The sequence below is a fragment of the Malaclemys terrapin genome, chromosome 2 (genome assembly GCF_027887155.1).
Source record: "Malaclemys terrapin pileata isolate rMalTer1 chromosome 2, rMalTer1.hap1, whole genome shotgun sequence".
Taxonomy (NCBI): Eukaryota; Metazoa; Chordata; order Testudines; family Emydidae; genus Malaclemys; species Malaclemys terrapin.
The window spans coordinates 885,845-1,007,740 of record NC_071506.1 but is presented as its reverse complement, the minus strand read 5'-3'; the positions used below and the strand labels follow the sequence as shown (position 1 = coordinate 1,007,740).

The window sequence follows — 121,896 nt, the reverse complement described above, 5'->3', positions numbered from 1 at the left end:
TTCCCCGGTAACAGGGCCAGTTGTGAATTAGTGAGCAAAGAGTTAACGGGAGCGGGCTTATTGTATTAGTGCGAGTGTGCAGAGGGGTCAGAGGGGGAGGGGAGGTGGTGAGGGGCGAGGGAGGGTCTTCCCTGCGTGCAGAGAGAGGCCACCCTCTGCTCCGGCCCAGCCAGCACTTTGCTACCTGCCCCGGGCAGCAGGCCGGGCATCGGGGCCTGGCCCCAGGATTCCTGCAGGCCCGGCCCTGGGCAGCGCGAGGGTGGAGGATCGGGAAAGTTGGTTTCCCAGCAGCCCGTCCTGGGCAGCGCCTCTCCCCGCCCCGTCCCCATGGCGAGCTCGGTGCCTGCAGCGCGGAGTGACAGCTCCACGCCACCAGCAAGCGTGTGAAGCGAAGAGCGGAGCCGGGCTGGCCTCAGGGGCCCGCTGGGCCCTTCGCAGCAGCCTGCGCCGAGCCAGGCTGAGAAGACCCCGCTTGAGGAACTTGGCCAGCGTGGGACACAGACGCCAGCCAAGTGCCTTTGAAGTGGCACAAAAGGCCCCCCCGGCCCCACCAGGTTTGCGTGAGGCCAGTTCGGGCAGCCCAGGCGACGTCGCTGCCTCTGTAACTTCAGCCAAAGTCTCCGCTGGAGTCGGTGCTCTCGCTTCCGCCCTGCGCGGCGGGCCCGGCACTGCCAGCCGCACGCGGACAGGCCGCAGGAGTCCCCGGCGGGCCCACGGATGGCCGGACGCTGCAGAGGGAGCAGCGACTGACTCGCCGGCTGGTTCCTCCCTTCGGGCCGGTCCCAGGCCAGAGGCTGCCCATGTGTCTGTCACACGCTGGCCTGGGTCTGTCTGGAATGAGCCGTTTTACTTTCTCCCTGTACTAGCCTTTGGCCCGCGGCGCTCAGGGCACGTTACCGAGGGGTAAGTGTCATTCCTCCCACCCAGCTGGAGAACCTGGGGCCAGTGCAGGGAACGACTGACCCACGCTGGGCGAGACACAGAACCCAGGCGTCCTGGGTCCCAAGCCACCTGCTCTAACCACTGAGACAGAACCTCCCTCCTCTGCCCCCCGGACACAGCTCAGTGCCTGGTGCTCCTATCGGGGCGTCAGGGTGTGTCCAGGGCATGGTGGGTGCAAGGAGAGGAGCGGGGTGGGTGGGCGGCTCCTTTCAGAGGGGACTAGAGTTGGGTAGGTAGTTCCTGTGCGTGTGTGTGCGTGTGTGTGTGTGTGTGTGTCAGTGTGTGTGTGCGTGTCAGTGTGTGCGTCGGTGTGTGTGTGTGTGTGTGTGTGTTGGTGTGTGTCAGTCGCAGGGTACTAGTGGCTCTTGTATGACTCCCATGGGGGCAGGCTTTGCTTTCCATGGGTAGGGGTCTAGTGCAGGGTGCTGATGTACTCCAGGGGGGTTGTTGGTTGCAGGGTGTGGGGGCTCCCACGTGTGTGTGTGAGAGTAGGATATATGGGCTCCCACTCACAGGGATGTGTGTTGCAGGGGGTAGGGAGTCCTGCGTGTGTGTGTGTGTGTGTGTGTGTTGCAGGGTGTATTGATTCCTGCCAGGGGGTAGGGACTCAGCCAGTGTGTGTGTTGCAGGGTGTAGGGACTTGTCTGTGTGTGTGTGTGTCTTGCAGGGTGTAGGGACTCGTGTGTGTGTGTGTTACAGGGTGTAGGGACTTGTGTGTGTGTGTGTGTGTGTGTGTGTGTGTGTGTGTGTGTGTTGCAGGGTGTATTGATTCCTGCCAGGGGGTAGGGACTCAGCCAGTGTGTGTGTTGCAGGGTGTAGGGACTTGTGTGTGTGTGTGTTGCAGGATGTACTGATTCCTGCCAGGGGGTAGGGACTCTGCCTGTGTGTGTGTCTTGCAGGGTGTAGGGACTCGTCTGTGTGTGTGTGTGTGTGGTGCAGGGGGTAGGGACTCGTGTGTGTGTGTGTTACAGGGTGTAGGGACTTGTGTGTGTGTGTGTGTGTGTGTGTTGCAGGATGTAGGTACTCTGTCTGCAGGTGTCTGTTGTGGTGCAGGACGCCGCCCATGGGGTGACTGCTGGGGAAGGTGGGGGTGTTTGAGCAGCAGGTTGGTGTCCGGTGGCAGGTGCTTGGTGGTGGCGTGGGGTGGGGGTGGGGGTCAGGCGTTCCGTCTCTGGGGGACACGCTGAGCCCTGGTGTCTGAGTGATGGATGCACGGTGCAGATGGCCAGGCTGGGGGGTTACACGGGGATGGCGGGGCTGTGTCCGGGTGATGCTGGGATTGATGGGCTGTGGCTGGCTGAACGCAGAATGGGGACGGCTGTCTGACTCCTGTCTGGAGTGTGGGTGTTTCAGTGACTGATGGTTCGCCAGCCCCACTGTCTAGCATCTCGCCCCTTTCAGACCCCCCGGTGCTGCCTTTGTCAGGGCGCTGCAGACAGATGGCTCTTTTCTCCCGGCTCCAGCTTGCCCAGGAGTTAATCCAATGGTACAAAGCGATGCCGGTTGGAAGCAGCTGCCCGTCTGCCTGGTGCCCTGTGCTGCCTCCCTCATTCCCCTTCATTTACATTCCCGTTAGTGAGACCAGCGGCCTAAGCACTGGCATCGCCCGCCACACAGGTCCCGGGAATGCCCTGCCAGCCCAGAGGTGGCCTGGAGCAGAGCCTGGAGTCGCCAGCCCCGGAAATCCCTCTGTGCCCTGTTGTCCCCTCTCCCTAACCCCGTCTCCTCACCCTGCTCCCCGCTCCCGTCCCCAGCCCCAGCCTTGTTGTGCCCCGGGCCCCACACTGGGAGCTCAGCCCTTCGCAGCCCGGTGCTCAGATCCGTGCCCGGGCTCTGGGAGCTGCACTGACCCCAGGGCAGGAATTTGGGCAGCTGGTCAGGAAACGAAGGGACCTGCTGGAAGGGCTGAAACCCCCATGTCGGGGGCTGGTGCCCGGGATGGCAGGATGGGCCTCAGCCCGGGCCCCTCTCACACCAGGCAGCAGGCAGGTCCTGGGGCGGGTTCCAGGGGGGTGGGAACGGCCCACGCTCCCAGGATGGACCTGGGGCCCGCAGGTCAGATGCAGGCGGGACGCAGGTCCCCAGGTGCCTGCTGCCATGTCCCGCGTGGCCAGTAACGGGGCTGCCCCTCGTTTGTTTTAGGCTGGCTTTGAGCGGCGGGGCTGAGCTTTCGGCCCCTGGCCGGCCGGCTCTGTGCCACCCTTTGGCCATGGGGAACGCGCTGGGCAGGCCCAGTTGCCTGGGAGACAAGAGCCAGAAGCCCGAGGAGTTCCTGAAAGACGTGGGGCTTGGCCCCGACCACCCGGCGGGGAGGAACAACTGTGACGCCAGAGCTGGGGCCCCTGACAAGTCTCCCCTGAACCCGGTGGTGATCGAGAACGGCTGGAGCCTGAGCCCAGGCTCAGCAAAGAGGCAGCCGAGCAGCCCCCTGCCCAAGCAAAACAACATGGAGGTGAAGGTGCCGAACGGGAGCAGGGGCTGCAACCCCCTCAAAGCCCAGCTGGAGGCGGCCTGGACCCCCCCGAGAGGCGCCCCCCCCAGGGACTCGGGCAGCAGCTGGGCCTGGAAGCCCGTCAGCACCAGGGAGGTGACCGAGGTGACCGAGGTGACCGAGACCATCGTGACGGAGATCGTGGAAGTGACCGAGTACCCGGGCGGGGAGCCCGTTGTCACCAGGACGGTGAAGGTGCTGACGGAGTGTGCCGGGGAGCGGACGGAGGTTAATAACGTGTGCCAGCCTCTTGGATCCCGCGGAGCCCAGCAGCCAGGCCGGGGCTGGTGTGTCTGAGGGGATGCCGCATCGGCCCCCATGACGCACACTGGGCTCTGCAGGGGGCTCGCTGCCCAGGAGCTGTTTGTTTGTGGGGGTCCCCCCAGCAGGCCCGGAGTCCTGGTCTTTATCCTGTGGGGCGGGGTGGGGAGCCCACCGGCGGTGAGGGGAGTGCGCTTCAGGCTCTGGTAACACCCCATGGCCCCACTGCCTGCACAGGACCAGTCTTTGGGGGGGTGGGCGGAGGGTGTCCCAGTGATCTCCAGCTGCGGGACCATTTCAGAGTGTCTCTGACAGCCAGGCTTGGCTGGCTTGGGGCAGGTTCTGCTCTCGTGGCTGGGCTGTGGTGCCAGGCGGGTGCGACTCAGGGGCACCAGGCCAGGCTGGGCTCCAGTGCTGGGCAGGTGTGTTAGGAGGGCCAGGCTGTGGTGCTGGGAGGGTGCATTATGGGACCATGCCAGGCCTGCTCTGTTGCCAGGCCAGTGCATTGTGGGGGCCGGGCCAGACAGGCTCTGTTGCTGGATGGGTTGAATTAGGGGGGCCGGGCGGGTGCATTGGGGGTGCTGGGCCAGGCCAGGCGGGTGCTTTGGGGGCGGCCGGGCTGCCCGGGCTGGGTGGGTGTGTTAGGGGGGCCAGGCCGGGCGGGTAGGTTCCAGTGCTGGGTGGGTGCATTACGGGGCCTGGGCCGGGCTGGGCGGGTGTGTTAGGGGGGCCGGGCGAGTGGGTGAGTTCCTGTGCCGGGTGGGTGCGTTACGGGGGCTGGGCTGGCCGGGCTGTTTCTTGTGGCTCGTGCTGTGGTTTGGGTGCTGAGCTAGGGTGACCAGATGTCCTGATTTTATAGGGACAGTCCCAATTTTTGGGTCTTTGTCTTATATAGGCTCCTATTACCCCCCACCCCATCCCGATTTTTCACACTTGCTGTCTGGTCACCCTATGCTGAGCAGGGACCGTGTTCACAGTGAACCGTGGTGTTCTTTTCACAGGAGACATCGTCCCCCCGGGGCTCAGGGCGCTACGCGGTGTCCTGGCTCCGGCCCGTCTCAGGCACAGCCCGAGCCCCCTGCGCTGTAGCTGGGAGTGGGCTTGTGGAACCTGGTTTCTGTCCGTGTCTCACTGGCTCCTTGCTCCTGCATTTCACCGGGGCGGGGCGGCAAATCCCCCCTACCGCCTGCCCAGGCGGTGTGGTGACCCCTGGCTGAATGGTCTGAGAGCTCCCCGGGTGCAGCCTGTAGGGAGAGCTCCCAGGGACGGGGCACCCGACTCCAGCTGGGCTGCGGAGCCTCCTCTGAGCGCCCAGGGAGCTGAGTTCATCCCTGCGCCCAGACGGGGCTGGGCCGTGGCTGCTGCTTGCCAGCGACAAGCTGCAGGGGGGTTGCCCATGAAGCACAGGCAGTAGCCTCTGCCTCGCTCGCCCGGCTGCTGTGCATGGCTGGGAGGAGGGTCGGAGTCCCTGGGCCTGCTCCAGGGGGTGTAAAGCAGCTGTTTTGTGACTGACTCTACACCAGCTCCAGAGCAACGGGTCCCTGCCTGCCGACCGGGCAGCTCGCGGGAGCCGTGGGCTGTGCTCAGCAGCAAGGTAGCAGCTGCCCCGAGGGTGGGCAATGACCCTGATCAGGGGGCGAGGGGAGGGCTGGCCCCGCGTGTGCCTGGCACTGCGGTTACCGTGGGGCGGGAGGGTAGGATGCTGCTGAAAGTGACGGGGTGCCCAGGATGGAGACTGTGCTGTTCACCGGGGCCGTTGGTGCTGCCCATGGGGCTACCGTAGCGCTGGGCTGTGTCCTGTCCATGGTAACCTGCCGGCAGCCCCCGGGTTCTCACGGGCACGTCTTCCTCTCCTCCCCAGGGTGCCCTGCGGGCCATCACGCTCCCGGAGGGCTCCCCGAGTGTGGAGCAGGCCCAGGACACTTTGGAGACGCTGCTGACCTGGGTGGCTGACATGGAGGACCTGGTTGGCAGCCAGAAGCCCCCTTCTTCTGAAGTGAAGGTGGTGAAAGCCCAGCTGCAGGAGCAGAAGGTGAGCGAGCCCCCGAGGTCCCTCCCAGGGGTTTCCGGGGAAGGAGCAGCTCTGGGGAGAGGTGGGCAGTGCTTGCTGGGTCCTGGGGGGAGCTGCCAGGACATGGCATCCCGGCTGTGTGTGGCTGAGCACGGCCACGCCTGCACAAAGCGGGCTGCTGGAGGGGTGACGTCTCACTAGGCAGGGCATGAAAGGGAGGCACAGCGTACAGCCCACAGCCCAGTGCTGGGCAGCGCATCAGGAGTGAGCCCTTCTCCGGCTCCGTGGCAGCCTCGGTAGCTGCTCCTGCTGGAGGCTAATGCCTGATGGATGCTGAATAACCTCTCTGCCCTGGGAGTTGGGGCAGGCACCATCCCCAGGCCATGCTGCAGCGCTTGCCATGGCCCTCCTGCTCACTGCCCCTGCCTTGCCTGCAGTCTGGAGGAGGTCTGTCTGCCCAGGGCCGGCTCCAGGCACCAGCGGAGGAAGCACGTGCCGGGGCGGCTCATGCTAAGGGGCGGCATTCCGGCCATTCGTGGGGCGGTGCAGTCCGGGCGGCTTTTGGGGTTTTTTTTTTTTGCTTGGGGTGGCAAAAATGGTAGAGCCGGCCCTGTGTCTGCCCCCCTCCACCCCTGGGACTGGGGATAATTGACTGCTGTTTGCGGCTGGCTCTGCTGGGGGGGTGTAGTGGGTTGGTCCCCTGGGTGCATGGTGCTGTGCAAGGTGCTCGGATCACTGCCCGGGGGTTGAGGGCCAGGACGTGCCTAGGCTGTGGAGTCGATTCCCTTGGGTTCGCCATGAGGACAGCGCTGCCATCACCCCATGCCCTGATTCCCGAACAGCTCCTGAAACGGCTTCTGGAGGAGCGGAGACCCCGAGTGACGTGTGTCCTGCAGGACAGACAGCTATCTCGTGAGCATGCTGCCAGGACAAACGGACAGGAGGTGAGCGGGGGCCTCTCAGACCTGCAGGAGAAGTGGGGAAAACTGATCCAGAAGGCGAACGCCAGGTGAGTGAGCAGAGCTGCGATCTTTGCAGCGAGGCTCTGTGGAGGCCAGTGCCGCTGCTAGCGTGGGTGAGGTGGGCACACTGGGCTCTGGCCTCCCACGCTAACCACTTTCCTGCCCTGAAGTGCCCCCTCCTGGTGTTGGGTTTGGGGTGCAGGTTCTGGACCTCACAGCAGTTCCCTTTGGGTCAGTCAGTCGCTGTTTGTGCTGGGACAGTGCGTGGTCAGACTCGGGGCCCTGGTGCAAGGCACTGCCCGTGCTGGGAGCTGTGGTCTCTGTCCCTACAGGCTGCCCCAAACCACTGGCAGAGGGGGCAGCTAGGCACTGGCCCCAGACATGCCAATCCCCTTCCCAGTGCTGCCGTGTGGATTCCTGTCACCACCTTGACCTGGGAGCTGAGGGCGGGTGGTGTTACCCGCGCACTCCAGGGCACCCCTTTACCCTGTTCCTAGGGCTCAGGACATACTCCCCTGCAGGTTTGCAAGATCTTTTTACCAGTGAAAGAGGCTCACACAGCAATATCCTGATCCTCTCGTTATTAACAATCACCAAGCAGAACACACACGCTAAGCGTACAATGCTCTGCTCACCTGTCCTGATCGGGCAGGCAGACTTTCCCTGTTGGCCAGCTGTGACGGGGCTGCCCGTGGGAGCCAGCCGAGGTCACTCAATTAGGGTGAACTGCAAACAGAACGGGGCAGACAAACCCCAAACGCTGGTGGTTATTCCAATACTTAGATTTACCAAACCAGCTTCTGTAGTACCTCACTGGTTACTCAGACGTCCAAACAACGCAGTTCCCTTAAAGTGCCCAGCCTCAGGCCTCCGGCCAGACACACCCAGGGCCGGCTCCAGGCACCAGCTGAGTAAGGGGGTGGCGGTGCGGAGAACCAGAGCGCCCGGCAGGGCAGTCCTCTTCCTTCCCTCCCCGCCGACTGGAGCGGAGCCCTCGCGGCAGGCGGCAGGAGGCCATGTGGCAGCGCCCGTGATGTAGCCCTGGCCGCCCCCTTCTCTCTCTCTCTCTCTCTCTCTCTCCCGCCTGCTCCCTCCCCCTCCACCCCCCCAACCAGTCCCCCTGCACCCGCGCTCCAGCCGCGCCGCAGGGGTTTTTTTTTTGTTGTTTTTTTTTTTTGCTTGGGGCGGCCAAAAAGCCAGAGCCGGCCCTGGACACACCTGTCAGATATGATGATGATTACTGAAAATCTGATCTCATCATATAAAAGAAAAGGTTCTTCCAATCCCAAAGGATCAGCCACACACCCAGGTCCAATGTTAACTTAGATCTTACCCAAAATATACACTATAGTCAATTCTTGTTAACTAAACTAAAATTTATTAAAAAAGAAAAGCGAGAGAGTGTTGGTTAAAAGATCAATATACAGACAGACTTGAATTCAATTCTTGAGGTTCAGATACAGAGCAGAGATGGTGAGTTTGTTGCCAAAACTTCTTTTTTGGACTATAACCTCTGGACTATTTCTATGTCCATATTCAGGGTGACTCCAGTCAATGACTGGGGATCTCAATCCTTGTGGCTTTAGGTTTCCCCCTCTTGAAACCCAACGCAGATCTGAGATGAAGGATCATGTCCCAGGGTTCTTATACATTTCCAGCAGCCTTTTGGCCTGAGAAAACAATAGGCTTAACTCTCCTTCTCCCAAACATCCTGGCAATTAGCACAGGGTAATTTATCCATTACACAGTTCAGATACAGGTTACCACAACCTTCAAAGAGACATAGAGACAATAATACTATTTCCCTCAAGTATCTTCCCACATGCTAATATTCCTTTTTTGATCTTTGAATTAAAGCTATAGCAATAGACCAGACTTGTTTGCTTACATCACAAGACCTGAGCAAACCTCTCCCCTTCTATCTCTAACAATGCCGGCTGCATTTCAAAGCTCTGTTCATTTACAAAAAGAAGAACAGGAGTACTTGTGGCACCTTAGAGACTAACAAATTTATTAGAGCATAAGCTTTCGTGGACTACAGCCACTGTAGTCCACGAAAGCTTATGCTCTAATAAATTTGTTAGTCTCTAAGGTGCCACAAGTACTCCTGTTCTTCTTTTTGCGGATACAGACTAACAGGGCTGTTACTCTGAAACTGTTCATTTACAGATCTTCCTAACCGGTTTCTAAAGTTCAGCCATGGGTCAGGTCAGTCTGTGAGTTAATTAACTCTTTCTGGCCCTGTCACCTTCCAATGAGATATTATATCACACTCCTAACGTCACAACAGGCAAGGTCAGTCTTGTCTGGATTCTGGCTGCTGCACCTCACGGTCATGCAGAGGATTCTTAGCAGCTCTGATTTTAGGCTGTGTCTTGGGGGGTGAGTTCTTCTTTTCAGGTCTTTCCTCCTTCTTCTTTTCCCTTTTCCTTTCTCTTTCCTTCCCAGCTGGTCTCCTTCTTGGGCCTCAGTTTATATAGAATCTTGAGTCCCGCTTAGCTGTGCCTTAACCAATGATTTTACTAAGATATTACAAAATAATTCTTTGACCAATCCTAACGTATTGTGAAATAATTCTTTACCCAGTCATACCCCACCACCTTAGTTGATTTAAATCTTGTAAAATTAATTATGCAACTGACAGAAACAATCAATGACCCGACAGAAACCAGACAGATAAACACTAGAGAAGTGGGGCCCGTAAAGGCAAAACAATAAAGAAGTATCAGAGGGGTAGCCGTGTTAGTCTGAATCTGTAAAAAGCAACAGAGGGTCCTATGGCACCTTTAAGACCAACAGAAGTATTGGGAGCATAAGCTTTCGTGGGTAAGAACCTCACTTCTTCAGATGCAAGTAAGTATACTTGCATCTGAAGAAGTGAGGTTCTTACCCACGAAAGCTTATGCTCCGAATAAAGAAGTAGGGATTTCACACCCGCAACTGCTGATACGTGATTCCTTGCCAATGCCAGCAGAATGTCATCAAAGAAAGTTTCCTTTCACCATCTTTATCTGGTGATGGTGGGTGCGACTGGGACTGGAGCCTTCGGAACAGCCCGATAGGACATTGTTTTCATGTCATTTAGAAGGAATGTGGGGATGTGACTTTCTGCTTCTTGGCTGATGGCTGGTGCTCTCCTAACGTGGCTGCAGACAAAGGCCTCAGGCCTTGCGGGGTGGAAGGGCTTTGTGGCCGGGTCGGGGAGGGCGTTCTGTGGGGAGAGGTTCATGGACATTTGGGGTGGGGGCACACGAACAGGCGGTGGAGTGGAGCAGGGAAGAGAGGAGCCAGAACTGTCAATCTTCCTGCGGGCCTGTCAGCTTCACACAACCTGCCAGCCTGGGCGGGGGGACGGACACTGCCTCAGGATCAGTGGCACAAGATCAGAGGCCACTGGTGTGGAGGGGACACGGGTGGAACAGGGAGCTCACCCGGCAGTGGCTCAGCCACACGGACACAGCAGCCCACGAGGGTTCATAAAGTTCCCCTTGTTCAGTGTCACCTGCGTTCGGCCCCACTGCATGGCCCGGCCCCGTCGCTCCGATGGCCTCACCCCCCAATGGCCAGGACAGCCCGTGCTGCGGTGCAGTCTGGGGGGCAGGGCCGGTGGGCTCCGGGGTGAAAGGGCCTTTGTGCTTTCTGGCTGACTGGGCTGCATCAGGACACAAAGTGCCCCTGGGTGAGGACAAGAGCCGCTGCAGCAGTGCTGAGGGAGCTGCAGGGGGTCCACAGCCAGACCACCCTGCACACTCTCCCCAAGGTCCCCTAACGCCTGCTGACCATGGTACAGAGGGAAACTGAGGCACAGAGTGAGGACGTGAGTTGCCCATGAGCGTGCAGGGGCAGGGCTGGAACTGGAACTGGGGGGTGGGGGGGCTTGGCGCCAGGCCCCCTGCTGTGACTCGAGCTCCCGTGCTATAGGATGAAGGGACCAATCAGAGGAGCTTTCTGTCCCTTGCCTGCCCCAGCCCCCATGGGGCAGAGGAGTAGGTGTTGGCCATTACTCACTGCCCCAGGCCTCACGAGAACAAGGGGCACTTTGTCTATGGAGCTGCTCATGTCTCCTCCCTTGGAGTCTCCTGCAGTCTCATGTGTCCTGGGGAACTCCCTGCCACTAGGGAGCAATGAGGCCGGGAGCGCAGCAGGATTTAGCAGAGGACCGGGTGCTTACCTGGGGAAGAGCCCAGCGGGTGTAACAGTGAGGGCTACAAACAGGGCACTAGTCCTCCCTGCCCTCGACAGGTGCCAGCCCCTCGCTGTCTGGCTAGGAGGGACCATCTCCTCTTTCAGAGCCTGGGCTGGCTAGTCCCTGAGCTGCTCTGCCAGGCACTTCCTGGGTCCTGGGTCCACCAAGTCAGGGCTGCCTGGGGGAGAGCGCTGAGCCGGGCTGGGCCCCCCACCTGCTGCTGCCGACTTGGGCAAGCTCTGCTGCAGAGACGTGGCCCTTTGGGGCTGCGCTGCCGGGCCAGGGTATGCCTGGAAACCAGAGGAGCACTGCTCATGCCTCTCTGTGGGGCCGTGGGGAGCTCAGGGGGCAGGCAGCACAGGGAGGGTGGGGCGCAGCATGGAAGGGGCAGGCGAGAGGGCATACGGGGAGCAGGGGGTGCTTGAGGAGAGGGTGTCACTGGGGAAATGGGGGAGAGGAGATGCTCTAACCAGGGGCTCCCCTGGGCGAAACGCCAGTGGGGTAGTTGCCCTTTGGGGACCCTGGGGGCCTTCCGCCCTTCCCCCATGGCTGGGGGACACGTGGCCTGGCCCCCGCCTGGCTCTCCCCAGCCTCCTTTCCCCACAGACACGGCTGCTTGGAGCGGATCCTGCCAGCTGCTCAGCGCTTCCAGGAGTCTGTGGATTCCTTCCAGGAGTGGCTGAGCGCCACCGAGCGGTGCCTGGCCCAGCTCTGGCATGCCAATGGCTGCGTGAGCCAGCTGCAGGCTGCCCACCAGCAAAGCCAGGTGAGGGCAGGAGGGTGGCTGCGCCGGGCTGGTCTGGCTGGGACCCATAGCTGGCCCTGCAGCATGGCCGAGGGGAGGGACGGGTACAGGGGCAGGGGCCCCTAGAGCATGGAGCAGCCCCCAGCTCCAGAACCCCCCAGCCATCCCTGTGCACGAGGGGGAGGACTTGGGGGGTGGGCACGTGGGGGGCGGTGCAGGGGCCAGACTGTGGGGCTGGGCTGAGCAGGCCTGCTGAGTCTCACCTGTCCTTTTCCTGCAGGGTCTCTGTGAGGAGATTCGTTCCAGGCTGGGCGACCTGGAGCAAGCCCTGGAGTGGGGGCAGCAGGTGCTGGAGCTGGTGACAGGCAAGTGGCAGAGCAGCTGGCTATTGGGAACTGCAGCCCCCAGGCCCAGACTGCCCAGCGGTGAATCCCTGCCCCACATTCCCCACCAGGGGGCACCCAAATCCCCCTTCCCAGATTCCCCACCAGGGGGTGCTCGGATCCTACTGCCCCCCATTCCCCACCAGGGGGCGCACGAATCCCCCTTCCCACATTCCTCACCAGGGGGCGCTCGGATCCTACTGCCCCCCATTCCCCACCAGGGGGCACACGAATCCCCCCTTCCCAGATTCCCCACCAGGGGGCGCTCGGATCCTACTGCCCCACATTCCACACCAGGGGGCGCCCAAATCCCTCTTCCCACATTCCCCACCAGGGGGCGCTCGGATCCTACTGCCTCCCATCCCCCACCAGGGGGCGCGCAAATCCCCCCCTTCCCTCATTCCCCATCAGGGGGCGCTCGGATCCTATTGCCCCCCATTCCCCAGCGGGACACGCTTGGATCCTCCAACCAAACTGTTGGGGACTCCTGCCCTGGTGCTTACCCTCTCACCGGACGCTCTCTACAATCCACTCCTGCTTGGGAGTTTGCTGAAATTTGCTTTTCCCAAACTGCTCACCCCAGTTCACTCCTCCACCACAGGCCACCCTGATCCCTTCCTTCCCTGTGTGCTGCACAATCCTGTCTGGATTGACTCATCCCCTGGTGCTCCCCTTGTCCCACTCCTGTCCCAGTGCTCACCCTGAACCTCTCCTCCCCACGTGCTGTTCTCAGCCTGTTCCTCCCTGAGTGTTTGCTCCAATCAGCCCCTCTGGGGCTCACCTCAATATCTAACAATGCTAGGTGCTAACTTTCTAGGCTAGAGACCTGACAGCCACTCGGGGCATTTGTGTCTAGACACACACAGGAGACCTCACCGTGACAAACATGAATTAATCACAGGAAAACCTGAGGCTTGTCTAGGTGCAGGGGATTATGCTCTAAGTTCAGCATGGCCCAGATCAGTAATACACAGAGTGGGCACTTGGAAACGGATAAGCTTCCAAAGTGTAAAACAACTCTGAGCAAAATTGAATGTCAGGAAGTATTTAAAGAAGCAGTAGCAATTATTTATGGATTCATTTAGGTGATTTAATATCAAATGCAAGGAAAATCTGGGAACCTGACAGCTGTGAGGACAAATCAGCAGTTAGGAAGGCAGATAATTGACAAGAGAAGCTAACGGTATCAGTGAAAAGTCTTGGGCCGTCTGTGTAGCAGGAAGGAATGAAATCCCAGCAACGGTCTAGGTTTGATCCCAGGCAAGGAGGGCAACGCTGCAGGCGTGATGCAGAAGAGGCAGACGTATTCGATAACTATTTCTGTTCCATTCAGAAAGACGCAGGGGGAGGTATTCACATCTTACAGTGACCAGGGAATAGTGTCTCCCATCTGTAACTACTCACCTGTATAACTCTGCCCCAGGGGTATCATCGAATTGGCTGAGGTGCTCAGTGACCCACTAATGCTGATTTCTAGTAAAACTTGAAGAACTGGGGACTTCCCAGAGCGCTGGAGGAAGCTAAGGCAGTGCCTGTATTTGGAAAGGAGAAATGAGCTGACCCAGGAACCCAGGCTGATTAGCTGGGCAGGTCATGGCAAGGCTGACACGCTCGAGAGAGACTCAGAAGATGGAAGCATAAGAAATACCAGTTCTTCTGGCTGTATGGACAATAGGTCTTAACTTGATAGCGTTTCCTGCCTTTGTGCTAGCCCTTTCCTCAGGGCTCCGAGTGTTTTACAGAGCAGGTCGTTATCATTACCCCCAAGGTACAGGTGAGGAAACTGAGGCACAGAGAGGGAAAGGGACTTGGCCAAGGTCACCCAGAAAGCTGGGTGCCCAGCCAGGACAAGAACCCAGGTCTCCTCAGCCCCAGTGCAGTGCCCGGTTGATGTGACGTGCTGTAAGGCGGGTGACTTAGTCACGCAGGACACATTAGCACTGTACAAAATTATTGTGGCACCAACCGACTAGAATTCTCTGAGGGGTCAACAAGCATGTGGACAAGGGTGATTCAGTGGATATAGTGTACTTAGATTTTCAGAAAGCCTTTGACAAAGTCCTTCACCAAAGGCTCGTAAGCAAAATAAGCTGTCATGGGATAAGAGGGAAGGTTCTCTCATGGATTGGTAACTGGTTAAAAGACAGGAAACAAAGGGTAGGAATAAATGGTCAGTTTCAGAATGGAGAGAGGTAAATAGTGGTGTCCCCCAGGGGTCTGTACTGGGCCCAGTGCTATTCAACATGTTCATAAATGATCTGAAAAAGGGGTAAACAGTGAGGTGGCAAAATTTGCAGACGATACAAAATTACTCAGAATAGTTAAGTCCAAATCTGACTGCGAAGAGCTACAAAGGGATCTCACAAAACTGGCAACAAAATGGCAGATGAAATTCAATGTTGATAAATGCAAAGTAATGCACATTGGAAAACATAATCCCAACTATACATATGAATTGATGGGGTCTAAATTAGCTGTTACCACTCAAGGAAGAGATCTTGGAGTCATTGTGGATAGTTCTCTGAAAACATCCACTCAATGTGCAGCGGCAGTCAAAATAAGTGAACAGAATGTTGGGAATCATTAGGAAAGGGATAGATAATAAGACAAAAAATATCATGTTGCCTCTATATAAATCCATGGCCGCCCTCATCTTGAATACTGTGTGCAGATGTGGTCGCCCCATCTCAAAAAAGATATATTGGAATTGGAAAAGGTTCAGAGAAGGACAACAAAAATGATTAGGGGTATAGAACTGCTCCTGTATGAGGAGAGATTAAAAAGACTGGAACTTTTCCCCTTGGAAAAGAGACGACTAAGGGGGGATATGCTAGAGGTCTATAAATTCATGACTGGTGTGGAGAAAGTATATAAGGAAGTGTTATTTACTCTTTCTCAGAACACAAGAACTAGGGATCACCCAATGAAATTAATAGGTGGCAGATTTAATACAAACAAAAGGAAGTATTTCTTCACACAACACACAGTCAACCTGTGGAACTCATTGCCAGGGGATGCTGTGAAGGCCCAAAGTATAACTGGGTTCAAAAAAGAATTAGATGAGTTCCTGGAGAATAGGGCCATCAATGGCTAGTAACCAAAATGGGCAGGGATACAGCCCTATGCTTGGGTGTCCCTAAACCTCTGACTGGCAGAAGCTGGGAATGGGCGATGGGATAGATCACTGGATAATTACCCTGTTCTGTTCATTCCCTCTGAAGCATCTGGCATTGGCCACTGTTAGAAGTGGGCTAAATGGATCACTGGTCTGACCCAGTATGGCCAGTCTTTTGTTCTTATGGCCCACATTAGTTGAATTACAAATTAGTTAATTGACAAAAATTCTGCAGAAAAGGACCTAGGGGTCACAGTGGATGAGAAGCTGGATATAAGTCAACAGTGTGCTCTTGTTGCCAAGAAGGCTAACGGCATTTTGGGCTGTATACGTAGGGGCGTTGCCAGCAGATCGAGGAACGTGATCGTTCCCCTCTATTCAGCACTGGTAAGGCCTCATCTGGAGTACTGTGTCCAGTTTTGGGCCCCACACTACAAGAAGGATGTGGAGAAATTGGAAAGAGTCCAGCAGAGGGCAACAAAAATGAGCGGATGGCTTGGTGAGATGGGCTCTGTAGAACAATCGCTGTTTTACTACAGCCGAACAAAGACTGTAGCTCAGGTTGGGGGCTGTACCTGTGATGCCGATCACACCCTGGGAGCAGACAGCTCTTTGATCCAGCAGACAAAGGCAGAATGAGATCTGAGGGCTGCAAGCAGAAGCGAGAGAAATGCAGACTAGAACTAAGGGGCAGTGGTTAGTGGTGATGCGAATTAACCATGGAAGAGCCCGCCCAGAGCCATGGTGGCTTCTCCATCACCTGGCGTCTGTGAACCCAGCCTGGATCTTCCAAAATCTCTGCGCTAGCTCAGCCAGGGGTTGTGGGCTCAGGACGGGGATGGTGGGTCTCTCCCGTGCAATGGAGGAGGTCAGACCAGATGGTCTTGTGCTCCCTCCTGACGTTCGACCTCTCTGCAGGTGAGGAAGCCCAGCTGGCCCAGGAGAAGATGGAGTCCCTGAGGATGAGGTATCTGATCATGGGGCAGAGCAGTGGCGACATCCAGCACCGGCTGGCGCAGACCCTGGAGGCCTCATCCCATGTGGACTCTGCCCAGGAGGACCTGGCTCTCTGGCTGGGTCGAATGGAGAAGGAGCTGGGCTCTGGGGACAGCCAGCCAGGTGATGGGCCGCACCCGGTCAGTGCCAGCGACAGAGAAAAGGTACTGAGGGCAAGGGCGAGGGGAAGGGCCCAGGATCAGTCCCGGGGCTGAGACTCAACCCCCATTCCCGATCTCGCCTCCTCCCCTCTGGTGGGCACACACGGCCCAGTGTCATAACTTTCCAGTCGTGCAAATCGTCCCACCAGGTTCCAAATTGTACCCAGTCCTCTGTCTTCCCAGGAGACCAGCTGGGAAGGAAAGACAGGGTGGGTACAGCCCAGGCAAGGGACCCCCTACGCCTCGGTCTGACCCCAAGGGGCCCTGTGGCCATTACTAGGTGGAGATGGTGAAGTGATTAATGAGGCACGTGTCACGGAGGGTGGGGGAGACCAGGCCTGGCACCCCCGGCTTCCTGCGATTCACCATGACTCTCAGCCAGCCAGTAAAGCAGAAGGTTTATTTAGACGACAGGAACACAGTCCAAGACAGGTCTTGCAGGCACAGACAACAGGACCCCCTCAGTTAGGTCCCTCTTGGGGCCCCAGGGACACCACAGCTCCGTTGGGGGGTCAGAGCCCCATCTGGGCTCCCCTCCATTACACCAGCCAGCTCCAAACCGAAACGCCCTCCAGCATCTCTCACTCAGCCTCCCCAGGCCTTTGTCCAGTTTCCCGGGCAGAGGTGTCACCTGGCTCCAACCCCCTTCCTGAGTTCTCAGGTTACATGCTCAGGTATCTTCCCTCAAGGCCAGTTTCCCATCCCCCAATGCAGACCGTCCCAGCCAACCTCCCCACTCAGCATTCACAGACCACAGTAAGAACCGTCCCAGTTGGTCACAGCCGGAAAGGCTGAAGTGTTCAGTAAATAGTGCTGCTCTGACTTTGACAAGCTGAGGGATGATGTGCGCTTAGCACACCAGGACGACAAAGTAACTAAGAAGCATGTTAACAGCATCTACTAGGGAGAAACATTTTTAACTCAGCAGGCCCAGGTAACTCCAAGCCAAGAGCCCTAAAAGAGCTGGCGGAGGAGATCTCTGGCCCACTGATTTATACAAATTCCAGAAGACATCAGGATAATTAACCATTGGCACAACTTCCCAAAGGATTCCTCCTCACTGGCAATTTTAAAATCCAGATTGGCTGGGATGTTCCTAAAAGCTCTGCTCTAGTTCAGACAGGAATTGCTGTGGGCAGGTCTCTGCCCATGTCACACGGGCGGTCAGGCGAGATGATGACAGTGATCCCTTCTGGCCTTGAACTCTTTCAATCTACGGCTCATTCCCAGGCTAAATAATGAACCGTTGATACGGGATTCAGTTAATATAGATTTCAGAGTAGCAGCCGTGTTAGTCTGTATCCGCAAAAAGAAGAACAGGAGTACTTGTGGCACCTTAGAGACTAACAAATTTAAATTTAAATTTAAAACTAAATTTGTTAGTCTCTAAGGTGCCACAAGTACTCCTGTTCTTCTTTTTGTAGTTAATATAGAGTTAAAGGGAGGGAACCGAATTACTGCCAGTCACCGCGGTGTTATGGGGCATGGGTCTTGTCAAACAAACCTGGGCTTGTTTGTGATGAGGTTACAGGTTTGGTTGCACAGATGTAATAGATTTCGGGAGGCCTTTGGCTTGGTACAGCCCGGCAGTCTCACTACAATTAGCGCTGTAGAAGCACAGGTGAAATGGATTAGGAACTAGGTAACAGAGATCTAAGAAAGCAGCTGTCAGCAAGGACTCCTCCGAGACTCAGGCTCAGGGTGTACCTAGTGGGGTTCCCCAGGGACTGTTCTAGGTGCTCACCACTTCCATCAGAGGAGACAGACATTGGCAGAGCGGTAAGTAACGAGGACAGCGCACCACACAGGTGTTGCCCTAGATCCCTAAGTGGCCCCCTCAAGGATTGAACTCACAACCCTGGGTTTAGCAGGCCAATGCTCAAACCACTGAGCTATCCCTCCTGCTGCAGTGGGAACGTGCGTCCCAGTGTGGGAGACAGACACCCGCTAGCGCACTGCAATAGCAGGGGGCCACCGCAGCGCTGGCGAGCTCCTGAGTGTGCACCAAGGGGGTTTGGACTCGGGTGCTAATGTGAGCCGCGGCTCGTGCCCCCACGGCCACATCCTCGCTTGAGCAGAGCTAGCATGTGTCTGTCGACGTATGCTGGGAAGCACGCACCCAGCTGCAGGGCAGACGCACCCCCAGAGTGATCGCCATTGCTTGGTGAACTGGCCCCATTTTTAAAAAATGCATTTGAACACAGCCACGTGCAAGGATATAGGTCTGGGGCCCAGGAGTGCCTGTGTCCCTAGAGACGGGGCTGTGTCCTGGGCAGCAGCGATATGCAAGGCCGTAGGTCTGGGGCCCAGGAGTGCCCGTGTCCCTAGAGACGGGGCTGTGTCCTGGGCACCAGCGATATGCAAGGCCGTAGGTCTGGGGCCCAGGAGTGCCCGTGTCCCTAGAGACGGGGCTGTGTCCTGGATAGCAGCGATATGCAAGGCCGTAGGTCTGGGGCCCAGGAGTGCCTGTGTCCCTAGAGACGAGGCTGTGTCCTGGGCAGCAGCGATATGCAAGGCTGTAGGTCTGGGGCCCAGGAGTGCTTGTGTCCCTAGAGACGGGGCTGTGTCCTGGGCAGCAGCGATATGCAAGGCCGTAGGTCTGGGGCCCAGGAGTGCCCGTGTCCCTAGAGACAGGGCTGTGTCCTGGGCAGCAGCGATATGCAAGGCCGTAGGTCTGGGGGCCAGGAGTGCCTGTGTCCCTAGAGACGGGGCTGTGTCCTGGGCACCAGCGATATGCAAGGCCGTAGGTCTGGGGCCCAGGAGTGCCTGTGTCCCTAGAGACGGGGCTGTGTCCTGGGCAGCAGCGATATGCAAGGCCGTAGGTCTGGGGCCCAGGAGTGCCCGTGTCCCTAGAGACGGGGCTGTGTCCTGGACAGCAGCGATATGCAAGGCCGTAGGTCTGGGGCCCAGGAGTGCCCGTGTCCCTAGAGACGGGGCTGTGTCCTGGGCACCAGCGATATGCAAGGCCGTAGGTCTGGGGCCCAGGAGTGCCTGTGTCCCTAGAGACGGGGCTGTGTCCTGGGCACCAGCGATATGCAAGGCCGTAGGTCTGGGGCCCAGGAGTGCCCGTGTCCCTAGAGACAGGGTGTGTCCTGGGCAGCAGCGATATGCAAGGCTGTACGTCTGGGGCCCAGGAGTGCCCGTGTCCCTAGAGACGGGGCTGTGTCCTGGACAGCAGCGATATGCAAGGCCGTAGGTCTGGGGCCCAGGAGTGCCCGTGTCCCTAGAGACGGGGCTGTGTCCTGGGCAGCAGCGATATGCAAGGCCGTAGGTCTGGGGCTCAGGAGTGCCTGTGTCCCTAGAGACTGGGCTGTGTCCTGGGCAGCAGCGATATGCAAGGCCGTAGGTCTGGGGCCCAGGAGTGCCCGTGTCCCTAGAGACGGGGCTGTGTCCTGGGCACCAGCGATATGCAAGGCCGTAGGTCTGGGGCCCAGGAGTGCCCGTGTCCCTAGAGACGGGGCTGTGTCCTGGACAGCAGCGATGTGCAAGGCCGTAGGTCTGGGGCCCAGGAGTGCCTGTGTCCCTAGAGACGGGGCTGTGTCCTGGGCAGCAGCGATATGCAAGGCCGTAGGTCTGGGGCCCAGGAGTGCCTAGGTCCCTAGAGACGGGGCTGTTAGGGGTCAGAGTGGCCAAGCAGCTCGTGGTTGCTCAGTGCGATGCTGGGGCAAGAACGGTTAGTGCGACTGTTGCGGAGTGTGGGGGAGTCAGGGCCCTGCACCCCTCTTCCCGAGATTCACTGCGACTCTCAACCAGCCAGTAAAGCAGAAGGTTTATTTAAGGACAGGAACACAGTCTCAAGCAGAGCGTGTAGGTACGACCAGACCCCCTCAATTAGGTCCCTCTGGGAGGTTCAGGGAGCTTAGACCCCAGTTTGGGGTTCCCTGCGTTGCACACCCAGCCCAAACCGAAACTAAACTTCAAGCCCCTCCCGCTGCTCCTCTCCTTTGTTCAGTCTCCCGGGCAGAAGGTGTTAATTCTCCCCACCCCCGTTCCTGGCTCAGGTTACAGCTCAGGTAGCTTCCTTCAAGGGAAGTCCCCCCTCCTCACTGCAATCCCCCTGCAACATTCCCAGGTCAAATCTGCCCTGCTCCCTGCTCCGTCACAGCGACCTGTGGCTGTATGACCAGGAGTAGCGAGCAGGAGCAGGGAGGTGATTTGAGACCAGCACTGGAATACTGGGCCCAGTCTGGGGGGCCACATTTCAAAGGCTGAGGGAAAACTGGAGAGGTGCAGCTTAGCCAGGAAATGATTGGAGGGCTGGAGAAAACGCCTGGCAGCGAGAGACGTAAGGCACGCCGGCTGTTAGCTTGTGAGAACGCAGACTGAGAGGTGACTCGGGCGCCGTGTCCAGGCACCGTGGTGGGGAGCACACAGCAGGTGCGGAGGGCTCTGTGACTGAGCAAAGCACAACAGGGACCGATGGCTGGAAACTGGAGCCCGACGTGTTTAGCAGGGAGGGAAATTACCTCCCAAGGGACTGAGGGGGAGGGGGATTCTCCATCTCTTGGTGTCTCCAGCTCTCCGCTTGACAACGTCCTGAGAGTTCAGGTGATTGGGCTGAGCACAGGGGAAAGGGGTTAACCGTTAAATGCTCCGAGCCCTGCTAGGCAGAATTTAACCAATCACCTCGTGCATGCTCAATTCTCCCCCCCCCAACACACCTGGCGTCTGACCCGAGGGGCGTCTCTGTCTCAGTTTGAGCAGGTCCTGGAGGCCGAACACGCCCACCTGGCCAGGCTCGGCCAGCACCTGGAGAAGCTCAGGCCGGTCCAGCTGGACGCCCAGGCCATCTGCTCACAGCTCTCGGCTCAGCAGGTAGGAATGCCGGCCCCGCGCCCAGCCCCGTCTCCCGTCTACACAGACGCCAATCCCTCAGAGGGAGGCAGCACGCGCCCAGGGTGTTCCCTATGCCCCAGCCAGCGCCGGGAATTCAGGCTGCGTTTCCTCTCCCCGCTGGATTCCCCTGGACACATGCACTGAGCCAGGTACGTGGCCACATGTACACGCATGGACCGAGCCACGTACACATGCCGACTGCAACACGCAGCACGCACCGATTTGCACGGACTGAGTCACATACACACGCTGACTGCAACACGCAGCATGCACCGATTCGCACGGACTGAGTCACGTACACACGCCGACTGCAACACGCAGCATGCACCGATTCGCATGGACCTAGTCACATACACACGCTGACTGCAACACGCAGCGTGCACCGATTCGCACGGACTGAGTCACGTACACACGCCGACTGCAACACGCAGCATGCACCGATTCGCACGGACTGAGTCACATACACACGCTGACTGCAACACGCAGCGTGCACCGATTTGCACGGACTGAGTCACATACACACGCCGACTGCAACACGCAGCATGCACCGATTCGCATGGACTGAGTCACGTACACACGCCGACTGCAACACGCAGCATGCACCGATTCGCATGGACCTAGTCACATACACACGCTGACTGCAACACGCAGCGTGCACCGATTCGCACGGACTGAGTCACGTACACACGCCGACTGCAACACGCAGCATGCACCGATTCGCATGGACCTAGTCACATACACACGCTGCCTGCAACACGCAGCATGCACCGATTTGCACGGACTGAGTCACATACACACGCTGACTGCAACACGCAGCGTGCACCGATTTGCACGGACTGAGTCACGTACACACGCCGACTGCAACACGCAGCATGCACCGATTCGCATGGACCTAGTCACATACACACGCTGACTGCAACACGCAGCATGCACCGATTTGCACGGACTGAGTCACATACACACGCCGACTGCAACACGCAGCGTGCACCGATTTGCACGGACTGAGTCACATACACACGCCGACTGCAACACGCAGCATGCACCGATTCGCATGGACTGAGTCACGTACACACGCCGACTGCAACACGCAGCATGCACCAATTCGCATGGACTGAGTCGCATACACACACCGACTGCAACACGCAGCGTGCACCGATTCGCACGGACTGAGTCACATACACACGCCGACTGCAACACGCAGCGTGCACCAATTCGCATGGACTGAGTCACGTACACACGCCGACTGCAACACGCAGCATGCACCGATTCGCACGGACTGAGTCACGTACACACGCTGACTGCAACACGCAGCATGCACTGATTCGCACGGACTGAGTCACGTACACACGCCGACTGCAACACGCAGCATGCACCGATTCGCACGGACTGAGTCACGTACACACGCCAACTGCAACACGCAGCATGCACCAATTCGCACGGACTGAGTCACGTACACACGCCGACTGCAACACGCAGCATGCACCAATTCGCATGGACTGAGTCGCATACACACGCTGACCGAGACACGCAGGACGCACTGATTTGCACGGATTGAGCCACATACACACGCCGACTGCAACACGCAGCACACATGATTCGCACGGACTGAGTCACGGTAGCCTGTGCACATACACACTCAGAAACGCTGACCGAGACACACACAGCACCCACCGATTCACACAGACTGCGCCACTCTAGCCAATGCACACACGCAGACACATTGACGGAGGGCAGGCGTCTTTCACGAGCAGTTCAGTACGTTCAGGTCAGTGAGGCGCTCAGCCCGACAAGCTCCATGGGCGCTGCCAGAGCGTGGCAGAGCCGAGCCCGCAGTGCCCTGTCGGAGGGGGTAGGACCTGCTTTCCCCGCGTGTGAGCTCAGATCCCCTTCGTGCAGAGCTCCCTGGAACTCGGGACAGGGGCGGCTCCAGGCACCAGCGCAGCAAGCGTATGCCTGGGGGGGCAAGCCGCGGGGGGCGCCGTGCCGGTCATTGTGAGGGCGGCAGTCAGGGAGCCTTCGGCGGCATGCCTACAGGAGGTCCGCTGGTCCCATGGCTTCGGTGGCAATTCAGTGGCGGGTACGTCGAAGCCGCGGGACCAGTGGACCTCCCGCAGGCACGCCGCCGAATCCGCGTCACCAGCTGGCCGAAAGCCGCCTGACTGCCATGCTTGGGGCTGCAAAATACATAGAGCTGCCCCGGCTCGGCCCAGCTTCGCTGGCTCTGGGACTGCTGGGGGCATGGAGACAAGGGCCATCCATGACAGAGGCACCGTGCCCAGCGCAGGGCAGTGAGTGGCGGCCAGAGAGAACTGGGTTTCGCCTGCCTGTCTGCCAAGGGAACCCCCCCGGTGAGTGTGGCCTAGCGGGTGAGTTGGCAGGCGTATTGCTGGGGTTCCTGCCCGGGGCAGAGGCAGCTGGATCCTCGCCTGCCTGTGTTCCCCACGGGGGAGGGCAGCAGCAGGGTTTGTGCTAACGCCTCTCTCCCTCTCAGCTCCTCTCCGCCGAGGTTCTGCACCACCGCGGCCTGGTGGAGCGCCTGCTGGGGATCTCCGACCCACTGCTCCGTGCCTGGCCCCTGCCCTCACACCAGCACCTGCAGGTGAGACCCGGCACGGCCTCTGGCCAGGGGCCCGTGGGTGATGGGCAGCAAGGGGTGTCCCCTCGGGTACCTGACCCGCTGCGTTCCCCAACCAGCCACCAGGTGACACTGCTGCTCCATGGGGAAAAGCCCCGCAGCCCGTGGGCTGGGCTGGGCAGAGCCAGTGCGCTCGGGGAGAAGGCCCATGGCCCATGCTCTGGCCAGCGCCGTGCGCACCCCTGTGAGCTGTTTCTCTGCCCCAGCCGTCAGCGCAGTCCCTCCGGGAGCAAGCCGAGCGGCTCTTCCTGGAGAGCGCAGCCTGCGCAGTGCAGCTGGAGCGGGCCCAGGCCCTGCTAGCCCAGTTCGCTGAGGCCCATGACGAGCTCACACCCTGGCTGGAGGAGACGCAGCTGGTGGCCGCGCGGCTCTCCCCGGACGCCATCAGCTGGGAAGCCTTCAAGGAGCAGCAGGACCTGCTGCAGGTGAGCGGGGCTGGAAGGCGAGCGAGGCTGCGGGGACGGAGCCCAAGAACTGGGAGGGGCCCTATGGAATGGGAGTAGGGTGGCCTTGGCCAGGTGTCTGGTTTTTGGCCAGAACGCCCAGGCGAAAAGGGGCCCTGGTGGCTCCAGTCAGCCCTGCTGACCGGGCCGTTAACAGTCCAGTCGGTGGTACAGCGGGGCTAAGGCAGGCTCTCTGCCCGGCTCCGTGCAGCTCCCCAGAAGTGGTGACATGTCCCTCAGCTCCAAGGCGAGGCCAGGGAGGCTCCGCGCACTGCCCCCGCCCCGAGCACCAGCTCCACAGCTTCTATTGGCCGGCAACCGCAGCCAATGGGAGTTGCAGGGGCGGTGCCTGTGGGCGGAGGCAGCCCACACCCGCGCAGAGCTTTCTGGCCACACCTCCGCTTCGGAGCAGACGTGTTGCCGCTTCTGGGGAGCTGCCCGAGGTAAGCGCCGCCCGGAGCCTGCACCCCTCACCCCGTCCCGCACCCATCCCCTCCCACGCCCCAACCCCCTGCCCCGCCCAGAGTCCCTTCCCACACCCAACTCCCTCCCGGAGCCTGCACCCCTCACCCCCTCCCACACCCCAAACCCTGCCCCCGCCCAGAGTCCCTTCCCGCACCCAACTCCCTCCCTAAGCCTGCACCCCTCACCCCCTCCCACGCCCCAACCCCCTGCCCCGCCCAGAGTCCCCTCCCGCACCCAACTCCCTCCCGGAGCCTGCACCCTGAACCCCCTCCCGCGCCCCAACCCCTGCCCCGCCCAGAGTCCCCTCCCGCACCCTGAACTCCTCATTTCCGGCCCCACCCGGAGCATGCACCCCCAGCTGGAGCCCTCACCCTGTCCTGCACCCCAGCCCCCTGAGCCAGCTCGGTGAAAATGAGCAAGTGAGTGAGGGTGGGGGAAAGTGAGCGACAGAAGGAGTGAGCAGGGGGCGGAGCCTCAGGGAAGGGGGCAGGGCAAGGGAGTTTGGTTTTGTGCGATCAGAAAGTTGGCAACCCTAACTGGATGAGGGGCAGGGCCCCGATCCTGCCAGGGGCCAAGCACCCAGTGGCTCCAGCAGCGTGCAGGGTCTGTCACCTGAGAGCTAAGGGGCAGCGGCGTTCACCTCTCCCCACGGGCCCCCTCCACGCCGCACTCCCCTGTGCTGCGGGCCCAGGCGGTGCCATCCACTGTGGGGCCTGGCCCTGCTCTCTAGGCTGCCAGTGACCGGGGCTCAGGTCAGGCTGGGGCCAGGGGAGGCGATGGGCAGAGACGGGGGCACTGATGGACAGGAGCATCGCCGGGACATGAGGGAGTGGGGTGGGCAGAGGGAGGCCAAACTAATAACGTCCAGGGAGGTACGGGGGGCAGCTGGAGAGAGCAGTGCTCCCCTCGCTCCCACGTGTGTCTGTGGGTTTCCCTGCCACCCTCACACTGGGTGTTTACCCCCCACACTCGCGTCCCCGCAGTGTCTCCGGGAGGCCCTTGCTGAGCACCGGCCCCTGATGGGGAAGCTGCAGCGCGTCTCCGCCCAGCTGGCAGAGCTGAGCCCGGAGCAGGGGGCCCCGTTCCAGCAGCGGTGCCAGGCGGCGGACGAGCAGTACGACAGCATCCGGGAGCACGTGCGCCAGGCAGCCACGGTGCTGGAAGATGCCATCCCGCGCTACAGCCAGGTACACAGAGCAGCTCCGTGACAGCCCGGCCCAGCACGGCCCGGAGTCCCCGCCCCGGACCAGGCCCATGGGCCGCCGAGCCCAGGATGGGGCCCCCATGTCACTGGGCTGGCCAGTGGGCACCTCGCCCAGTGTCTCCAGGGGCCCAGCCAGCCCGGTGTCCCCACACCACACACTCTGGGTGGCGAGCGATGGGTTGGCCGGAGCTGTTGCTCGGTGCCTGGGAGGGGCCCTGGCCTGCCAGGGGAAGGGGAGCTGGCCCTAGGAGTGCCTGAAGGACCAATGGGTCCCTGGGTGCTGCCCAGGCCGGATGGGACCCTGCTCGGGGGAGCTGGTCTGGGCTGTGCTCCAGCCACACCCCATCTCTCAGCCTGCCCCATCCCCATCCCCACCAGGCAGCTGGAGCTTTGGGGGCCCATCCCTTGGGCCCCCGAGAAACCCCCGGTAAGCCCCGCGTTGTCTCCCACAGCTCACGGAGCGCATGGACTTTCTGCTGGAGAGCCTGGAGCGGCTCCAGGGCCGGGTGCAGAACCCCCCCGCGGTCCGGGGCGACGCGGCCCACCTCCGGGAGCAGATCTGCGAGAACAGCCTGGCGCTGGGCGAGCTGGAGAAGCTGGGGGTGGCACTGGAGACCGTGCGCAGCCAGGGGGCCGAGCTGCTGGCCAGCATGCAGATGGCTCACGCCGACGCTGCGGCGAAAGGTACCGGTGTCTGCAGCCCCGCGAGGCTCTGCCCGGGGTCGCCCCATGGAACAGGCACTCAGCGCCAGCAGCTCCAGATCCCAAGAGACCCCCAGGGGCCGAGCCTGCTGCCTGTGTGGGGGAGACGGACCGGGGCCAGGCTGCTCCCACCTCACACACCAGCCCCTTTGCACAGTGAAAGCTGCATGAGCCTGGAAGTGGGGAGAGAGCACGGCACTGCAGGGCCCCGGGGAGGGGTTTGAGGGGGGACAGGTGACACTACTGGGCCCTGGGGATGGAGGAATTAATGGGGGGCACCCCTGGGATGGGGGCCGGTGGTGCTGCAGGGTCCCTGGGGACAGGAGGTCAGTGCCCCTGGGGCTGGGGGGTTGCAGGTGGCACTGTTGGACCCTGGGGAGGGGGGAATTGTTGGGGGTTCCCCTGGGGCTGGGGGCTGGCACTGGGGGCGGTGGTGCTGCGGGACCCTGGGGATGGGAGGTCATTGCCCCTGGGGCTGGGGGCTGGCACTGGGGCGGGTGGTGCTGCGGGACCCTGGGGATGGGAGATCAGTGCCCCTGGGCTTGGGGGGTTGCAGGTGGCACTGTTGGACCCTGGGCAGGGGGGAATTGTTGGGGGTTCCCCTGGGGCTGGGGGCTGGCACTGGGGGCGGCGGTGCTGCGGGGCCCTGGGGACGGGAGGTCAGTGCCCCTGGGGCTGGGGGCTGGCACTGGGGGCGGTGGTGCTGCGGGGCCCTGGGGACGGGAGGTCAGTGCCCCTGGGGCTGGAGCCTGGCACTGGGGGCGGCGGTGCTGCAGGGCCCTGGGGACGGGAGGTCCGTGCCCCTGGGGGCTGGCACTGGGGGCGGCGGTGCTGCGGGGCCCTGGGGACGGGAGGTCCGTGCTTCTCTCCAGCCCCTCACGCCCGTCTCCGGTCCCGCAGTGATCCAGGAGCGCACGGAGCGGCTGTGCAGCCAGTGGCGCTGCCTTCGCGGGCAGGCCGAGGAGCGGGAGCGGTGGCTCAGGGGGCTGCTGGCGCTGGCCGAGCGGTTCTGGCAGGGGCTCGCTGAGCTGGCCGTCACCCTCACAGACACCCAGCAGATGGTGCTGGACTTGGAGGAAGCCGGCTCCGACCCCGAAGCCGTCCGGGCGCGGCTCCGCACCATGCAGGTACCAGCGAGCGCTGGGGGAGGAGGGCAGGGGGCCGGGGGGTGCAGTGCCCGGCCTGCCGTGGCCCCCGTGGTTGGCAGCTCTCACAGCACCCGGGGGCAGCAGACAGGAGCTGAGAGCACCAGGCTCAGTCCCTGGGGCAGGGCCCCGCTGTGGGCCCCTGGCCATGTGCCTGAGGCCGGGCACCCAGCCCTGTCCCTGCCCCGCAGGCGCTGCGAGAGGAGATCGACGCGCTGCAGAACGACCTGGACACGCTGGGTATCCTGGGCGTGGAGCTGATGTCGTCCTGCGGCGACCCGGACAAACCAGACGTCACCAAGAGCCTGGACGATGTGAGGGGGTGTGACGGGGCCCCGGGCCCGTGAAGGGTGGGAAGTGGGGCACACCACCTGTCCCCTAAGAGGGCCCCTTGGAGCATGTGTGTGGGGCTGTTGTGGGGTCAAATGGGCGGGGCTCCCCAGGGGCCGGATGGGGATCTGCGGGCAGAGTGGGTGGGGTTCCATGGGGCAGTTGGGGGGGTCCCCGTGGGGCAGTCTGGAGGGCTCCATGGGGCAGTCAGTGGGGGCTGCGCAGGGCTGTCGGGTGGCTCCGTGAGGCAGTCAGCAGGTCCCTGGGGCTGAGGTTCCCATGGGGCAGTTGGGGGACCCCGTGGGGCAGTCGGGGGGCTCCATGGGGCTGAGGTTCCCATGGTGCGGTCGGGGGGGCCCCGTGGGGCAGTCGGGGGGGCCCCGTGGAGCAGTCGGGGGGCCCCGTGGGGCAGTCAGTGGGGGCTCCGTGGGGCTGAGGTTCCCATGGGGCAGTCGGGGGGCTCCGTGGGGCAGTCAGTGGGGGCTCCGTGGGGCTGAGGTTCCCATGGGGCAGTCGGGGGGCCCCGTGGGGCAGTCAGGGGGTTCCGTGGGGCAGTCAGTGGGGGCTCCGTGGGGCTGAGGTTCCCATGGGGCAGTCGGGGGGCCCCGTGGGGCAGTCAGGGGGTTCTGTGGGGCAGTCAGTGGGGGCTCCGTGGGGCTGAGGTTCCCATGGGGCAGTCGGGGGGCCCCGTGGGGCAGTCGGGGGGCCCCGTGGGGCAGTCAGTGGGGGCCCCGTGGGGCTGAGGTTCCCATGGGGCAGTCGGGGGGACCCCATGGGGCAGTCGGGGGGCCCCATGGGGCAGTCAGTGGGGGCTCCGTGGGGCTGAGGTTCCCATGGGGCAGTCGGGGGGCCCCGTGGGGCAGTCGGGGGGCCCCGTGAGGCTGAGGTTCCCATGGTGCAGTCAGGGGACCCCGTGGGGCAGTCGGGGGGGCCCCGTGGGGCAGTCGGGGGGCTCCGTGGGGCAGTGCCAGGCTGATCTCGGTGCCCCTCCCTTCTGCGCAGCTCTACTCGTCGTGGCACAGCCTGAGCAAGGTGTGGACGGAGCGGCAGGGCCGCCTGCAGGAGCAGCTCCAGGCCTCGCTACGCTACCAGGAGGCCATGCAGGTGCGTGGACAGACCCCCACGTGCGCCTCCTGCCCCCCGACGCGCATAGCCCCGGCCCCACCCTGCCCCACGGGGTACTGGCCGGGGGCAGGTCGGGCCTGTGGCAGGGAAGGGAAGGGGCAGCTTACGGGGTCTGCAGGGACCAGCCAGAAAAGGCCTCGCTCCTCTGCCTGCTCACAGGACAATCCCCAGCCCACTCCGGCCTCTGCCTGCCTGCGGGCACCAGCCTCCGGCCCAGAGGGGCTGCAACCGGGTCCTGGCCTGTGGAGCTGGGGGCTCGTGGGTTGGTGCCAGTAGCAGGACTATGGCAATTGTGAATGCGAATACGGGAGAGACCCCCTTGGGCACCAGCCCCCCTCGGGAGGGACGACCTGTCACGGACTCACAGATCGTGCCCACTCTTGGCCCCGTGCGGTCCATGGGGGGAACCCCCTGCAGTGTGACAGCCCTTCTCAGGTGTCCCCTCTCTCCCGGGGTTGACCCCTCCACCTCCTGGAGCCGCACCTTTCTGAGCCTTAGCACGTCTGTCTCTGCCGTGGGCCCCCTCAGGGAGTCCACTTGTTCTGGCCCCCCGGGACCTCCACCCCCGAAGGGGTTGATGCAACCCTCTTCTCTAACCGGAGTGACACTTAGCCAGCGTAAAACAGGAGGGTTTATTGAGAGTTGAACACAGCCCAGTAAACTCTCTGACCCTCAGGCCTGGCCTCCCTCAGCCCAGCACATCCCAGTCTCTCTGCATCCAGGTGGGCTCTGCCTGCTCCCCCCTCCAGCACAGAGCCCCCCTGCTTCCCATCTGGGCATCCGAGATCTCCGGCCCCAAGCCCCACCTCTGTCCATTGTCTTCTCTCCAGGTAAACAGGGTTGTAAACCGGGGCCTCCTCTCCTCGCTTCTGTCCTCTGTCTGGAACCGGCTGGTCAGGTCACTGGGTCCTCACTCTGCAGTCCATTGTCCTCCCACTGGCCAGAACCGGCTGCATCTCCTCAGCTGGGCCTCCGGGTTACCAGGTCACCGGTCACTGGGGTATCCATCCTCCAGGCCATGGGCTGGGTCCCCAAGTCCTCTCTCCGGTCCTCTGTAACAACAAACTCCCTCTCCCCTCACCTCGTTAAACCAGTAACACCCAGGGAAACTGAGTCCCACCCCCTCTGCATGCAAACCATTGAAACCCCACCGAAAACAAGGAAAAACAAGAAAACCCCCCACTTCGTCACACGACCCCAAGGCCGAGTCTCCCCAGCTGCTACTGCTGGGCCTTGCTCTTCCTCTGACCGGCCAGTGCCCGCCACTGTCGAGACAGGAGCCTGGCTGGCTGGGCCTGGGGCTGCCCCCCAGGGAGACAGCAGCCTGGCTGGCTATGCCGGGGGGAGGGGGTGGCTGGGCCTGTGGCTGCCCCTCTTGTAGGGTTGCCAGGCGTCTGGTTTTCGACCGGAATGACCCTGGTGGCTCCAACTGGGCTGTTAAAAGGTCGGTCAGCGGTGCAGTAGGGGCCCGGGCCAAGGGAGGCTCCCTGCCTGTCCTGGCTCCGCATGGCTTTTGGGAAGCGGCCGCCAGGCCCTGCAGCCCCTAGGCACATGGGCGGCCAGGGAGGCTCCACGCGCTGCCCCCGCCCCCAGTGCCGGCTCCGCAGTTCCCATTGGCCAGGAACCCTGATCAATGGGAGCTGGGGGGCGGCGCCTGTGGGCAGCAGGGCAGCGCGCGGAGCCTCCCTGACCGCCCACGTGTCACGGAGTGTGGGGGAGGACAAGGCCCTGCACCCCCGGCTTCCTGCGATTCACCATGACTCTCAGCCAGCCAGTAAAGCAGAAGGTTTATTTAGACGACAGGAACACAGTCCAAGACAGGTCTTGCAGGCACAGACAACAGGACCCCCCCCCCCCCCCGGTTAGGTCCATCTTGGGGCCCCAGGGACATCACAGCCCCGTTGGGGGGTCAGAGTCCCGTCTGGGCTCCCCTCAATTTTCCCAGCCAGCTCCAAACCGAAACTCCCTCCAGCGTCTCCCTCAGCCTCTCCCCGGCTCCTCCCCCAGCCTTTGTCCAGTTTCCCAGGCAGAGGTGTCACCTGGCTCCAACCCCCTTCCTGGGTTCTCATGTTACCTGCTCAGGTATCTTCCCTCAAGGCCAGTCTCCCCTCCCCTCCCCCAATGCAGACCGTCCCAGCCAACCTCCCCACTCAGCATTCAAAGACCACATTAAGAACAGTCCCAGTTCGTCACACCATGCGCCTAGGGGCTGCAGGGACCTGGCGGCCGCTTCCCGGGAGCGCACCCCGAACTCCCTCCCACACCCCAACCCCTTGCCCCAGCCTGGAGTCCCCTCCTCCACCCAAACTCCCTCCCGAAGCCTGCACCCCCCCCAGCACTCCAACTCCCAGCCCAGCCCTGAGCCCCCTCCTGCACCCTAAAACCCTCATCCCCCGGCCCCACACCAGAGCCCTCACTCCCCCACAGACATCCCAGCCTCCTGCCCCAGCCCAGAGTCCCCTCCTACACCCAGAGCCTACACCCCCAGCCAGAGCCCTCACCCCCCCCGCACTCCAACCCCCTGCCCCAGCGCGGAGCCCTCTCCCGCACCCTGAACCCCTCATTTCTGGCCCCACCTGGAGCCCACAACCCAGCGCAGTGCCCATACCCACCCTGCACCTCTGCCCTAGCCCAGAGCCCTCTCTCGCACCCAAACCCCTCATCTCCAGCCCCGTGCCAGAGCCCGCACCCCCAGCTGGAGACCTCATCCCCTTCCCAGACCTCAACCCCCTTCTCCATCCCAGTGAAAGTGAGTGAGGGTGGGGAGAATGAGCAACGAAGGGAGGGGGGTTGGAGCAAGCAGGGGTGGGGCCTCAGAGAAGGGGTGGGGCCTCGGGGAAGGGGCAGAGCAGGGATGTTCGGTTTTGTGCGATTAGAAAGTTGGCAACCCTAGCTCACTGGGGAGCCGTGAGCCGTCTGGCTGGGCCGGGGACTGCCTGTCACGGAGTCCCCAGGCGATGCTCTGGAACTGCTCCCCACAAAGCCAGTCAGGACTTTGGGGAGCCTCCTCTCCCTCGGAACAGACCGTCTTCAGGGCAAGAAGCTCACACGGCTTCACCTCCTGGGTCTGCCCTTGGAGCATTCAGCATATGCCCCTCCGTGCGCTTCCCACAGCGAGTCCACCCAGGCGGGGTCCTGGGGCAGCCAGAGGGTCCTGCACCCCCACTTCACAGTCAGACGTGACTCTCAGCCAGCCAGTAACACAGAGGTTTATTAGATGACAGGAACACGGTCTAACAGAGAGCTTGTAGGTCCAGAGAACAGGACCCCTCAGCCGGGTCCATTCTGGGGCCCAGCGAGGCAGACCCCCGTCTGCCCTCTCTTCCCATCACCAGCCAGCTCCAAACTGAAAACCCCTCCAGCCCCTCCTTTCTGGCCTTTGTCTCTTTCCCGGGCCAGGAGGTCACCTGATCTCTTTGTTCACCTTTAGCTATTCCCTTGCAGGGGGGAAGGGCCCCGGTCATTTGTTGCCAGGATACAGAGTGTTGGCCATTTATGCACACTGGAGACTTAAGAAATGCATAGGGGAAACTGAGGCACCCACACAGTATTCAGAGGAAACATTAAGTACAGTCTCACTTCGTCACACTGCCCCGCAGGAGAGCCGGGAGCCTGGCTGGCTGGGGCCGGCTTATCACCCCACCATGACAGCCACAGGCTCCCCCTCCCGGGAGCTGCTGGAGTGAGCAAAGCCTGCTGTCTCCAGAGCTGTCCTGTTGGCCGTGCAGGTGCTTTCAGTCCCTGCTCCGTGCCCATGCCAAGGCCAGAGCAGCGGCTTTGACCCGGCTCGTCCCAGCCGGGCGTGCAGTGCTGCTGTTCCTGTTGGAGGAATTGCAGCTGGCACTGTTCAAGTGCTCGGGCAGCCCAGGGACCAGCGAGTGTGTGCATGGCCGTGCCACCCTCCCCCGCCCCATCACAGGAGGGGGTTCCCCTCCCTAACCCCCTTTCCCTGCCTCCCTTCCCAGAGGCTCTGTGACTGGCTGGCCACGGCGGAGCTGCGCATGGCGGAGGAGTTCCTGGTGGGAGGGGACCTGGAGCTGGTGAGGCAGCAGCTGGCGGAGCTGAAGGTGGGAAATGCTCTGGGCTTTGCCCTTCGCAGACACTGCTGGGGGGGGGGACTGGGGCTGGATCTGCTGGCATGGCTGGCGCCCATCTGCACTGCCCCTCACCTGTCACAGGGGACCCAGCACTGTGCACCTGGGCAGGGCGGAGCCTGTGCCCTGCGAGGCCCTCCTCCTCCCCGGCACCCTAGAGACTGGCAGTGGGGGGTGGCGGCTCAGCCAGGTGGGGCAGGGTGTGCGGAGCTGCACCGGGTGGTGTGCAGTGAGATTGCTTTCCCCAGGGGAGGGGCCCAGGGGCCAGGCTGCACCTGGGGCCCTGGACAGATGGAAATGTGGGCCCTGGGTCCCATGTAGATCTGGAGAGGTTGGTACCAGGTTGGTGCAGGGCTGGTACCCCTGCCCCTCTGATGGGGCAGCCACCTGGGCCTGGCCAGGCCCACGCACCCTCGGGGAGATGGGGAGGGGGAACGCCTGCACAGAGCAGAATCCCCAATAGAGTGCTGGGTGGGTGCCAAGCCAGGGTGCCATGGGGCTGCGGTACTGGGAGGTGCCTGGAGGTGCCCTCAAGCCTGCTGCTCGTGGTCCCGTCCCACCAGGAGTTCAAGAGGGAGCTGTACCAGTGCAAGGTGGATGTGGAGAGCCTGCGGCACCATGCAGGGGCTGAGGACAGAGGCCCCCCAGCTTTGCTGAGTGACTTCCGGCAGCGCTGGGATTGCCTGGAGGAGGAGATTGTCAGCCGCCAGGTAGGACTTTCAGGCTCCCCAAGTCCCGAGCGTCACTCGCCAGCTGCTGGGCCCACAGTGATGGGGGGACCGGGGTCCGTGGGTGCTGGTCACCCAGCTGCCAGGCCCAGGGAGGTGGGGCCAAGGTCCGTGGGTGCTGGTCACCCAGCTGCCAGGCCCAGGGAGGTGGGGACCGGGGTCCGTGGGTGCTGGTCACCCAGCTGCCAGGCCCAGGGAGGTGGGGCCGAGGTTCGTGGTTTGTGCTGGTCACCCAGCTGCCAGGCCGAGGGAGGTGGGGGCTGAGGTTCGTGGTTCGTGCTGGTCACCCAGCTGCCAGGCCGAGGGAGGTGGGGGCTGAGGTTCGTGGGTGCTGGTCGCCCAGCTGCCAGGCCCAGAGAGGTGGGGACCGAGGTCCGTGGGTGCTGGTCACCCAGCTGCCAGGCCCAGGGAGGTGGGGACCGGGGTCCGTGGGTGCTGGTCACCCAGCTGCCAGGCCCAGGGAGGTGGGGACCGGGGTCCGTGGGTGCTGGTCACCCAGCTGCCAGGCCCAGGGAGGTGGGGACCGGGGTCCGTGGGTGCTGGTCACCCAGCTGCCAGGCCCAGGGAGGTGGGGACTGGGGTCCGTGGGTGCTGGTCATGTGATTTCTCTTCTTCAGGGCTCTGCTGTGTCTGCCACAAACGGGTTCTACTTGTTCAGTCCTGGAGCTGGCCTAGCTGACTGCAGGGGTCTGTGGGGCAGGGGGCCCCGGCTCCAGGGAGGCTGGTGTGACAATGCGGTCCTGGCGGAACCCAACTGAGAGTGCCAACTCAGGACAAATTGCTCAAATAGGGCAGTTACAGCCCAAGGCTGGGGTTTTTCCACCTCTAAGGCAAACCAAACCAGCCAGACTAAGAGGACTTCGGTCTCACCCCACTGGCTAACCGCAAGTCTCACAAGCAATCTCCTTAGACACTTCAGTTTCCCAGTATTACCACCAGTGCCACTCGTTATGGGGACAAATGGTTATGAAAACCAATACCCCAGTAAAAGAAAAAGGTTCTCCTGATCCCAAAGGACCAAGCCCCAGACCCAGGTCAATATACAAATCAGATCTTACCCACAAATCACGCTGTTGCCAATCCTTCAGAATCTAAAATCTAAAGGTTTATTCATAAAAGGAAAAAGATAGAGATGAGAGTTAGAATTGGTTAAATGGAATCAATTCCATACAGTAATGGCAAAGTTCTTGGTTCAGGCTTGCAGCAGCGATGGAATAAACTGCAGGTTCAAATCAAGTCTCTGGAATACATCCCCCGCTGGGATGGGTCCTCAGTCCTTTGTTCAAAGCTTCAGCTTGTAGCAAAGTTCCTCCAGAGGTATGAAGCAGGATTGAAGACAAGATGGAGATGAGGCATCAGCCTTATATAGTCTTTTCCAGGTGGAAGAACACCTCTTTGTTCTTACTGTGGAAAATTACAGCAAAATGGAGTCTGGAGTTACATGGGCAAGTTCCTGCATACTTTGCTGAGTCTCAAGGCATATTTGCCTTCTCTCAATGGGTCCATTGTACAGCTGACGGTCCTTAATGAGCCATCAAGCAGGCTCGGCAGAGCTAACACCAGTTTGTCTGGGATGTCACCCAGCAGCATAGCAGAAGTTTGAAATACAGACAGTATAGAGCCAATATTCATAACTTCAACTACAAAAGTAATACACACATATAGACAGCATAATCATAACCAGTAAACCATAATCTTGTCTTAGACACCCCATTTGACCCCCTTTATACAAGATTTGGGTGCCACTACAGGACCTCGGTTGCAACAATGATCTATATGGTCCCAGATTATATCAATAACGTCACAGCTGGGTCTGATGGGTCCATTGTTTTTTTCCTCCCGTTCCCAGCACCAGCTGGAAGCGGCGCTCCTGGGCTTGGGGCAGTTCCAGAACCAGCTGGAGGAGCTGGTGCAGTGGATTTCCCACACGGCAGAGCAGCTGCAGGGCCGGAGCCCGCTGAGCTTGGATCTGCAGAGCTGTGAGATCGAGCTGGCCAAGCACAAGGTAAGACGCAGCAGAGAACAGCTCGGTCTCCCTGAGCTCACAGCTCATTGCCAACGGTTCTGAGATTGCTTCAGCGAATTCCTTAAGAACCCCAGGGGGAATTTCAGCAGGTCCTGACGACTTGAATACACCCAACTTATGTAAATCTGCCTGTCACGGACTCACGCCCCGTGCTCTCTTGGCTCCGTACGGCCCCTGGGAGAACATAAGAGCGTCCAGACTGGGTCAGACCAAAGGTCCACCTAGCCCAGTGTCCTGTCTGCCGACAGTGGCCAATGCCAGGTGCCCCAGAGGGAATGAACAGAACAGGGAATCATCAAGTGATCCATCCCCTGTCGCCCATTCCCAGCTTCTGGCAAACAGAGGCCAGGGACACCATCCCTGCCCAGCCTGGCTAATAGCCATCGATGGACCTTTTAGTTTGGAAAAGAGAAGACTGAGAGGGGACATGATAGCAGTTATCAGGTATTTAAAAGGGTGTCATAAGGAGGAGGGAGAAAACTTGTTCACCTTAGCCTCTAAGGATAGAACAAGAAGCAATGGGCTTAAACTGTAGCAAGGGAGGTCTAGGTTGGACATTAGAAAAAAGTTCCTAACTGTCAGGGTGGTTAAACACTGGAATAAATTGCCTAGGGAGGTTGTGGAATCTCCATCTCTGGAGATATTTAAGAGTAGGTTAGATAAATGTCTATCAGGGATGGTCTAGACAGTATTTGGTCCTGCCATGCGGGTAGGGGACTGGCCTCGATGACCTCTCGAGGTCCCTTCCAGTCCTAGAATCTATGAATCTATGAATCTATCCTCCGTGAAATTATCTAGCTCTTTTTTGAACCCTGTTATAGTTTTGGCCTTCACAACATCCTCTGACAAAGAGTTCCACAGGTTGACTGCGTGTTGTGTGAAGAAATACTTGCTTTTGTTTGTTTTAAACCTGTTGCCTATTGATTTCATACGCTTCCACAGACCCAAAAAGGAGTTGGGGGGGGATCGCAATGTTATTATAGGGGGGCTTGCAGACTGCTACCCTTACTTCTGCGCTGCTGCTGGTGATGGCGCTGCCTTCAGAGCTGGGGAGCCGGAGAGCAGCAGCTGCTGGCTGGGAACCCAGCTCTGAAGGCAGAACCGCCACCAGAAGCAGTGCAGAAGTTAGGGTGGCCTGGTAGGGTATTGCCACCCTTACTTCTGTGCCGCTGCTTGTGGGGTGCTGCCTTCAGAGCTGGGCACCTGGCCAACAGCCACCGCTCTCCAGCCCCCAGCTCTGAAGGCAGCGCAGAAGTAACGGTGGCAATACCGCAACCACCCTCATATAACCTTGTGATCCCCTCTCGTTGCTCCCTTAAGGGTCAGGACCCCCAATTTGATAAACGCTGGTCTCCCCCATGAAATCTGTATGGTACAGGGTAAAAGCACACACAACACCAGATTTCACAGGAGAAGACCAGATTTCAGGGTCCATGACACGTTTCTCATGGCTGTGAATTCGGTAGGGCCCTACTGATCAGCATTGACAGGCCCAGAGACAGGGCAGCGCCCGCAGCGCCGGGGCCCATTGCAGCAGCGCAGACGTTTGTAGCTGCTCAGGAGGCGGGTTTCAGCGGCAGTGCTCGTATAGCGGGCGGGTTAGAGGCAGAGAAGGCGCTTGGCTGCCCCTCCCCTGGGCAGAGGCACAGCTGGGCCGAAGGGGAGGCCCACGCCCAGGCTGCGCCTCCCTGCAGGTACTGAGAAACGACGTCATGTCCCACGCCCGGACGGTCCAGTCTGTGAACGAGGCCGGCCAGGGGCTGCTGCTCTCCAGCCTTGGGGACAGCACGGACGCGCTACAGTGCAGCCTGCAGCAGCTCAACCAGCGCTGGGACTTTGTGCGGAGTGAGACCGAGAGCCGCCAGCTGGAGCTGGAGAACAACCTCAGCCAGGTACGTGGAGCCCCCGCCCCCTGCAACGACGCTGCCCGGGACACGGGGACTCACCAGGCCCACGGCTCAGCCACAGACAAGACATGCCGGGGGAGCTCCACGCGGCCGTGTCCGCTGGTCCTGCCAACAGCACCCCCTGGGCCCAGGGCAGCTCCCGGGGCCAGTACCTCGTCCCCAGACCCAGCGCAGCTCCCGGGGCCGGTACCTCGTCCCCGGGCGCAGAGCAGCTCCCGGGGCCGGTACCTCGTCCCCGGGCCCAGCGCAGCTCCCGGGGCCGGTACCTCGTCCCCGGGCCCAGCGCAGCTCCCGGGGCCGGTACCTCGTCCCCGGACCCAGCGCAGCTCCCGGGGCCGGTACCTCGTCCCCGGACCCAGCGCAGCTCCCGGGGCCGGTACCTCGTCCCCGGACCCAGCGCAGCTCCCGGGGCCGGTACCTCGTCCCCGGACCCAGCGCAGCTCCCGGGGCCGGTACCTCGTCCCCGGGCGCAGCGCAGCTCCCGGGGCCGGTACCTCGTCCCCGGGCGCAGAGCAGCTCCCGGGGTCGGTACCTCGTCCCCGGACCCAGCGCAGCTCCCGGGGCCGGTACCTATAAGGTGGACTATAAGGTGGATAGAAAGCGGGCTAGATCGTCAGGCTCAACGGGTAGTGATCAATGGCTCCATATCTATTTGGCAGCCGGTTTCAAGCAGAGTGCCCCAAGGGTCAGTCCTGGGGCCGGTTTTGTTTAATATCTTCATTAATGATCTGGAGGATGGCATGGACTGCACTCTCAGCAAGTTTGCAGATGCCACTAAACTGGGAGGAGTGGTAGATACGCTGGAGGGTAGGGATCGGATACAGAGGGACCTAGACAAATTAGAGGATTGAGCCAAAAGAAATCCGATGAGGTTCAACAAGGACAAGTGCAGAGTCCTGCACTTAGGACGGAAAAATCCCATTCACTGTTACAGACTAGGGACCAAATGGCTAGGAAGCAGTAGTGCAGAAAAGGACCTAGGGGTTACAGTGGACGAGAAGCTGGAGATGAGTCAACAGTGTGCCCTTGTTGCCAAGAAGGCTAACGGCATTCTGGGCTGTATAAGTAGGGGCATTGCCAGCAGATCGAGGAACGTGATCATTCCCCTTTATTTGACATTGGTGAGGCCTCATCTGGAGTACTGTGTCCAGTTTTGGGCCCCACGCTACAAGGAGGATGTGGAAAAATTGGAAAGAGTCCAGCGGAGGGCAACAAAAATGATTAGTTTCAAAATGATTAGGGGGCTAGAGCACATGACTTATGAAGAGAGGCTGAGGGAACTGGGATTGTTTAGTCTGCAGAAGAGAAGAATGAGGGGGGATTTGATAGCTGCTTTCAACTACCTGAAAGGGGGTTCCAAAGAGGATGGATCTAGACTGTTCTCAGTGGTGGCAGACGACAGAACAAGGAGCAATGGTCTCAAGTTGCAGTGGGGGAGGTCTAGGTTGGATATTAGGAAAAACTTTTTCACTAGGAGGGGGTAAAGCACTGGAATGGGTTACCTAGGGAGGTGGTGGAATCTCTATCCTTAGAGACAGGGCCGGCTCTAGGCACCAGCAAAACAAGCTGGTGCTTGGGGTGGCACATTTTTAGGGGCGGCATGGCAGGTGCCAGAATGCCGCCCCTAAAAATGTGCCCTGGCCGCCCTAGCTCACCTCCGCTGCTGCTGCCACGGCGCGCAAAACAGCTGATTCGCGCGCCGCTACTCGCCCTCCCTCCCAGGCTCTCAAACCCGGGGCGGGGGGGGGACTCTGAGTGGCCTTGGCGTGGGGGCTGCTTCTCCCCCTCCCTCCCTCCTAGGCTTGAGAGCCTGGGGGGAGGAGGCAGGGCTGGGGATTTGGGGAAGGGGCGGAGTTGAGGCGGGGCCGGGAGTGGGGTAATTAAAGAACCGGGGGGGCGGCCAAAATTGTTTTTGCTTTGGTCGGCAAAAATCCTAGAGCCGGCCCTGCTTAGAGGTTTTTAAGGCCTGGCTTGACAAAGCCCTGTCTGGGATGATTTAGTTGGGGATTGGTCCTGCTTTGAGCAGGCGGTTGGACTAGATACCTCCTGAGGTCCCTTCCAACCCTGATATTCTGTGATTCTATACCTCCTTCCCGGGCCCTGGGCAGCGCCCAGCTATGCCCCACACGCTATGTATTCATTTCACTGGGAAGCCACAGAATGTTTCTGGGCTCACCAGCCACAGAGCTGTGCTGGGACCCCGCGGCACACTGGGGCTCAGGTGGGGCGGGGTGGGGGGTGGGAGCTGGCTGGTCTGTGCTCTGCTGGTGGCTGCGGTCTGGGTCCCATGCAGTTCCGTGCCTTGTTGGTGTCCGAGGCCCAGCTCAGCGGGGGGCACGCGCTCACTTAGTGCCCAGGCCGCCCACAGGTGCAGGACGTCACGCTAGAGATCATGGACCTGCTGCAGTGGCTGGAGCACGTGGAGCTGCGGCTTTTCTTCTCTAAGCCCGTCTGGGACCACCCCGAAACCACCAAGGAGAAGCTGGCAGCGCACCTGGTGAGCACTTCCTCCAGCCCTGAGCAGCTCCCGGAGCACGTCTGCCCCAGCTCCCCCCGTTGCCACGTCTGCCCCAGCTCCCCCCTTTGCCACGTCTGCCCCAGCTCCCCCCTTTGCCACGTCTGCCCAGCTCCCTCCGAGTCACGTCTGCCCCAGCTCCCCCCTTTGCCACGTCTGCCCCAGCTCCCCCCTTTGCCACGTCTGCCCCAGCTCCCCCCTTTGCCACGTCTGCCCCAGCTCCCTCCGAGCCACGTCTGCCCCAGCTCCCCTCTTTGCCACGTCTGTCCCAGCTCCCTCCGAGCCACGTCTGCCCCAGCTTCCCCCTTTGCCACGTCTGCCCAGCTTCCCCCTTTGCCACGTCTGCCCAGCTCCCCCCTTTGCCACGTCTGCCCCAGCTCCCCCCTTTGCCACGTCTGCCCAGCTCCCCCCTTTGTCACGTCTGTCCCAGCTCCCTCCGAGCCACGTCTGCCCCAGCTCCCCTCTTTGCCACGTCTGCCCCAGCTCCCCTCTTTGCCACGTCTGCCCCAGCTCCCCCCTTTGCCACGTCTGCCCCAGCTCCCTCCGAGCCACGTCTGCCCCAGCTCCCTCCGAGCCACGTCTGCCCCAGCTCCCTCCGAGCCACGTCTGCCCCAGCTCCCTCCGAGTCACGTCTGCCCCAGCTCCCTCCGAGTCACGTCTGCCCAGCTCCCCCCTTTGCCACGTCTGTCCCAGCTCCCTCCGAGCCACGTCTGCCCCAGCTCCCTCCGAGCCACGTCTGCCCCAGCTCCCTCCGAGCCACGTCTGCCCCAGCTCCCCCCTTTGTCACGTCTGCCCAGCTCCCCCCTTTGTCACGTCTGTCCCAGCTCCCTCCGAGCCACGTCTGCCCCAGCTCCCCTCTTTGCCACGTCTGCCCCAGCTCCCTCTTTGCCACGTCTGCCCCAGCTCCCCTCTTTGCCACGTCTGCCCCAGCTCACCCTTTGCCACGTCTGCCCCAGCTCACCCTTTGCCACGTCTGCCCAGCTCCCCCCTTTGCCACGTCTGCCCCAGCTCCCCCCTTTGCCACGTCTGCCCCAGCTCCCCCCTTTGCCACGTCTGCCCCAGCTCCCCCCTTGCCACGTCTGTCCCAGCTCCCTCCGAGCCACGTCTGCCCCAGCTCCCCTCTTTGCCACGTCTGCCCCAGCTCCCCCCTTTGCCACGTCTGCCCCAGCTCACCCTTTGCCACGTCTGCCCCAGCTCCCCCCTTTGCCACGTCTGCCCCAGCTCCCCCCTTTGCCACGTCTGCCCCAGCTCCCCCCTTTGCCACGTCTGCCCCAGCTCCCCCCTTTGCCACGTCTGCCCCAGCCCCACCAGGCCACGTCTGCCCCAGCCCCACCAGGCCACGTCTGCCCAGCCCCCCCCAGGCCACGTCTGCCTCAGCCCCCTCCCCGCCATGCCAGAGCGGTGGCCTGGGGCTGATCCTACACGCCTGCGCCTTTCCTTGCCAAGCCGCTGGCCCGTGGTCCCGGGGCATGTCCCTGGGCCCTTCGCTCCCTGCCTAGGGGAGAAGGGTCCCGTGCACCTGCGCGGCGCGAGAGGTGTCCCCGGCCCTGCTCCGAGCCCCTGGCTGCACACTGCTGCCGGAGAGCCGGGGCCGGCACTGCCCCCCTGCCGTGCCTCCACAGGAGCTGGCCAAAGAGCTGGAGTCCAAGCAGCAGGCGTATAACAGCGTGAGGGACCGGCTGCAGCGCCTGCTGGCCTCCTGCAGCCTGCCCCGGGCCTGCCACACCCAGCACAGCCTGCGCATCCTGGAGCAGAAATGGGAGAGCGTCAGCAGCCAGGTCCAGGAGAGGAAGGTGTGTGTGCGTGTCTGTGTGTGTGTGTGTCCCACGGGCTGGGAGTGTGTGTGTGTGTCCCATGGGCTGGGAGTGTGTGTGTGTCACGGACTCACAGATCGTGCCCACGCTTGGCCCCGTGCAGTCCATGGGGGGTGCCCCTTTCAGTGAGACAGCCCTTCTCGGGGTCCCCTCTCTCCCAGGGGTCAGGCCCCTCACCTCCTGGAGCCGCATCTCTCTGAGCCTCAGCACGTCTGTCTATGCCGTGGGCCCCCTCAGGGAGTCCCCTCACTCTGGACCCCCGGAGCCTTCACCTCCGAAGGGGTTGATGCCACCCTGTTCTCTAGACCGGAGTGACTCTGAGACAGCCTAAAACAGGAGGATTTGTTGAGAGTTGAACACAGCCCAGGAAACTCTCTGACCCTCAGGCCTGGCCTCCCTCAGCCCAGCACATCCCAGTCTCCCTGCATCCAGGTGGGCTCTGCCTGCTCCCCCTCTCCAGCCCAGAGCCCCCCTGCTCCCAGCTGGGCATCTGAGATCTCCGGCCCCAAGCCCCCCTCTGTCCATTGTCTTCTCTCCAGGGAAACAGGGTCGTAAACCGGGGCCTCCTCTCCTGCTTCTCCCTCTGGCTGGAACCGGCTGGTTAGGTCACTGGCTCCTCACTCTGCAGCCCATTGTCCGCCCACTGGCCAGAACTGGCTGCGTCTCCTCAGCTGGGCCTCCGGGTCACCAGGTCGCCAGGTCACCGGTCGCTGGGGTGTCCCTCTGTCACGGAGTATTGGGGGACTCAGGGCCCTGCACCCCCGGCTTCCTGCGATTCACCATGACTCTCAGCCAGCCAGTAAAGCAGAAGGTTTATTTGGATGACAGGAATACAGTCCAAGACAGGTCTTGCAGGCACAGACAACTGGGACCCCCTCAGTTTGGTCCATCTTGGGGTCCCAGCCCCCCTTGGGAGGTCAGAGCCATCTCTGCCCCCCAGCCATCTCTCCAGCCTGCTTCCAGCACTCTGCCTTCAGCCACCCCTCCCACAGCCTTTGTTCAGTTTCCCGGGCCCCGGAGTCACCTGACCTCCAACCCCCTCCTGGGTTCTCATGTTACAAGCTCAGGTATGTTCCCTTGGGCCGACTCCCATCCCCCGATGCAGACCATCCTAGTCACACTCCCCTGTCAGCATTCCCACACCCCAGCAAGAACAGTCCCAGTTCGTCACACCCTCCTCCCGGCCATCGGCTGGGTCCCCACGTCCTCTCTCCAGTCCTCTGCAAAACACACCCCCTCTCCCCTCACCTCATTAAACCAGTAACACCCAGGGGCACTGAGTCCCACCCCCTCTGCATGCAAACCACTGGAAAACCACGAAAAAAATAAGAAAATCCCCCACTTCGTCACAGTGTGCGTGTGTGTGTGTGTGTGTGTGTCCGTCCCATGGTGTGTGTGTGTGTGTGTGTGTGTGTGTGTGTCCCATGGGCTGGGAATGTGTGTGTGTGTCCCATGGTGTGTGTGTGTGTGTGTGTGTGTGTCCCACGGGCTGGGAATGTGTGTGTGTCCCATGGGCTGGGAATGTGTGTGTGTGTGTGTCTCCCACGGGCTGGAATTGTGAGTGTGTGTCCGCTGGCTATAATGGGATGAAGGGTGCACACATGGGTGTGTGTGTGTGGTCCCACTGGCTTTGATGCTGTGTGTGTACATATGTGCATGTCTGTGCCTCCGCAGGGGTGTGTGCTTGTGTGTGTGTCCCTGATGGCTGGGCTAGGGGAGGAGGTGTACACTTGTGCATGCGTGTGTGCCTCCAATGCAGGGATTGTGTGTCTGTCCGACCCCCCTGGCTGGAACGGGGAGGGGGTGGTTTAGGCTGTAGCAGGCACAGCGGGTCAGTCCCTGGCTGGAACAGGGGTGTGGGGGGGAGGGCGGTTTAGGCTGTAGCAGGCACAGCCGGTCAGTCCCTGGCTGGAACAGGGGTGTGGGGGGGGGGCGGGTTTAGGCTGTAGCAGGCACAGCCGGTCAGTCCCTGGCTGGAACGGGGGGCGGGGAGGCAGGGTGTCTCCTCACCTAGAGGGGAGAGGTTTAGGCTGTAGCAGGCACAGCCGGTCAGTCCCTGGCTGGAACAGGGGTGTGGGGGGGCGCGGTTTAGGCTGCAGCAGGCACAGCCCCGAAGGCGGTTGCCGGCTCTCCCTGCTGGCCCGGCGCGTCTCTGACTGGGGCTCCTCTCCCCCAGGAGCGGCTGGCGGAGGGGCTGACGCTCAGCACGGAGTTCCACAGCACAGCGCAGGAGCTGCTGCAGTGGCTGGGGCAGACAGAGCAGAGCCTGAGTGCCCCGGAGCCGCCCAGTTTCCTGCTGGAGACGGTGCTCAGGCAGGTCCAGGAGCACAAGGTGAGTGTGGCTGGCCCAGCGGCTGTCTCGGTGCCTGGCGCTGGGCGCCGCGCTGGCAGGGCTGCGACCCATGGCCCCAGACAGAACCCACCTGCCTTTGCGCAGAGTCTCGGCAGGCCTTGCTGCCATGCAATCCCTGCGCAGGGCGCCTGTCCCCTGGAGAGCCTGCCGTGCAGCTCGCCCTGCAGGGGCTGGCGCTGGGCCCTGCCTCCTCGCTGACCCTGGAGCAGCCTGGCCGGTCTGGTGCATGGCTGCAGGGACCTGGTCTCACCCGGCGGTGCCCGGTGTGAGCTCCCAGAGCCTGCAGCCAGGGCCAGCCCGGAACAGGGCCTGGCTCCCAGCAGTGCCTCTCCTGTAACAGGGCATGGCCCGAGGGGCCCCGGCGGGCACTGTGTCTGTGCTAGGCTCTGCTGGGAACGGTGCTCTGGGGCACTGGGGCAGGCAGGGGGCTCCCCGGGAGATGCTGGCAGTACGGGGGTGGGTGCGTGGCAAAGTTGCTGCAATACCACGTCCCCAGTGTCTCTATGTGGCATTGCAACAGCTATGCTCTGGCCCCCCAGCCAAGCCAGGTAACAGCCCAGCTCTTCACAGGGCCTCCAAAGCCACAGAACGCAGCAAAACAACCGCGCTTCAGCTCCCCGGGAGCCTTCTCCTTTGTCGGCTTGCCCCCGCTTCAGGCCGTCCCAGCCAGTCCCTGGGACCTGCCCCACTCTCCCTCGACCCAGGGCTCAGGCCGGCAGGGGCCCTGACCAGCCTGGCACCAGGCAGGCTCCCAGCTCCCTTTCACCTGGGGCAACGTGCTGGCCCCTCCCGGAGCAGCCCTTGGAGACCCAGCCCCCAGCTTCGGCCTAACCCCCACCCCTCCGAGGTTAATTGGTCGCTTTAACCCTTTTGTCACCACACCCCGTCGCAGCGTGTCTTCCCCACTAGGCATGCCTCCCTCCCGCAGCAGTGGGGGAATCCCACTGCTCCCAGCACCACGGCTCTTCCGGTGCCTGGAGCCTGCTCGGAGAAGCCCTCCGCCAAGCCAGGCTGCTGCCCCTTGGCCGCGGCCTCCCCCAGGGCCGGCTGCGCCAGCCCTGGCTAGCTCTGGCTCGCTCGGCAGGCGCTGCTGAAGGAGGTGACGGCCCGCGGGGAGCAGCTGTCCAGCCTGGAGGTGGTGGCCGCTCGCCTGAAGGACGTGAGCAGGAAGCAAGACTGCGCTGTGATCCAGAGCCTGGTGCTGACGGCCAAGGAGCGGGTGGCCAAGGTGCTGCGGCGTACCGGGGAGCGGGGCGCCGCGCTGGAGGACGCTCGCAAGCGTGCCAAGCAGGTACCGTGCGGGGGCGCCCGAGGGTGTGGCGGGAAGCGGGCCCTGTCGCGTTCCCGGCGGCTCCTGCTGACGCGCCCTCTCGCTCGCTTTCAGTTCAGTGAGTCCCGGCAGCTGCTCCTGGACTGGATGGATGAGGTGGAGCAGACTCTGGAGGTCCCCGGTGACGTCGCCATGAGCCAGGAGGAGATCAAGTGCCAGCTGGCTGAACACAAGGTGCGGCGCCGTGACTGCCCTCCCCAGCCCCCTGGGCCCTGTGCTCTGCCCCGGGCTGTCGCACCAGCGCACGGCGGCTTGCAGATTCCCCGGACTCTGAGCTGCCCCCAAGGGCGGTGCTCCCTAGGGCTCTCCGCCCTCTCCTGGGGTTGCCCGGGCTTCCCCTGTGCCGAGCACGAGGTCCCTACACCCATCTCTCTGCTCTCAGCAGGGCCAGGGCGGCTGCGTCCCCAGGGCTGGGCAGAACTGGGAGACAGCAGGGGTGACCCTGCCTCCCGGCTGGGCAGTGCTAGGCCCAGGGGAGCTGTTGAGCCCTCGGCTGGATGGGGGGTCGAGTGCCTGCTCAGGAGCCTGCAGCCTTTGCCTGCTGCTGCCACACTCCCGAGAACGCGGTGTCCCCCCCCGGGCTCTGAGCAACGCCCCCTCAGGGTGCCAGCCCCCAAGGGGTCCCACTCTTCCTCGAGGGCTGGCCTCCAGGTCTCACCGGCTCCTTCCTGAGCCACTAGGCTCCAGCGCTCCTGCGTCATGCCAGGAGCTCTGCCCTGAGCCAGACCCTGGGAGAGACATGCAGGGACGGGTGCACCAGCCAGCGTTTGCAGCGACACCAGCCAGACTAAGAGGACTTCGGTCTCACCCCACTGGCTAACCACAAGTCACACAAGCAATTCCCTTAGACGCTCCAGTTTCCCAGTATTACCACCAGTGCCACACGTTATGGGGACAAATGGTTATGAAAACCAATACCCCAGTAAAAGAAAAAGGTTCTCCTGATCCCAAAGGACCAAGCCCCAGACCCAGGTCAATATACAAATCAGATCTTACCCACAAATCACGCTGCTGCCAATCCTTTAGAATCTAAAATCTAAAGGTTTATTCATAAAAGGAAAAAGATAGAGATGAGAGTTAGAATTGGTTAAATGGAATCAATTATACACACAGTGATGGCACAGTTCTTGGTTCAGGCTTGCAGCAGCGATGGAATAAACTGCAGGTTCAAATTAAGTCTCTGGAACATCCCCAGCTGGGATGGGTCATTCAGTCCTTTGTTCAGAGCTTCAGTTTGTAGCAGAGTCCCTTGAGAGGTATGAAGCAGGATTGAAGACCAGATGGAGATGAGGCATCAGCCTTTTATAGTCTTTTCCAGGTGTAAGAACACCTCTTTGTCCTTACTGTGGAAAATTACAGCAAAATGGAGTCTGGAGTCACATGGGCCGGTCCCTGCATACTTTGCTGAGTTACAAGGCGTATTTGCCTTCTCTCAATGGGTCAGTTGTAGCTGATGGTCCTTAATGGGCCATCAAGCAGGCTAGGCAGAGCTAACACCAACTTGTCTGGGGTGTCACCCAGAAGCATAGCATAAGTTTGAAATACAGACAGTATAGAGCCAATATTCATAACTTCAACTACAAAATTGATACACACATATAGACAGCATAATCATAACCAGCAAAACCATAACCTTGTCTTAGACACCTCATTTGACCCCCTTTATACAAGATTTGGTGCCACTACAGGACTTTGGTTGCAACAATGATCTATATGGTCCCAGATTATGTCAATAACATCACACACCCCACCGGCCAGAGCTTCCCACTCCTGAGTCTTTGGTGCTTGCCTTGTCTCTCTGCAGCCCTTGTTGACCTGGGCCAGGTTGAGCCAGTCCCGTCAGGCCCCAGAGCGCGGTGACTCCAGCTCAGGTCACTGCGCTGCCCCAGAAGCAGACGTACCCCGTTCCCAGGCCAGAAGGGATCGCTGCGCCCACCTCATCACAGGCCCCAGAGCCTCCCCAAAGAACTCCTGGGCTTTTGGATCTGACATTGTCAGTCATGGGGAATCCACCCCCAGCCTGGGGAAACTGGGGCCAAAGGATAATTGCCCTTAAAAATCTATGCTTATCCCTCCCCCCCGGTACAATGCAAACTACAGAGGGAAACTGAGGCGCGCGTGGGATTCATACAAATATTACAGACAATTCCATGCTCCCAGCCAGTACTTGCTGTGCCACGCAGAGGCCGGCTCAGACCAGAACTGTATTTGTCAGGCGGTCTCGGGAAGGCCTTAGGTTAGTTCCGAGATGTCTGGGTTCAGACATATTCCAGCCTGGCCGAGCCAGCGCTCCACCCCAGGTCCCTGTCAGTGCCAGGTGAGAGCCCCTTGGTCTCCCCAAAGCCAGTTCTGATCCCCTCCTGCAGCCCCCGGCTGAGGTCACAGCTCCCGCCGGCCCTCAGCGCTCCCGTCGCCCTCCTGGATCCTCCACGGGGCTGGGTGGGCGGGCTCAGCCCCCTTCAACGAGGCATTGACCCAGCACCTCCGGACTCCTGCTCTGCCCTGGGTGTCGTCACCCTTCAGCACCACGCCAGGCCTCTCAGACGTACCCCTACTGCAGAACCCACCCCTTGGGGATGGGGGGGGCTCCAGGACAAGGGGCCATCATTCCCCACAGCCTGCCCGGGCCTCTCAGCCGTACCCCTACTGCAGAACCCCCCCTTTGGTATGGAGGGGTCCCCAGGACAAGGGGCCATCACCCCCCACAGCCTGCCCAGGCCTCTCAGCCGTACCCCTACTGCAGAACCCCCCCTTGGGGATGGGGGGTCTCCAGGACAAGGGGCCATCACCCCCCACAGCCTGCCCAGGCCTCTCAGTCATACCCCTACTGCAGAAAATTCCCACTTCTTCACACGTCGTGTCTAACGTGCCCCGCTCCTCTGGCAGAAAGCCGATGGCCTGGGGCCCTTGTGTGCAAGGTCAGGGACTGCCTGGGGGAGGGGGTGCCCAGATCTGCACTGGCCAGTGGCTCCCCATCTCTGTGTGACACGCTGGTACCGCTCCCTTTGGCCAGCTGCACTCCCAGGCCCCACTCAGCCCAAGGAGGTCTGGGGTGAGGGGCTGGGCAGTGCTGGCGGGGGCTGGCGGGGGGTAGGGGACAGAGCCTAGAGAGGAGTCACCGGGGGGGGGAAGCTGCTCCACGCTGAGGATAGAGTCGTGTGGCCTCCTCCTCTCCACAAAGGGGCCGAGGGGGCTTCCCCCGACGCTCCGGCTTTCACGGCTGGCTCGGGCCAGCGGGGCCCAGCACAGGCAGAACTGGGGCATGTCCCATCACAGCCAGACACTGACCCTCTGGGACAGCAGCCTCCGGGAGCCCTCTCCCCCCCAGGGACTGCCCACCTTGGCAAGGATTCCTGGGGTGCAAGAGACTCCCCTGGGCCGACCTGCCTGCTCCCCAGCTCCAGCCGCCCAGCCCCTGACCCATCTCCCCGGGGCCGACCCGCCTGCTCCCCTGACCCATCTCCCCTGAGCCGACCCGCCTGCTCCCCTGACCCATCTCCCCGGGGCCGACCCGCCTGCTCCCCTGACCCATCTCCCCTGAGCCGACCCGCCTGCTCCCCTGACCCATCTCCCCTGAGCCGACCCGCCTGCTCCCCTGACCCATCTCCCCGGGGCCGACCCGCCTGCTCCCCTGACCCATCTCCCCGGGGCCGACCCGCCTGCTCCCCTGACCCATCTCCCCTGAGCCGACCCGCCTGCTCCCCTGACCCATCTCCCCGGGGCCGACCCGCCTGCTCCCCTGACCCATCTCCCCTGAGCCGACCCGCCTGCTCCCCTGACCCATCTCCCCGGGGCCGACCCGCCTGCTCCCCTGACCCATCTCCCCTGAGCCGACCCGCCTGCTCCCCTGACCCATCTCCCCGGGGCCGACCCGCCTGCTCCCCTGACCCATCTCCCCTGAGCCGACCCGCCTGCTCCCCTGACCCATCTCCCCGGGGCCGACCTGCCTGCTCCCCTGACCCATCTCCCCGGGGCTGACCCACCAGGCCTAGTCTCCAGCTCCTGCCCATTTCTCTTGGACTAACCTGCCCTCTCCGGCCCAGCAGGAGTTCCAGAAGCTGCTGCGCTCCAAGCGTCCCGTGTACGAGGCCACGCTGCGCAGCGGGCGCTTGCTGCGGGAGAAGGCCCAGCTGGCCGAGGACGTGCAGCCGCTGGAGGAGCTGCTGGGGGAGCTAAAGGAGCGCTGGGACGACGTGGGTGGCCGGGCTGTGGAGAGGTGAGGCTGGTGTTCTGCCCTTGTCCTGCTGGCACTGGTCTCTGCTGGGCCAGGACCCAGGGGAGCTGGGTCCCTATGCAGGCCTGAGACCCTGCCACCTCCCACCCTGCTGGTGCTTGTGCCTCCATCTTCTCCTTGGCCCCCCCCCTTGGGATATGTTGGTATCATGGAGTCCCCGGGCGATGCTCTGGAACTGCTCCCCACAAAGCCAGGCAGGACTCTGGTGAAGTCTCCTCTCTGGGAGCAGACTGTCTTCAGGGCAAGAAGCTCACACGGCTTCACCTTCCTGGGTCTGACCTGGGAGCATTCAGCATCCTCTGCCCCTCCGTGCGCTTCCCACAGCGAGTCCGCCCAGGCAGGATCTTGGGGAAGCCAAAGGGTCCTGCACCCCCACTTCGCAGTCAGACGTGACTCTCGGCCAGCCAGTAACACAGAGGTTTATTAGATGACAGGAACATGGTCTAAAACAGAGCTTGTAGGTCCAGAGAACTGGATCCCTCAGCCGGTCCATTCTGGGGTCCAGCAAGCCAGACACCCACGTCTGCCCTCCCTTCCCGTCCCCAGCCAGCTCCAAACTGCAACCCCTTCCAGCCCCTCCTCCTCTGGGCTTTGTTCCTTTCCTGGGCCAGGAGGTCACCTGATCTCTTTGTTCTCCAAACACCTTTAGCATCCCCTTGCAGGGGGAAGGGCCCAGGCCATTAGTTGCCAGGAGACAGAATGTCATAAGAACATAAGAACGGCCGTACTGGGTCAGACCAAAGGTCCATCTAGCCCAGTATCCTGCCTACTGACAGTGGCCAATGCCCAGTGCCCCAGAGGGAGTGAACCTAACAGGCAATGATCAAGTGATTTCTTTCCTGCCATCCATCTTCACCCTCTGACAAACAGAGGCTAGGGACACCATTCCTTACCCATCCTGGCTAATAGCCACTGATGGACCTGTCCTCCATGAATTTATCCAGTTCTCTTTTAAACCCTGTTATAGTCCTAGCCTTCACAACCTCCTCATGTAAGGAGTTCCACACGTTGACTGTGCGCTGCATGAAGAAGAACTTCCTTTTATTTGTTTGTCAGCCATTTATGTGCACTGGCCCTATGCTCTGCAACAATCTCACCCCCTAGAGACTTAAGAAATGCATAGGGGAAACTGAGGCACCCACACAGGATTCAGAGGAAACATTAAGAACAGTCCCACTTCGTCACAGTTGGATAAATGTCAAGGGTCAAAAGAGTTAAAGTTGTAAATCTTCTAGTGTGCAGCATGAGGCCGGTGATGCAGGTTCGGGGTTCTGCTCTGCAGTGACCGGGAACTCTCGGCTCCTTGGCAGACACCCCAGAGGGGAAGTGCATCGAGCACAGGAACTGAAAACTAGCCTTTACATTTGTGCAGAACAAATGGAATCAAACCCTGTGTCACGGAGTGTGGGGGAGTCAGGGCCCGCACCCCCCATTTCCTGTGAGTCACCGGGACTCTCAGCCAGCCAGTAACACAGGTTTATTAGATGACAGGAACACAGTCCCAAGCAGGGCTTGTAGGTACAACCAGGACCCTCAGCCAAGTCCCTCTGTGGGGGCAAGGAGCTTAGACCCCAGACTTGGGGTTCCCTGCCTCTTCCCAGCCAGCCCGAAACTGAAACCAAAACCCCCTCCAGCAGGCTCTCCCCCCTCCTTCTCTCCCCCTCTCCCTTTGTCCAGCTTCCCGGGCAAAAGGTGTCACCTGGCCCAACCCCCCTCTTGGCTCAGGTTACAGGCTCAGGTACCGTCCCTCACCTAAAGTCATCCCCTGCTCTCCCATCCCCCATGCAGACAGCCCCAGTAACACTAAATGACATTCCCAGATCAATCTGCCCCACTCCCTACTGGGTCACATCATGCAAGTCACCTTTAAACTAGCAGAGCCATTTATTCCCAGAGTAACCTCGCTGTGCTGCCCACGGGAGGGTAATTCACGCTGTCCTGGTGCGCCCGTCTCCAGTCAGACTGGCACAAGCTGCAGGCGAGAGAGGCTAGAAAGGGGGGAATCCAACACGGGCCGGCTGGTCAGCCATGGGTGGACCACAGAGCCTGGTGCTTGGACCCTGGTTCCCACTCCAGTCAGAAATGTCATTTGGTTGGGTCTTTTCTCCCTAGCCAGGGCGGGCTGGTGGGCAGGTCATCGCATGGTGCCGACCCAGTGCTGTGGCTTTCAGGGGCTGGTGAGCCGCTGAGAGAGGGATATGGGATACGAGGGGGTGGGGGGTGGGAGGGGCAGAAAGTAACCTGATAGAAAGGGAACCGAGCAGGAGCTCCCGTGCCTTTGGGGTGCTGGCAATTGGGTGTCCCCCAAACGGCTGAGCATGGGCGTCATGGAGCCCTGATGACTTTCAGACCTCCCCGTGAAAAACAAAGTTCCTAGAAGCAGAACAAGGCCTGGTGGTCTCCCCTGCAGAAGGACGCCTTTCAGGCTGCTCCGTCCGTCTGGGCTAGGTCCATTAACTCCTGGCTCCGCGTCTGCTGCTGGTAGCGCCCTTGGAGCACCCGCAGGTCCTCGCGACATTTCACTTCACGATGCGGGACGTTTTATAGGCCCTGTTATCACAACAGACCCGCCCTGCTGCCCTTGCACCATCAGTGCCCCCTCTGCCCGGCACAGCCTCCCATTCCCTGGGCCAGGCGCCCCCCACACCCCCTTCCTAACGCCCGTCCCAACTCTCGGCCCTGCAGCCCCGCATCCTCCCCTGCCCCCCACTGCTGGGTCAGATCTATGGGGCAGCGCCACATCCTCTCCCCCCTCACCTGGTCAGATCTATGGAGCAGCGCCGTATCCTCCTCCTGCCCCCTCCCCCCACTGTCGGGTCAGAACTATGGGGAAGTGCCGCATCCTCTCCCGCCCACCACTGCCAGGTCAGATCTATGGGGCAGCGCCACATCCTCCCCCCCCTCGCCAGGTCAGATCATAGAATCATAGAATCTCAGGGCTGGAAGGGACCTCAGGAGGTATCTAGTCCAAACCCCTGCTCAAAGCAGGATCAACCCCAACTAAATCATCCCAGCCAGGGCTTTGTCAAGCCGGCCCTTAAAAACCTCTAAGGATGGAGATTCCACCACCTCCCTAGGTAACGCATTCCAGTGCTTCACCACCCTCCTAGTGAAATAGTGTTAACTTCATATTTCTAGTTTCAGATACAAGACTGGTACATTTACACAAATAGGATGATCACACTCAGTAGATTATAAACTTTGTAATGATACTTTACAAGAGACCTTTTGCATGAAGTATATTCCAGTTACATTATATTCACACTCCAAGCATATTTCCATCAAGCATATGGAGTGCAACGTCACAGGGGGGATAACTGGTTTGTCAGCAGCACTGCTGACAAGGCTCTGGGAGTTGTGGTGGATCACAACCTCAACATGAGTCAGCAATGCGATGCTGTGGCAAAAAAAGCAAATGCAATTTCAGGTTGCACTAACAGAGTCATAGCATGCAAATCACAGGAGGTGATAGTCAGGGCCGCCGAGAGCGGGTTCGGGCCCCGGTGAAAAATTTTTTCGGGCCCCCCAGCAAGGGTGGACCAGCTAAACAGGGCTGATGAGAGGGGGGTGGGGAAGCTGGGCCCCGGGCCCCCTTCCGGACTGCCAGGCCCCGGTAATTTGTACTGGCTTCCCCCCCCCTCCAATCAACCCCGGTGATAGTGCCGCTCCACTCGGCGCTGGTTAGGCCTCAGCTGGAGAACAGTGTCTAGTTTTGGTCACCAATGGAAAGGATGTAGAAACTGGAAAGGATCCAGAGGTGAGCGACAAAGATGATCAGAGAGCTGGAATGCAGCCATACGAGCAAAGGCTGAAGGACCTGGGTACGTTTAGTTTGGAAAAGAGGAGATTGGAGGGGCGGGGGGGGCATGTCGGGGTCTTCAGATACTTGACAGGCTGCCATCAAAATGGAGAAAAGTTGTTCTCTCTGGCCCCAGAGGGCAGGACAAGAGGCGATGGGGTCAAACTGCAGCATGGCAGGTTTAGATTAAATCTCAGGATAAACTTCCTAACTGTAAGAACAGTGGGACAATGGGACAGAGCAGAGAGCTGGGGCGGCTGTGGAAGCTCCTTCACTGGAGGTTTTCAAAAGGAGGCTGGAGAGTGAACTGTCTTGGCTGGTTTAGAGACAACAAATCCTGCATCGTGCGGGCATTAGACTAGCTGACCCTTGCGGGCGCTCTGTGGGTCTATGTTTCCATGAACCTAGTGTTAACTTAGGTAGCGCTGCCTGGGCTCAGGGAAAGAGGGTTCGCACTCAGCAAATTGGCAAGATTTCTACTTTAACATCTAACTGGCACCTCGGCAAATTCATAAAAATGCCCCCCTTGGACTCTTACCTTCTCCCCTCCCTGGGTCATGCACACACTGCTGGGGCAGGGCTCCCACTCCACACACACACACACACACACACACACACACACACACACACACACACACGCATTGCGGGGGCAGGGCCCCTACTTGAAACACACACACACACATTGCTGGGGCAAGGCCCACATTACACACCCGCACACTGCATGGGTGGGGCCCACACTACACACACACACACACACACACACAGACACACTGCGTGGGTGGGGCCCACACTACACACACACTGCGCGGGTGGGGCCCACATTACACACACACACTGCGCGGGTGGGGCCCACATTACACACACACTGCACGGGTGGGGCCCACACTACACACACACACACACTGCGCGGGTGGGGCTCACATTACACACACACACACACACACACACTGCGCGGGTGGGGCCCACATTACACACACACTGCACGGGTGGGGCCCACACTACACACACACACAGACTGCGCGGGTGGGGCTCACATTACACACACACACACACACTGCAGGGGCGGGGCCCCCACTCTACACACACTCTCCTGGTTGGGGGAAGACCCTTCCCAGGGCAGCGTGCCCATCTCCCTGGCCCAGACCTGCACATGGCGGGGTCGCTGCCCATCACCCATTTCCTTTCAGGCAGCACAAGCTGGAGGAGAGCCTGCTATTCTCGGGCAAGTTCACGGACGCCCTGCAAGCCCTGCTGGACTGGCTGTACCGGGCCGAGCCACAGCTGTGTGAGGAGGTGCCGGTTGGGGGGGATCGCGACCTGGTCAGCGACCTCATGGACAAGCACAAGGTCTGTATTCCTCTGGTGCCGCTGTGACGGGTTGGATCACAAAAACCCCCTTGGGGCTGCCAACTGGTGCCAAGACTACGTCTGCCCCTGCTTTCCCTGCCAGCCTGGGACTCCAGAACCCTGCCTGGTTGTGCCAGACACGCTTGCCGGCCACAAACACAGACCCAGGTCTGAACCACGTCCCACAAACTGCAGGCTTAACTGAAAGTAGCTTAAGAAGTGTTCCTGTCTTTAATGCTCGGATGCCCAACTCCCAATAGGGTCCACACCCCAAATAAACCCGTTTTAGCCTGTATAAAGCTTACACAGGGTAAACTCATTAATTGTTTGCCCTCTCTAACACTGATTGAGAGATATGCACAGTTGTTCCCCCCCCCCCCCGCCCCCAGGTATTAATACATACTCTGGGTTAATTAATAAGTAAAAAGTGATTTTATTAAATACTAAAAGTGGTTTAAGTGGATTTAAGTGGTTCCAATAATAACAGACAGAACAAAGTGAATTACCAAGCAAAATAAAATAAAACACACAAGCCTATGCCTAATACAGTAAGAAACTGAATACAGATAGTATCAAAGGGGTAGCTGTGTTAGTCCGGATCTGTAAAAAGCAACAGAGAGTCCTGTGGCACCTTATAGACTAACAGATGTATTGGAGCATAAGCTTTCGTGGGTGAATGCCCACTTCGTCAGACGCATGTCGGTATTCACCCACGAAAGCTTATGCTCCAAAACATCTGTTAGTCTATAAGGTGCCACAGGACTCTTTGTTGCTGAATACAGATAAAATCTCACCCTCAGAGATGTTCCAAGAAGCCTCTTTTACAGACAAGCCTCCTTCTAGTCTGGGTCTAGCAATCACTCACACCCCCGTGGTTACTGTCCTTTGTTCCAGTTTCTTTCGGGTATCCTTGGGGGTGGAGAGGCTATCTCTTGAGCCAGCTGAAGACAAAATGGAGGGGTCTCTCAGGGGTTTAAATAGACTTTCTCTTGTGGGTGGACACCCCTCACTCCCCCGTGTAGAATCCCAGCTCCAAGATGGAGTTTTGGAGTCACATGGGCAAGTCACATGTCCACGCATGACTCAGAACTTACAGGTAGCAGCCATGGTTCACATGCTGCCTTGAACATCCTCAAGTAGACTTCCTGTGTGGATTGGAGCCTTCCAAGATCCATTGTCCGTTAAGTGCTTCTTGATTAGGCACTTAACTTGCAAATTCGTTTCTAAAGAAGCTGACCAAATTCTTTACTAAGGCTACTTAAAATCAAACCAGTACACAGCCAATATTCATAACTTCGAGTACAACAATGACTCATGCATACAGATAGGATGAATAGATTCAGTAGATCATAACCTTTGCAGAGATATGTTAGACGGCATATGTAGCGTAAAACATATTCCAGTTATGTCATATTTACATTCCTAAGCACATTTCCATAAATCCTTATGGGGGGCACCGTCACAGCCGTGTCCCCCGACTCTGCCTCCCCCCGTCCCACACTCTCCAGGATGCACAATCCCCGCCCGGGACGCGGGGCTGATGCACGCTGGGGCGGGAGCTCGTCCAGAAATGACGACGCTCTGTCTCCCTGGCACCTTCCAGCCGCGATAGTCCCCGGCAGAGGTCTCTCTCGCCTGGCAGCCTGGGCTCCCAGCTGGGCACGGACGCCCAGGCAAAGAGAGTGCCCAGCGAGAGTCCCACTCAGCTCCATGCCTGGGACCCCGGGGACAGGCAGAGCTGTGGGCCCAAGGCTCCCTGCAGCTGCTCTGACATGGACCTTGCACGGTCCTGCCCACACCTGCTCTCCCTCCGCAGGCTTTCCAGAAGGAGCTGGGCAAGCGAGCCAGCTGCATTAAGATGCTGAAGCGCTCGGTGAGGGACCTGACTCGGGGCAGCAACAGCGTCGACTCCCAGTGGCTGCAGAAGCAAATGGAGGAGCTGAGCGGCCGCTGGGACCTGATCTGCAAACTCTCCATCTCCAAGCAGGGCCGGCTGGAGGCTTCGTTACAGCAGGTGAGAGGAGGGAGAGATGGAGGGCAGGGGGCCTTGGCCGTGGGGCCGGGGGCCCAGACTAGCAGGGAGGGCAGGGGGCCGTGGCTGTGGGGCCGGGGGCCCAGACTAGGAGGGAGGGCAGGGGGCCGTGGCTGGGGTCCCAGACTAGCAGGGAGGGCAGGGGGCCATGGCCGAGGCCCAGACTAGGAGGGAGGGCAGGGGGCCGTGGCCGAGGCCCAGACTAGGCAGGGAGGGCAGAGGGCCGTGGCCGGGGCCCAGGCTAGGCAGGGAGGGAGGGCACGTGGCCATGGCTGGGGGCCCGGACTAGGCAGGGAGGGCAGGGGGCTGTGGCCAAGGCCCAGACTAGGCAGGGAGGGAGGGCAGGGGGCCATGGCTGGGGGCCCGGACTAGGCAGGGAGGGCAGGGGGCCGGGGCCGTGGCCCAAGAATCATAGAATCATAGAATCATAGAATATCAGGGTTGGAAGGGACCTCAGGAGGTCATCTAGTCCAACCCCCTGCTCAAAGCAGGACCAATTCCCAACTAAATCATCCCAACCAGGGCTTTGTCAAGCCGGGCCTTAAAAACCTCCAAGGAAGGAGACTCCACCACCTCCCTAGGTAACGCATTCCAGTGTTTCACCACCCTCCTAGTGAAATAGTTTTTCCTGATATCCAACCTGGACCTCCCCCACTGCAACTTGAGACCATTGCTCCTTGTTCTGTCGTCTGCCACCACTGAGAACAGCCGAGCTCCATCCTCTTTGGAACCCCCCTTCAGGTAGTTGAAGGCTGCTATCAAATCCCCCCTCACTCTTCTCTTCTGCAGACTAAACAATCCCAGTTCCCTCAGCCTCTCCTCATAAGTCATGTGCTCCAGACCCCTAATCATTTTTGTTGCCCTCCGCTGGACTCTTTCCAATTTTTCCACATCCTTCTTGTAGTGTGGGGCCCAAAACTGGACACAGTATTCCAGATGAGGCCTCACCAATGTCGAATAAAGGGGAACGATCACGTTCCTCGATCTGCTGGCAATGCCCCTACTTATACAGCCCAAAATGCCGTTAGCCTTCTTGGCAACAAGAGCACACTGTTGACTCATATCCAGCTTCTCGTCCACTGTGACCCCTAGGTCCTTTTCTGCAGAACTGCTACCTAGCTATTCGGTCCCTAGTCTGTAGCAGTGCATGGGATTCTTCTGTCCTAAGTGCAGGACTCTGCACTTGTCCTTGTTGAACCTCATCAGTTTTTTTTCGGCCCAATCTTCTAATTTGTCTAGGTCCCTCTGTATCCGATCCCTACCCTCTACTGTATCTACCACGCCTCCTAGTTTAGTGTCATCTGCAAACTTGCTGAGAGTGCAGTCCACACCATCCTCCAGATCATTAATAAAGATATTAAACAAAACCAGCCCCAGGACCGACCCTTGGAGCACTCCGCTTGAAACCGGCTGCCAACTAGACATGGAGCCATTGATCACTACCCGTTGAGCCCGACGATCTAGCCAGCTTTCTATCCACCTTACAGTCCATTCATCCAGCCCATACTTCTTTAACTTGGCGGCAAGAATACTGTGGGAGACCGTATCAAAAGCTTTGCTAAAGTCAAGGAATAACACATCCACTGCTTTCCCCTCATCCACAGAGCCAGTTATCTCATCATAGAAGGCAATTAGGTTAGTCAGGCACGACTTCCCCTTCGTGAATCCATGCTGACTGTTCCTGATCACTTTCCTCTCCTCTAAATGTTTCATAATTGATTCCTTGAGGACCTGCTCCATGATTTTTCCAGGGACTGAGGTGAGGCTGACTGGCCTATAGTTCCCCAGATCCTCCTTCTTCCCTTTTTTAAAGATGGGCACTACATTAGCCTTTTTCCAGTCATCTGGGACCTCCCCCGATCTCCATGAGTTTTCAAAAATAATGGCTAATGGCTCTGCAATCTCACCCGCCAACTCCTTTAGCACCCTCGGATGCAGCGCATCCGGCCCCATGGACTTGTGCACGTCCAGTTTTTCTAAATAGTCCCGAACCACTTCTTTCTCCACAGAGGGCTGGTCACCTCCTCCCCATGCTGTGCTGCCCAGTGCAGCAGTCTGGGAGCTGACCTTGTTCGTGAAGACAGAGGCAAAAAAATCATTGAGTACATTAGCTTTTTCCACATTCTCGGTCACTAGGTTGCCTCCCTCATTCAGTAAGGGGCCCACACTTTCCTTGATTTTCTTCTTGTTGCTAACATACCTGAAGAAACCCTTCTTGTTACTCTTAACATCTCTTGCTAACTGCAACTCCAAGTGTGATTTGGCCTTCCTGATTTCACTCCTGCACGCCTGAGCAATATTTTTATACTCCTCCCTGGTCATTTGTCCCATCTTCCACTTCTTGTAAGCTTCTTTTTTGCGTTTAAGATCAGCAAGGATTTCACTGTTTAGCCAAGCTGGTCGCCTGCCATATTTACTATTCTTTCTACACATCGGGATGGTTTGTTCCTGTAACCTCAATAAGGATTCTTTAAAATAAAGCCAGCTCTCCTGGACCCCTTTGCCCTTCATGTTATTCTCCCAGGGGATCCTGCCCATCTGTTCCCTGAGGGAGTCAAAGTCTGCTTTTCTGAGACTAGGCAGGGAGGGCAGGGGGCCGGGGCCAGGGGCCCAGACTAGGCAGGGAGGGCAGGGGGCCATGGCTGGGGGCCCGGACTAGGCAGGGAGGGCAGGGGGCCGTGGCTGGGGGCCCAGACTAGGCAGGGAGGGCAGGGGGCCGGGGCCGTGGCCCAAGACTAGGCAGGGAGGGCAGGGGGCCGGGGCCAGGGGCCCAGACTAGGCAGGGAGGGCAGGGGGCCGGGGCCAGGGGCCCAGACTAGGCAGGGAGGGCAGGGGGCCGTGGCCAAGGCCCAGACTAGCAGGGAGGGCAGGGGGCCGTGGCCAGGGGCCCAGCCTAGGCAGGCATGTGACGGTTTGTTTAGGCGGAGGGAGCTGTCGCAGGCCCTGTCAGGCAGGGAAGCAGCACCACAATCTGGTTAGGAGGTTGCAGCCTGGGGCACTAGTGTGGACGTGCCGATTTCAGTCCAGGAGAGGCCATTGCAGGTTAGCTCAGTCCTGTGCCCAGCCGGTTTGAGCTGAACCCCAGGAGCTGCTCCTGGCCTGAAATCACAGGGTCCACACAGGGATGGCGCCGGTCTCACTGGGTCAGCTTCCCGGGCTGCTGGGTCACTGCGAAGGGGACCAGGCCGGTCTGTGCGACGCCATCGGGGACTCGCGGCCCTTTGGCGCGTCTGTGGAGAGTGTCGGGCTGAGCTAACCCCCCGCCAAGCCCCCCCAGTTGGGACAGGGCCGGCGGGCCACCTGGCCACGCAGGGGGTCGAGCTGGGCGAGAGGGGCACCGGCCCCGGGCAGGTGGGCTGGCTCTGAGCCCAAGGCTGGTCCAGTCCCTGCCAACCCTTGCTCTCCTGTGCAGGCGGAGGAGTTCCACAGCCTGGTGCGCTCGTTCCTGGCCCACCTGGCTGAGTCGGAGAAAACCCTCCGGCACGGCGTCTTCCCGGAGGAGGAGGCGGCCCTGCGCGAGTGCCAGAGCCAGCTGCAAGTGAGTGCCCCCCACCCCAGCTCCTGCCCCACCTCTCCTCCTGGCTGGGTGCAGCAAGGCCTGGAGCAGGGTCCGGGGTGCCAGCTCCACTGCCTCGCACTCTGGCCCCCACCACCCAGTGTCAGCTCCTGCCCCCTGCCTTCGTCCTGCCCCCTGCCGTGCCCCCAGTCCGTTCCTGGCCACGCCCTGGGCAGGGCAGGGCGAAGCAGGAGCTCTCCCTTGGCCCAGACCTGGCCCTATCCTGCCGGAGAAGTGAGGGGGGCTTTGACCCCTTGTCTTGCCGGGCAGCCTCTGCACCCCCAGGCCTCAGGACCAGGTCTCTGCAGCCACCACGCTGGCACTGCGTCTCCATCCCAATGGAGTCCCCTCAGCCCAGCTCGGCAGCCCCCCTCAGCCTGACCTGGCAGCCCCCTCAGCCTGGAACCCCCCTCCTCCCTGCTCGGCAGCCCCCCTCAGCCCGGCCTGGCATCCCCCCTCAGCCTGGAACCCCCCTCAACCTGGCAGCCCTCCCAGCTCGGCTCGGCAGCCCCCCTCAGCCTGACCTGGCAGCCCCCTCAGCCTGGAACCCCCCTCAGCCTGGAACCCCCCTCAGCCCCACTCAGCAGCCCCCTCCACCCTGCTCGGCAGCCCCTCTCAGCCCGGCTCGGCAGCCCCCTCAGCCTGGAACCCCCCTCAGCCCCACTCAGCAGCCCCCTCCTCCCTGCTCGGCAGCCCCCCTCAGCCCGGCCTGGCAGCCCCCCTCAGCCCGGCCTGGCAGCTCTCGGGCATGCTGTGGAGCTGAGCTGCTCTTGCGCACGGAGCAGGAGCTGATGAAGACTCTGCAGTGCCAGCAGCTCGAGCTGGAGTGCATCACGTCCCTGGGGGAGGAGATCCTGTCTGCCTGCCACCCCGACTCCGTCGTCACCATCAAGTCCTGGATCACCGTGGCCAAGAGCCGCTTCCAGGAGGTGAGTGTGAGCAGAGTCCGCCGGGCCGGGGCAGGCAGAGCCCCAGGGCGCCCGCCAGCATCCCAGGGGGCTCCCGCGGCCCAGCACACGGCCCACACTGGGCCTGGGCCGGCCACCTGCATCGCCCCTTTCCCCTTGACCTCAGCCCCCAGGCCAGGCTCTTCCCGACCCAGACAGTGGGACTTCTTTTGTGTCTGCCCTGTGTCCTCGTGGGCCCTGGGACAGTGCTTGGGGGCAGAGGGGATTCCCACACGCCCAGCATGCACAGTCTGTACCAGGGGAACGGGCTCCAGCCGCAGGTGGTCGGGCTGCCCTCCTCCCGCTGTCCAGCGCCAGACACATCAGGACAGACCCCTCCTGCGAGGTCCCAGCCCGCTCTGCAGTAGGGCAGGCCCTGCCATGGCCCCGCTCCCCTCACCCTTCCATGGGTTCTGGGCCCAGCGGGGCATCTCCCGGCTGGCCGGGGCACCCAGCAGGGTCTGTCCGGGACCCATCAGAGCAGCTGATAGGTGGCAGTCACTGGCTTCCTGCTGCGTCTCCCTTGGGGGGAGGGTGTGGAACCTGTGTGAGTGGGGACCCCCCTCCCGTGAGCCTGCCAGGCCTCCCCACCTGAGCCTGTCAAGCCTGGACATGAAGCAGCCAAATCACCCCTGGACACAGCGCAACATAGACAAGTGACAAACCCTTATGGAGACTGTAACGATGCAGTTCTGGCAGGACCCAACTGAGAGCGCCAATTCAGGACAAATTGCTTAAAACAGGGCAGTCACAGCCCAAGGCCAGGGTTTTTCCACCTCTAAGGCAAACCAAACCAGCCAGACTAGGAGGACTTCGGTCTCACCCCACTGGCTAACCGCAAGTCTCACAAGCAATTCCCTTAGACACTCCAGTTTCCCAGTATCACCACCAGCGCCACTCGTTATGGGGACAAATGGTTATGAAAACCAATACCCCAGTAAAAGAAAAAGGTTCTCCTGATCCCAAAGGACCAAGCCCCAGACCCAGGTCAATATACAAATCAGATCTTACCCACAAATCACACTGTTGCCAATCCTTTAGAATCTAAAGGGGGGAGGGATAGCTCAGTGGTTTGAGCATTGGCCTGCTAAACCCAGGGTTGTGAGTTCAATCCTTGAGGGGGCCACTTGGGGATCTGGGGCAAAATCAGTACTTGGTCCTGCTAGTGAAGGCAGGGGGCTGGACTCGATGACCTTTCAAGGTCCCTTCCAGTTCTAGGAGATGGGATATCTCCATTAATTTAATTTAATTTAAAATCTAAAAGTTTATTCATAACAGGAAAAAGATAGAGATGAGAGCTAGAATTGGTTAAATGGAATCAATTACATACAGTAATGGCAAAGTTCTTGGTTCAGGCTTGTAGCAGTGATGAAATAAACTGCAGGTTCCAATCAAGTCTCTGGAACATCCCCAGCTGGGATGGGTCATCAGTACTTTGTTCAGAGCTTCAGTTTGTAGCAAAGTCCCTCCAGAGGTAAGAAGCAGGATTGAAGACCAGATGTAGACGAGGCATCAGCCTTTTATTGTCTTTTCCAGGTGTAAGAACACCTCTTTGTTCTTACTGTGGAAAATTACAGCAAAATGGAGTCTGGAGTCACATGGGCCAGTCCCTGCATACTTTGCTGAGTTACAAGGCGTATCTGCCTTCTCTCAGTGGGTCAGTTGTAGCTGATGGTCCTTAATGGGCCATCAAGCAGGCTAGGCAGAGCTAACACCAACTTGTCTGGCATGTCTCCCAGAAGCATAGCATAAGTTTGAAATACAGACAGGACAGAGCCAATATTCATAACTTCAACTACAAAATTGATACACACATACAGACAGCATAATCATAACCAGCAAACCATAACCTTGTCTTAGACACCTCATTTGACCCCCTTTATACAAGATTTGGTGCCACTACAGGACTTTGGTTGCAACCATGTTCTATATGGTCCCAGATTATGCCAATAACGTCACAGAGACACAGTGCCATAGCTTGCCACCCTCTGCCCACGGGGCCCGGCTCTGTATCTGCGGTACCCTGTGCCCACGGGGCTCCACTCCGTGTCCTCAGTGCCCATGGGCCCCCGGATCTGTGTCCCTGCTGCCCCTCAGTCCGTGACCTCCGTTCCCTTTTCCCATGGGGCCCATGGTCAGTGTCCTCGGTTCTCTGGGCCCATGGGCCCACAATTCGTACCCTTGATGCCCTGTGCCCACAGGCCTGTTTGTGCCCTCATTGCTCCCCCTGGTCTGTGGACAGGGGTGCTTCTCGCAGTCTCTCCTCCATGCTGCCCCCTGGTCACTGCCCGTGTGTGCAGGTGCTGAGCTGGGCCCAGCAGCAGGGCGAGCGGCTCCAGGCCCAGACGGCCAGGCTGGCCGCAGAGCGGGAGGAGATGGGCCGGCTCGTCGACTGGATTGCAGCTGCCGAGGAGTCGCTGAGCCTGAGGGACCAGGAGACACTGCCTGACGACGCCCAGCAGCTGCAGGAGCTCAACTCCCAGCACATGGTAACAGGGCTGGGGCCGGTACCTGCCCTCTCTGCTGCCCCCTCCTCTGCCATTTCCCGCTCTGCCCCGCCACACGCCTGTCATTCCCCTCTGCTGCCCCCTCCTCTGCCATTTCCCGCTCTGTCCTGCCACACCCCTGTCATTCCCCTCTGCTGCCCCCTCCTCTGCCATTTCCCGCTCTGCCCCGCCACACGCCTGTCATTCCCCTCTGCTGCCCCCTCCTCTCCATTTCCCGCTCTGCCCCGCCACACGCCTGTCATTCCCCTCTGCCGCCCCCTCCTCTGCCATTTCCCGCTCTGCCCCGCCACACGCCTGTCATTCCCCTCTGCTGCCCCCTCCTCTGCCATGTCCCGCTCTGCCCCGCCACACGCCTGTCATTCCCCTCTGCTGCCCGCTCCTCTCCATGTCCCGCTCTGCCCCGCCACACCCCTGTCATTCCCCTCTGCCGCCCCCTCCTCTGCCATTTCCCGCTCTGCCCCGCCACACGCCTGTCATTCCCCTCTGCTGCCCCCTCCTCTGCCATGTCCCGCTCTGCCCCGCCACACCCCTGTCATTCCCCTCTGCTGCCCCCTCCTCTGCCATGTCCCGCTCTGCCCCGCCACACCCCTGTCATTCCCCTCTGCTGCCCCCTCCTCTGCCATTTCCCGCTCTGCCCCGCCACACCCCTGTCATTCCCCTCTGCCGCCCCCTCCTCTGCCATGTCCCGCTCTGCCCCGCTACACGCCTGTCATTCCCCTCTGCTGCCCCCTCCTCTGCCATTTCCCGCTCTGCCCCGCCACACCCGTCATTCCCCTCTGCCGCCCCCTCCTCTGCCATTTCCCGCTCTGCCCCGCCACACGCCTGTCATTCCCCTCTGCTGCCCCCTCCTCTGCCCCCCGCCACACCCCTGTCATTCCCCTCTGCCGCCCCCTCCTCTGCCATGTCCCGCTCTGCCCCGCTACACGCCTGTCATTCCCCTCTGCTGCCCCCTCCTCTGCCATTTCCCGCTCTGCCCCGCCACACCCGTCATTCCCCTCTGCCGCCCCCTCCTCTGCCATTTCCCGCTCTGCCCCGCCACACGCCTGTCATTCCCCTCTGCTGCCCCCTCCTCTCCATTTCCCGCTCTGCCCCGCCACACGCCTGTCATTCCCCTCTGCTGCCCCCTCCTCTGCCATGTCCCGCTCTGCCCCGCCACACGCCGTCATTCCCCTCTGCTGCCCGCTCCTCTCCATGTCCCGCTCTGCCCCGCCACACCCCTGTCATTCCCCTCTGCTGCCCCCTCCTCTGCCATTTCCCGCTCTGTCCTGCCACACGCCTGTCATTCCCCTCTGCCGCCCCCTCCTCTGCCATGTCCCGCTCTGTCCTGCCACACCCCTGTCATTCCCCTCTGCCGCCCCCTCCTCTGCCATGTCCCGCTCTGCCCCGCCACCCCTGTCATTCCCCTCTGCCGCCCCCTCCTCTGCCATGTCCCGCTCTGCCCCGCCACACCCCTGTCATTCCCCTCTGCCGCCCCCTCCTCTGCCATTTCCCGCTCTGCCCCGCCACACCCCTGTCATTCCCCTCTGCCGCCCCCTCCTCTGCCATTTCCCGCTCTGCCCCGCCACACCCCTGTCATTCCCCTCTGCCGCCCCCTCCTCTGCCATTTCCCGCTCTGCCCCGCCACACCCCTGTCATTCCCCTCTGCCGCCCCCTCCTCTGCCATTTCCCGCTCTGCCCCGCCACACCCCTGTCATTCCCCTCTGCCGCCCCCTCCTCTGCCATGTCCCGCTCTGCCCCGCCACACGCCTGTCATTCCCCTCTGCCGCCCCCTCCTCTGCCATTTCCCGCTCTGCCCCGCCACACGCCTGTCATTCCCCTCTGCCGCCCCCTCCTCTGCCATTTCCCGCTCTGCCCCGCCACACCCCTGTCATTCCCCTCTGCCGCCCCCTCCTCTGCCATTTCCCGCTCTGCCCCGCCACACCCCTGTCATTCCCCTCTGCTGCCCCCTCCTCTGCCATGTCCCGCTCTGCTCCGCCACACCCCTGTCATTCCCCTCTGCTGCCCCCTCCTCTGCCATGTCCCGCTCTGCCCCGCCACACGCCTGTCATTCCCCTCTGCTGCCCCCTCCTCTGCCATGTCCCGCTCTGCCCCGCCACACGCCTGTCATTCCCCTCTGCTGCCCCCTCCTCTGCCATTTCCCGCTCTGCCCCGCCACACCCCTGTCATTCCCCTCTGCTGCCCCCTCCTCTGCCATGTCCCGCTCTGCCCCGCCACACCCCTGTCATTCCCCTCTGCTGCCCCCTCCTCTGCCATTTCCCGCTCTGCCCCGCCACACCCCTGTCATTCCCCTCTGCTGCCCCCTCCTCTGCCATGTCCCGCTCTGCCCCGCCACACCCCTGTCATTCCCCTCTGCTGCCCCCTCCTCTGCCATTTCCCGCTCTGCCCCGCCACACCCCTGTCATTCCCCTCTGCTGCCCCCTCCTCTGCCATGTCCCGCTCTGCCCCGCCACACCCCTGTCATTCCCCTCTGCTGCCCCCTCCTCTGCCATTTCCCGCTCTGCCCCGCCACACGCCTGTCATTCCCCTCTGCTGCCCCCTCCTCTGCCATTTCCCGCTCTGCCCCGCCACACGCCTGTCATTCCCCTCTGCTGCCCCCTCCTCTGCCATTTCCCGCTCTGCCCGCCACACCCCTGTCATTCCCCTCTGCCGCCCCCTCCTCTCCATTTCCCGCTCTGCCCCCGCCACACCCCTGTCATTCCCCTCTGCCGCCCCCTCCTCTGCCATTTCCTGCTCTGCCCCGCCACACCCCTGTCATTCCCCTCTGCCGCCCCCTCCTCTCCATTTCCCGCTCTGCCCCGCCACACGCCTGTCATTCCCCTCTGCTGCCCCCTCCTCTGCCATGTCCCGCTCTGCCCCGCCACACGCCTGTCATTCCCCTCTGCTGCCCCCTCCTCTGCCATTTCCCGCTCTGCCCCGCCACACCCCTGTCATTCCCCTCTGCTGCCCCCTCCTCTGCCATGTCCCGCTCTGCCCCGCCACACCCCTGTCATTCCCCTCTGCTGCCCCCTCCTCTGCCATTTCCTGCTCTGCCCCGCCACACCCCTGTCATTCCCCTCTGCCGCCCCCTCCTCTGCCATTTCCCGCTCTGCCCCGCCACACCCCTGTCATTCCCCTCTGCTGCCCCCTCCTCTGCCATGTCCCGCTCTGCCCCGCCACACCCCTGTCATTCCCCTCTGCTGCCCCCTCCTCTGCCATTTCCTGCTCTGCCCCGCCACACCCCTGTCATTCCCCTCTGCCGCCCCCTCCTCTGCCATTTCCCGCTCTGCCCCGCCACACGCCTGTCATTCCCCTCTGCTGCCCCCTCCTCTGCCATGTCCCGCTCTGCCCCGCTACACCCCTGTCATTCCCCTCTGCTGCCCGCTCCTCTGCCATGTCCCGCTCTGCCCCGCCACACGCCTGTCATTCCCCTCTGCTGCCCTCTCCTCTCCATTTCCTGCTCTGCCCCGCCACACCCCTGTCATTCCCCTCTGCTGCCCCCTCTGTCCCCCCCAGCTGCCCCCGCCATCCCCTCCTCCGCCATCCACTGCCCAGCCAGCACGTCACTGCTTCTTGCCCCTACTGGCCCAGGGTCTGAATCCCCCGCCCCACCCCCATGGGGCAGTGATGTCCCTCACTCCCATCGCCACACTGCCCGGGCCCCATGGGACTTTGACCCACACCCACCCCCATGGGGCAGTGATATCCCTCGCCCTCCCCCCCCTCGCAATACCCTGGCCCCATGGGGCTCTGACCCTCCCCCCCGCCCCAGCCCCATGGGGCAGTGATATCCCTCGCCCTCCCCCCTGCAATACCCTGGCCCCATGGGGCTCTGACCCTCCCCTTGCCCCACCCCCATGGGGCAGTGATATCCCTCGCCCCTCCCCCCCGCAATACCCTGGCCCCATGGGGCTCTGACCCTCCCCCCCCGCCCCACCCCCATGGGGCAGTGATATCCCTCGCCCTCCCCCCTGCAATACCCTGGCCCCATGAGGCTCTGACCCTACCCCCACCCCACCCCCATGGGGCAGTGATATCCCTCGCCCTCCCCCCCGCAATACCCTGGCCCCATGGGGCTCTGACCCTCCCCGCCCGCCCCACCCCCATGGGGCAGTGATATCCCTCGCCCTCCCCCCCTGCAATACCCTGGCCCCATGGGGCTCTGACCCTCCCCCCCTGCCCCACCCCCATGGGGCAGTGATGTCTCTCGTCCTCACCCACCTCACTGCCCCGTGTCAGCTCAGCCTAGAAGCTCTTTGGGGCCGGGCCTGGTCGCTCTGTGGCCCATCCAGAGCGTCCTGGAGCTGGGGGGTGAGAGGGCCCTGCCCCAGCAACCAGCCTGGCGTCTGGCAGAACTGCCCAGCTGGCCCATGGGATCCGCCCTGGCTTGTACTGGGGCCCTGCCTGCCAGCCCCCAACGGTGGGGCGCACGCATCATGGGGGCTCCTCTGGAAGGAGCCCGGGCCCTGCCCCCCTCACGCCGACTCTCCTGCCCAGGAGTTCATGGAGGAGCTGAACCGCAAACAGCCGGACGTGGAGAAGGTCACCAAAACCTGCAAGCGCAAGCTGGCCCCGGAGCTGGGGCCGCCGACCACCCGCAGGCTGGCTGCAGGTAAGGGTGCCTGCCACTGGCTCCCACGCCTGCTCCTTGATCCCCCCTCGCTGCCCCCTGGAGCCTCCCTCACTGCCCCCCACAATCTGCCACCTCCCACTGCCCCCTGGAGCCCCCCTCGCTGCCCCCTGGAGCCCCCCTCGCTGCCCCCCACAATCTGCCACCTCCCACTGCCCCCTGGAGCCCCCCTCGCTGCCCCCTGGAGCCCCCCTCGCTGCCCCCACAATCTGCCACCTCCCACTGCCCCCTGGAGCCCCCCTCGCTGCCCCCCTCAATCTGCCACCTCCCACTGCCCCCTGGAGCCCCCCTCACTGCCCCCTGGAGCCCCCCTCGCTGCCCCCACAATCTGCCACCTCCCACTGCCCCCTGGAGCCCCCCTCGCTGCCCCCCACAATCTGCCACCCTCCCACTGCCCCCTGGATCCCCCCTCGCTGCCCCCTGGATCCCCCCTCACTGTCCCCTGGAGCCCCCCTCACTGCCCCCTGGAGCCCCCCTTACTGCCCCCTTGTGACAGGTTCGGTCGCAGAGACTCCCCTTGGGACCTGTCACCTGATGTGCTGGAAACTACCTCTGAGCCGTTTTCCCTGCCAGCCTGGGACTTCAGAACCCTGCCTTGTCGAGCCAGACACACAGACCTACTGCACACACAGACCCAGGTCTGAACCACGTCCCCCCAAAGCTGCAGACTTAACTGAAAACAGCTCAGCAGGTACTCCTTGTGATGGGGCTGGCCCGTGGGAGCCAGCCGAGGTCAGCTCAATTAGGGTGAACTGGCAAACAGAACGGGGCAGACAAACCCCAAACGCTGGTGGTTATTTCAATACTTAGATTTACCAAGCCAGCAGAAAACAACTTCTATATTACCATACCTTAAAGTGCCCAGCCCCAGGCCTCCATCCAGACACACCTGTCAGATGTGATGATGATTACTGAAAATCTTATCTCATCGTATAAAAGAAAAGGTTCTTCCAATCCCAAAGGATCAGCCACACACCCAGGTCCAATGATAACTTAGATCTTACCCAAAATACACGCTTAGAGCCAATTCTTATTAACTAAGCTAAAATGTATTAAGAAAGAAAAGAGAGAGAGTATTGGTTAAAAGATCAATATACAGACAGACTTGAATTCAATTCTTGAGGTTCAGATACACAGCAGAGATGTGTGTTGCCAAAAGTCCTTTTAGAAATAGTCCAGAGGTTATAGTCCAATGTCCATATTCAGGGTGACCCGTGTGGCTTAAAGTTTCCCCCTCTTGAAACCCAAAGCAGATTGAGATGAAGCAGGATCATGTCCCAGGGTTTTTATACATTTCCAGCAGCCTTTCGCATGAGAAAACAATAGGCTTAACTCTCCTTCTCCCAAACATCCTGGCAATTAGCACAGGGTAATTTATCCATTAAACAGTTCAGATCCAGGTTACCACAACCTTCAAAGAGACATATAGACAATAATACTATTTCCCTCAAATATCATCATAAATGTTAATATTCCTTTTTTGATCTTTGAATTGAAGTTATAGCAATAGACAAGACTTGTTTGCTTACATCACAAGACCTGAGCAAATATCTACCCTTCTACCTCTAACAATGCAGACTTGCATTTCAAGCTCTATTCATTTACATATCTTCCTAACCAGTCCTTAAGGTTCACCCATGGGTCACGTCAGTCTGAGTTAATTAACTCTTTCTGGCCCTGTCACTTTCCAATGAAATATTATATTACACTCATAACGTCACACTCCTGTCTCCAGCACCCAGACACCCAGTTCCCAATGGGATCCAAACCCCAAATACAGGGTAAACTCATAAATTGTCCGCCCTCTATAACACTGAGAGAGAGATATGCTGTTTGTTCCCCCAGGGATTAATCACTTACTCTGGGTTAATTAATAAACAAAAGTGATTTTATTAAGTATAAAAAGTAGGATTTAAGTGATTTCAAGTAATAACAGACACAACAAACTAAGTTACCAAGCAAAATTAAACAAAACATGCAAGTCTAAGCCTAATACATTAAGAAACTGATTACAGGTAAATCTCACCCTTAGAGATGTTCCAATAAGCTTTTTTCACAGACTAGACTCCTTTCTAGTCTGGGCCCAATCCTTTCCCCGGTACAGTTCTTGTTAGTTCCAGCTCAGGTGGAAAGCCGGGGTGTTCTCATGACTGCAGCCCCCTTTGTTCTGTTCCACCCCCCTTTTATGGCTTTGGCACAAGGCGGGAATCTTTTGTCTCTGGGTCCCCACCCCTCCTTCTAAATGGAAAAGCGCCGGGTTTAAGATGGATTCCAGTATCAGGTGACATGGTCACATGTCACTGTAAGACTTCATTCTTCATTACCCAGTACACTGAAAGGTTTGCAGGTAAATAAACCCATTCACAACCAATTGTCCTAGTCAATGGGAGCCATCAAGATTCTAAGGCACCATTAATGGCCCACACTTTACATAATGACAATAGGCCCTCAGAGTTATATTTCATATTTCTAGTTTCAGATACAAGAATGATACATTTATACAAATAGGATGAACACACTCAGTAGATTATAAGCTTTGTAATGATACCTTACAAGAGACCTTTTGCATGAAGCATATTCCAGTTACATTATATTCCAACTCATTAGCATATTTCATAAAATCATATGGAGCGCAATGTCACACCCCTCCTCCTCAATCTGCCCCCCCCCACCTCCTGGATCCCCCCTCACTGCCCCTCTCATCTGCCTCCTCCTACTTCTCCCTGGATCCCCGCTCACCCCCCTCGGTCCCCCAAACCCATGGGCACTGAGGCCCGTCTTTTGTCTGGTTGCAGGGCGACGCAGCGCTGTGAAACCCACCCGCACCACTCCCCAGGTGCCGCTCATCGACCTGGAGCCCCAGAGCCCCCCCATGGCGCAGCTCCTGCACCGCTGGCAGCAGCTCTGGCTCCTGGCCTTGGACCGGCAGTACCGGCTGCAGAGCGCCCTGCAGCGGCTGCGCGAGGTAGGCAGTTGGGCTCCTGCCCTGGTCTCATGGGTCCCTGCTGCAGGGTCTGCGGGGCACGTCTCAGGCACGGGCCTGGGTCAGAGCAGGGCATGCTGGGGGCCGGAGCGTGCCAGGACCCAGCCCGCTGGGCAACGAGGCGTGCCCCTCGGGCCTGGTAACTCGGCACAGGCCGGACACCACTGGCAGAGCAGGGGCAGAGCAGCCCAGCAACACTGGCTGGCGTGGCCCTTGGGGCACCCGCTGGGTGTGTCTGATGTGGCCGTGTTGCCCAGGCCCCCAGGCGCTGGCTGGGCCCTTCTCCCCAGCAGAGGTGGCAGGTGGGGTCCGTGGGAGCGGCAGGCTGGGGTGGGTGCAGGCTGGCTGATGGGATGGAAGCCAGGCCTGGCTGCAGTGTGCACCACAGCACCACACTCAGCTTCGGGCAACAGAACCCCAGCCATGGCCCATGCCCGGCCGAGCCACCCTGGGAGGGCCAGGGCACAGACGCTCCGTTTCCCTCCCCATGGCCCGTGCTCGGCTGAGCTGCCCTGGGGGGGCAGGGCACACATACTCGCTCTCTGCCTCCTGGCCCATGCCCAGCCGAGCTGCCCCCGTGGTTCATTCCTGGCATCCCTGTCTCTGAGGTGGAGGAGTTTGCGCACTTTGACTTTGGCGTCTGGAGGAAGCGGTACATGCAGTGGATCAGCCACAGGAAATCCCGCATCCTGGATGTTTTCCGAGGCATCGACCGGGACCAGGATGGGCGGATCAGCCAGCGGGAGTTCGTCCAGAGCGTCCTCTCCTCCAGTGAGCAGGGGTCCAAGCCCTGGAGTTGGGGGTGGGGGAGTCCCTCCGGGGGATCTGGGGAGCCCGGGTCCGGTTGGCCTGGTTGATGCAAGCTGCACCTCCCCACATCACCTGGTTTCCATGGTGACTAGAAGGCATCATTGGGGAATGATGCTTTTGTAGGGTTGTAAGGGCTGATACTGGTGGGGGTGGGTGGGGGAGGGACAGGCCCTGACACTGGGGAATTTCTCCCTCCGGGAAGGACTGGGACCAGGGAGACCCAGACCAGAGCCGGGGAGCTGCCCGGCTCGCAGGGGAACCACTGCAGGGGCACTGAAAGGTTCTCTGACAGCGCGCTCCCCCCACCCAGAATTCCCCACTAATGTCCTGGAGATGAGCGCCGTGGCCAGTATCTTTGATATGAACAGTGATGGCTTCATTGATTACTACGAGTTCGTCAGCGCTCTGCACCCCAGCCGGGACCCGCTGCGGAGGGTCGCTGACGCTGACCAGATCCAGGATGAGGTATGGCAGGGCGCGGAGCTGGGCAGCTCAGGCACTGGGAGGGCACCAGGAGCTGGAGGAGAGGAGCGTTCGCAGCTACTGCAGGGGGTGATGGGCAGCGAGTGGGAGCCCGAGGGGACCACTGGCATCGTCTGGGCTGGCCTGTGTCATGTAGGCCAGAGATGCCCCCAGCTAACTCCTAGAGCAGAGCTTGCAGACAAACACCCAACCCAGATTTAAACCCTCCACCACTGCCCTGGTACATTGTCCCACCGCCTCATACAAAGGTACAAGAACCTCTCTGCTCCTACTCGAGAGTCCCCTGTTTATGCATCCAAGGATCCCATTAGCCCCTTGGCCACCACATCCCACTGGGGCTCATGTTCAACTGAGTATCCACCACAGCCCTCAAATCTTTTTCGGAGTCCCTGCTTCCCAGGGTAGAGTTCCCCCTCCTGTGTTCTCTGCTCCTGGATCTGTACATTTACATTGCTTGCACCCCGTTTACCAAGCGATCCAGGTCACTCTGAATCAGAATTTCATTCTGAATTTACCACGCCCCCAATTCTTGTGTCATTTGCAGAGGTGATCCAGGTTCTGGTTCTGGTGATGATCACTTTGATGATTTTATGTTTTCTTCTGGTCATTGATACAAATGTTAGAGCGTAGGGCCAAGCACCAGTCCCTGTGCGACCACACTGGAAACACACCCGCTCAATGACAATACCCCGTTTACAGGGACATTTTGAGACCGAGCAGTTCGCCAGTTTTCAGTCCATGTAACGTGTGCCACCGTCGTTTTACGTCATTCTCGTTTTGTAATCAGTGTCGTGCGGCACCAAGTCAGACACCTTACAGAAGTCTCAATCTCTCTGTCAGCACTATCGTCTTTATCAGCCAAGCTCGGAATCTCATCATTAGTTTGACAGGATCTAGTTTCCATAAAGCCATGTTGATTGGCATTAGTTACATTACCCGCCTTTACTTCGGTATTAATTGAGTCCCGTGTCAACCACTCTGTTATCTTGCCCGGGATCGAAGTCAGCCTGACAGGCCTGTAATTGCCCAGGTTGTTTCCCCATCGTGAACTCACCCAGGGCTGCAGAGCCTGTGCACTGGGGCAGTGTGCGGGGCCTGCGGGCTTAGTCACGGGGCAGGCAGAGCGGGCGGACCCTGGTCCCAGGGCATTGGCAGGGTGTAGGGGGGCCACGACCTGGTTTTTTTTGATGGGTAAGTTCAGGGCCATCACGGCATCCTTTAAAAGGCTGGAGTTTGCGGGGAGAGGTTGGGCTGAGCCCTGTCTGGGACACGTGCCTGGGCTGGGGAGCGGCTCACGCTGTTTAACGATATTGGGAGCGGGTGAAACCTAGCGGTGGAATCAGGCTGGCGTCTTTACCGGTGATCTGGAAGAACAGACAGACGCGCTGACGTAAGGAAAGCAAGAGCGTACAATTATCCCGGAAAATACCTCGTCCCGCTGGGATGAGCCGGCACTGGGCTACCGGCACTGGCTTCACGCTGCGCGACCTGAGCCATTGAGTCTTTCTCAGCGACTTCCCTCACCTCAGATCGCGAGGTGCAGCCGCTGCCCTGCATCTTCGCTGCCAGTGTTAGCCACCACGTCCAGGGCTCACGCTGGCCTGTCCACCTCGCATAATGCCCAGGGCGATATTTCGGACAAGCCTTCCATCGCTGCGTCTGCCATGGGTCGTTTACAACAAATATGGAATCAGCCTCATCCCAGCACCACAACCAAGTTCAGGATCTATTTGAGTTGTAGCGTCTCCGGACTGTTGTCCGGCTGCCAAACGTGGATGCTGTGCTGCTCAGATTGGGCAGAGCTGGAACTTTCCACACAACATGCCAGCGTCGTAGTTGGGCATAAAGTGGGATGACTTCATCTGTAAGGCAGATGTTTATGGTCGCTCTGGTCTACAGACTCCCGGGGCCATTGTCCACAGACAGTGTCTTACGCTTTTCGGACATGTCACGAGAATGCCACAAGACAGTCCAGCGAACGTCATTCTCCGGGTGGCTCGTAACATCCGGGATAAAATTCCACCACCTCAGGGCTGCAGGTGGTGCAGAGGCAGACCCCCTATTACATGGGTTCATCACGTCTGTTCCGATGTTGACTCTTGGGCCATCAAGCCCTTGTGACCGCGCAGGAACGGACCGAATGGTGAGTGATCGCTTCAGCCAACTGCTCGGCTAAGCGTTGAAGAAGACAAATAATGCCGGGAACTGGTCACAGGGTGAGCTGGATCGCCTGGGATGGTGGCTCCCAGGGTGCGTTTGGACACAGTGAAATGCAGGGTCAGACATCTAACAACAAAACTGTAGGTGGCACCGCATGGGGGCTGGATTCCAAGGCAGTGACCCTGCAAAGGACTGAGACCTTGTGGCAGAGCTCCTGGTGCAGCCGTGGGGCCCAGCCGGGGGATAGGATCCCAGGCTGTGTGCGCAGGGGAATAGAGAGAGGGAGCAGGGAGGTGATTTGACCTGCATGCAGCACTCCCGAGCCCTTACTGGGATTCTGCGTCCTGTCCTGGGCTGCACATTGGAAACAGGAGGCTGTGACGCTGGAGAGCCACAGACAGAATTCCAGGGCTGCCAGCGAGAGCCTCAGAGCGCCCGCTCTGTTGAGTTTCGAGACCGGCAGAGAGTGCCGTGCTCGCAGCCTGCAAGGACCAATGGGGAAAGTGCTGACAGCCCGAGAAAGAGGCACTGGCTGGAAGCTGAAGCTGGACCAATTCAGCCTGGCAATGAGGGGAAGGATTTTAACAGAGGGGTGGGTAGCCATGGAACAATTTGCCAAGGGTCGGGGTGGGCTCTCCCGCGCTGGAGTCCAACCTGACTGGAACATGCTTTAGCCAAGCACACGCCGCAGGGCTCAGCACAGGGGTCGCTGGGCTGCGCTACATAGGAGCTCAGGCGCGATATTCTAACGGGCTCCCTTGCCTGGATCTATGAATTGTGCCGCCCTCGGAGCCCGGGGGAGGAAACAATCAGACCTGTGGGGGGGCTCCAGTTGCCCTTCGCCATTGTTGCCCCCTGTGATGTCACCATGCCAGCCCGCCCTGACACAGGGTACATGGGGAGGAGTGTGCCAGCCACAGCCGTCCTGCTCCATATGGCTGATGGGTTGAATCGGGGCTCTGGGGTCATGCCTCGCCTGGCAGGCAGGCTGGAGCTGTTCCTGCCCCTTCACCCTGGCGTCTGCGAGGGCCACACCAGGGCTGGGCAGCTCGCAGACCGGTGCAGGGCCCAGGGCTCACAGCAGATGGGGAAGATGATGGAGGGAGGAAGGGCAGACACTGGCGGGGACGGGGGGTCTCTCCAGGCTGTAGCCAGCTCATGGAGTCCCAGTCTCTGGAGGCCGTGGTGGGCGGTCACAGACCTCACGCTGCCCCGGCCCTTGTGCTGTGTTCCAGGTAAACCGGCAGGTGGCCCAGTGCAGCTGCGCCAAGCGCTTCCAGGTGGAACAGATCAGTGCCAATCGGTACCGGGTAAGTGCCACCCCCGGGCCTGTGCTGCCTCCCGCCTGCCCTTGGAGAGCTGGGACTGCCAGAGCCTGGTGTGTCCCTGCCCACTCGGACACCTGGGTCCATGAGCGCGGACACCGCATTTATCCTGAGTCTCCCTCAGCCCTGACGTCTCTCCGCCGGGGAGCCGGGAGAGGTTCAGCCCACTGGGCCAGAGTTGAGACTTGGGGCTGAGCCCTCCCTGCCCCTTGGGCCCCACACAGCAGCCCAGTGAGGTGCCCGGTCAGTACAGAGGGGCCGCAGCTCCCCCGGTCAGTACGGAGATGCTGCGGCTCCTCCCCCTCCCCCCCGTGTCAGTACAGAGGGGCCATGGCTCCCCCATGCTGGTCAGTACGGAGAGGCTGTTCCCTCCTTCCCCCCATCAGTACAGCGAGGCTGTGGTTCCCTACTCACACCCCACCCCCCGGTCAGTACGGAGAGGCCGTGTCCCACCCGCCCCAGCACAGCCAGGCTCCCCATCATCGGGAGAACCAGCTCCTGCTGTGACTGGCTGGAGAAGGCGTTTGGCCAGGCCCAGGCCCGGCTCTCTCAGGCACTGGGCTGGAGAGAGCCAGGAAGGGGCAGCATTCGCAGATGGGGCCATGCGATGTAATTCAGTGGAGCTGCGAGGAGACGCCGGTGCTCCAGGGGGGCCCCACTGAGCTGGAGAACGGGGTCGACAATGCAAAGCCCTGTCCATTGCAGAGACGTTTTCCCTGACCTCCTCTCCCGGTCTGGGCCCTGCGCTCGCTGCACCCACTCCGGAGAGGGGCCTGGGCAGCCCAGGGCAGCCCCCACTCAGTGCACAGCCAGGTGGGGCTGGGGGATGTCCTAGAGCCGCTCTGTACATGGGTGAGACCCTGCACCCGAGGCTTGGCACCGTGGCTCAGAAAGGGCCTGACAGGATCCGAGCAGGGTTGGAGGCAGGTGACGGGATGATTGGGGGCTAGCGAGACCCGTGGCTAGGAGGCCGGGAACCTGGGGGTGGGGGTTGGAGGCGGGCGACGGGACGATTCGGGGCTAGCGAGACCTGTGGCTAGGAGGCCGGGAGCCTGGGGTTGGGTGTTGGAGGTGGGCGACGGGATGATTGGGGGCTAGCGAGACCCATGGCTAGGAGGCCGGGAGCCTGGGGCTGGGGGTTGGAGGCGGGCGACGGGACGATTGGGGGCGAGCGAGACCCGTGGCTAGGAGGCCGGGAGCCTGGGGCTGGGGGTTGGAGGCGGGCGACGGGACGATTGGGGGCTAGCGAGACCCGTGGCTAGGAGGCCGGGAGCCTGGGGGTAGGGGTTGGAGGCGGGCGACGGGACGATTGGGGGCTAGCGAGACCCGTGGCTAGGAGGCCGGGAGCCTGGGGCTGGGGGTTGGAGGCGGGCGACGGGACGATTGGGGGCTAGCGAGACCCGTGGCTAGGAGGCCGGGAGCCTGGGGGTAGGGGTTGGAGGCGGGCGACGGGACGATTGGGGGCTAGCGAGACCCGTGGCTAGGAGGCCGGGAGCCTGGGGGTAGGGGTTGGAGGCGGGCGACGGGACGATTGGGGGCTAGCGAGACCCGTGGCTAGGAGGCCGGGAGCCTGGGGCTGGGGGTTGGAGAGGGACGATGATAATTTGGCTCCTCCCAGGCGTCCCGACCCGTGTAGGTGCTGGCTCACCCTAGCCGTGCCCAGCACAGCCCCTGCAGACACCTGCCCCGTCAGCGGCCCCACGCCATGGCTGGCTGGCTGCCGCTGGAGCACAAGGGGCTGTTGTTCCTCCTACGAGGGTGACCGGGAACAGTCCCAATACTGGGGGCTTTGTCTCGTATCGATGCCTATGACCCCACCCCCGACCTGGCTTGTCACCCTGCTGTCTGGTCACCCTAGTGCTCCCCTCGGGCCGGGCCCTGGCTGCAGAGCCCCGGCGCCTCACGCTGCCCCCGCCCTTTGCCTGCAGTTCGGGGAGTCGCAGCAGCTGCGCATGGTGCGGATCCTGCGCAGCACCTTGATGGTGCGAGTGGGGGGAGGCTGGATCGCGCTCGACGAGTTCCTGGTGAAGAACGACCCCTGCAGAGGTAGGTGGAGCGGCGGGGCCTGGGCTTCCTGCAGCACATGGGGCAGAGCCAGAGATCTTGGGGGGCCGCCCCTGGCTGCAGGGGGACCTGGGGCTCAGCTGGGGGAATTACCCCTTCGCCCTGTGCCTGGGGGTGAGGTCGCTGGCCGGCTGGCGGCCTGGAAACGGCTCAGGTTGTCCCCTCCCCAGGGGCCTGGTTTTCCTATGGGTCTAGGGCCGGGTCAGGGAGCAGGGGGGCTGGAGTCCTGCAGCCTGTGTCTGCATTTCCACTCCAGTCAGAGCCTGTCCACAGGGCTCGGTACATGATGGGGGACCCCTGCCATGGGCCCCCCTGCATCCCACTCACAGCAGTGCCTGGCTTGCTCAGCTGTCATTGCTGCCCAGGGCCCCTTGCCAGCCCCCCGGCTCCCTTACGCAGGCCCTAAACGCTTGAGTCCCTGGCCCCACTGCTAACCCACAGGTCCCCCTGCCCAGTAGTGAGAGGAGGGGACCCAGGCTAGGGGGCAGGGCCCTCCCGCCTGCCCTGTGCCCTCTGGGGAGCCCTGGCCCGGCCTGGCCCGGCCCGGCCCAGCCAGTGCTGCCCTTGGGTGCCCCAGGCTGTGGCTGGGCTGGAGCCCCCAGGGAGCAGCGGGGCGGGGGGGGGGAACTGGCTGAGACTAGCAGGGTTTCACCCCCTACCCTGTTAGGCTCCTGGGTGGGGGCTTCACTGACTGGCTGAGCAGGGCAGGGGGTAGCGGGGCCCGAGCTGCCCCCAGAATGGCCGGAGCGGGGTAGCATGGAGCTAGGGCAAGTTGGGGACTCGGTGTCTGTGCTCTGCCTGTGCCAACCAGCAGGGGGTGCCCCAGCCCGAGGGATGGGGATGGCTGCGGCCCTGGAAGTCGTGTCCCAAAGCTGGGAGTGTCCCAGTGCCGGCCGGGCAGACAGATATTCCCTCCCGCCGGCCCCGAGCCACAGGCTGTCACAGCAGCAAGAAACACGCCGGGCTTGGTGCAAGCTCGTTTTGTGCTCAGAGCCCTCAGAACAAGAGGAGACTGTCAAACCCAGGAGTCCTAGCGCCCAGCTGTAATCCCCACACCTCCCAGAGCCAGGGAGAGAACCCAGGAGTCCTAGCCCCCAGCTGTAATCCCCACACCTCCCAGAGCCAGGGAGAGAACCCAGGAGTCCTAGCCCCCAGCTGTAATCCCCACACCTCCCAGAGCCAGGGAGAGAACCCAGGAGTCCTAGCGCCCAGCTGTAATCCCCACACCTCCCAGAGCCAGGGAGAGAACCCAGGAGTCCTAGCCCCCTGTATAATCCCCACACCTCCCAGAGCCAGGGAGAGAACCCAGGAGTCCTAGCCCCCAGCTGTAATCCCCACACCTCCCAGAGCCAGGGAGAGAACCCAGGAGTCCTAGCCCCCAGCTGCAACCCCCACACCTCCCAGAGCCGGGGAGAGAACCCAGGAGTCCTGGCTCCCCGCCCCTGCCCCAACCCACTAAATCCTGGCTCCCAGACCCTGCTCTAACCCACCAGCCCCCACTCCCCTCCCAGAGCCGGGGAGAGAACCCTGGCTCCCAGCCCCTCCTTGTTCTACCCATTTGACTAGGGTTACCATACGTCCTCTTTTTCCCGGACATGTCCGGCTTTTCGGCACTCAAACCCCCGTCCGGGGGGAATTGCCAAAAAGCCGAACATGTCCGGGAAAATGGCGGCTCTGCTCCTCCCCGACTCTTCAGCTCTGTTTAAGAGCCGGGCTGCCCGAGCGCTACCGGCTTCGGGCAGCCGGCTTCCGCTCTTAAACAGAGCCGAAGAGGAGCAGAGCCTCCCGGCGCGGTGGCTCTGTGTAACTGACACCGTGTCAGTTACACAGAGGCGAAGAGGAGCAGAGCCGTGACTGGAGGCTCTGCTCCTCTTCAGCTCTGTTTAAGAGCCGGGCTGCCCGAGCGATACCGGCTTCGGGCAGCCCCCGTGCCTCCGGACCCTGCGCCGCCGGAACCCGGGAGGGGAAGTGCCCAGCTGGGGGCGCAGGGTCCGGAGGCATAGGGGCTGCCCAAAGCCCGAGCGCTACCGGCTTCACGGTTTGCTGGGCAGCCTCCAGACCCTGCGCCCCCGGCTGGGCGCTTCCCATCCCGGGCTCCAGCTGCGCTGGGGAAGCACCGGCCGGGGGCGCAGGGTCTGGGGGCTGCCCGGCAAACCCTGAAGCCGGTAGCACTGGGGCAGCCCTTTCCCCCTGGCTGGGAGTGGAAGGGAGGAGGGGGCGGAGTTAGGGTGGGGAAGGGGCGGGGTTGGGGCGGGGCTAGGGGGTGGGGAAATGGGCGGGGCCAGGGCCCATGGAGGGTCCTCTTTTTTTATTTTTGAGATATGGTAACCCTACATTTGACCCCACTCCCCTCCCAGAGCTGGGGAGAGAACCCAGGAGTCCTGGCTCCCAGACCCCCTGCTCTAACCCACCAGCCCCCACTCCCCTCCTAGAGCTGGGGAAAGAAACCAGGAGTCCTGGCTCCTAGCCCCCCCTTGGTCTACCCATTTGACCCCACTCACTTCCCAGAGGCAGGGAGAGAACCCAGGAGTCCTGGCTCCCAGCCCTCTCCCCTCCCCCACCCCACTCGACCCACTCGACCGTGCTAAAAGTCATGTCTCATAGAATCTGCAGCCCAGACCTACCCCAGCTGGTCCCCTGGGAATAATCCGCTGGGCAGCAGCTGTTCATCCCAGCTGTGGCTGCCCCACTGGCAGACCCAGCCAGGGCCCAGGGCCAGCCCTGGTGACTCCCTCCCAGGAGCCCCTGGCACGCCGAGTTAGGCCATGCCCCCCGCAGCCTTGGCCTGTGCTCAGCATGGCCCTGCCGGCGGGCAGCCGCTGCCTGTGCCCACAGCCTCTCGCTCACCGTCTCCGTCTCCCCTGAGCAGTGAAGGGTCGGACCAACCTGAAGATCAATGAGAAATACCTGTCTCCAGATGCCTTAGGGGCCACGACCGCCGGTGCCGGCAGCCAGTCAGCCCCCGCCTCCAAAGTGCTGTCCCCCAGCCGCTCCAACTCCAGCCTCAGCCTCTACAGCAGCGCCTCAGCCCCCAGCAGCCCCCTGGCCAGGAAGGTAAGAACCGCCGGCCTGGGAAGCCAAGGGAGCGACGGGAGCGGGACCCATGGCGGGGTGTGCCCCCTGCACGGAGGGCAGGGCCCCACAGGGACTGGGATCCCCACAGGAGCCCTGGAGCCCGGGATCACACGCGGGCTGGATTCCCCAACCCAGGCTCTGCCTGGCCACAGCCCTGCAGCGAGCTCCTTCCCCAGCCGTGTTCTCGAGTAACCGCCTCTCCTCTGCCCCCAGGCTGTCCTGCGCCGGACGCGCTCCGGAGACCGGTGCCCCCGTTCCCGCAGCTCCCTCCTGGCTGACGGGGCTGAGCTGAGCTTCTCCGCCCCCCAGGCCAGCACAGAGGCTGCGCCCCCAGGTGAGAGTCCACGAGCAGACTCCAGCAGCCTGGGAAGGGGTAGCGGGAGGCCTCCCACCCCCTGGCCCTTGGGTCTGCCCCTGCTGCTCTTGGACCAGGCCCTCTCTCTGCTTTGCTTCCAGAGCCCCCCGAAGGCCCCCCCACCTGAGAGCGCAGCCCGAGAGCACCCGTCGGAGCGGCCCCCCGGCCCAGCCCAGCCCAAGCCCCATTCAGGATTTTCTGCCCTTCTCGATGACTGCGCCAGCAGAGCCGCTTCCACGCCGCAGATGTGGCTCCAAGGCGGGAGAGGGTGGAAGACCCCGGCCCCAACCCTTGAGCAGAGAGCTCTGTGTATGTGTGTGTGTGTGTGTGTGTGTGTGTGTACGTGTACCTCGGGGTGTGTGTGTGTGTGTGTGAGAACCTCGGGGTGTGTGTGTGTAAACCTCGGTGTGTGTGTGTGTGTACCTCTGTGTGTACCTCGTGGGGTGTATGTGTACATGTGTGTGAACCTCGCAGGGTGTGTACCTGCATGTGTACCTCACAGGGTCTGTGTGTGTGCACCTCGGGGGGGGGGAGGGGTTGTCTGCCTGCGCATGTGTCACGGAGTCCCCGGGCGATGCTCTGGAACTGCTCCCCACAAAGCCAGTCAGGACTTTGGGGAGCCTCCTCTCCCTCGGAGCAGACTGTCTTCAGGGCAAGCAGCTCACACGGCTTCACCTCCTGGGTCTCTCCTGGGAGCATTCAGCATATGCCCCTCCGTGCGCTTCCCACAGCGAATCCGCCCAGGCGGGGTCCTGGGGAAGCCAGAGGGTCCTGCACCCCCACTTCGCAGTCAGACGTGACTCTCAGCCAGCCAGTAACACAGAGGTTTATTAGACGACAGGAACACGGTCTAACACAGAGCTTGTAGGTCCAGCGAACAGGACCCTTCCGTCGGGTCCATTCTGGGGTCCAGCGAGGCAGACCCCCGTCTGCCCTCAATCCCCGTCCCCAGCCAGCTCCAAACTCCAAACCCCTGGCCAGCCCCTCCTTCTCTGGGCTTTGTCTCTTTCCCGGGGCAGGAGGTCACCTGATCCCTTTGTTCACCTTTAGCTATTCCCTTGCAGGGAGGCAGGGCCCCGGCCATTTGTTGCCAGGATACAGAGTGTTCAGTGATTTATGCACACTGGAGACTTAAGAAACTGAGGCACCCACACAGTATTCAGAGGAACATTAAGAACAGTCCCACTTCGTCACAGCGTGTACCTTGGAGGGTGGGGGGGGGGCGTGTCTCACAGGCTGTGCATGTACCTGTCTGTGTAATTCATGGGGGAGGAGGTGTACCTCAGGGGGCATGTACCTCAGGGGGTGTACTTGCATGTGTACCTCACAGGGTGTGTGTGTTCTTGCATCTGTACCATGGGAAAGTGCGTGTGTGTGTGTGTGTGGACCTGCGTGTGCAGGGCCGACTCCAGGGTTTTGGCCGCCCCAAGTAGCCAAAAAAAAAAAAAAAGCCGCGATCGCGATCTGCGGCGGCAATTCGGCGGGAGGTGCTTCGTTCCGAGCGGGAGTGAGGGACCATCCGCCAAATTGCTGCCGAATAGCTGGATGTGTCGCCCCTCTCAGGAGCGGCCGCCCCAAGCACCTGCTTGACAAGCTGGTGCCTGGACCCGGCCCTGTGCGTGTGGACCTCGCAGGCCGTGTGTGTGTACCTCATGGTGTGTGTGTGTGTACCTGCATGTGTACCTCATGGGGTGTGTACACCTGCGTGTGTACCTGCGTGTGTACCTTGGGGTGTGTGTGTGTGTGTACCTCGGGGGGGGAGGGTGCCCACATGCTCTGCTGAGAGCTCTGCCTGTCCCCAGCTCGCAGGGCAGGGAGCCAGAGGGACCCGTGGGCAGGGCTCTGCTGTGTCCATCTGTCGTGCCGCTGGGCCTGGCCCAGGACATATGCAAACACCCCATGAAACACACCAGACTGCGCCACCTCCGGGCACTCGCTAACTCCCCCGGCACAGGGGGGAGACGGCTCAGGGTGAAGGCAGAGGCACCCCCAGCCTCCTACGCCTGGAGACAGACCCTGGCATCTCACCCGGCCCTGAAGACTCTGCCCTCAGCCGCCCTGGGGCTGGAACAGCAGGTGCAAGGACCAGCCCCGTCACCATGAGCGTAGTCTGCTCTGGTGCTGCACTGTTAAACCTGGCACTGTGGTAGCTAGGAGCCCCCAGCCAGTGCTACTGCCCTGCCCCCCCACAACCACCTGCTGGGAGCCCCCCAGCCAGTGCTACTGCTGTCCCCTCTGCTGGGAGCCCCCAGCCAGTGCTACTGCCCTGCCCCCCCACAACCACCTGCTGGGAGCCCCCCAGCCAGTGCTACTGCCGTCCCCCCTGCTGGGAACCCCCAGCCAGTGCTCCTGCCCCCCCCCCGAGCCCCCTGCTGGGAGCCCCCCAGCCAGTGCTCCTGCCCCTCCCAGAGCCCCCTGCTGGGAGCCCCCCAGCCAGTGCTACTGCCGTCCCCCCTGCTGGGAACCCCCAGCCAGTGCTCCTGCCCCCCCCCCCGAGCCCCCTGCTGCTGGGAACCCCCAGCCAGTGCTCCTGCCCCCCCCAGAGCCCCCTGCTGCTGGGAACCCCCAGCCAGTGCTCCTGCCCCCCCCAGAGCCCCCTGCTTGGAGCCCCCAGCCAGTGCTCCTGCCCCCCCCAGCCAGTGCTCCTGCCCCCCCCAGAGCCCCCTGCTGGGAGCCCCCCAGCCAGTGCTCCTGCCCCCCCCCAAGTGCCCCCTGCTGGGAGGCTGGGCTCTGTGTTCCCACGGTCACTGACGCTGCTGCCTGACCCCCTCCTCGCCCTGTGTGGGGTAGCCAGTAACAGGTCCCAGAGCCCCTGCCCTGCAGCCTGCGCTCCGGTCAGACGCTAACCCTGAGCCCGTTGCAGGGCTGGTGCAGGCAGAGCCTGGAGTCCCAGCCCAGCTGCGGGGCCCATATCTGGTGCTAACTCCTCTCTGGCCCCCTTGGGTGTGAGCAGCACCAGGGCCCTCCCCCACTGAGCTAGGGACCAACCACCCTCCAATACCCCTGTTGCACCCACAGCGGGTCCTGCCCGGAGCCCCTGACCCCACCCCTGCCTGCAGCACTGACCCCTGGCAGCAGGGCCCCGTCCCCCCACCACCGCCTGCAGCCTGTTCTCCGCCACCCGCTGACCTGCCAGCACTAGCGCTGAAGGTAACCACGGCTGCAGCCAGGGACAATAAAGAGTAGATTTTTCTATCGGCCCCACGGCGCTGTCCGGCCCGTTTGTCTGTCCAGCTGCTCCCGCTCGCTCTCCGCCTGGGGCCCGCCGAGACGTGGGAGCCAGGCCCTGCTGCAGAGGCCGGGTCATGCGCCCTTGGAACAGCCTCAGGGTTCAGGCCAGCTCTGCCCCGGGCGCTGGGGGGAAGTTGGGAGGGCAGAGGCTGCCCTTAGCTCCAGGCTCCAAGCACAGCCCGAGTTCACAACGGCCTGTGCTTCGTGCTGTTCCCAAGCCAGGAGGGCACGAGGGCGGGAGGAAGCCCTCGAGATGGCACCGCACTCCACGGAGCCCTGGGGCTCGGCCCAGAGATGGCAGCGCTGGGCCCGTGGCTTGGCGAGAGCTGCATTAGCAGCAGTGGCTGTGGCTGGCCAGCGCGCCGTGCTCACACATGCTGCTGCCCCTCGGGACTGGCACTGGGGCAGGCACTGCCAAGCCCCGGGCGGGTGGCTGGTGCAGACGTGCTCAGCGGCTCTTATTCATCCTGTTGCCAAGGCAAACATTGCCGCGATTCCTGTGAAAGAGGCGTTGCTGCATCTCAGCCCAGCCGGCACCTACGCCTCGGGCTCTCACACCAGAGCCGACAGCTCCCCGCCCAGAACAGGAACCTGAGCTCGGCGGCCACCGTCACGGCCCGGAACCCCGGTGTCCTGACCCCAGCGCCGGGCAGTGCAGCAGCCCTGCTGTGCCTCCCACCCGCATGGCAGCACAGAGCAGTGACAAGGGGCCAGGACTCAACGGGTCCTGTGGGCAGCCCGGCCCCGGAGGCACCGTGGCCTGCAGCCACGCCCACCCCGGCACCAAGGCTCCAAAGAGCCTTCAGGGGTCACCACAAGTTCTGCTCCCGGTGAAACCTCATGCAGCTGATTGAATTACCCAATTTGCATGTAGCCGCTAACTTCACCTGATGGGCAGCATGCCCTGTGCCCAGCTGCAGTGGGGCAGACAGGCCTGGGGGTGCCAGGGGATGGGGCTCCTGGGGGCAGGGGGCTGCTAGGAGAGCAGGTTGATGCTGGGGCTTGTGTGGGTCTGGCGGAGCCAGGTGCAGCGGGGGGAGGGGGGCAGGCTCAGGCCCCTCGGTTGTGCCGGGCAGTTGTCAGTGGCCAGGAAGTGGGACTGCAAGCCAATAGTGGCTGCCTTCCCGCAGCCCCGCTCGCTGGGGACAGGGGTCCTGTGCAGCCCGGCTCTCAGGGCCAGGGCCCCAGCTTCCCCATGGGCTCTGCACCTGCCTTGCCCCCCGGGCTCAGGCAGGGATGAACCCTGCAGGTGCACGGCCATCCCCGCCATCAGACTGACCAGTGACTGCTGCAGCAGGGCCCCGAGAGACCCAGCCCCCCAGCCAGAGCCAGCCCTCTATACACAGCCCCGCCCCGCCCCCGCACGGCCCCATTGCCCCCCAGGCAGCGAGGGGTAGTGAGCGGGCGCCAGCCACACAGGTGGTGACTGAGGAGTAACATCCCGCCCGTGCAAACAGTGCACAATCGCAGGCAGGTACTGACACATTTCATTGCCCGGGGGACGCACCGGCCCCACAGACCCCAGAACTCAGCCCATCTTGCCCCACTCCCTGCTGGGCAGCGACGAGCGAATCCAGCCCCGGGAACTGCCCAGACCCCTCAGGCTGGGGCCCGGGCATGAGACGGGCGAACACTGCTGCTGCACCCCCTCCCCACCCCAGTCACTATTCTGTGTCTCTGCCAGCCCCTGCCCTCTGTGCATCCTCCCTGTGCCAGCCCCTGCCCCTTTCCCTGTGCCAGCCCCTGCCCTCTGTGCGTTCTCCCTGTGCCAGCCCCTACCCCCTTCTCTGTGCCAGCCCCTGCCCCTGTGCCAGCCCCTGCCCTCTGTGCGTTCTCCCTGTGCCAGCCCCTGCCCTCTGTGCATTCTCCCTGTGCCAGCCCCTGCCCCTTTCCCTGTGCCAGCCCCTGCCCTCTGTGCATCCTCCCTGTGCCAGCCCCTGCCCCTTTCCCTGTGCCAGCCCCTGCCCTCTGTGCGTTCTCCCTGTGCCAGCCCCTGCCCCTTTCCCTGTGCCAGCCCCTGCCCTCTGTGCATCCTCCCTGTGCCAGCCCCTGCCCCTTTCCCTGTGCCAGCCCCTGCCCTCTGTGCGTTCTCCCTGTGCCAGCCCCTGCCCCCTTCTCTGTGCCAGCCCCTGCCCTCTGTGCGTTCTCCCTGTGCCAGCCCCTGCCCCTTTCCCTGTGCCAGCCCCTGCCCTCTGTGCGTTCTCCCTGTGCCAGCCCCTGCCCCTTTCCCTGTGCCAGCCCCTGCCCCTGTGCCAGCCCCTGCCCTCTGTGCGTTCTCCCTGTGCCAGCCCCTGCCCTCTGTGCGTTCTCCCTGTGCCAGCCCCTGCCCCTGTCCCTGTGCCAGCCCCTGCCCTCTGTGCGTTCTCCCTGTGCCAGCCCCTGCCCCCTTCTCTGTGCCAGCCCCTGCCCTCTGTGCGTTCTCCCTGTGCCAGCCCCTGCCCCTTTCCATGTGCCAGCCCCTGCCCCTGTCCCTGTGCCAGCCCCTGCCCTCTGTGCGTTCTCCCTGTGCCAGCCCCTGCCCCTTTCCCTGTGCCAGCCCCTGCCCTCTGTGCATCCTCCCTGTGCCAGCCCCTGCCCCTGTCCCTGTGCCAGCCCCTGCCCCTTTCCCTGTGCCAGCCCCTGCCCTCTGTGCATCCTCCCTGTGCCAGCCCCTGCCCCTGTCCCTGTGCCAGACCCTGCCCCTTTCCCTGTGCCAGCCCCTGCCCTCTGTGCATCCTCCCTGTGCCAGCCCCTGCCCCTGTCCCTGTGCCAGCCCCTGCCCTCTGTGCGTTCTCCCTGTGCCAGCCCCTGCCCCTTTCCCTGTGCCAGCCCCTGCCCCTGTGCCAGCCCCTGCCCTCTGTGCGTTCTCCCTGTGCCAGCCCCTGCCCCTGTCCCTGTGCCAGCCCCTGCCCTCTGTGCGTTCTCCCTGTGCCAGCCCCTGCCCCCTTCTCTGTGCCAGCCCCTGCCCTCTGTGCGTTCTCCCTGTGCCAGCCCCTGCCCCTTTCCATGTGCCAGCCCCTGCCCTCTGTGCGTTCTCCCTGTGCCAGCCCCTGCCCTCTGTGCATCCTCCCTGTGCCAGCCCCTGCCCCTGTCCCTGTGCCAGCCCCTGCCCTCTGTGCGTTCTCCCTGTGCCAGCCCCTGCCCCTTTCCCTGTGCCAGCCCCTGCCCTCTGTGCATCCTCCCTGTGCCAGCCCCTGCCCCTGTCCCTGTGCCAGCCCCTGCCCCTGTCCCTGTGCCAGCCCCTGCCCTCTGTGCATCCTCCCTGTGCCAGCCCCTGCCCCTGTCCCTGTGCCAGCCCCTGCCCTCTGTGCGTTCTCCCTGTGCCAGTGCCTGCCCCTTCTCTGTGCCAGCCCCCTCCCCCTTTTTGTGCCAGCCCCCTGCCCTTTCCCTGTGCCAGCAGCGATGCAGCCCCGTGCTGGCCGGCCGTGCGATGCCCACAGAGACGCTTCAGTGCTAAGCACGTTCCTCACCTGGCTTCGCTGTGAGCCCTGCTAAGCCCCCGCTAACGAGAGGTGTTAACGTTTGTACAGCAGCTCGGTGCGCGGCAGGGCTGGGCAGGACAGGCCGCGGCAGCTCCAGGGCACTAGCCAGCGATCGCACCCGGCCCTGCTGCCGGGAAGCCCAGGCCCAGCTCGCTACGCCCGGCAAACCCTGCAGTGCAGCTCCCTTGTGTCGCCTGCTGCTGCCCGGGGCCTGGCACCGGCCCCGGCCCAGGGTGGGGTGAGAGCGAGAACGACAACAGCCGCTGACATGCTGCAGCCTGGCCCCGGAGACGGCTCCGGCATTTACAGACCGCGCCCGAGGGCGGCTGATGCCGCGGGGCTGGGGGGGGGAGTCACTCAGCTGCATCCGCACCCCAGGCCGGTGAAACCCCCCGGCCCAAGGCAGGTCCCTGCAGCATGGGGGCAGGCGGGCTCCGTCCCTACCCCACAGACGGGCAGCCTCAGCCCCACAGCAGGGGCGCAAGAGGCAGCCCGACGAGCACCTGAGAGCCACTCCCCCCCCCCAGCTCCCGCCGCCGGACAGCGCCCCGACCCCCCCCAGCTCCCGCCGCCGCACAGCGCCCCAACCCCCCCAGCTCCCCCCACCCCACAGAGCCCCGCCCCCCCAGCTCCCAACGCCGCACAGCGCCGCGACCCCCCCAGCCCCCCGCCGCACAGCGCCCCGACCCCCCCCAACCCTCCCCGCCGCACAGTGCCCCGACCCCCCCCCAGCTCCCACCGCCGCACAGCGCCCCGCCCCACCCAGCCTAGGGTGACCAGATGTCCCGATTTTATAGGGACAGTCCCGATTTTTGGGTCTCTTTCTTATATAGGCTCCTATTACCCCCCACCCCCCGTCCTGATTTTTCACACTTGCTGTCTGGTCACCCTAACCCAGCCCCCCCCCGCCGCACAGCGCCCCAACCCCCACCAGCTCCCCCCGCCGCACAGCGCCCCGCCCCACCCAGCCTAGGGTGACCAGATGTCCCGATTTTATAGGGACAGTCCCGATTTTTGGGTCTCTTTCTTATATAGGCTCCTATTACCCCCCACCCCCCATCCCGATTTTTCACACTTGCTGTCTGGTCACCCTAACCCAGCCCCCCCCGCCGCACAGCGCCCCAACCCCCACCAGCTCCCCCCGCCGCACAGCGCCCCGCCACTCTACAGCTCCCACCGCCACACAGCGCCCCGACCCCCTCCAGCTCCCCCCGCCCCACCAGCTCCCGCCCCCCAGCTCCCCCCACCACACAGAGCCCCGCCCCCCTACAGCTCCCACCACCACACAGAGCCCCAACCCCCCCAGCTCCCACCGCACAGCGCCCCGCCCCACAGCGCCCAGACCCCCCCAGCTCCCACCGCCGCACAGCGCCCAGACCCCCCCAGCTCCCACCGCCGCACAGCGCCCCGACCCCCTCCAGCTCCCCCCGCCCCACCAGCTCCCGCCCCCCAGCTCCCCCCACCACACAGAGCCCCGCCCCCCTCCAGCTCCCACCACCACACAGAGCCCCAACCCCCCCAGCTCCCACCGCACAGCGCCCCGCCCCACCCAGACCCCCCCAGCTCCCACCGCCGCACAGCGCCCAGACCCCCCCAGCTCCCACCGCCGCACAGCGCCCCGACCCCCTCCAGCTCCCCCCGCAGCACAGTGCCCCGACCCCCTCCAGCTCCCCCCGCCGCACAGCGCCCCGCCCCACCAGCTCCCCCCACCACACAGAGCCCCGCCCCCTACAGCTCCCACCACCACACAGAGCCCCGCCCCCCAGCTCCCACCGCCGCACAGCACCCCGACCCCCCCAGCTCCCGCCACCGCACAGTGCCCCGCCCCACCAGCTCCTGCCCCCCCAGCTCCCCCCACCACACAGAGCCCCGCCCCCCTACAGCTCCCACCACCACACAGAGCCCCGCCCCCTACAGCTCCTACCACCGCACAGCGCCCCGACCCCCCCAGCTCCCACCGCCACACCACCCCGCCCCACCCAGACCCCCCCACCTCCCCCTGCCGCACAGAGCCCCAACCCCCCCCAGCTCCCACCGCCGCACAGCGCCCAGACCCCCCCAGCTCCCACCGCCGCACAGAGCCCCACCCCCTCCAGCTCCCATCCCGCCCCCTCCAGCTCCCGCCGCCGCACAGCGCCCCGCCCCCCAGCTCCCCCCACCGCACAGAGCCCAGACCCCTCCCAGCTCCCATCGCCACACCACCCCGCCCCCCCAGCTCCCACCGCCGCACAGCGCCCCAACCCCCCCCAGTTCCCCCCGCCACACAGCGCCCCGACCCCCCCAACTCCCCCCGCCTCACAGAGCCCAGACCCCCCCAGCTCCCACCGCCACACCACCCCGCCCCTCCAGCTCCCACCGCTGCACAGCACCCCGCCCCCTACAGCTCCACCTGCCGCACAGCGCCCCGCCCCCCAGCTCCCGCCACCACGCCCCGCCCCCCCAGCTCCCCCCGCCGCACAGTGCCCCACCCCCCAGCTCCCGCCACCGCACAGAGCCCCAACCCCCCCAGCTCCCGCCGCCGCACAGCGCCCCGCCCCCCAGCTCCCGCCGCTGCAGAGCCCCGCCCCCCCCAGCTCCCGCCGCCGCACAGTGCCCCGGCCCCCCCAGCTCCCGCCGCCGCACAGCGCCCAGACCCCCCTAGTTCCCGCCGCATAGCGCACTGCCCCCCCAGCTCCCGCCGCCGCACAGAGACCTGCCCCCCCAGCTCCCCCGCCGCACAGAGCCCCAACCCCCCAGCTCACGCCCCCCCTGCTGATTAGAACCATACAACAATACTGGGGGGATGGGGGCTGCCAGACCCCCTGTAGCTGGTGGCTGAGACATGAGCTGATAGGAACATGAGACATAAACCAGACGGGAGCCCTGGGGCTGCTGCACCCTCCCTCCAGCCTCCCCCCCCCCCGCCCCCGAGACTTGCACTCATCACGTTGTCAGGACGTTGGTTACACTAAGTGTTTGCCCCCCGATGCCGAGTGGGTGGCCTTCGTTCCAGGCCAGTTCATCCCCAGTTCAGCCGCTCTGGCCTGCGCCCGCCCCGGTATCTCCCACCTGAGTTCATAGAGATCTCTCCTGGCCCAAGCAAGCCAAGCTCTGCCAGTCTCTGCACATATGCTCCTTCCCTTCCCCCGGCAGCCCTGCACCTGTCCTGATCAGGGTACCTAGCCCCCCAGTGCTCAACTCTCCCCAGCTCTTCTGGCACGGCCAGCTGGCCAGCCCCCAGCGGGCAGCAGAAAGGGTTACTCTTAGCCAGGAGGGGCAGGCCCCTGTGTTAGGGGGCTTATTCCTTCACCCTCATCTTCCTGGTCCTTCTCGCACGAACAGAGAGCAACAAGACCCGAAGTCCAAAGGTGCAAACAATTCAATGTTTATTGGGGTGAACTTCCAGCAAGCATGATTCCAGTTTCCTTCCTCAGTGTCCCTCTTCCCAGTTCTGACACCACAGAGCCTTGCCTGTGTCCCTGTTCCCATTCCCCCCCTTAGCGAAACATGATTCCAGTTCCCCGACCCCCAGTCCCTGTTCCCATCCTCCTCCCTTCCTGACTGACTGCAGACTATGTAGTAAAACTTGAGTTCTGCTTAGTTAGACCTTAACCAATCATTTTACTGAAATTTTACTAACCAATTCTAACATACTGTAACATGGTTATTTAACCAATTATATCCCACCACCTTAATTGGTTTACACCCAACAAATTAATTATACAGCAGACAGAAACACAGACAGAGATTATACAGAACCAGACAGAGATTATACAGACAAACAATAGGGAAGTGGAGACTACAGTGATAGAACAATAGAGAAATGAGGATTTCACATCCCAGCTATTAATAAGTGAGTTCTTGCCAGACAGGATCCAATCAAACTAAGTTTCCTTTTACATCTTCTAGGCTCTTCCCTTTCTCTGGAGGTGATAGGAGTATCAGGACAGGATTGTATTCCTACGTCATGGACTCACAGATCGTGCCCACTCTTGGCCCCGTGTGGTCTGTGGGGGGGTGCCCCTTTCAGTGCGACAGCCCTTCTCTCTCGGGGTCAGGCCCCTCCACCTCCTGGAGCCGCACCTCTCTGAGCCTTAGCACGTCTGTCTCTGCTGTGGGCCCCCTCAGGGAGTCCACTCGCTCTGGACCCCCGAGGCCTCCCCGAAGGGGTTGATGCAACCCTGTTCTCTAGACCGGAGTGACTCTCAGCCAGCGTAAAACAGGAGGGTTTATTGAGAGTTGAACACAGCCCAGGAAACTCTCTGACCCTCAGGCCTGGCCTCGCTCAGCCCAGCACATCCCAGTCTCCCTGCATCCAGGTGGGCTCTGCCTGCTCCCCCTCTCCAGCCCAGAGCCCCCCTGCTTCCAGCTGGGCATCAGAGATCACCGGCCCCAGGCCCCACCTCTGTCCATTGTCTTCTCTCCAGGGAAACAGGGTCGTAAACCGGGGCCTCCTCTCCTGCTTCTCCCTCTGGCTGGAACTGGCTGGTTAGGTCACTGGGTCCTCACTCTGCAGCCCATTGTCTGCCCACTGGCCAGAACCGGCTGAATCTCCTCAGCTGGGCCTCCGGGTCACCAGGTCGCCAGGTCACCAGTTGCTGGGGTATCCATCCTCCAGGCCATGGGCTGGGGTCCCACGTTCCCTCTCCAGTCCTCTGCAACAACAAACTCCCTCTCCCCTCACCTCGTTAAACCAGTAACACCCAGGGAAACTGAGTTCCACCCCCTCTGCATGCAAACCATTGATACCCCACCGAAAACAAACAAGAAAATCCCCCACTTCATCACATCCTAACAGCCCAATCGCACCTTATTTCAGTATGACTAGTTTGGAATGTGAGGATGTGACCGTTCACTCACTTCCCAGTTTATGGCTGCCTCTGCTGCTTAGCCGAAGGCCTTAGCCTAAGAACCAGACCTCAGACTGTCACAGTGAGAGAAGGCCCTGACACAGAGACAGTGATTTTGATTCTCTTTCTTTCTTTCTTTCTTTCTTTCTTTCTTTTAAAAAGAAGAACAGGAGTACTTGTGGCACCTTAGAGACTAACAAATTTATTAGAGCACAAGCTTTCGTGGGCTACAGCCCACTTCTTCGAATGCATATAGAATGGAACATATATTGAGGAGATATATATACACACATACAGAGAGCATGAACAGGTGGGAGTTGTCTTGCCAACTCTGAGAGGCCAATTAAGTAAGAGAAAAAAACTTTTGAAGTGATAATCAAGATAGCCCAGTACAGACAGTTTGATAAGAAGTGAGAGAATACTTACAAGGGAGATAGAGTCAATGTTTGTAATGGCTCAGCCATTCCCAGTCCTTATTCAAACCGGAGTTGATTGTGTCTAGTTTGCATATCAATTCCAGCTCAGCAGTCTCTCATTGGAGTCTGTTTTTGAAGTTTTTCTGTTGTAATATAGCCACCCGCAGGTCTGTCACTGAATGGCCAGACAGGTTAAAGTGTTCTCCCACTGGTTTTTGAGTATTTTGATTCCTGATGTCAGATTTGTGTCCATTAATTCTTTTGCGGAGAGACTGTCCGGTTTGGCCAACGTACATGGCAGAGGGGCATTGCTGGCACATGATGGCATATATCACATTGGTAGATGTGCAGGTGAATGAGCCCCTGATGGTATGGCTGATGTGATTAGGTCCTATGATGATGTCACTTGAATAGATATGTGGACAGAGTTGGCATCGGGGTTTGTTACAAGGATAGGTTCCTGGGTTAGTGGTTTTGTTCAGTGATGTGTGGTTGCTGGTGAGTATTTGCTTTAGGTTGGGGGGTTGTCTGTAAGCGAGGACAGGTCTGTCTCCCAAGATCTGTGAGAGTAAAGGATCATCTTTCAGGATAGGTTGTAGATCTCTGATGATGCGCTGGAGAGGTTTTAGTTGGGGGCTGAAGGTGACAGCTAGTGGTGTTCTGTTATTTTCTTTGTTGGGCCTGTCTTGTAGGAGGTGACTTCTGGGTACTCGTCTGGCTCTGTCAATCTGTTTTTTCACTTCAGCAGGTGGGTATTGTAGTTTTAAGAATGCTTGATAGAGATCTTGTAGGTGCTTGTCTCTATCTGAGGGATTGGAGCAAATGGGAGAACACTTTAACCTGTCTGGTCATTCAGTGACAGACTTGCGGGTGGCTATATTACAACAGAAAAACTTCAAAAACAGACTCCAAAGAGAGACTGCTGAGCTGGAATTGATATGCAAACTAGACACAATCAACTCCGGTTTGAATAAGGACTGGGAATGGCTGAGCCATTACAAACATTGACTCTATCTCCCCTTGTAAGTATTCTCACACTTCTTATCAAACTGTCTGTACTGGGCTAGCTTGATTATCACTTCAAAAGTTTTTTTTCTCTTAATTAATTGGCCTCTCAGAGTTGGTAAGACAACTCCCACCTGTTTATGCTCTCTGTATGTGTGTATATATATCTCCTCATTATATGTTCCATTCTATATGCATCCGAAGAAGTGGGCTGTAGTCCACGAAAGCTTATGCTCTAATAAATTTGTTAGTCTCTAAGGTGCCACAAGTACTCCTGTTCTTCTTTTTGCGGATACAGACTAACACGGCTGCTACTCTGAAACCTTTCTTTCTTTTATATCTCTATAACTAGCTAAGTGATAAAAATACACCTAAATTCTCAAAGGCTGCACTCAAATCCCCGTGCATCCCGTCTGCCGTATTCTCCTCTGAACAATGCCCTTCTTTGAGAAAATAACGAACAGGTGAGTCTGGCCCGGGCTGCCTTGGTAAACCCGGCTGCGTTACGGCCCCTGTACCACCGGCCTGCAGGAATTTCATTCTGCTTTCCTCCCCCGTCGTTCTACGGCCTGGTGTGCTCCTACGGTTAGACTAACAGCTCTGGAATTGCCTGGGTCACTTCTTTTCCCTTCCTTAAATACCTGCACGACCTCAGCTGTTCTCCACCCCTAGAGCTGGATTTCTTACCAAGCCTTGCGCCCGGACTCGCAGCCTCCTGTGCCCGTTCTTTCCGCGCTCTGGGCCGGCAATGCCCCAGTGCCCCGGAGCTGAGCGCATTAAACCTGGAAGATTTTCTTCCACCTCAGCTGTCGGAATTTCCTTTTGTGCCACCATCCAGCCTCATGGGCACGGTCCCTGTTACCGTCCGGACTGGGCCATACCTAGAGTGTCTTTAATCTCCTTCCCAGCCCCACCGCAGGGTACTCCAGCCTCATCCTTCCTTATTCCTTTTTTATTGATGGGACTGAAAAACCCTCGTCGTGTGTTAATGTCCTTGACAAGAGCTAATTCCGCTCGACTTCCAGCAGCCCTCCCTTTATCCCCACTCCTCCCAGCCCCCCAGTGTGCCGTTCTTTGCTTTTCCACTCCCCAGAGACTCTCTGCTGACTCCTAACAACCGGGTGAGGTGCTTGTTCATCCCGCTGGGGCTGGAGCCCTTCCCTACATGTTTTTTCCCCACGTGCTGGGATTGCCAGGTGCAGATGGTTTTGTAGAGTTGTGGCCTGGCTGGAGTTGGAGGTGAGGGACCTGCCCTTGCTGGAAGCTGGTGAAAACCAGCCTGCGTGAGTGTACTGGGTGTGTCTAGCCAGCTGTCTGCACTGCGCTGGAATGGAGCAGGAAATGCAGTTCACAGGCATGTAAGAGGGAGCATTCACTGGCCCCTGGGGAGCTGCCCCTGCTGCCCCACCCAGGGTCCTCACCCCCGACCCCCAGAGCCTCCAGCCTGGGGCAGGCCTGGCCAGGGTCCCCACCTTTGCAATGCAAAAGAAAGCCCCCCGCAAGGCAAGTCCCCTGTAGCCCCAAAAGCAAGGCAACGCGGGCCCCCCCCTTCAACAGCCACTTACAATAAAGTGATACCACAGAGCACTCAGCGTGAGAGCATCGCCTGTCCCTTCACCCGCACGTGACTCAATCCTCGCACAAACTCGCGCGTGACTCAAACCTCGCACACCTGCCCAGTTGCCTGGTTTGATCTGTTATCGCTTTAACAGTGGCAGTGGGAATGCAGCAGCACCGTTAGCCAGACATGGGAAGTCGCTGTCCCAGTGTCTTTGGAGACTAGCACAAACTGTTCAGACCCACGTGAAAAAACCCGGCTGATTAAATTATTTTTCTGGCAACTGGCAAATCCATTAAAAAAATGGCCGGTGAAATCCTGGCCAGGTGGGACTCCCAGGCTTGTCCCATTAGAACCCAGCAAGGGGGCTGTGAGGCACACGCTCCCCACCCTGATCTCCCCTCCTATTACCACATCGGTGGCTGTGCGTGCCCAGGAGATAATGCGTTGCTCCTCGGAGCAGTGGGGCGCCGGTGGGGCAGGGGGCCTGGTTATTCGCTCTCTGCAGAGCTGTGTGCAAGCCCTGGTCCAGTTCAGCCCCAGCTGCCCTAGCGACCCATGGCCCATGAGCCACCCCATGGCCCCAGCAGCCCTGTACCATGCCCCATGTCAGCCGCACATAGTGTGTGGGGACTGGTCGCCGATCCCCTGCCCAGCACCATTGGGCAGCTGTAACGATGCTGCCTTTGGCGGGACACTTCTGAGAGTGACAATTCAGGACAAATTGCTTAAAACAGGACAGTTATAGCCCAAAGCTGGGGGCCCTTTGCACACCAAACCAGTCAGCCAGAAAGGACATCGGTGTCACCCCACTGGCTAACCAGAAGTCACACAAGCAATTCCCTTAGACACTCCAGTTTCCCAGTATTACCACCAGTGCCACTCGTTATGGGGACAAATGGTTATGAAAACCAATACCTCAGTAAAAGAAGAAAGGTTAGAATCAAAACACATTGAGGTACAAGTACAGAGCCACTATTCATAACTTCAACTACAAAAATGATACACACCTACAGACAGCAGCATCATAACCAGCACATCATAACCTTAGACACCTTGCTGGACGTCCTTTGTACAGGATTTGCTGCTGCGGAGATATAGGAAGAAGGGGACACACATCAGGGCCCAAATGGGGCTCTGGGTGATCACTACTTCTCATCACCAACACAGATGTAATGAGGTTAAATGGTGTCCGTATAAAGAAATTAAAACTACTGATTATTCCTCAAGACAGGCTTTTAATGACTTACGGCCATAAATGCAACACAGACAGAATAGGAAAAGAAAAATGAAAGACCACATTGAATAAGGATTAATATAAATGACAAATTATATTGCAAACAAACACAAGTACAGGTAATATTATGCATTAGCTACTGTGACAGACCCAGACCAGTGGGGTACAGGAGTCTGGTAGAGGACAAATATACTGGTCACTGGATGAGTAGTTTTCTGTTCCCTGAGTGACCAGAGCAGGGGCTGCACTAGAGTAATCAGGAACCTGCTAGAACCAGTTAAGGCAGGCAGGCTAATTAGGACACCTGGAGCCAATTAAGAAGCTGCTAGAATCAATTAAGGCAGGCTAATCAGGGCACCTGGGTTTTAAAAAGGAGCTCACTTCAGTTTGTGGTGTGAGGAGCTGGGAGCAAGAGGTGCAAGGAGTTGAGAGTGAGAGGGTGTGTTGCTGGAGGACTGAGGAGCACAAGTGTTATCAGACACCAGGAGGAAGGTCCTGTGGTGAGAATAAGGAAGGTGTTTGGAGGAGGCCATGGGGAAGTAGCCCAGGGAGTTGTAGCTGTTATGTAGCTGTTACAGGAGGCACTATAGACAGCTGCAGTCCACAGGGCCCTGGGCTGGAACCCGGAGTAGAGGCCAGGCCGGGCCTGGGTTCCCCCAAAACCTCCCAATTGACCTGGACTGTGTGTTCTTCCAGAGGGGAAGGTCTCTGGGCTGTTCCCCAACCCACATGGTGAATTTTGGAGGCAAGAAAATTTGCTAATAAGTGCAGAACCCACCAAGATAGAGGAGGAACTTTGTCATGCTACTTATTACTATAAAAGCATGTCCTTAACATGGGCAGTTTTTACTGATGACTGGCATGAGTACATGTAAGGTTAATAGTTAATAATAATAGCTTTGCAAGTTCTATTCCTGCCCTTAACCACAAGTACAAAGATACTATAAATTGATTAATAACTTTTTACTATTCCTAAACAACTTAACACTAGTATAAAACTTACTACTATTTCTAATACTGCAGCATTAATATAATCTGAGATCAAATTATCCTGACACTACCATTTTTAATACTATAGTGTCAGTACAACTTGAGATCAAATCAGCTCGAGCAACCCAGACTTCTTTACTCTGTTGCCTTATTCTGCATGCAACTGGACTATTTCACTTTAAAACCTTACCCTACTGAGAATACGTTACCCTTTAGTCGACTGCTCTTTGCACTGGCCAGGTACAGATAGTCGGTGTGATTCAGGTTTCCTCGGTTTAGGGGGTGTGGGTCAGATGGTCAAGGAGAACCACATCCTAGACCAAGGCGTGCGCATGCACACACACCTCCCTCTCTGAGGCTCTACACATTTATTCTTACCTGCCCGCCATGTTTTGAAGCAGGTTAGGTCAAATCTGTAATGTGATTAGCGTTGTTGCTTTGGCTGTATAATTACTTATTTTCTTGTAGCCAGTTGTCATTTTAGTTTTATAAGTTATCTCCTTGTGCATAACTTATGTCCATATAGCCATTGTCTCGACTCTGGTTTGTCTAATAGCCAAATGTTCTAAATACAGTCAATGTGGGCTAGATAAGCTGTGCTGGGGGGGTTACAATTTATCTCACTTTATAGGCGTTAGCAGCATAATGTGGTAACTGGTAGCACCGCGTTTTGACCACAAGTCTGTTTCCTTTTGCAAAGCTTGCTTCTTAAAGCTAATTCTACAAGGCTCACTTTGTGAAGCTTCCAGAAGTTTTAGGCCTAATACTGACAATACAATTGTTCTTTTTAAGTTTGACAACACTCTTGTTCAAAATAATCACAACGGCAAATATGTAACAGTGGTTGCAACAATGATCTATATGGTCCCAGTTTGTCAATAACGTCACACCCCCAACCCAAAATGGATGCAGGAAGGGATGACACAAACATCCCTGACTGCATCCCAAGAGCTCCCCATCCTGGGTTCTGTCTCACTACAGCTAGTATTGGGTTAGAAGCCGGATCAGTGTATAACAGAAATGGTTTATCAACATCATGTTCAATAACATGGTTGAATCTCTTTACAAACACAAGGTAAAACTTGGTTAGAACAATAGTGGATGGGATCTGCTCTTGCAGCATGGTTCCTGTATGTCTTATGTGATGTTGCCAAGAGCTAAAGAGAACAGCTACTTTATCTATACAAGCTCTGGCAAATGTTATTTGGGTTCCAAACATTAAGTCAATGTAGATATTAATGTCGTTCATAGTACAGGAATCTTGGCATTTAGCCATTTAAGCAATATGGTAGTGTGCCTCAGTTTCCCTTTTCATACAGCACATCAGGTTTGGAATGTCTTTCCCCTGTGAAAAGTTCCAATACTGTTTACAGGCATTAACTGTACATCAGTATAACAAGGCCCTTTAACGTAAAGTATGTTCTCATGTATTCCTTTTAACATGAGATTTTTAAAGTGCTTGCACACAAATGCTAAAAGTCTAAACAATAAGATGGGTGAACGAGAGTGCCTTGTGATAAAGGAGGATATTGATATAATAGGCATCACAGAAACCTGGTGGACTGAGAGCAATCAATGGGACACAATCATTCCGGGGTACAAAATATATCAGAAGGACAGAACAGGTCATGCCGGGGGAGAGTGGCACTATATGTGAAAGAAAATGTAAAATCAAATGAAGTAAAAATCTTAAGTGAATCCACATGTTCCATAGAATCTCTATGGATAGAAATTTCATGCTCTAATAAGAATATAACATTAGGGATCTATTATCAACCACCTGACCAGGACTGTGATAGTGATGATGAAATGCTAAGGGAAATTAGAGAGGCTATCAAAATTAAGAACCCAATAATAGTGGGGGATTTCAGTTATCCCCATATTGACTGGGAACATTTCACTTCAGGACGAAATGAAGAGATAAAATTTCTCAATACTTTAAATGACTGCTTCATGGAGCAGCTGGTACGGGAACCCACAAGGGGAGAGGCAATTCTAGATTTAGTCCTGAGTGGAGCGCAGGAGCTGGTCCAAGAGGTAACTATAACAGGACCGCTTGGAAATAGTGACCATAATACAATAGCATTCAACATCCCTGTGGTGGGAAGAACATCTCAACAGCCCAACACTGTGGCCTTTAATTTCAAAAGGGGGAACTATGCAAAAATTAGGGGGTTAGTTAAACAGAAGTTAAAAGGTACAGTGACTAAAGTGACATCCCTGCAAGCTGCATGGGCGCTTTTTAAAGACACCATAATAGAGGCCCAACTTCAATGTATTCCCCAAATTAAGAAACACAGTAAAAGAACTAAAAAAAGAGCCACCGTGGCTTAACAACCATGTAAAAGAAGCAGTGAGAGATAAAAAGACTTCCTTTAAAAAGTGGAAGTCAAATCCTAGTGAGGCAAATAGAAAGGAGCATAAACGCTGCCAAATTAAGTGCAAGAATGTAATAAGAAAAGCCAAAGAGGAGTTTGAAGAACGGCTAGCCAAAAACTCCAAAAGGTAATAATGTTTTTTAAGTACATCAGAAGCTGGAAGCCTGCTCAACAACTGTCACGGAGTATTGGGGAACTCAGGGCCCTGCACCCCCGGCTTCCTGCGATTCACTGCGACTCTCAGCCAGCCAGTAAAGCAGAAGGTTTATTTGGATGACAGGAATACAGTCCAAGACAGGTCTTGCAGGCACAGACAACAGGGACCCCCTCAGTTAGGTCCATCTTGGGGGCCCAAGGCATCCCAGCCCAGCCCCCTTTGGGAGGTCAGAGCCATCTCTGCCTCCCAGCCATCTCTCCAGCCTGCTTCCCACACTCTGGCTTCAGTGACCCCTCCCACAGCCTTTGTTCAGTTTCCCGGGCTAAGGAGTCACCTGGCCTTCAACCCCTTCCTGGGTTCTCGTGTTACACACTCAGGTATGCGCCCTCGGGCTGTCTCCCATCCTCCAATGCAGACTATTCCAGCCACACTCCCCTGTCAGCATTCACAGACCACAGTGAGAACAGGCCCAGTTCGTCACAACAACCAGTGGGGCCCCTTAATGATTGAGTTACAAAAGGAGCGCTTAAAGACGATAAAGTCATTGCGGAGAAACTAAATGGATTCTTTGCTTCAGTCTTCATGGCTGAAGATGTTAGGGAGATTCCCAAACCTGAGCTGGCTTTTGTAGGTGACAAATCTGAGGAACTGTCACAGATTGAAGTGTCACTAGAGGAGGTTTTGGAATTAATTGATAAACTTAACATTAACAAGTCACCGGGACCAGATGGCATTCACCCAAGAGTTCTGAAAGAACTCAAATGTGAAATTGCAGAACTGTTAACTAAGGTTTGTAACCTGTCCTTTAAATCGGCTTCTGTACCCAATGACTGGAAGTTAGCTAATGTAACACCAATATTTAAAAATGGCTCTAGAGGTGATCCCGGCAATTACAGACCGGTAAGTCTAACATCTGTACCGGGCAAATTAGTCGAAACAATAGTTAAGAATAAAATTGTCAGACACCTAGAAAAACAAACTGTTGAGCAATAGTCAACATGGTTTTTGTAAAGGGAAATCGTGTCTTACTAATCTATTAGAATTCTTTGAAGGGGTCAACAAACATGGACAAGGGGGATCCAGTGGACATAGTGTACTTAGATTTCCAGAAAGCCTTTGACTAGGTCCCTCACCAAAGGCTCTTATGTAAATTAAGCTGCCATGGGATAAAAGAGAAGGTCCTTTCATGGATTGAGAACTGGTTAAAAGACAGGGAACAAAGGGTAGGAATTAATGGTAAATTCTCAGAATGGAGAGGGGTAACTAGTGGTGTTCCACAAGGGTCAGTCCTCGGACTGATCCTATTCAACTTATTCATAAATGATCTGGAGAAAGGGGTAAACAGTGAGGTGGCAAAGTTTGCAGATGATACTAAACTGCTCAAGATAGTTAAGACCAAAGCAGACTGTGACTAATTTCAAAAAGATCTCACAAAACTAAGTGATTGGGCAACAAAATGGCAAATGAAATTTAATGTGGATAAATGTAAAGTAATGTACATTGGAAAAAATAACCCCAACTATACATACAATATGATGGGGGCTAATTTAGCTACAACGGGTCAGGAAAAAGATCTTGGAGTCATCGTGGATATTTCTCTGAAGATGTCCGCCCAGTGTGCAGAGGCGGTCAAAAAAGCAAACAAGATGTTAGGGATCATTAAAAAGGGGATAGAGAATAAGACTGAGAATATATTATTGCCCTTATATAAATCGATGGTACACCCACATCTCGAATACTGCGTACAGATGTGGTCTCCTCATCTCAAAAAAGATATACTGGCACTAGAAAAGGTTCAAAAAAGGGCAACTAAAATGATTAGGGGTTTGGAATGGGTCCCATATGAGGAGAGATTAAAGAGGCTAGGACTCTTCAGCTTGGAAAAGAGGAGACTAAGGGGGGATATGATAGAGATCTATAAAATCATGAGTGATGTGGAGAAAGTGGATAAGGAAAAGTTATTTACTTATTCCCATAATACAAGAAATTAGGGGTCACCAAATGAAATTAATAGGCAGCAGGCTTAAAACAAATACAAGGAAGTTCTTCTTCACGCAGCGCACAGTCAACTTGTGGAACTCCTTACCTGAGGAGGTTGTGAAGGCTAGGACTATAACAGCATTTAAAAGAGAACTGGATAAATTCATGGAGGACAGGTCCATCAGTGGCTATTAGCCAGGACGGGTAAGGAATGGTGTCCCTAGCCTCTGTTTGTCTGACGGTGAAGATGGATGGCAGGAGAGAGATCACTTGATCATTGCCTGTTGTTCCACTCCCTCTGGGGCACCTGGCATTGGCCACTGTCGGCAGACAGGATACTGGGCTGGATGGACCTTTGGTCTGGCCCGGTATGGCCGTTCTTATGTTATGTTCCAAGATTAGGCACATTGTACATTTTTTTTTTTACAGTTCTTGGTAATAGCAACACAGTTACAAAAATTACCATCAGCAATAACAAATCCATTGCAAGTGTCCATTGTCATGCCACACCTTTGGCTCAATACCATTGGGGTTTGGGTCTTTTAGGGTCACCCTGTGGCTTCTCCTTGCAAAATTAAGTTCTCTTTTTTACTCCTTGTCCTGCAGGATCAAACCCTGATTTCTCTTGCTTAACAGAATTCACTGGCTGATGGGGGATGCTCTCTTTGCAACAGCTATTAGCAAAAGGAACAGGAGAACTTGTGGCACCTTAGAGACGAACACATTTATTTGAGCATAAGTTTTCATGGGCTACAGCCCAAAGCTTACGCTCAAATAAATGTGTTTAGTCTCTAAGGTGCCACAAGTTCTCCTGTTCTCTTTGTGGATACAGACTAACACGGCTGCTACTCGGAAACCGATCCGCAAGTCTTTCTTCCCCCAGTCAGTCAGGTAATTTGCATCAACACAAACAGTAGCTTTTAAATTCTCACAGCTGCTATCAATTTCAAGGCTGGACACTCCTTCTTCCCTTCTGCAGGATTGGGTTCTTCCCTGCCTTCTCCCCCCCCCCCCCCATTTTTTCCTAGAAGGTTGAAAACTGAAACTTCCTGCTCACAGGAATTCCTTCGCTGGTCAGGTGTGTTTACCAGCTACAGACCCTCTGTACTTTGAACCTCTACACAGACACTCTCCTGCATGCTTGCTTGTTAATCTACCACCCCCAGCAATTTAGAGACTGGACTCTGTTTTAAAGCGATACCAAAGCAATTCAAAGTACCTAAGGGTGAGAGTTTGCTCTCCCCTGCATCCTTGAGCATTCAGCCATAAAACTGTTCTGCTCTGAAACACCAGTAACCAAATCTGTCCTCAGACCCTGAAGCACAGACTGCTCACTTAAAGAATTAGCAGGGAGACAGTCCTGTCCCAACACCATTGTCTTCCCAACAAGCTGGCCACACACAGCCACTTGGTTATAGGGCTGCTCAACTTTCTTAACAGCTTTTACCCCATTTGAGACCTTCTCAGAGCTACCCACACCGGATCTTTCCAAAGCAAAGTCAACGAATTCATTCTCAGCAGAAATTTTCTGCTATCAGGAACTGAAACTTCCTTGATTAACTCCCTTCCACACCCTTCGGCTACAGCAAACTGCTTGCACAGATTACCCTGAGGATTCCTTTCACCCCTCACAGAAATTCTGCCCTGACCCTCTTCACCTAGGGCTTGCTCTAAAGGAACACTTCCCTGAGCAGCAACAGATTCTTCCTGGGTCTCACTTACATCCAGGATCACCTTGGGCTCATCAGGTGGATTTCTACACAATCCCCTTTCAGGCAAACTGCTAGATTTCATAGTCAAAAAGTCAGAAGCATTCTCCTTCCCTTGCCACACACAAGCTCGGGAATCTTTTCCTTATGGCTACCAGTTGCCACACTGTCAGTAAGTAACACAATCAAATCACCTTCATGCTCTCCCTGTGCCCTGGCTAGGGTATCACCCTGATCAGACAGAGTTGCTACACCCTTTTCCAGCCACACATTAGCAATAGGCAAGATACAAACACCAGAATTGTCTGGTCTCTGGGATTTTGCTAAGACACTAACTGGATGCAACCTAGTTCCAGTGCCATTCTCCCCAGCAGACACAAACTTAGGACCGTTCCCTTCCTGGGCTTTAGTTGAATCCAGAACCAACTCTGAGACAACTGCACTATTCTCAACCATCACAGGCTGAAAGGCACCTTCTGTCTGCTCCACAGACAAAGAAGAGCTGGAGAAACCTTCCCCTTTGACAGACACACAGCTTGGGATCTCATTTCCCTTGTCCCAGCACACAGGGCTGTTCACAGACAACTGCTTGGAGACTGGGTAGCTCCCTCCATAGGCAAGTCAATACCCCTGACAGACACAGGTACATTCCCTTCACTGTCACAATTCTCCACACAGGTAACAGGTAAGGTATAGGGACACTCAGCTTCCACTATCCTTGTCTTCCTAAACTGCTGACTAGACAAAGCCATCAGCTCACAAGGCTGCCTGGGCTTATCCAATCTTTTCTAATCGGGCACATGGCCACTCCCAACAGATAAACTGCTGCTCTTCTCACTACACTGAGCTACTTCCCGCAAATCACAGTGACCCTTTTCAGATTCACTTTAATAAGCTGTATTAGCCAACAAGCCATCAATAAATGGACACAAATCAGACGTCAAGAATTATAACATTCAAAAACACTTCAACCTCCCTGATCACTCCATTACAGACCTAAAAGTGGCAGTTCTTCAACAAAAACACTTCAAAGACAGACTTCAATGAGAAACTACTGAATTGGAATTAATTTGCAAACTAGATACCATTAAATTAGGCTTGAATAAAGACTGGAAGTGGATGGGTCATTACACAAAGTAGAACCATTCCCCTACAATTACTCACACCTTCTTGTCAATTGTTGGAAATAGGCCATCCTGATTATCGCTACAAAAGTGTGTGGTGGGTTTTTTTTTTTCCTCCTGCTGACAATAGTCCACCTTAACTGATTACACTCGTTACAGTTGATATAGCAACACCCATTTTTTCATGTTCTGTGTTTATCTATCTTCCTACTGTATTTTCCACTGCATGCATCCGATGAAGTGGGTTTTAGCCCATGAAAGCTTATGCTGTAATAAATTTGTTAGTCTCTAAGGTGCCACAAGTACTTCTCGTTCTTCCTCAGTTAGGGCTTTAACCTGATCCTCCACTTTAATCTGCTCCTGAGAAACATTTTCCTGACCAATTCGTTCTGTGCTTCATCTAATTCCAGATTCACTTCTGAGACATTAGACAGGCATTCAGAAACTTCGTTCACAAACAGCTATTTCCCACCAGGCTAGAGTCCCCCTCCCCCGGTCATAGCGTAATGGGTTAAATACAGAAAACTGCTCAGAGTAATGCAACAGACCAACATTGTTCTAAACAGGACTTTCAAGATGACCATTTCTACTGTTCTTCCCTTGCTTTTTTGACTTGGAGCCCAAGTTTGGCAGCCCTCTCCTCAGCAGCTCCATGCGCCCCCTACGAGCCCTTTCCTCCTTTCCAATTCAGCCATTCCTTTCCTTAGCTTCTTTTCCCAGCTAGGCCAAGGCTTGCTTCTCTCTCATCAACATTTCTGCCAGCGTTTATGTTCAGACTGCAGGCTCGCTCTCAGGGCTTGCAGCTTCATTACTTCTCCTGATGCTCTCAGGCTCATGGCCACTGATCTTTAACCAACAAAACTCTCGGTACCAAAATTCAAATTTGGATAGCGTGGGCTTCTGATCCAAAGCTTAATTGACCTGGTTCTGTGGCTCCTAGCATGAGTACGCCACTGTAACGATGCTGCCTCTGGCGGGACACAACTGAGAGTATCAATTCAGGACAAGTTTCAGAGGGGAGCCGTGTTAGTCTGTATTAGCAAAAACAATGAGGAGCCCTTGTGGCACCTTAGAGACTTACACATTTATTTGGGCATAAGTTTTCGTGGGCTAAAACCCACTTCATCAGATGCATGGAGTGGAAAATACAGTAGAGGTACAAATACACAGCATATGAAAAGATGGGAGTTGCCTTACCAAGTGTGGGGTCAGTGCTAACGAGCCAATTCAATTAAGGGGGAAGTGGCCTAGTCTCAGCAGTTGACAAGAAGAGAGGAAATCACTGGGGTAGTGCTAATGAGCTCAAAGTAATCAAGGTTGCAAATTGCTTCAAGCAGGGCAGTTACAGCCCAAGGCTGGGGGGGTCCTTTGCACATCCAGGCAAACCAAACAGAGAAGATTTTGGTGTGACTGCACTGGCTATCCAGAAGTCGTCTTCTCTTCTGCAGACTAAACAATCCCAGTTCCCTCAGCCTCTCCTCATAAGTCGTGTGCTCCAGACCCCTAATCATTTTTGTTGCCCTCCGTTGGATTCTTTCCAATATTTCCACATCCTTCTTGTAGTGTGGGGCCCAAAACTGGACACAGTACTCCAGATGAGGCCTCACCAATGTCGAATAAAGGGGAACGATCACGTTCCTCGATCTGCTGGCAATGCCCCTACTTATACAGCCCAAAATGCCGTTAGCCTTTGTCAAGGCTCCTTCCCCACTCTGAACTTTAGGGTACAGATGTGGGGGCCTGCATGAAAACCTCTAAGCTTAACTACCAGCTTAGCTCTGGTCTGCTGCCACCACTCCCAATGTGCTAATTCCCTTCCCTGGGTAGCCTTGAGAGACTCTTCACCAATTCCCTGGTGGATCAAGGTCCAACCCCCTTGGATCTAAAAAGAAGGAAAAATTAACCATCCCCCTCCTTTCTCCCAGCAATTCCCTGGTGGATCAAGGTCCAACCCCCTTGGATCTAAAAAGAAGGAAAAATTAACCATCCCCCTCCTTTCTCCCAGCAATTCCCTGGTGGATCAAGGTCCAACCCCCTTGGATCTAAAAAGAAGGAAAAATTAACCATCCCCCTCCTTTCTCCCAGCAATTCCCTGGTGGATCAAGGTCCAACCCCCTTGGATCTAAAAAGAAGGAAAAAAATCAATCAGGTTCTTAAAAAGAAGGCTTTTAATTAAAGAAAAAGGTAAAAATCATCTCTGTAAAATCAGGATGGAAAATAACTTTACAGGGTAATCAAACTTAAAGAGCCCAGAGGACCCTCCTCTACCCTTAGGTTCAAAGTTACAGCAAACAGAGGTAAACACCCTAGCAAAAGGTACATTTACAAGTTGAGAAAACAAAGATAAAACTAACACGCCTTGCCTGGCTGTACTTTCAAGTTTTTGAAATATGGGACTTGTTCAGAAAGATTTGGAGAGCATGGATTGATGTCTGGTCCCTCTTAGTCCCAAGAGCGAACTCTCTCCAAAACAAAGAGCACGAACAAAAGCCTTCCTCCCACCAAGATTTGAAAGTATCTTATCCCCTTATTGGTCCTTTGGGTCAGGTGTCCACCAGGTTACCTGAGCTTCTTAACTCTTTACAGGTAAAAGGATTTTGGAGTCTCTGACTAGGAGGGATTTTATAGTATTGTACACAGGAGGGCTGTTACCCTTCCCTTTATAGTTATGACAGCCTTCTTGGCAACAAGGGCACACTGTTGACTGATATCCAGTTTCTCGTCCACTGTAACCCCTAGGTCCTTTTCTGCAGAACTGCTGCCTAGCCAATTCCCTTAGACACTCCAGTTTCCCAGTATCACCACCAGTGCCACTTATTATGGGGATAAATGGTTATGAAAAAACAATACCCCAGTAAAAGAAAAAAGGTTCTCCTGGTCCCAAAGGACCAAGCCCCAGACCCAGGTCAAAATACCAGTCAGATCTTACCCACAAATCACACTGTTGCCAGTCCTTTAGAATCTAAAGGTTTATTCATAAAAAGAAAGAAATATAAATGAGAGCTAGAATTGGTTAAATGGAATCAATTACTTACAGTAATGGCAAAGTTCTTGGTTCAGGCTTGTAGCAGTGATGGAATAAACTGCAGGTTCAAATCAAGTCTCTGGAACATCCCCAGCTGGGATGAGTCATTCAGTCCTTTGTTCAGAGCTTCAGTTTGTAGCAAGGTTCCTCCAGAAGTAAGAAGCAGGATTGAAGACAAGATGGAGGGGTTTTCAGGGCCTTTTATATTCTCTGCCCATGGAAGGACCCCTTTGTTCTTACTGTGGAACATCACAGCAGCAAGATGGAGTCTGAAGTCATAGGCAAGTCACATGTCCACACATGACTCGGTTCTTTACAGGCCAACGCCATTGTTTACATGTTAGTTTGAAAGTTCCCAGGGAAGCTCAGATGTGGATTGGCGTCTCCCAAAGTTCATTGTCAGTTAAGTGTTTCTTGATTGGGCACTTACTGAGAATAATCTTTCCTTAAGAAGCTGACCAAATGCTTCACAGAGGCTACTTAGAATCAAAACACGTTGAGATACAATTACATAGCCAATATTTATAACTTCAACTACAAAATTGATACACACATACAGACAGCATAATCATAACCAGCAAACCATAACCTTTCCATAGACCCCTTACTGGACGTCCTTTGTACAAGATTTGGTGCAAATGTATAACAGTGGTTGCAATGATGATCTATATGGTCACAGTTTATGTCAATAACGTCACAGCAGCTGAGGAACACCCAGCTTCAAGGCACTTCGCCTGTCCTCCCACTAACCCCCGGACCCCCCAGGATTAGCTGGGGCCGTGGCCAGAGCTGGGCGCATGTAGCCAGAGCCTGGGACTTGCGCGGGCTGAGTGTGTGGGCAGGCGATAATCGGGCGGCTCTGTACAGACGCTGAACTGCGTGTTTATGTGCACGTGGCCCTGCCCCCGCCTGTCCTTCTCCCCAGCCCGGCACTGGCCCAGCCGGCTCTCCTGCCCATGCAGTTCTCACCAGGGCTCCAATTACATCCCTGTGCATTGCCCTTCACAAGCCTGTGCCAGGCACTGGGGCAGGGTGGGGGCACCAGGCCCCACAGCCCTGGCAGACGCCTTGCTCCAGTGAGAGCCCCACCAGGCCCTGCTGGATGAGAGATGCCAGCTGCCCTCTGTGCTAGGGGCTGGGCCAGCGTCAGAGCTGTGAACGGCCTCCTCCTGGAGCTGCCCGCGCCTGGCCTTGCTGCCCCCTGCCCCCAGGGCGCACACTGGAGACCAAGTCCCAGAGAAGCTGGAGTCTGTGCAGCTCTGGGTGCAATGGACAGGAGCCCGCAGCCCCCCTGAGCGGTGTATTGTCCGCACAGACTCTGGGGCTGGTGCAGGGCAGGGAGCCTGGGGGAGGAGCTGAGGGGCCGAGGGGGTATCTGGGGGAGGGGCTCTCGGGGCTGGGGGCTCTCAGGGGCTGGGGGAGAGGCTGAGGGACTGCGGGGTATTTGGGGGAGGGGCTGAGGGGCTCTCAGGGGCTGGGGGTATTTTGGGGAGGAGCTGAGGGGCTCTCGGGGCTGGGGAGGGCCTGGGGGTATCTGGGGGAGGAGCTGAGGGGCTCCCAGGGGCTGGGGGGTATTTGGGGGAGGGGCTGAGCAGCTCGGAGGGGCTGAAGGGTAGGAGGTATTTGGGGATGGGGCTGAGAGGTATCTAGGGGAGGAGCTATGGGGGTATCTGGGGGAGGAGCTGAGGGGCTCTCAGGGGCTCGGGGGTGTCACGGAGTCCCAGGCTGCTCGGGAACCCCCGAGTGAAGCCAGGCAGGACTCTGGTGCAGTGACTCCCGCAGGGCTCCCTTACGCCAGGGCAAGGAGCCTGCTCGGCTTCGGTGCTTCCTGGGTCCGACCTTGGAGCATTCAGCCCCCTGTGAGCTCCCCACGGCGAGTCCCCCTGGGTGGGACCCCCGGGGAAGCCTTGTGCACCCCCAAAGGGCCCTGCCCCCCACTCCGCAGGCAGCCGTGACTCTCAGAAGGGTTATTAGTCCACAGGAACACAGCGTAGGACAGAGCTTGTTAGCACAGAAATTGGGAACAGCAAAGTCCATCTTGGGGGGGAATCCAGGCTTGGTGCCCCGTCTCCTGAGACACAAAACAGGTGACTGACGCCTTCCAGCTGCCTGGCATGAGACCCCCTGTAGCTCCCCCCCATGTCCTTTGTCCCTTTTCCTGGCAAAAGGTCACCTGATCTCTTTTTTCCCCAACACCTGGAGCAGGGAGGAGCCATCAGTTGCTAGGCTACAGGGTGTCGGCCATGCTCACACCTGCCCTCTAAGGGTCTCTGATCCCTAAGTAATACATAGGGGAAACTGAGGCACACACAGTGTTCAGAGAAAACATTAAGAACGTTCCCACTTCGTCACAGGGGCATCTGGGGAGAGGGGCTGAGGGGTTCTCAGGGGCTGGGGGTAGTAGCCAGGATGGGCAGGGATGGTGTCAGCCTCTGTTTGCCAGAAGCTGGGAATGGGCGACAGGGGATGGATCACTTGATGATTCCCTGTTCTGTTCATCCCTCTGGGGCACCTGGCACTGTCGAAGGCAGGACACTGGGCTAAATGGACCTTTGGTCTGACCCAGTATGGCCATTTTCATGTTCTTATGGGGGATATCTGAGGGAGGGGCTGAGGGTATCTCGGGGAGGGGCTGGCAGGATTTGGTGGTTCTGCCTATGCCAGGGAGGGGGAATCTGTCTACGGGGGGTGGGGGAGGGTTGGGTTTTCTCATTGACACGTGCTGCCCCTTAGCCCAGGGAGGGGGTTGCCTCCCTGGTCGGGTGAATTTGTGGGAGCAAACTCATTGCCCTGTGGCCCTGGGTGCTTGCAGGGAGGGGAGCCCTGTGGGGGTTTCGTGGCCTCTTCCCACAGAGCCATGTCTGGAGCCTGCAGCACAGTCCGGTGCAAAGCGCCTGGCAGTTGGCCTGTGCCAGCCTGGCTGAGGCCAGCGATGGCTCCTGTGTGGGGGAGAGAACCCAGGCCAGCGCCTGCCCGCTGCAGGGCAGCTCCAAAGCCCCCCTGGGAGAAGCGACCACTGCCGGCCAGAACAAACAAGAGCCGAGCAGTGAGAGACCAATGGGCTCGGGGGGGGGGGTCATCAAAGGAAACAGCCATTATCAGAGGGGTTCCCCCCAGAGAATGGCACCAGCTAGCCAGGGCTGGCAGGTGCCAGGGTGTTGCCAGGCAGGGGGAGGGCAGGACCCAGGGAGGGGGCAGGAGGCACTGTAGCTCTCTGTCCCTGGGTACAGCCGGTGCAGAGGGCCAGCGCTCCGGGCGCGGAACGGATACCAGCTGGCTTTGTCCTGCAGGGCTCAGGGGCCCGGGCTGCTGTCGAGGCCAGGACCCAGGGATGGACGATGGGTGACTGGCTGGGAACCAAGAGCAGGACAGGAGCCCGGCAACGTCACCTCTGGGCTGTGCCACTGCCCCTGCCTGGCACAGGAGCAGTCAGGAGTGAGGCCAAAGGGCCCTGGTGCCCAGCCAGCCTGAGCTCCTGCGTGCCCCAGCCTGAGCCCCAAAGCCAGCAAGGTCTCCAGCAAGCCCGCGGCACCTAGCAAGGGCCCAGGCTTGGCACGAGGCCCTGGGGGGCAGAGGGTCTGGCATTACGCTGCCCATGGTCCTGCCCACGCATCCTGGTCGTGCCCCTGCACCAAGACAGCGTACGGGCGCTGCAAGGGGGAGCAGGCACGTGCAGGGGCATAGCAGTGAAAAGACACTAACCCAGTAGTGCCAGAGCAGGACCCACAACCCAGTCCCGCTGGGACCCTCCCCTCGACACATGGGAAGCGCTGGGCGCAGGAGCTGACTCTGGGGAAGCCTGGGGCCAGGTGGCTGCAGCTGGAGGGTCGGTGGGGCTGTGGGCTCAGCGGGGAGCTGTGCGCTGAGCGGCGGCTCTTGGCCCTGCGCCAGGAGGTGGGACGGGGGGCAGGGTACAGCAGTGGCAGGTGGTGACACAGTCCAAGGACGCTGGTCCCTGCCAAGCCCAGCTCCGGGAGCGGGAGGTTGGCTGGGCACGCCCTGGGGAGAAGATCCCAGGCAATCCGTATTCCCTGGCTGGGAGCGCTCGGGCTGGGGGTTACGAAGAGCAGAGCATCTTTAGGGAGAAAGGGAGTCTCGAGTGAGAGCAAGGGGTGGGGGCAGGGGCGGCACCAGGACTCCTGGGTTCTACCACTAACTCACTACCAGGACTCCTGGGTTCTACCACTAACTTGGACAAATTACTTCCCCTCAGTGCCTCAGAGTTGCCTCTGTAAAATGGGGCCAAACCCCACGCCCCGAGAGTGGGGGCAGGAGGCTGCGCACATCGATGGGTGGAGTATGGGGCACGCCCTGGATGGAAAGTACTGGAGACAGGGACTGTGGGTGTGAGCTCAGGGCTGGGTAGGGCTGGAAGCTGGTTAATTACTGTTCTGTTATAATGTATCCGTTCTGTAGCAACACACCCCTCTTCACTGGCAAACAGAGCAGATCCCAGCCCCGGGAGCTCAATGCAAATAATATTTGCAAACTCATGGGTGACAGGAGAGGTCCCGGAAGACTGGACAAGGGCTAATGTGGTGCCCATCTTTAAAAAGTGAGGGGGGAGGAGCCGGAGAACTACAGACCAGTCAGCCTGACCTTGATACCTGGGAGCTGCTAGAGCGGTGGATAAAACATTCCATTTGCGGATACCTGGAGGATGGAGGGGTAAATCGCTAGCAGCCAGCATGAATTTACCAGGAACAAATCATGCTGAACCAACTTGATTTCCTTCTCGTTGATAACCGGTTTGGTGGATAGGGGGAACGCAGGGGATATCATAAACCTGGACTTCAGCCAGGCTCTTCACACAGTCCCATGTGACATTCTGATAAGTCAGCTGGAGAAATGCAGGCTTGGCAGAACTACCATTAAGTGGATACAGAATTGATTAAACAACCTCAATGAAAGAGAAGCTATTAATGGAATGATGTCAGATTGGAGGGAGGTTTCAAACATAGGCGCCGACTTCCCCTTTTCCGTGGGTGCTGGACTCCCCCTGTCCCCACCCCACTTCTTCCCACCCCTTCCTCACCCCCATTCCAACCCCTTCCCCGAAGTCCCTGCCCCCTCCCTGCCCCTATTCCAACTCCTTCCCAAATCCCCATCTCATCCCTGCCTCCTTCCCGCCCCCCATCCCCCCGGAGCATGCCAACAGCTGTTTGGTGGCTGGGCGGGAAGCACTGGGAGGTAGGCGGAGGAGCGGGGACCTGGCGCGCTCGGGGGGGGGAAGGAGGAGTGGGGAGGGGAGTTTGGTTACTGGTGGGTGCAGAGCACCCACTAATTTTTCCCCGTGGGTGCTCCAGTCCCGGAGCATCCATGGAGTCGGCACCTATGGTTTCAAGTGGGGTTCCACAGGGATCTGTTGTGGGTCTGGTGTTATTTAACATCTGTGTTAATGACCTGGATGTAGGACTAGAGAGCATCCGGCTCAAGTTTACAGATGACACAAAGCTGGAGGCGCTGACAACACTTTGGAGGATGGAGCTAAAATTCAGAAGGATCGTGATAAATTGGAGAACTGGGCTAGACAACAAAATGAAATTCAACAAAGACAAATGTCAGATGCTCCACTTAGGGAAGAAAAAGCAAATGCACAAATACAGACTGGGGAGGGATAACTGGTTTGTCAGCAGCACTGCTGACAAGGCTCTGGGAGTTGTGGTGGATCACAACCTCAACATGAGTCAGCAATGCGATGCTGATGCAAAAAAAGCAAATGCTATTTCAGGTTGCACTAACAGAGTCATAGCATGCAGATCACAGGAGGTGATGGTCAGGGCCGCCGAAAGTGGGTTCGGGCTGGCTAAACAGGGCCGACAAGGGTGGAGGGGGAAGCCGAGCCCAGAAACTTTTTCAGGCCCCCCAGCAAGGGCGGACCAGCTAAACAGGGCCGGCGTGGGGGAGAGAAACCAGGCCCCGGGCCCCCTTCCGGACTGCCAGGCCCCGGTAATTTGTACTGGCTTCCCCCCCACCTCCAATCAGCCCCGGTGATAGTGCCGCTCCACTCGGCGCTGGTTAGGCCTCAGCTGGAGAACAGTGTCCAGTTTTGGTCACCAATGTACAGAAATGATGTAGAAACTGGAAAGGATCCAGAGGCGAGTGACAAAGATGATCAGAGAGCTGGAATGCACCCATACGAGCAAAGGTGGAAGGACCTGGGTATGGTTAGTTTGGAAAAGAGGAGATTGGGGGGCGGGGGCATGTCGGGGTCTTCAGATACTTGACCAGCTGCCATCAAAATGGAGAAAAGTTGTTCTCTCTGGCCCCAGAGGGCAGGACAAGAGGCGATAGGGTCACACTGCAGCATGGCAGGTTTAGATTAAATCTCAGGATAATCTTCCTAACTGTAAGAACAGTGGGACAATGGGACAGAGCAGAGAGCTGGGGCGGCTGTGGAAGCTCCTTCACTGGAGGTTTTTGAAGGAGGCTGGAGCCGTCTCTGTCTGGGATGGTTTAGACCCAACCAATCCTGCATCTTGGCGGAGGGCAGTGGGAACCAGGGGGCCAGGGGGCCTGGCCCGTCCACTTTTTGCCGGGGCAGACCCTGCCCCTTCCCCATCTCACCACAGCTGCCCGCCTGGCTCCCCCCAACCCAGCTCCGGCCAGTGGTGGGGGGCCTAGGAGATGTAGCCCAGGCATGGTAAGAGCTGCGCCGCGGGCAGCTGTGGGGAGCCGCGGACCCTCCGCCTGCCCTTAGAAGGAGGCCCAGGGGCGGGGACATGGGCTGGGGGCTGCTCTCGGCGCCTCCTCCCCCCCCGCCTGAGTCTGGTGGAGGGTCCATGGCTCCCCAGAGCTGCCCATGCAGCTCTTATCATGGCCGGGCTGCGGCTCCGAGGCCCCCTCCCACCAGCCGGAGCCGGGTCGGGGTAAGAGCCGCGTGGGCAGCTTGGGGGAGCCGGGGTTCCTCTGCCTGCCCTGGGTGAGGGGTACCGGGGGGGGGTGAGGACACGGGCAGGGGGCTGTGTTCAAATCCGGCCCCACCCTGACTTCCAGCTTGGCCAGGGGCGGGGCCTCTGGGGGGACAGAGGGGGGCGGGGCCTCACCCCCCACTTTTGGGAAGGTTCCAGGGCCCCTGCAGGGGGTTAGACTGGATGGCCCCTGCGCTCCCTTTAAGCCCCCGGTTCTGTGAGTCTGTGACTCTGTCGTGCTGCCGCAGAGACAGAGAAGCGGGATGCGGCTCTGGCAGCGTGAGGGGCCCAGACAGGACATGCTAGAATGGGCAAAAAATCACTCGCCACGAGGCTCCCACCCGGCTGTGAAGGGCAGCACAAAGCAGCTGAGCTGCTACCGACAAAACGCAGGTATAGCCCACGCACCTCCTGGGGGTGGTGTCCCATCTAGTGGCACCGAGACCACTTAGAGATCAACGAGTCTCTCAGCCGGAGCTCAGGGCCCTGTGGCTTGAGGCTCATGCTGTCGAGGGTCATGCATTTAGCTCCAGAGGTCCCAGGTTCGATGACGACCGTGGTCTGTTGGTGTTATGCAGGCGCTCGTTCAAAAATCAGCCCGATGAATAGCTGTGAGGAGCTGGTGAGATGGATTGAGGCCTGGCTAGCTGACAGCTCTGAAACGGCCCTTGATGGAGACGCGTGGCGGAACGGGTTTCCACAGGGATTGTTCTAGGCACACGCGACGCGGCACTTCGATAATGACAGCAGTCAAGATCAAATCACGGCTGATCAAACCTGCAGCTGACAGAAGATTTGGCGAGTGGTGAATGAGGACAGAGCAGGCTGGATTGCTGGGTAAGATGGGCCCATGAAGAAAAGAGGGGGGAGGGTGGTAAAGACAACCAAATGCAAGCTCATACTTCTAGGACCCAGGCACGCAGGCCAGACCGACAGCCTGGGGGACGCTTCCCTGCCTCGCTGTGGGATGTATAAACGGGCTAGTCAGCAGCAGCAGGGAGGGGCCACCCCCAGTATACGGCACTGGGGAACCTGGTACTGCAGTCCTGTGTCCAATTCTGGAAAGGAAATTGAAAACCTGGAGAGAAGAGCAACAGCCGTGCGGTTCAAGGGCTGGGAAAAGGCCTGGAAGGGAGAGGCTCAAAGAGCTCATCTATCTAGTTTATCGAAAAGGAGATTCAGAGGTGTCTTAGTTACAGTGTGTAAGATGTTGCCCATAAGTCACTGCAGCCTGCCGGAGTTTGTACTGTGGCAGGGTCTACAGTCTGCAGTCTGTGGGGTGCGTCCCAGACCAGCCTTGGCTCCTGCCAGAGGAGTGCTGGTGATAACACGCCTTCATTCCACTCGTAGCCCTGGAGGATGTTATGCACAAGCTACTAAAGTTGGACATCTTTAAATCAGCAGGTCCAAACAACTTGCATCCAAAAGTATAAAAGAGCTGACTGAGGCACTTGTGGGACCGTTACTGTTGGAGCACCAGGGACCATCCAGAAGACTGGGAGAAAGTGAATGTTGGGCCAAGATTGACAAAGGGTAAAGGGGATGACCTGGGTAATTATAGGCCTGTCAGTCTGACATCAATTCCCAGGCTAGATAATGGAGCATCTGACATGGGACTCGATTAATAAAGAACTAAAGGAGGGAATATAATTAATGTCAATCAGAATACGTGTCACTGAGTCCCAGGTTGGGTGCTCTGGAACCGCTCTGAATGAAGTCAGGCAGGATTCTGGTGCAGCGTCTCCCCTCAGGGCGCACTCAGCTTCAGCACTTCCTGGGTCTGACCTCGGAGCATTCAGCCCCCTGTTCACCCTGTGAGCTCCCTGCAGAGAGTCCCCCTGGGTGGGACCCCCGGGGAAGCCTTGTGCACCCCCAAAGGGTCCTGCCCCCGACTCCACAGGCAGCCGTGACTCTCAGAAGGGTTATTAGTCATCGAGACACAGCGTAGGACAGAGCTTGTTAGCACAGAAAGCAGGACCATTCAGCAAAGTCCATCGGGGGGGGGGGGGGGGGGGATCCAGAGCTCTGGGATCTCCCCCTGAGTCCTAAACCAGGAGACTGACCCCTTCCAGTGGCCACCCAGCCTCCATCATGCCCTGCTGCCTCTCCTCCGTGCTTTTTCTCTTTCCTGGGCAAACAGGTCACCTGGTCTCTTTGTTCTCCAACACCTCCGGCTGGCTCCTTGCAGAGGACAGGCTCTGGCCATCACTTGCCAGGATAGAGTATCAGCCATTCTGCGTTCAGGCAGCCAGTCGCCAGTCACACCTGCCCTCTAGGGCTCTCTGCTGCGATCACACACCCTTATCCCATCACCTAGATACTTGAGTAACACATAGGGGAAACTGAGGCACACACACAATAGTCAGAGAAAACATTAAACGTGTTCCCACTTCGTCACATCTGTGACTCCGTGACAATGGATTTATGGAAAATAGATCCTGTCAAACTAACTGGATATCTTTTTTTGATAATATTACAAGATTGGTTGATACAGATAATAGTGCTGACATAATAGATTTCTGTATGCGTTTGACTTGCTATCCCATGACACTCTGATTAAAAAACTAGCATGATATCAAATGACCATGGCCCACATTAAATGGATGAAGAACTGGCTAACTGACAGGTCTCAAACTGCAACTATACAGGGGGAATCATCATCCAATGGGCGTGTTTCAGGGTTAGGGTGTAGCTGGGTGTATCAGAGGCCTGGGATGAGGCCTAAGGCCTGAGCTAAAGGAATGGTCAAGACTTTGCTAACATAAAGCAAAGTTAAGCTGTGAGCCAGAGGCAGGCCCTGCTCACAGAAGCTGGCAAGGAAAGGGCTGATGTTGCAAAAATACAAAAATACCTAAAGGTCCTGGACACTAGCGATATAAACATGTGCCAGGATGATACCAGAACACTCCGATACTTGCACATTCCACACAGATAACAAGGAATAGGCGGACCCGTCGTAAAGACGGGGCAAAAGGGTAATATGATGGATAGAGTTGTTTTGTTCAAACCAACATGTACAAGGTGAGAGGCGGCACCTTGTTGCGCAGAGAGGTTGCACCTCAGTATGTCAGGAGCGATGTGTAACATGTTTGTACATGTGACTAAGAACGCATCCCTGGGGAGTTGTCTTGGTCTGGCCAAGAGGGCAGTGGAAAGTCCCACCACTGACTGAGCCGGTCCATTGTCAGGGAGCACATCTGTACTAGCAGAACTGTAGACATCTGATCCAGGGAGCTAGAGACTGTGCTTCGTTTGGCAATAAACCTGGCCAGGTGCCTTCGTACCTTATCGGAGTCTATGGTCATTGGGCGGTTCACTCGAGATCTGCTGTGCCAGCGATCTGCAGAGTCAGGGCAGCACACAGAGGGAACACGCACGCAGCCAACTATTATCAACATTGAACAGAGCAGAGCATCACAACGGTGACGTCTGACGAAAACGGGAACAAAGATTTGATATTGGGCCGTTCAGTCTAGCAGAGGAAGGTCTAACACAGGGGTAGGCAACCTATGGCACGTGTGTTTAAAAAACTTATTTACTTTACATACAACAATAGTTTAGTTATATATTATAGACTTATAGAAAGAGACCTTCTAAAAACATTCAAATGTATGACTGGCATGTGAAACCTTAACTTAGAGTGAATAAATAAAGACTCGGCACACCACTTCTGAAAGGCTGCCAACCCCTGGTCTAACAGGATCCAATGGCTTGGAAGTTGAATCATAGAATCATAGAAGTTTAGGGTTGGAAGGGACCTCAGGAGGTATCTAGTCCAACCCCCTGCTCAAAACAGGGCCAACCCCAACTAAATCATCCCAGCCAGGGCTTTGTCAAGCCGGGCCTAAAAACCTCTAAGGAAGGAGATTCCACCACCTCCCTAGGTAATGCATTCCAGTGCTTCACCACCTTCCTAGTGAAATAGTGTTTCCTAATATCCAACCTAGACCTCCCCACTGCAACTTGAGACCATTGCTTCTTGTTCTGTCATCTGCCACCACTGAGAACAGCCGAGCTCCATCCTCTGCGGAACCCCCTTCAGGTAGTTCAGGTGATTCTGCTATCAAATCCCCCCTCGTTCTTCCCTTCTGCAGACTAAATAATCCCAGTTCCCTCAGCCTCTCCTCATAAGTCATGTGTCCCAGCCCCCTAATCATTTTCGTTGACCTCCGCTGGACTCTCTCCAATTTGTCCACATCCCTTTTGTAGTGGGGGGCCCAAACTGGATGCAATACTCCAGATGTGGCCTCACCAGTGCCGAATAGAGGGGAATAATCACTTCCCTCAGTCTACTGGCAATGTTCCTATATGCAGCCCAATATGCCGTTAGCCTTCTTGGCAACAAGGGCACCCTGTTGACTCATATCCAGCTTCTCGTCCACTGTGACCCCTAGGTCCTTTTCTGCAGAACTGCTGCCTAGCCACTCGGTCCCTAGTCTGTAGCAATACATGGGATTCTTCCATCCTAAGTGCAGGACTCTGCACTTGTCCTTGTTGAACCTCATCAGGTTTCTTTTGGCCCAATCCTCCAATTTGTCTAGGTCACTCTGGACCCTATTCCTACCCTCCAGTGTATCTACCTCTCCCCCCAGCTTAGTGTCATCCGCAAACTTGCTGAGGGTGCAATTCATCCCATCATCCAGATCATTAATGAAGATGTTAAACAAAACCAGCCCCTGGGACACTCTGCTTGATACTGGCTACCAGCTAGACATCGAGCTGTTGATCACTATCTGTTGAACCAGCTTTCTATCCACCTTATAGTCCATTAGAATCATAGAATCATAGAATATCAGGGTTGGAAGGGACCTCAGAAGGTCATTCATCCAATCCATACTTTTTTAACTTGCTGGCAAGAATACTGTGGGAGACCCATATCAAAAGCTTTGCTAATGTCCAGATATATCACGTCCACTGCTCTCCCCATATCCACAGAGCCAGTTATCTCATCATAAAAGGCAATCAGGTTGGTCAGGCATGACTTGCCCTTGGTGAATCCATGTTGACTGTTCCAGATCACTTTCCTCTCCTCTAAGTGCTTCAGAATTGATTCCTTGAGGACCTGCTCCATGATTTTTCCAGGGACTGAGGTGAGGCTGACTGGTCTGTAGTTCCCCAGATCCTCCTCCTTCCCTTTTTTAAAGATGGGCACTACATTAGCCTTTTTCCAGTCATCCGGGACCTCCCCCGATCGCCATGAGTTTTCAAAGATAATGGCCAATGGCTCTGCAATCACATCTGCCAACTCCCTCAGCACCCTCGGGTGCATTGCATCTGGCCCTATGGACTTGTGCATGTCCAGCTTTTCTAAATAGTCCTTAACCTGTTCTTTCACCACTGAGGGCTGGTCACCTCCTCCCCATACTGTGCTGCCCAGTGCAGCAGTCTGGGAGCTGACCTTGTTCGTGAAGACAGAGGCAAAAAAAGCATTGAGTACATTAGCTTTTTCCACATCACCTGTCACTAGGTTGCCTCCACATTCAGTAAGGGGCCCACACTTTCCTTGACCTATTTCTTGTTGCTAACATACCTGAAGAAACCCTTCTTGTTACTCTTAACATTCCTTGCCAGCCGCAACTCCAATTGTGCTTTGGCCTTCCTGATTACACCCCTGCATGCCTGAGCAATATTTTTATACTCCTCCCTAGTCATTTGTCCAAGTTTCCACTTCTTGTAAGCTTCCTTGGTGAGCTTAAA

At 58.9% G+C, this 121,896-nt stretch overlaps 1 protein-coding gene across 1 annotated transcript; it reads left to right on the top strand.

The window, feature by feature from the left end:
* The first annotated feature begins 749 nt into the window (after positions 1-749).
* LOC128832812 (microtubule-actin cross-linking factor 1, isoforms 6/7-like) lies at positions 750-84,759 on the top strand. Its single transcript, XM_054020440.1, has 39 exons — positions 750-903; positions 3,085-3,661; positions 5,556-5,726; positions 6,548-6,714; positions 11,460-11,619; positions 11,879-11,963; positions 16,015-16,256; positions 20,949-21,068; positions 23,581-23,688; positions 23,931-24,149; positions 25,616-25,819; positions 26,289-26,520; positions 27,439-27,665; positions 27,875-27,997; positions 29,016-29,117; positions 33,104-33,205; positions 33,796-33,942; positions 35,810-35,965; positions 37,681-37,878; positions 40,262-40,390; positions 42,031-42,201; positions 44,399-44,554; positions 45,660-45,866; positions 45,960-46,079; positions 49,952-50,121; positions 55,126-55,285; positions 57,102-57,299; positions 60,730-61,248; positions 61,335-61,802; positions 64,121-64,309; positions 68,801-68,915; positions 71,729-71,898; positions 72,525-72,687; positions 73,037-73,191; positions 76,605-76,679; positions 78,623-78,740; positions 81,628-81,812; positions 82,047-82,167; positions 82,290-84,759. The coding sequence occupies exons 2-39, from the start codon at positions 3,152-3,154 to the stop codon at positions 82,313-82,315; spliced, it is 6,888 nt and encodes a 2,295-aa protein (XP_053876415.1). The 5' UTR covers positions 750-903; positions 3,085-3,151; the 3' UTR covers positions 82,316-84,759.
* The last annotated feature ends 37,137 nt before the right edge of the window (positions 84,760-121,896 follow it).

What these genes read in the sequence shown, in the direction of transcription:
- LOC128832812 (XM_054020440.1), top strand. Translation starts at nt 3,152, where the DNA reads ATGGGGAACGCGCTGGGCAGGCCCAGTTGCCTGGGAGACAAGAGCCAG. An exon ending in CCCAGCTGCAGGAGCAGAAG is followed by an intron (nt 5,727 to 6,547) that starts GTGAGCGAGCCC and finishes ATTCCCGAACAG; the next exon opens with CTCCTGAAACGGCTTCTGGA. An exon ending in CTCGCAAGCGTGCCAAGCAG is followed by an intron (nt 45,867 to 45,959) that starts GTACCGTGCGGG and finishes GCTCGCTTTCAG; the next exon opens with TTCAGTGAGTCCCGGCAGCT.